The 142,672-nt window shown below is 43.7% G+C and overlaps 6 protein-coding genes and 1 long non-coding RNA gene across 10 annotated transcripts; 5 read left to right on the top strand and 2 right to left on the bottom strand.

The window, feature by feature from the left end:
• Nucleotides 1-30,741: 30,741 nt before the first annotated feature.
• TMEM72 (transmembrane protein 72) lies at nt 30,742-38,072 on the top strand. Its single transcript, XM_056353032.1, has 5 exons — nt 30,742-31,096; nt 35,113-35,179; nt 35,605-35,676; nt 36,406-36,545; nt 36,733-38,072. The coding sequence occupies exons 1-5, from the start codon at nt 31,027-31,029 to the stop codon at nt 37,191-37,193; spliced, it is 810 nt and encodes a 269-aa protein (XP_056209007.1). The 5' UTR covers nt 30,742-31,026; the 3' UTR covers nt 37,194-38,072.
• Nucleotides 38,073-56,928: 18,856 nt separating this feature from the next.
• Nucleotides 56,929-66,002, top strand: LOC130155081 (lipase member M-like). The gene is made up of 9 exons (XM_056352029.1): nt 56,929-57,040; nt 58,192-58,309; nt 59,012-59,210; nt 59,937-60,046; nt 60,770-60,906; nt 61,467-61,613; nt 62,278-62,349; nt 63,886-63,957; nt 65,122-66,002. The coding sequence occupies exons 1-9, from the start codon at nt 57,002-57,004 to the stop codon at nt 65,353-65,355; spliced, it is 1,128 nt and encodes a 375-aa protein (XP_056208004.1). The 5' UTR covers nt 56,929-57,001; the 3' UTR covers nt 65,356-66,002.
• Nucleotides 66,003-68,395: 2,393 nt separating this feature from the next.
• Nucleotides 68,396-84,486, top strand: LOC130155367 (lysosomal acid lipase/cholesteryl ester hydrolase-like). Of its 2 annotated transcripts, none has more exons than XM_056352520.1 (10): nt 68,396-68,502; nt 72,198-72,336; nt 74,344-74,458; nt 75,519-75,717; nt 76,335-76,444; nt 77,740-77,876; nt 78,446-78,586; nt 80,097-80,168; nt 81,984-82,052; nt 83,058-84,486. In XM_056352520.1, the coding sequence occupies exons 2-10, from the start codon at nt 72,205-72,207 to the stop codon at nt 83,289-83,291; spliced, it is 1,209 nt and encodes a 402-aa protein (XP_056208495.1). In that variant the 5' UTR covers nt 68,396-68,502; nt 72,198-72,204; the 3' UTR covers nt 83,292-84,486. The 2 variants fall into 2 exon arrangements, with proteins under 2 accessions (XP_056208495.1, XP_056208494.1); XM_056352519.1 differs by lacking the exon at nt 68,396-68,502 and adding an exon at nt 68,744-68,824.
• A 269-nt stretch (nt 84,487-84,755) lies between these two features.
• ANKRD22 (ankyrin repeat domain 22) lies at nt 84,756-96,114 on the bottom strand. 2 transcript variants are annotated; one of them, XM_056352522.1, is made up of 6 exons: nt 95,478-96,114; nt 89,329-89,520; nt 87,387-87,491; nt 86,998-87,075; nt 86,021-86,119; nt 84,756-85,226 (listed from the first exon to the last, which is right to left on the bottom strand). In XM_056352522.1, the coding sequence occupies exons 1-6, from the start codon at nt 95,496-95,498 to the stop codon at nt 85,149-85,151; spliced, it is 573 nt and encodes a 190-aa protein (XP_056208497.1). In that variant the 5' UTR covers nt 95,499-96,114; the 3' UTR covers nt 84,756-85,148. The 2 variants fall into 2 exon arrangements, with proteins under 2 accessions (XP_056208497.1, XP_056208496.1); XM_056352521.1 differs by having other exon boundaries at nt 87,387-87,494; nt 95,478-96,100.
• LOC130155369 (uncharacterized) lies at nt 89,558-92,808 on the top strand. The gene is made up of 3 exons (XR_008824043.1): nt 89,558-89,934; nt 90,130-90,266; nt 92,642-92,808. It is a non-coding gene; the product is annotated as an uncharacterized LOC130155369 (long non-coding RNA).
• A 7,742-nt stretch (nt 96,115-103,856) lies between the features above and the next one.
• On the top strand, nt 103,857-127,182 carry STAMBPL1 (STAM binding protein like 1). Of its 2 annotated transcripts, none has more exons than XM_056350988.1 (11): nt 103,857-104,186; nt 115,184-115,375; nt 116,255-116,472; nt 117,821-117,896; nt 119,314-119,409; nt 120,661-121,015; nt 121,634-121,758; nt 122,658-122,795; nt 123,446-123,558; nt 125,142-125,241; nt 126,881-127,182. In XM_056350988.1, the coding sequence occupies exons 2-11, from the start codon at nt 115,295-115,297 to the stop codon at nt 126,935-126,937; spliced, it is 1,359 nt and encodes a 452-aa protein (XP_056206963.1). In that variant the 5' UTR covers nt 103,857-104,186; nt 115,184-115,294; the 3' UTR covers nt 126,938-127,182. The 2 variants fall into 2 exon arrangements, with proteins under 2 accessions (XP_056206963.1, XP_056206965.1); XM_056350990.1 differs by lacking the exon at nt 103,857-104,186 and adding an exon at nt 108,900-114,722.
• Nucleotides 127,183-128,782: 1,600 nt separating this feature from the next.
• On the bottom strand, nt 128,783-139,862 carry ACTA2 (actin alpha 2, smooth muscle). The gene is made up of 9 exons (XM_056350993.1): nt 139,735-139,862; nt 136,963-137,134; nt 135,087-135,215; nt 133,646-133,756; nt 133,093-133,177; nt 132,840-133,001; nt 132,413-132,604; nt 130,437-130,618; nt 128,783-129,075 (listed from the first exon to the last, which is right to left on the bottom strand). Exons 2-9 carry the CDS (start codon nt 137,089-137,091, stop codon nt 128,932-128,934), a joined length of 1,134 nt encoding a protein of 377 aa, XP_056206968.1. The 5' UTR covers nt 137,092-137,134; nt 139,735-139,862; the 3' UTR covers nt 128,783-128,931.
• Between the last annotated feature and the right edge of the window lie 2,810 nt (nt 139,863-142,672).

The raw sequence follows: 142,672 nt of genomic DNA, 5'->3' as shown, positions 1-142,672 counted from the left end.
AGATTCAATCAGTGAGAAAAATCTGTCTGGGTGAGGCAATATGTAAACACATGTGCTAAGATGAGCAAATATCTTGAAAATGCCTGCTCCAAGAAGAAAGACTTAGCAATGAAAAGACACAGACAGTGACTGCACCATTTGCAACGAGAGAACAACCTAAGTTGGTGATTCTTTGCCATCTTGATACATATAATCTTAAAAGAAAATGAGATCTAATGGAGCACCAGGATATTTATGACTATATATCAGCCAGTGGTGTACCCGAGTTGTATGAATACCTTAAAATAACAGATGGATGTGGGTTATAAAATAGTTGCTGCTCAGCATGCTCAATTTGGTGCAGAAGACAACTGTGTCCCCAGCTCTAGTTGTAGTGTGTAATTATGGAACCACAAGACTGTAAAGGTTTCCCTTGTTCGTGAGTCAGGTTGTTGCCTTTCTATACACTGACAGGGCTATTGATTTTGGTTATACAGAGTAGTTTTGAAAGAGCAGCTAAGATCCATGCTCTCATTCTTAGTTTTCTTTTTGATTCATGTTGGCTGTTGTAGATGCTCAGTCTGTTCTCCAGGTATTCACATGGAAGTGACCGAGACATGCCAGATTTACCAGCAGCTTCTCATTAGTGGTTCTTCCTTGATTATGACATCTGGTGAGGTTGATGACAATAACAGAAGAAAAATGTGAAGTTCAGTCATTTGGAAATGACTTAAGTGGAGGCCATTTTGCACAGTATGATGTTGAAATGTTAGGAATGATTGAGGCCAGATTTATAGCTCAAGCAGTCTTGCATCTGTATTTCATTTGTGAGCAACCAATACACAAAACACCTTTAAAAAAATCTTAATCATTTCCCAACCGAGCAAAAGCTCTGAATGTTCTGTCAGCAATATAATCTAGACCACAAAATGTTGTTCTCGTTGAAAGGAATTTCCAGAGTATTGTTATATGGCTAGTCCAATAAACCTGTACTAGTCAAGGCTGTCAGTATCCCACTTTTGGCTTTACAGAATGGTCTCCAATTGCTGGTCAGCAAGAGAGGTTCCTGTAATACTCCTGGAGAGGACAAGGAGCCCATTCACAAGCTTTTAGCTACAAAGAAAGGACACACAGTTTGGAACCAGCTCATACCTGCCTTTCTTCAATAGCTAATGGCTATTCTGCAGATCAGCCTGAAGTAGTTTCTCCCCCAATACTGTCCACAGCTCAGCATGACAGAAAATCATGCAGAAATAGGGCTGAGCTGAGAATTTCGTGGCTAGGCTGTTACCAAATTAACTACTTTTGAGTTATGCAAAAGTCCTTCCATTTGCAGTGATGCTTTCAGGGTGCCGGATAGTTGATGAACATGTTTATGGCACACAGTGAACACAAATTGAGCTTACACTGTACTTAATGATAGCCAAATATTCCCCTTACACAGCACAGAGCAGAAAGCTCAGTCAAAACTATTCTATGTAACACAATCAACAATGGTCCAAAGAGCTCAGGTTTATGAAATAAATGAAACCATCTTATCAAGCCAGCCAGTATACAACACAGGCATGTATTGTTCTGCAATGGAAGTTAAGCTCCTAATTAAGTGCCTAATCACTTGAGTGCTCAGCCAGGAGGCACAAAGATGCACTTGAACATCTCCCATGTCCTTATAATAATAGTTCTTTCCTGATGATGCAGCTCCCCTGCTTGCACACCATGTAAGGCAAGGTGATAAGACAAAAGTCTTATCCAAGATACAGTAAATAAGTATGCAGAGCAGAGAAATTTCTAAAGCAGTTGAGGAATCATTGCCAGCAGTGAAGGGAGGTTTTTATGATATTTGCATGTATTTGAAGTCCATTGGTTGGGTCGTAAACCAAGATGCTCTGATTAACTTCAAAATTCCCATCTGCCAGTGTTATGACTTTTGAGACAGGAATCATCTTTGTTACCTGCCTGCCAGACCCTCCTACAGGCTGGCAGGGAAACTTGATGAGTTTTGGTGGGAAACTTCTGACAGGATTTTCTGATGGATTACTGTACTCCCAGAACTATCCTCTTCCCCACTAACAAGGTCCAACACTGCATTTGGGAGAAGCAATCGGAAAAGAGGAGAGATTCCAGCTATCTCCCCTTCTCGCTGTCCTTTCCCTCTCCTATGGGCAGGACGGCAGAGTACATTAACCGCAGTGAATGGAAATTCAACGGACCAGGGAAGGGGGGTTCTTTGAACAGATGCTTATTGCTTTGAAAGTAAATGGATCACTCTCTGCTAAAGTATGAAGTGCAGAGAGTATGGCAGGAAGGTCTTTCTGAGCTTACTTCTAAACCAGAGTACCCCTCTGCTCCGAAGGATTTACCACCTCCTTTTGGCACCATGGTCACACAGTACTCACTTTCCCGATGCATTGGCTGAAGGGAACCCTGGCTGGGGGACACCACAGCTGGCTCTGGAGACCCCCTGAGCACAACGGAGCCTGTCCTGGCTTACCATACAGAGCACTGGCCCTGCAGTTGTTTTCTGCAGGGAAACTGGCAGGGAAAGAGACATGCCTTACATTGGTGCTGTGAGTGCCCTGTCATCCACGGGCTATTAATGAGCTCCTGAACTGATACTATGTCAATAAGTAACCCAAGAGCTCATGGCCAGTTCTTGCCCACTGACCAAAAGCCATTCCTGTTGGGAGGGTATCTCCATCTGTGGCTTGAGCACACCATGGCTTGCCTGCATCCTCCCTTGCCGAGTTTACCACTGTCTACCAGGGCACTTTTGGGCACCAGAAGGGACTAGCAAGAGCTACACAGCACCCCCAAAACAAGATTTGAAAATGTAACATCCTATACTTTGACTGACACGAAAAGGGATTTTACCTCACACGAGGGACATTAATTGCCTAACTTAAAACACACTTAAGAATGTGGACCCGTGACTTAGCAGTGATGAGACACCCGAATCTGCCACATTGTCTGGGTAAGTAATATTTATCCAAATAAAACAATCAATTGCAAATAATACAAAATGGTCTCCTCTTCATTGTGACAAAGCTAAAAGGATCTCCCCTGTCCTGAAGCATGCAAAGGGAGACAAATTCAGTCTGTAAAAGCAAGCTTCCTATAGCTCAAAGATCTTGTGAGCTAGTAATGTTTGCAAGACATTTTGAAGGTAAGTGGCACAACAAACACCTGTTTGAATAACAAGTTGTGACTGCACATGCTGAAGGCCATTGGGCTGGGCAGTGAATGGAACAGCTAACCAGGAACCCGGTCTGGTTTTACCAGACTGACTCTGTTCACTGAGATTAACATCCTCATGAATCTTTCCAGGACAGGCTCCAAGTCTAAAGATAAGTCCTGACATCTGTACCTGTGAAAGACTGCCTGACCAGCACACACACACAGAGTTGATCCTGCCAGGAGCTGAACACCTTGTCTCAGACAGCTACGGGCACCAGTATTGCTGAGCAGCAGCCCCAAAGACCTTACTGCGCTAATCCACACTTCATTTTTTTGATCGCCAAATGATATATTGGTTATTCAAGACTGCTTGTATTAGAGATCACTTCCTGATTAGGCCATGATTCAGTAAACTGCACAGACCTACTCAAAGTTAAAGGCAAACCCTTGGAATCAATAGCTGGTCTCAAATCCTCAAAATTAGAATATAAATGCTTTGCTGAATCAATGGTAATTACAGAGAAAGCAACAGCCTGCAGTAAAGGTAAGGGCAAGCAACAAGAACTATTAGTAAACATGAAAAACTATAATGTCAAGATACACAAAGTATCTGTACACAAAACTGCAACATGAACCCTGTATAGCTATGAATAAAAGACTTTGTGAAACTGGCCATTTCTCAACACTTAGATGCATGAGAACAAGTTGAAACATAAGTCAAAGGTAGAAACGAGGAGTCCTCAACACTGGTGCTAACAGCCTTTGGAAATCTGGACAGGACAACACCTTTCAAATAAAAGATATTTCCATAACAGATTCTGTTTATTTTCTTCTACTTGTTGTTCCTTGTTGGCAAAGACACCAACTGACCAATACTTTCATGGGTTTCATGTTTTCTGGCTGCCCCTTCTTATTGTAAACATCAGTGGAAAAACATTTATTAGAAGTACTCTCTTGGGAAGACTGATAAAAGCTATTCTTCAAAAACCTGAAACATAAGCCAAATTTGAGAAGAATTTACCTTGGCATGGCCAAGTCTTGTGATTTTCATCCTATCTCTTCAACATGTAGTACTTTTCATCCAGAGTAAGTGTTAAGGAAAGGAAATGGGAATCTTGGATTTTGTTCTTGGCTTCATGACTTAAAGAAAACATATGAAAGCACCTGAGCAGCTCCTACCCCATCTCCTCACCTGCTGACTCCCCCCAGGGGCAGCCAAGCAGCAAGGACATTCCAGAGGGGAAAGATGAGATGTAAACTGGGACCATAGTGCTGCTGTGGTTATGGGCATGGGCACGGAACGCCAGCCCAGGTGCTGTTCACATTACAGAGAAACAAGTTTTGTTCCATATTTCCAGCCATTCTGGTGAATAAAGCAAGCTAGAAAATTTGTTCCAAATTCGCTCAAAATTCAGAAGGGAAATAAAGCAAAAGCAACGACTGTGGTGGTTTTGTTTTCTTTTCTGAAAATAATGATTTTAAAGAGAAAACTGAGCTCCAGATGGGTGACTTATATTAGCAAAGGTGCAGGATTAACAGCATTCATTTCTCTTTGAAAATGCTCACATTAGCCAGGAGCAAAGGGCATTTATTCCTCATCTTCCTTACAAATTTATAGTCTGCAACAGACACTAACATTGCAACTAAGTAGGTTTCTTCTCATTGAAGAGCTGTACAGAGTAAATCAGTCAGTGAAACAACTTGCAATGCTTCTGTCAAAGGAAAAAATGCCTGGCTCAATACCCAAACAGGCAATGAAGATTTTTTTAACCTGTGAAGTTTTCCCTTCCCTATGGTCTTCAACACCGCCTAAGTATCCTTGAAGGAAACCAGGCTGTGGGTGATGCCAGTTTAGAGGAGAGTGTGGCTGTTGCCCTAAACATTGGCCAGCCTTTGCCACCTCTGCCCAAAGCAGTGAACAAGGCAGAGGCGATCATTCCTTCACATCAGTTATGTTATGCAGTGGTTGCACTGGAAAAATAATTCTGTCCTGTTAAAATTTTGACTTTTTCCCACCAGAAGTCTTGTTTTGAGACCTCTCCCTCCTCATAGATGATGTCTGTCTGAAGTTTATCCTGTGTGGTCTCCTGCCAAATTCTTTTGCAGTAGAAGTTTGTGGGTAATCAGACAAGGCATTCAAATCATTCACATTTGGAAAAGCCATCCTTCCTTTCCTTGGAAATGCACATCCTCCAAATATCTTGTCTTAGAAAGTTGACATTTTTCATTTGCTTGCCCTCTCAGGGAACTCCTGGGCAAAGTGGCATGTAAGTCTGAATGATTCTGCAGTTGTTTGGTACAGGTTTTTCTTAACTGCTGAAAACTCTGAACTCCCTTGACTTCTCTGAGAAGAAAATTCACAAGAAAATTCATGAAAAGTTAATCCTCTGGATAGGACCTTTCAAACTGCACAAAGGAGAGTTTGGTACCAGCCTGCTGTGGGAGCAGAGCACTGCATTCCCCAGGCTCCTTGGACAATCCCAAACACAAATGGTCCCCAGCTGGGAAGGGGGGAGGAACCAACCCATTTGTTTCACTTGAAGTGTGTACACAGCCTACTTTTCGTGGACAGGAGGGTGGATAGGATGCTGCTGGGATTTGGAGTGCCCAACACAGCAATCTTGCCCTCAGCTGTAAACCTGCTGTATTCCACACTGCAAGCCCAGAGAGCAGCAGCAACTGCCTGATACTCTGATTAGTAAATCAGGATCACAAAGTCTTCCTGCTGAGCTTAGAAGCCAGTTGTTAATAACCAGGCTTTGGCAGATGGCATGATATGAGCTGGAGGAAGCCATTACCAAGTAATTGCAAATAGTTTATCGGGGAAATAATTTCCATCGATGGACAAAACAGCAGTTTGCCACCAGGCTCTACAAGCTCACTGGAGAGAGATAACATCCATCATTCTGGAAGTGATTTGATCACTTTGTCCCTGTGTTCACCCAGCTAGTTTGACTGCATCCAGCTGAAGAGGGAAGATGCCTGGAGCAGTCAGCATACAGAGAGCATCAGCTGTGTCTCCCATCTCCTCAGCATCCTTCACATATGCTTCATCACACAGTACTTATACACCCATGCCCACTTGAGCTATAATGAACAAGAAAAGCCAAAACAACCATTATAACAGCAGAGAAAAGCTTCCAGTGTAGCCAATGTTAAAGTACAGGTCATGGACTGTTGCTCCACAAGACCTCAGCACGCAGGAAAGGCAGGACTCATTTAACGGCTTCTCACTACTTTCTTCTATCTCCATCACTCAGCATGGGCTCCTAAGCCCTGCTGTCTGCACAGTGCTGTTATTTTCACCTCCCTTAATTTATCCTGCTCACCAACGCTGAAGACTCAGTGCCCCACAAACACTAAATTTAACAAGCTCCTGTGAAGGTAGGGCAGCATTACCCTCTATTTACAGATAAAACAGCACAGAGCTGAAGACCAAAAGTAGCCATGATGAGAAATCAAGGCTCAGGTTCTTCTGTTGGTTTTAAATACCCTCTTGAAGTGGGGTCATCATAGCTCCTTCACACTCCCCCCACATTAACACTAATGGCAGACATCTACCTGTGCCTATCAGTCCTATGTCATCTTGAGTACATGCACATGTTCTGGGACATAATTTGCACAGTCTTTACACTGTGTTCTAAGAATTTCAGAATTATTAGCCATTTAGCTATGCTGATCTTGTAACAGCATCTTCCCAACACTGCACATCCCCTTCAGACAGCCCCAAGCTACCACACAACCCTCTTTTTGTACACTCAACAAGTCAATGACAGTGATTAACCAGCATCATATGCAACCAATTACCCAACTTTTCAGGCAGGTCCCCAAGACTCCACACTTTATCTCCATAAGGTTATCCATCATGATAAACATGCCTATCTTCAGCACTGGCAAATTCCTCCTGGGACAGGTAACTTTCCTAGAGCTACAGACTGTTCATACAGCTCTCATAGGCATCTATAAAGCAAAGAGGAGGAATCAGAGAAAGAAAGGCCAGAGCAGGTATGAATGTGACCAAAAAAGTCAGTAAAGAGTGATAGGAAGAAATGGCTCCTAGACCAAGGAGTAGTCCAGGAAAAAAGTGATTTCCATTACTTGAGACTATTAAAGGCAGCTTGGACAGAGTTCAGGAAGGAATAATTACCCTGAGTTGTTGCAGGCATTGTATGCCAAGTAACTGTTATTTCAGCAGTATACTGCATAACTGGCTTGCTGCTATCGCATGTCTTCTGTATCATTGGGTTGCAGATATTTCAGCTGTACAGGTAGAAAGCAGTACCTTACTCACACCAGTCCTTCAAAATCAGCCAGGCCCTTCCCCCATGCTGACAGGGTCCACAACCAGTGTTACAGAGCTCTTCTGCATCTCTCTTCCTAGGCAGAGCATCAAGGTACAAATGCAAGTGATCCTCCATGTATCACTGTATTCCTTGGGATAAAGTTCCCTGAATCTTTCAGTGTAAGTTGCTTTTTATTTTGATTAGGAAAGCATCAGAGCTACAGGAAACAAAAGTAAACATGTTGAACCAAGCAGCATGTAAGTCCTCTTGCTCCTGGTGTTCTAATTGCCCAGATCAGGAACTCAGCCAAATATAACAACCACCTTCTGTCCTTCAGGATGCCTTTGCAAAGGAGAGGGCAGTGGAGCTGCTGCTTTTCCTGTTAAAGGGTTGAAATGTAGCCAGGACAAAGATTCCAGTCCTGAAGCCAGTGTCAGGGTGTTCTGGCACAACCCCTGCACACTGCTTTAAGACCTGTGCTAGTACCACAGCAGAACTGAAGGAGCACACAATTTCCGCAGATGCAACTTCTTCTTGCTGTGAGATCTCAAGGAAGTTTTTTTTTCTATGTCCTTGGGGTTTTGCTTCTACTTCATGAGAATGTTTTAAATGGTTGGCTAAAGGAGGAGGCAACTCCCTTGAAACCAGACACAACTTCACCAACCTCTCTAAAATCCAGGCATACACCTTCGATAGCAGCTCTAGCCATGCTGTCCTGCAGGAGCCACCACCACCAGTAGGGATGAGGTAGTTGTTCCTCAGAGCCTGCTCTGTTTCACTTGAGAACAGATTGTTCCAATATGTTGTGTTGGTTTTATGAGACAGACAAGTGTCCACTGAGACATAAGGTGTAATTATAGTTCAATTTCAATTAAGAGTCAAACTGTGGTCCAATAAGGTAAAAAGGTCAGTGCTATATCTAGCGATGCAGCTGGACAGTGGTTTTGCACTTGGCTACAAAATGAAGGGAAATCCTAACTGGGGCCAAAAATATCCCTGTCTTCAGCCATGACTTGCTGCCAAGCATCAATCCCAGAGCAAATTCTGAAAGGATATTTGCCTGGATTTACAGTTTAAACAATGCATTATGCACTCCTTTGTTTTAGAAGGTTCAGGCTGCAACTTCTACTCTTTCTAGAAAGCTTTTTTCTTTTTCTTTCTCCTAAGCTTTGATTACAAATACCTAGCTGAAGAGATTCTCCTTCATCGTGAGAGTTTCTCAGCTGTCAAATTTTAGATTATAGCAAAAAAAGAAAACTAGCACACCACCCTGATGTAATTTAAACAGAGTTAAGGAGCAAACACAGAAAACAGACTTACCAGTTTATCATCAACAGCGGGAAATTATCTCAGAGCACCTCCTAGGGGACAAAGTCTGAGAAAACATCTGGAAGGGAATCTGATGAGGCACTAACGAGGACAACAAACAGCAAAGCATTCAAAAGGGAGTGTCAAGGCAGCATACCTTGTTTGAGCTCTAAAATTCCCTAGAAAATTCGATATGCTCAAAGGTGTTGGACAGTGCTTAACATCAAAAGTCAAAAAAAGTGACATGAAACAGTATATTAGGCCAGAGGCTGAATAGGAGAGCAGCTAAAAAAACATAAGGAAAGCAGAGATCAGGTAAATTCAGGTGGTGGCCCTGGCATTGCAATTCTTTACTGGGGCCTTATACAAGTGGCCTGAGCCACTTACAAAGCACTCCATCTTTACCAGTAGACAACAGGAAAATTCTTTTCTGTCAAGTAGATCTTATCCTGGGAGTATATTCTTCCAAGAATTTGGAATATCTGCAAATCTCATGTGGCTGTTATTGCCCATAGATATGCAGGCAAATGACAACAGATTACAGATTTAGTGACATCTTCAGTCTAGCTTCTCACGTGGGGTCTGCAAATGCCCACACATGTCCATGAATGCCGTTAATCACAAGGACTGAAGGCAGCAACAAACTCTCTACCCCAGCCCCCCTTTGAAAATGTCTGCCATTAGCTGGAATACTATCCTATTAAGTTTTTGGCAGCTACAAATAGGAATCTCGGCCAACTACAAGGTCAGACACGTGCTCACATCAGCCAACCATGACACGTCATCCAATTTTAAGTTCAAACAGCCTTTTAGCTTTATAACCATGTAAGAGGGCATCCAGGGGAGCAGCATGTCGGTATAGCTTACTCCAGAAACAGAGGATGCAGCCTATGGAAGGAAAGGCTGAGTAAGTCACAAGGGCAATGAAATTCACATTAGACTGGAATGACAGGGCCTTTCCAAATAAGGCATTTTCAGAAATAAATGGTGTTCATCTGATGTCCACTAAAAAAAAAAAGATTCCTTTGGGCCAGGTGAGAAAAACCCAACACCTGGACACAGAACTATGCCAACAAAATCTGGGCAGAGAAAAAATGGATCTGGAAGATAACAGGAAAAGTAGAATGCAATAGAATGAAAGGCTCTGAACTTATCACCCTAGATATTGTGGAAAAGGAAAAAAGTCTGAAAAAAAGAAACAAGAGAACTGGCATGTTATTACCTAAGTGACAATATCTGAGAAATGGCAATGGGCATAGGGTTGCGCTAACTGTCTGTATCCCCAGTGAACCTGACAGCAAATTATGGGTAGAATCAAACTAATCTGTTCCTTCTGGTATGGGCAACATATTCACCCTGTTCAACAACACTGATCAAAAATTTAATAGCTCAGAGCTGCCTCTTGTCCAGAGCTAACCTGCTTCCAAGAAACCTTTGACAAATTAGACAGTGCCTCCGTAGCAGATTTTTGTTTTCTTACTTATCTAGGCTTCCCAGAGAGTTGCCAAAAAAGTTTTAATCTGAGCTGAAATTAACTAATTTGATCTCGCTCACACTAGTTGTCTGAACTGCCAATCAACTTCACCGGGACAGACTTGTACCACGGAAAAAGGAAATCACTGGGAGAACTGCCTCATGTTTTTGAATACACTAACAGTCTGTCTCCCAAATATACTCACAGGCAATTGATATGATAAATGCAGAAGCGGATCCATTGTTTTGTTGATAAAGGTTTTAGAAGACGTTAAATCCTTAGGCAATCCCATCATAACGGAGAAAGGCATCTTACAAACTGCTCATTTCGCTTTTGTGGGAAGCACCTTTTATTAGCACTGGAAATACACTAGCAGTATCTTTTGTGAGGCAAAGGCAAGCGCTGATTTCGGGAGTCTCATGACAACATGGAACTGTAACCTTATTACAGTGTCAGCACCAAAACAGACATCTCTAACAGCAACGAAGGAACAATACTCTACCCAGATCTCAGTTACAGTGCCTGAGCCAGAAATATGGACAAAATAAAGAATGAAAAATTTGGGAGTGTGCATGACTGCCCACAGCTGCACAAAATGTGGAGGAGAAAGCCGCCTTGTTTCGAAGTTGCTGTACAAAAAGGCTTGTCACTTGAGCTCTGCTTTAGTGCTCCCCAAGCCAAAAGGAAGAGAAGCTGATCCTTAGGGACCCACAACAAAAATGATTGAGACAGCAATTTTACACACCAGCAACTTGAAGAAATTAAAGGAACAGCCCAGGAAAGTATTGGCTGGCAATTCTCAGCCTTCTGCACCTGACAGTGCAAGCTGCCAATTGGTTTGGATATCTTGCCATTTCCAGTTTGATGTGACATGGGAAACAAAACTTTTCCTTATCCTGACTGCTATTTGAACCCAACATTTAAATCCCAAAGGAAAAGGCTTCATTGAAGATGTTGGTTTCCTAACCGTACAAGACACATACCAAACAACACCCAGAGCTCTAGCTAATTAACCTTTTATCTCTTAAGCTTTCTGCCCTTCTGCTGGAATCACACCATAAAAACACCGCTCCTGCACCTGGTTTTCCATCCTTCCCTATGATTCCAGTGCCTTTGGCTGAGAGTCTGGATTCCTGTTTTCTCCAGGCCAACCCCTTACATTCAGCTTCCCTGCAGCCTGACAGCCAGATGTGGAGCTCAGCCTCAGGGCCACTTCACTTTCCTCTTCACTCAGACTACAGAGCTGCATCAGCAACTGACAGCGATTTGGTTATATCTTATTTAATCACTTGACTTGCATACATGTGGTCAACTGAAAAGTGCTCACAGCTGCTGGAAAAAGCAGATGACAGAGTCTCCAGCTTGCCCTGTGGATGCAACAGAGGAGCCGGGACTCAATTTCTCAACAGGAATGCCTTCAGATCGCACTGGACACAAGAATCAGTCCAGGAAGCCGAGCAGCTATACACAAACCATAAACTATCTGTCAACACCCAGAACTGATCCTGCCCAACTTTCTAAATAGCCCAGACCCACAGTGTTGTTCTGCTGAATCTCCAGAGCTCTGCCAGCATTTCTCGAGCCGCCCATTTCCATCTATTCATGCAGAGACTGATATTCTCCATACATTCATATTTCACAGGCAGAATCTGTGAATGAGAGTGTTACCCACTCGTAAAGCCTTCTCTGCACGGAGGTACACACAAGATGTCAGAACAAGCAGCAGATTCCCATCACACAGGCAACAAACCTATTGAGCTGGAGGAGAGAGAGTCTGTTGCTCCCAGCTCCCTAAAGCACCCAGGGCAGACATGGCAGCATAGCACACCTGGTAGGCTGGTACCTGCAAGACACCAGCAACCTGAGAATACAATGCAGGAAATAATCTAACACCTGCAGCAAGGAATACAAGGGGATAAATATAATTTATGCAATTTAAGTCAAACTGTCCTTATAACTCCTGCCTGATACACTTAGGAAAACTGGAAAAGTATAACCACCATGGGAATATATTCCTGCTTCCAGACAGTGAGGGGTTAGTTACATACGGCCCTGGGCACATCAGTTACATGCAACTACACAGGCACAGCTCAGAATCTCTTCACAGAACTAAAGAGGGCATGTCATGGATTTGGGTTAAGCTTTTATTTGTACAGCCCTCATCTCTGCTTCAGAGCTCTTCAATACTAACAACAACATAAAACCAAATTAGATAAAATACAGAGCAGAAGCAATATACCCAGTTTGGTTACAAACTGTGGTGGGTAGCAGTTTTCAAATTCTTTTGAAATACTGGAGTGCTGCAGGGATAACATGATGGATTTAAACTCAAGACACTGAAGAATTATCCAAGAAAACAAAGTCTTTGATTTACACTCAAGTAAATGTTCCTCCGGATTAATCTGCCCAGCTCTGAGATAACATGCAGATTTTTTTTATTTTTTTTTTTTAAACAGCTTAATATAAACAAATGTTCCATGAGCAGTGAACGGTGAGGCAACAAAAACGAAAGCAGTTTGGGAGCATGCACTTTCCAAGGAATGGAAAAAACACTTTGTCATTCACTCTGGGTTTGGCTTTCAGAAGTGCTGCCAGGGCACTGAGTATTTGATATAATCTGTCTGCTACCAAGAGTTTCATTTAAGTGCAGAGCGCTGCCTACATCGCTGGGTGATTCCCAAAAAAACACAGGGGGTCTGGCTAACATCACCTCACCCACTTCTGCTCTCCCTCAGCCAAACGTGACAGAGCAATTGCGCTGAGGGCTCCAGCCTGATGAAGCTAGTGTGAACTCATGCAACTGCATAAAGTGGCATTACTAGTCCCAGGGGACACAAAGCTACGGAGGCAGACTGGCAATTTTTCAGCAGTAAATTATAAGAACTTTCATAATTGGGAATCATGTGGGGGTTTTTTTTCCATCTTCTGCCATCAGCAGCATCTATCTGATGTTCCACTGGTCGTTGCAAGAACAAGACACAGTGCTCTGCAACACAGACCTAGGTGGGATGGGTCCTTGTTTAACCTGCACAGACCTTATAGGAAAAGAGTTTGGATTTCTGTTCCCAAATTTTATGAACAGTAAAACTAACCTCAGCAGTATGTGCCCCTTGCCAGTCCTGGCAGTACTCAGCTCTTTGCCCTTACGCTCCAGCCTCTGCTGGCAGGCTGCTGGGGCGCCCACTGCCCACCCAGCCCCTCTCTCCCCAGCAAGAAGAGGGCAGATCCCTCGGGCTGGTTTTGAGCACAGTCTCTGCCACGGAGCCCATTGCCTGCAGGCTGTGAGCACGCAGGTGCTGAGCTCTGCTGGGGCAAAAGACCTCAGCTCCACAACTGTCTGCTTCAAAATCCCTGCTGTGTCTGTTAGTTTGTTTTCTTCATCAGCAATGCTTTAGGAACAGCTGAGCACTTGGATTCCCCTTTCTCTGGGACTGAAAACCAAGCAAACCCAGCTAGCACACACAGCTGCTCCTTCATCTAGAAAGAGCAGCATTTTGCATCTGGCTAGGCCACCCCTCAAAAAGCATGGTGAGAAAAAAACACTTGGATAACAGTCAATTAACACAAAAATAGACATCAGAAGTAGTACTTGGAATGCATGCTAAATGTTATCCCTACAGACAGTTTTCTGGTTTCTACCCCATGCGTTTTCTTCATGCAAGAAAAGCTTACCTGATCTCTTCTTGGCACAACTCAGGCGACACACTGCTTTCTTAAGGCCCAGACCTCTTGTTGGGATAGCCAAATAAAGCCCAAGTTAGCAATATGGGTTCTTCAAGCAGTTTCTCCTCAGTGGTGCATCCAGCAGATTCCCATCACTGGCAAGCTTTGCTAAGTGACTGTGCATTGCACCATAACCGTTATGGAGATCACAGTTGATGAGTGACAGTGTAATGGTTTTTGCCACTTAGTCTGACGCACTCCAACATCTGTTCTCACATGGCTACACAAAACCATCTCACAGCAGCTTGAAGCACTAGTCCCTATACAACTTTGTGGAAATCGAGGCACAGACCTGCACCAACCATTTCAGGGCCACCCCACCTGCTCACAAAGGCAGGATTGGAAGGTAAATTCAGGTCTGCTGACTCTCAAGACTCTGGCTTCAGCAACAAACCACCCAATCATAAGTAAAATCCCTAGAACTAGCAAGAGACCCACATCTTCTAGCTCTCAAGTCCATTCCAATTGAGGCAGGTCTCAGCCGCAGATGAGGTGCAGAGCTGCCAGGAGGGAGCACAGATACATAGACTACTGTTTAAGACAGTTTCCCACACCTGAAGCAGGGCATGAAGGGCTCTGTTTTACACCCCTTTCCAACAATAGCAGAAGAAACAGTGAGCAGGTTACAGATATCAGCACATTTACATAGAAAGCTAAAGGGATCAAGTGAAATAACTCATGCCAGTTATTTTACAGTTCCCCCAGTCCTCACCTAGCATACTGTGGACAGACTGGGGGAGAGTCTGTGCAAGAAGCAGATACCAACTCCAGCTCAACAGCTCCCATTAGAATATAGCTGGCTGCTTAATAGGGAGATCCTGGATTTGGAGAGTTCTCAGACAAGGATGGCATTAGGTTGGTTAATATGCCTAAATTTACATCTGTCCCAGAGGGCCACATTTCCTGTACTACAAGCCCCACAAGAAGGGGAAATTAGTTTTTTCCTTCATCAATGTCTGGCTCTATTCCAGGGGCTTTGGCCTTTTGTCCCTGCAGGAGCTTCCCTGAGGAAGCTATTTCCTTGAGGTCTACTTTCTTGTGCCTGGCCTTTGCCTGAGCAAGGGTTACAGAGGGGCCCCAGGCCCATCTTCAGGAGGTCTGCAAGGCTGAGGCTGGCCAAGAGGCCTGCAGAGACCAACCTTGTGCTGCATCAGGCAGCATCTTGCTGGCAGACACCCTCAAAGAAAAGGCAATTGCAGAGCAGCTGATCTGCAGTTGCCCACTCTGCTCCCTCTGGAGAGACACACCAGGACAGGAGCTGATCCCAATGGAGGCAGTGAGCACATGCACCCCAGAGGTGCCAGCCTGGCCCCAGGGTCCCTGTGAGGCTGACACTCTTCATTCACACACACCCCCCAAAGCTGCAGCACAGGGTCCCCACCAGCCTGCAGATGTAGGAAATCACTCTTTCCCTCCTAGATAGGATGTGGCTGACACCCCCACCCCAAAATCTTAAGTGTAGCTAAAAGGCTAGCAGAGGAAGAGCTGGAGTCATCTTTTATCCTGCCCTCCTCCATACACATCATTTTAGGCTGAAAACTGTGTGAGCAATAACATAAGCCCCTGAAAAAAAAAAATATCTAGTGACGGTGTGTAACCTTACCCCTGCAGCACATTGTCAACACATTAATTCACTTCCAGATAAAGTTTTAATAGATTCTGACCTCCGGCATCAGAAAAACCTTCCTCAACAGCCACACAGCCTGACAGCCTGGTTCTTTGTTCATGCAACACTTGCAGGAACTTTGCAATAGAGTCAATACATCAGTTTCTTAAAATTGTTAATCCTGTCTGACATATCTAATATCCTTAACCTTCCAGCTACTTGCCATCCATAGAGAAATTATTTGCGAATACAGCCATGACCACACTTTATTAGGAGAAAACACACTTAAACCAAGCCTATAAAGATCAATGTTCAGCTTGAAAGGTAGTATCATTGCAGGAGTAGGAGTCAAGGCTATATTGGCTACTGGCTGAGTTTCTTGACTATCACACAGCTGGGTCCAGTGAGGCTAGACAAGGTTTGTTTTGCTGCCCACCTAAGCATACAGCATAGCAAGCACACTCGACAGCAAGATGGTGGGGGCATAGTTGTGCAAAGGGTTCAGAACACGAACAGGTGAAGTTCCAGCTGCAGAAAAGCCACAACTATTCATCCTTGTGTGATCTTGGGCAACTCATTTCACTCCTACATATACTTTAGCTTGACTAACAGAAAAATGAATTTTATGTATAGCAGAAAACTAAGCAGAACACTAAGCAGAACAGCAGATAATGCTTTCAAGGGCTTCCATACAAAGCAAAGCCTAATATGCTTTGACGCTATTTTGTATTATTCAATATCACCATTGATTTCAACAGAAAAAGGTTCATGTAAATCGCACTGAAGTTTTGCAGAGGTCAGCACAATACTGGTATGACGCTATGGACAACAGCAAAAGCAAAGATAAACTGACAGGCCTGGAGGAGTGGGAAACACCTTCAGTCACATGTTAGCAGTACACTTCCATTCCTGGTTTGTGTAATATTTTGTTAAAAAAAAAAGTAATTCATAGATCAAAGTTCTGCTAAAGTTAAGTTTGAGGTATGGCATGCAGGACTTGGCAGGGCTGTTGGAAGCAAGACATGCTTCCAACTCACTGTACAGAAGAGCTGGGATGGTGTCAGAGTCCTCTGAGAAAGGCAGACACACCGAGAAAGGTAGAAACAATCTCTCTATACATGCCAAGAGAAGGCACAAGAGAGCCAAGGGGCTCCACTCCTTCCAGTGTGAAGGAGGAAAGATTGCACATGCAAGTCTGACAAATCTTTTACGCAGGAACCCCAAATGCTGACCTAAGCAGCAGCAACCAGTACCCTCACACTGCACATGGCACAATTGTCACCCCAAGCAGCCCAGGAGCATGCAGCAGCTCAGACCCAGAGCAGATCAGGTCACAAATATACACAAAGAGCCACATTCCCCTAGGCCTTCCAGAGGGGCTTAGGAAAGGGGAAGGAGTGAGTCAAGGAGACAAGCTCAGGCAGCACAAGGAGAAGACATGCCCTGGCTGCTTGCTGGGGTAACAGTGCCAGCAGGACTCAATCATGAGCTGCAGGCAGAGCCTGAGACAGAGCAGCCAGATGGAGAGGGCTGTGTAATTGACAGTCTGTAGGAGACAGTGCAGTTCCTCTGTAAAAAAGGCTTTCTCTGTAAAAAAGAATTGCGTACACTCCTGGGATCCAAGGGACAAAGCTAAAAGCTGTTCATCCGGCAGCAGTGAGTCTTCGGCAAGGAGCAGCACAGGGCTCTGGGAGAGAGACTGCTCTCGAGTGGGTCACGTGCAGAGTAGACCTCGATTGGTACAGCCACTATTGAAAAAGTAACTGAGCAGAACAGTGTTTCTGCAAACCTACTTCAACTTCACTGAATTTAAGTCACTACATAATACACCTGACAAACAGCAAACAATACCTTTTAGAAAATGAAACATTTATACCTCAAAGATATTCCTGAAGTACAGGTTTGCTTCTAAACAGTACTAGAGGAAGAAAAGAACCCCCTTTGCTGAGCCATCATCCATCTGCACTCACCCTCCACCCCAACAGCTGTAGAGCTTCAGTTCTGCCTAATACCTCTTTAAATTTATTGGATGCCCACTAGAAAGCTCTGATTGTTCCTTGTTGCAGTATTTTGCCATGGGTGAGGAATGTGGGAGGGATCCATAATATTTTTATTACTATTATATGACCTTCTGTTAACTTGATGGGATAAGTCACAGGGCCCTGCCTGAGAAAAGGGCAAGCATTCCTTGAAATGGATGCTCATGGAGAGGCACAGAGGTCAAACCAGCATGGAGCCTGAACACTGGCAGGAGTTTTAATTATGAATTATGAATCTAGCTACTATAAGTTGCTATTTTGGAAGCTGCTAAATTAACAGGCAAGTAAGAAACAGGAGGATCTTCTCAAAAGATAGGACACTTCCTCCTCCCACCCCTTAAGGGATGTGAAATTTTTGAGTCCTGGATCTGAAACAAGCAGTGATTTGTGGTGCCTGATTTATCAAGGTCACAGAGCTCCAAAGCAAAATCTTGCCTCCACTTCTGTCTCTCCTCACGCCAAGAGGAAAACTAATCCCTCAGAGTCCTTCTCATCAGCACAAATTGCACCACTTGAAAAAAAAAAGGTATAGTCTCCCCTCAGTTCACTGAGGTCTGGAGAATAGAACAGAACAATGCAACATTCTCTTGTAGGAAAATGTTGCCATGCTAAAACTGCAGAGGCAGTTTTGCAAGCAGGCACAAATCTAAAGCAAGAATAATTTCAGTTAGAAGTGGAAATAGATTAAGAGAGCTTGTATTCCTTAAAAAGAGATCTTTACCTCCTCCTAAGACCTCCCTTTCTGCTTCTTTGAAAGAGGTTAGTTTCCATTGAATTCCGTACCAGATTTGAAACAGATTTTACCATAGGCTACAGGAGATTCATAATCCTGCAGTCCCCATCATAAGAAATGTCATATCTGCTAACTGAAACTGCTGCCACGGCTATCCCATAAAAGATGTTAAGCCACTGAACCAGTGACAGTAAATAAAATCTGTATCTGCTGACACCCCTTAAAGGCAGCCTTAGCATCAAAAAGGCAAGCTAAGTGCCAGCTCCTTCCAGGGCTTGAGACCCCCATGTGAAAGGAAAACCCCGTTCCCAGGAGAGCAGAGGGACTGGGGGCTTACAGCAGGCATGCCTGCAGAGAGGAAGGGTTTCAACACCGTTTCTCACCATAGCACTGCAGTATCAGGAGCCTAGATGCTCCACAAATAGCACCAACTCCAGGCAAGCCGGCAGTTAGATGCAGAACCTGCTTTAACCTCAGAAGCCTGCTCATTGCCCCTGCTTTTTTGCCAGCAAAGCACAAAACAGGCCAGGGAGTCTTGCACTGTCAACAAGCTTTGACTGGAAAAAAACCTTACTTTTTCACTCTCTTCATAATTAAAGCTTTTCTCATCAGAGGGCATGAGGGCAATTTACCTCCTCAAGGGGAGGGGGTTGCTGGTCTTCAGCTAATGGAAACAGGCTGCTGGCTAATGGGTGGTCTACAAGCGCTGTTTGTTTGTGCAGGGAGCAATCCCAGCCATGACAGGTAAGCAGCACGCTGCCCTTGCTGCTCCGAGTAACTACTCACAAGCTGCCTCTGTCAGCAGCTGCACGAAGCCTTCTGAGGACAAACTGCTGAGCAGGAATTTAGCACCATTTACACCACCAGCTTGAGTGAGCAGCCGCATCTCCTCCAAGGACCCCAACAGCACCAGCAGAGCCCTCATCGCTGCAGGATGGCCAGGAAAACAGACCCTGGGGCTTGAAGGAGAGTTTCCTACTTCAGACTCATGAAAGTTTCATTTACTCTGCTGTAATTGCTAAAGGAACAAGTTGCGCTGAATGCAGCATTTCTGCTAAACATGTTTATGATAAGAAAAAGCCTTTCAGCTGGGACCAAAATTATTTGTGGACACAGACCAGCTCCAGCAGACCTTTCAGGAGAAATGTCACTAGAGCTGCAGCAGGCTATGTGCCACCAGAGCTGCCAGCAGGAACAGAACCACTCCACTCCCTCCACATGTGAAGGAACAAAATGTTTAATGAACTTTATTCCACTTTAGAAGCATAGCCAAACACAAAGTCTTAGACTGTAGCAAAACAGGACTAGCCACCACTGCCCATCTAACCAACAGCAATGATACTAGGCTAGTGACAGCACCAAAACCCATGACTCATCATACACTGGCTAACTGATTAATTCTTGTTTTCTTCCCCTGTCTTCACACCAGACTTCACTCCCAGCAGTAACTCAGCTGAAGCCCATAAACCAAAGGCCTCTATTTTACTTTTAATCAAGGCTTACACCTGAGCAGATGTACTGGCCAACACTGAACACTCATGTCGCACTCAAAGCACCTCATTGGCATATGGGAAACACAACCAAGCAGGGCTTCACGCCCAGACAGCACGTGCTGTATCACCAAGGTTTGGTTTGCTACAGCTGAGGGTATCACCTGGCCCCAGACCTCACCAGGGTCACTTGCTCATTGCAGCCTGCCCAGCTACTAATTACCCTCCATTTCCAGCAAAGCCAGACATAGCACCAGCTCCTGCCCACTGTGCCAGGCACTCAGTTGTGCAGCTCTGGCACACAGGATAGTGTGGTTCTCTGGAAGGGACACTCACCTTCAGAGCCAGCCTGTCACCCAGGTAAGCTCCTAGTGCTTGTAGCAAGGTGCTATTTTGGTGGGAAGAAAAAAAAAAACCACAAAAGTGGGAAAAAAAACCCCAAACCAAAACCCACCCACAACGTAGTCAGTTTGGTTAGAACCTCCAAGAGCAAAACAGAGGCAACCCAAGAGGCAGCACAGGTGCTCTGGGCACACATCTATACCTCTAAACCCAGACACCAAGTGACAGCAGTTAACAGAAGGGCAGGGCTCATTCCCTGATACCTCAAAGCACACTTCCCAAACCAGAGTGGCTGTGCCCAGCTTAGAGCTGCCTTCTCTGCAAAAACATCTCCTAGCAAAACTTACCCAGCTGCTGCCTTTGATATTTAAGTATCCGGCTGTGCTCCCATAGGCCACCACAACCAGCCGAGCCCACTCTTCACCTAAGAGGTGACCTCCTCTCCCAGGTGAAGCCAATCTTTGCTCCAGAAACCCCAACCACAATTCCCCCACGTGCAGCCTGGGAAGCAGGAAAAAGGCTGGGGAAGAAGCAAACGCATGGATGCCAGCCAGGAGAGGAGTGACAGTGTGTATTGCTAGCCCCAGATCACAGCTTTAAGCACTGGGGTAATCCCCTAACAACTTGCTGAGAACATTTCTGGAGGGCATGGCAGCAAGCTGTGCTTGGGCAAGCTGCGGCAGTGCACAGCAAATCCCAGGCCCTGCACTCCTGCCCAGAGAAAGGGAGTCTAAGACTGAGGAGTAGTCACAGGTTTTCTTAAAACAGCTTGATTATCTTTTTTCCTACCTAGAGTGGGAAATGCTAGTTACTGGCAGTGCTAAGATCTGCCTCCAGCACTAGGAGAAGGAGACCTGGAGGAAAGAGGGTCAGGGGACAGGAGGGCATGTAGGGAGGAATTTTTATGGATGAGTGGTATGCAAGCTTATAGAAAGAAGGATTTCTCCAGTCTTACTGCTGCTGGTATATGTGTGACAAGGGGTTGACAAAGGTGCATGCTGTATGGGGTCAGCTCTGGGCATGTTGGGAATAATTTGTTTGAGTGAATCCCTTGTTCCTTCCTGAAAAAGCTGACTGGAAAAACAGGTTGGGGGGCAGTTCAGGAGAAGATTGCCAGTCAGCTGCCTCTCCCTCCCCTGTGCAATGTCCCAGGGTGGAGGGGGATCTGACCCTCTGTCAAGCAAGCACATGGGCCAAGGGCTGCATGTAGTGTGGTGGGACTGGGCGTGCAAACGGTGAGCTCTTGCGGGTACACACCCTCTGCTTGGTTAGTGGATGACTTTGCTACCTGCCCCACAGTGAGTCTCTTCTGACTGAAGAGGTCTTCGTGAGGCTGTCAGCTCTGATACAGTCCTCTGTGCCTCTGGGCAGGAGGAAGGTGGTCCGGGGCATGTGGCCACCTAAGGGGGTGAGTTCGCAGGGTGGGACAAGCAGTGAGAGCACACCCAAGCTCTGGCTCACTGTCACACTAACACAGCACTGAGCACAGCAGGCACAGAAGAGCCCATGCCAGGTTCAGGGACTGGCCCTCAGTGCAGCAAGACACAGCACAGCCAGTGGTACCCAGAGTCGCATGGGATGCTCAAGACAGGCAAATATAATACATGGCAGAAACTTCTGCCCATTACCTCAGGCTCACACCTGGAGATCTGATGTGATGGACCAACTCAAGTTTACACCGTAGCTTTCCAGCTGAGGCCAGGACAGCCTCCTCCTCTCCCTCCAAATCTACTAGCCACACCAGGGTCACAGGGTTTGCAGGGGAAGCCTCCTCTTTTCTGACCCAGTGCCTGGTGCCTAGGCTGGGGGACAGAGTTGGCGTTTGGGGCCTCCCAGGGACTTGCCTAACCTCATCCTACCCCTGTCTCCAGATCTGTCTCCTTAGCTGCTGCTTCTCCTTGCTCAGCCTCTTCCTATTCCCAGCCCCAGCTAGGGGTGACATGACAAACCTCCTGATTTTAACCCATACGCTTGAAACCCTTTTAGACAACATAGTAAAAGATATGATGGATCCCACTGTGCTTGTTTGCTTTGTGGTCTTTTGGAGGCAATGCCAAGTAAAATGAAGCCCCAGAATAAATCCTACTGAACAGGATCATTTTCACAAATAACCTCAGCTACACAACTTGCAAGTCCTCAAGCATTTCTACATCTCTGCAGCCAAAAACATGTGTTTTGTGTTGCTTCACATAAATCTCTCAGGTTATTTGTCTGCATAAACCCTTCTATAAATTGCTCACCGGGCCTTGAAATGTAGCAAGCAGGCTCTTTGATGTATGTCTCAATCACCAGGTACATCAATCACTGCTGTGCACACCTTGTTTACTCCCATGCAGGGAGAAGTTACCAGTCCCCTCTGCCAGAAAAGAGGGCAAAAAGTCAAATGGTTTTGATGGATGGATAAGTGTCTGTGGGCTAAACCTCATGCACAGAGCTTGTTTATACTGAGACTCACTAGCACTCCCTCCTCCCACTAGCTGATAAAATACTCCTCCATCCGTTCTTATGAAATATACTCCAGACCAAGAGCCTGCACGTGAACATTCGATCTCTTTGTGAGCTCCTTTTACACTACTGCATTTCCTCCTGCGGTGGCAATACGTCTCTGAAAAGGAATAAGTAAAACATCAGGCTTATTCTGTAGTGTTAAGGTGGTATATCAGTCTTGTTACAGACCCAATCTGCACAGAGATGCATCTCACTCTTCATTATCACAGCACAACTTTTAGCATTTATTCTGAGTCCTGAATCATGTTTTTAGGTTAGAGTTTAGCAGAGTAGCTTTCTTGATTGAGAGCTATCATTGGATTTCACAAGGGGTGTGCAGGCTCATGGACAGGCAGGAAAGATTCATCACCCTCCAGTGAGCTGTGCTGCTGACATGCTGTGTGATACTGTTTGGATTAGGGCGTCACTCTGCCTTAGTTTCCCCATTCAAAATTAAAATGAGTCAGTGCAGTAGAAAAACTGAGAGCATTTACTTTATGTTGACATAGTACTTCTATTTGGCCATATTGTTGGGTCTCAATGATGAGAGTCAGTCTGCATATACAGCACATTAACATGTTATGCTTCTCCAGGGAAAGCAACCCCTTGTGAACACCCTCTCACCCCTGCACGTGGCTCCTGCACTGCTGCTATAAGTTGCAGTCTCCTAGGGGGACGGCTCATATTAGCCACATTTTTGTAGAGGGGGGCTGAAGGGATGGAGAAGTTGGAAGAGGGGAGATGGAGCCTTAGACAACTTGTCCAGTAGTTCAAACACCTTGTGTGACAGCCCAGAGCTCATATTCACTGGCAGCTACTAAGGAAGGAATTGGCTGGCTTTAGGAGCAGGCTACAATCTTTATTCAGGGGTCTCAACTGCAGCTGAACTGCTGATTCAGACAGAATATGTGTGAATGACTTCATTCCTTCTTCAGCTACATACAAGTAGGCTGAGGTTGCTCTGGAGTATCTCATGGGTAATTTCTCTGCCTCTGCACTGCTGCTGTGTAGTTATCTTTGGTACCCTCTGAGTTCTGTGTTTTCTTGTGACCTGTGATGTGGGGCTGGACTTCTTTTACTACAGCTTACTGCTAGAAACAAAATTCTATTATTAAAAGTGGGGATGGGTCTTTCAAGCCACTTATTCACCTTCCGATCTGATCACTTCAGTCCCATGGGACTTCTTGTGGTGTGAGAAATTTCTCAGCGCCAGTGGAAAAAGTGGATGTATGCTCACATGGATCACATCCTCCCATGGGGCTGAAATCCGTGGCCTTCACATCCAGATCACAAGACTATGTCTCTGTTGCAGTCAGTGATTCTAAGCATAACCTCTTCCATCTGCTCTGCCTGCCCATGTTTACCTTACCAATCACTTCTGGCTGCCTCTGGACACTAACCATCATACACTAATCGACATGTCCCCTGCTAGGAGGGCTTTGTCACATCAAACTCAGTATGCTCTGGGAGCGTTTTAGATGTTTAGACGCCCAGTGTGCAAGCTCTATGGAAAATGGAGATGGATCTGGTTTTAGTGTGGCAGTACATTGAAATGTTCTGATGCCAGCTTCAGCATGACAAGTCTCTCCCAAGGTCTGCAGCAGACTGGCTGCTACATGGTAGGGTGTTCCTTTATGCGTGGGCAACATTGTCTGTGTGAAATGTCAGCCTATCTTTGAACATTTCTGGAGTCCCCACAGCCATCGTATAGGAGCAGCTCACAGCGATGGAGTCTGACTAAGCCCACACTCCTGCAAGAAAGGGTGGGAACTGAGGGGCAGCAGGCATATAGAGGACATGCCGGGACTTGTGCAGGGTGTAGCCATGGCTCAGGATCACACACGTAGCTCCCTTCACGTCTCCCTTCTCTCTACGTGCCAAGCTGACATCTCCTGTCATCCACCTGAGAGCCAAGATGAGGCTTCTGAAGACCAGAGATTCCCAAAGAAGAGGGGCGAGGCCCTCGAGTCCCCCCCACCAAACCCAGCACTGAGCTCTGCTCTCTCTGCCCTGCACATGCCACAGCAACTCCATCACGCTGAGGGTTTCCCTTTGCCCCACTCCTTCTCAGCAGAGGATTGAGCAGGGCGACCAGCTGCTTTGCTGTGTTGTCCCTCAGCGCAGTGGAGACAGTCCTACTGGAGAAAGCTCGTGCGTGTGACACTGAGCAGCTCACTGCTTGGTGCACTGGGCACATCCCTGACGGCAGGAGCAGCCAGGTCCCCGGTAGGTCCCCAAGCAGGAGCCTTGTGCATCCCACCGGCTGGCATCCCCTCGCCCCCGCTAATTTGGGGCACCACCCCGGCCCACTCAGGGCTTTGCTGTCTCTACAGTGCTCTGCAGCTCCCAGCCCCACCCCTGTCTCAGCCCTCCTAACTACTCACACTCTACTGTCAGCAAGCAAACTTCACAGGCAGCTGAGAAGTGGCAAGATCAGAGGCATTCATTTCCTTGGAGCTTAGCTTAGCACCTTGAACTTAGTCTCAGTTCTCCTGATGTCTCATCTCCCTCATTCCACTGTGGCACTTCTGGTTTGGCTTTGCTGTAATGCCCCAAAGATCATGAGTTTAAATCATGCAATTAGAAGCAATACTACTGATAATAGCAAACAAAGTTTTTTTCACTTGGGAATTTTCTTTTCTCTGGGTTTTGAGTCTCTTTTTGCAGCTTTTCTCTGCAATTCTGTGAGCTAGAAATGTGTTTTTCATGGAGAGTCTTGCATAATCACATAGTTCTGGGAGCCAACCTCTGAGAGCCCTGCTATTGAACTGGAGATCAGATGTATAGCAAATAAAACTACTTTTGATATTTCTTGTTATTACAACTTTGTTTAAGACACACATGGGTTTTCAGTGCATGCATGCATACATATGCACGCACACACACGTATGCATATATCCTGATCGCACATCTCTCTGACAAGCGCTATGTGAAATCCTGCAAGCCCAGCACACAGTGCCCAGCCCACCCAGTCTTGGTGAGCAGGGTGGCACTGGGATGGGGATTTATCCCAGCTCTCCTGAGCAGAACAGACCTTGAGGGGATGGCCAGTCAGGAGCCTCTCATACACACTCCCATGTGCCCACTTTTTGGAAAGCCTCCAAGGTTGGTGTCAAACAGGTGACTAAATAAGAGAAGGGAAGTTTACGCTGACATGCTGGGAGATCCCCTTCTGAACAAGGGGAACTAGCCTGGGGCCGAGGGGAGGAGGCTTTCAGGTTTACAGGGAAAGTGGGAGTCACCAGCCAGTCAGAGACATAGCCTGCTTGGCCCCTTGGCCCTCATCCACTGCAGGGAGGTATAGGTGCTGTAGAGGTCTAGAAGATCCCCACAAGTACATCAGACGTGTTCGTTCCCGTATCCAGATTCTGTTTAAGATCGGCTTTGCCACAGAGGCACCTCTTCCCCCCCCAGCACCCCCACACCACACCACAGTGTGATGAGCTTTATTAATTCCAGATGCCCGGATGAGAGCTCGCCCCAGCTATTGCCAGGCACAAGGCACAGCCTGTGCAAGTGCCCGGCCTGGCCCCAGGAGAGGTGTGGTGCCTCTCCCCGCTCCGTCACGCCAGCCGTGAGCAGGCCCCCGGAGGGGCTGTCAGCACAGGGGCCATTCACCAGCGCCTCCAGCTCACCCTCTCGGCTGGCTCAGCCTGCGGCACTGGGGCTGTGCCGCCACCGGCCTCGGGGGCTGGCTGTCCCGGTGGGGGACAATCGGGGCAGTATACTGCTGAGCCTTGACCCCATCCCTGGCAGGGTGGGAAATTCCCGGAGGAGCGGACAAATGTTCGTCAGCGTGCTGGACACCCTTTGATCGAGGAGCATAAAGCAAAACAAGCCGGTTATTCATTCGTGTTCGCTGCAGCTCTGGGCTCTCCCCAGCCCCCTTCAGATCCATGTGCTGTCTATCACGCTTTTCTTGCACGCCTCCCTTGCTCAGACAGCACAACTTCCCGGTGCCCTCTCACCACCGCCCTGCAGAGGGCTGGCTGTAGGCTGCCTTTTGCGGGGAGCAGCCGGGCTGGCGGTGCAGCGGTGGGGTCCTGCTGTCCCCTGCCGGGCATCCCCAGCATGGCTTGCAGCGCTGCCCAGGCTCTGAAGGCTCCAGAGGGCGGGATTTAGTGGTTACAGCAAAGGAAGAGGTGGCACACTGAAGATTTCCTTTCCAGCTCTGCTGTTTATGTACCTTCAGGCACCCCAGTGTCATGTGTTTTGCCTGCCCCGGGAGAGGAAGGAGGTCTGCCAAGCTCACCTCAGGATGCTCTCAGTTCATTCAGGTTGGCTTGGAAAGCTGTGGAGCGCTGGTGATACAAGGCAGGGTGAAACTCCTGCTGACTGTGACGAGATGTTTGTACCCAGTGAACCCACAGCTGCGATTCACTGGTGCTTCCAATCAGCTGGGTCCATCTACCATCAGCCAGCAGTGAGAATCTGTTCCCTCTCCATGACATGTGACCTGGTGGAAGGAGGGCACAGGGAGGCAGCACACGGCACCACTGCAAGGCTCTGGGCTGTTGCCTGCTGGCTGCCTGAACTGCAGTGGCCAAGGGAGAGTGTTGGTGTCAGTCTGTCCCAGATGAACACGTTGATGGAAGGAGATCCCACCTCCACTGCTGCTGTTAAGAGAGGGGACCAGGACTGCCAAGCAAGGCTGCATGATGCAGTGGTTATAGATGAGGGCATAGAGAAGGGAGGGGAGAAAACAGCAGAAACAAAATTCTAGAGCATTGTGTAAGGCAATTTGGGAACTGTTTTTACATGATGGGCAAGGAGTGGGAATAGCTAAGTCAGGCATGTTCCCATAGGTTTCTGCCAGAGCATAGTTTGTGGTGCCCCATGCCCCATGATGGGAATCTTCACTCACCACAGTGCTTTTGCAGCATCACCATTTCACAGACGCAAAGCACGAGGTATGTTCCGCTCCCCCACAGCCTTCCAAGGGGAGCTGCTCAGTACAGATGCTGAGCATGGCCGTGGTGGCCATGCCACAGCAAAATTACTTGAATGAAGTGTGAAGAGGGAGAGATGAAGATGAGGACTAACGTCACCATGAAACCCTAACAATGAAATAAAAACCTTTCAAACCTCTCCATATATTACTGGAAGCAGCCTGTAAATGTTAACCCTGGCTGGCAGCCAAAGTGCAAATGGCAAGCCTCTGTGCAATAGAAGTGGCATAATGTGCAGTGGGGACCACTGCTATTATGTGTCCCAGAACAGGCTGTGCTGGTGCATAGGTTTTGCAGTTTTGGTTACAGGCTATTAAACCCCTCTAAGGTCATAAGATCTCAGTACTCCTCTGAATGCATAAACTCATTCCTAAAAGCCTCACCAAAACACACTCAAATGGCTCACAGTTTCATTGAGGGTATCATCTCCCCACTGGAACAGAAACAGAATGAGAAGGGATGCTTCTACCAAGAAAAATCAGGTTCATGTGAGATTGCTTGGTAGGAGCACTAGCCAAAAAAAATCCTGAATGGAAGGAAGGAGCCACTGAAGGATTGTTGGTACAAAGCAAGTCTGAGGATACCTGTCCCGCTCACTCTATGCTTTCCTCATGGGCACTGGAGTGAGAGAAGCACTAGTGCACCAATGAACAGTGAGTGGAGAAGACCTTAAGTTACCTCAGGCTAAGAGTGTCCCCAGGAGGGGGACAAGGACCATCAGGAAGGCTGATGTAGGCCCACTCATAGCTAATAGATAATAGCCCACAATAGCTAAGAGAACATGGGAGGGAGACAGGAGGTTCAAAATGTTAATGTAATAACCTGCCTTTCTTAAATAGATTGTGCTCCTCTATCACCCCACTACACACCGCCCCACCCCCCCCCCAACCCCCACTCCCCATAAACTTAGGTTTATTTTAAACCCTGGGGCTTGTTGTTCTCCTGAAAGGAAACATTGCAGTCAAGGACTCTTAGGCAAAGTCATTTCGTTTCTGGGTGAGAGCTCAGTGCCATTTAGTAAAAGCCCCCCAGTAACAGCCCAGTGCACTGCACTGCCCATGTTGGCAATGGGGACCCCTGCCACGGGAGGAGGCAGCAGCTTGCTGCATTGAGAGGTGCTGGGTACTGGCTGAAGGGTCGGTACTGATAGCACTCAGGATTGCACTGTGGTATTTGCCACTTTTCTTAAACTAATCTCATGCGTGTAAGTGATTTTGAAAGGCTCGTGTCTTCCTTTCATCTATTTTCTGTTAGTTTCCTAGCTTTCATGTTTGTACAGAAACACCTGAAATCCAATACATCAATATTTAAAAAAAAAAAGCAAGACAGCAGGATAAAAAAGCATCTAGACTGTTTGCACAACCTCAGAGCTCTTAAGCCGGTTTGGTGATTTCTGGAAGTGGAGTGTGCTCTTGAAGCCTTCAGTGATGCGCTGTGACAGGGCACGGGGATCACCCAGGCAGTGCCTAGCTGCAGCGGGCAGGGCAGCCGGGTTCCCCGGCTGGGCTCTTCCCCTACCTTCTTATGACCTTCCCCACTGGCATGCCTCTGTTTCCCTCTTTGTGTTTCTCTTGAAAAGGAAGTTTTGACATGCCACTGAGTCATCAATTGTGGAAAACTCTAGTTCCTTCAAACACCCGCAGTGGTGTGGGAGGACAAGAGGAAACAGGAACACCCAAAGGCAGTGCCAGTGCTGCAAGGCAAAGACACATTGCGGGTTTGCACCATTCAGCACTGCCCCTTGGGATGCTCTGGAAGCCCTACTGCAGTGGGCTATTCCATTTTTCACATGAAAAATATGCTCTACCCCCAGACCTTGTCAGTATTGCCTGCTGCAAGATCCCTGCCACCCACCACCTTGTAAGTGTTCAGAAAAACAGTCTGCAGTCATTTAAAGAAATTAGGGACCCATTTCATGAACTCAGGCATTTGGTTGTCCTGGGAAAACCCAAGCCTGAAATATAGATCAAGATCCTGTGGAAGAAAAGCTATTGGTGTGCCCTTGGACCAAGTCATCTCTACATGCAGGACACATCAATATAACACATACTGTCTAGGTTCAGCTTTGTGTCTCAGGCAAGTGAGAAGGGGTCACAGGAGACAGGCTCAGCTGGTTGCCACCTCCCTACAGGGCTGTCCATGCATGAACTGAATGTGATTCACCCAGCCCCTTGCTTGCAAGGCTGCCAGCTTCTCGCGGGAGCAGCGAGGGGCAGGGGCTGCAGTGACTCGCCCAGTGCCGGCTGCAGCACAAGATGAGCTCACTGACCCGTCAACCTGTGGCCCCACAGGCACTAGACACCTATGCTGCCTGCCAGGACTGTGCTGCTGCTCACATGCCCCTCCTGAGGGACTGCAATGCCCAGATACTGCTGCTGACACCACCTCTTCCCTGGGCAGCAGCAGGTGGGGACCAATAGTGACCTCCAGTAAGATGCACCAGAGAAATGTGGGGCCCAGCGGCGGGCCAGCACTGTCCCATCTTGGCCTTCAGACATGCCTAGGGCTGCCCCTCTCCAGAGGCAGTGTGTCCTGCAGAGACAAGCCAAGGATGACCAAGCTGTCTTGGATAATCCATTACAATTTGGTAATCCAATACAAAGAGGTCAGAGTGCATATGCACTCCACTCCACGTGTCAGGACACTTGTGTGACCCTGGTGCCATTCAAATGGCTCTAGTGACTGCAACACAGAAATATAGTTCACTGAGGTTCCCAGGAAGAGAAATACACATCGCCCCTGCTATGATCAGCGTGGGTCTGTAGGACCCTTGGGAATAAATCTGATCTCTTTGTTCCTGTGGTTGAACATCAGCCTGGACACTGCCTGAGCCACGCTTGTCAGAGCCAGGGAAAGCCTGTGTGCTGAGCAGCAGCCGTGGTGGAGGGTGCAGGGCTGGAGTGCCCTGGGAGCCTTGTGACTTGCCAGAAATGTACCGCTCTTTTGCCAAGAGCAAACATCGCCATCCTCACAAATGGTTAACCTGCAGGGAGCTGCATAGCAGTAATGACTTCACATGCATTTAATCAGCTTGGGCTTCCAGAGCCTCCTCTGGAGCAGGAAAGGCCGTGCACCCCCGGTGCAAATGTTCCCAAAGCCGCACCCCCCCTTACCAATCATTAATCATCACCCGGCCGGCAATGTGAGCAAGCAGCAAGCGAGCAGGAAAAGGCCACGTCTCCCACAGCCCCTGCGGGAGCAGCGGGAAGCAGCGCTGACCGGTTCCCTGTGGTGGCAGCTCGCTCCCCAGCCACCCTCCCCTGGGAGCCCCGGGGAAGTGGCCAGTCCTCCAAGCACTGCCCTTTCCTTCAGGAAGGTCACTTGGTCCTGGGCGCAGGAGGTTCTGCCTGAGGCTGGGAGGTGCTGGGCTACGCATGAGGCGGGGAGCCCTGAAGAGGAGCTTCTGCCTGGTCGGCACCACAGTCTTCATCTCTTCATCATGCGACACAAAGCCTTTTGGAGTGCCCTGGAGTACACCTGCCGATTGCTGGGCATCTCCACCGCAGCAGGTAAGAGCAAGCTCTTTTTTTTATTTGGCACTAAAAGGCACTGAGTGGGTGTCAGGATCCCTGAGCTGTGTCCCTGCCTTTGGCTAGGTGCAGCCACTGCTCCATCCTGTGAGGGGGACAAGGAAACTTGCTCACTTTTCCTTTGGGACTCAGGGAGGGACAGTGCTGTATGCCTGGCCAGGTTTTTTGCAAATGCTGTGGGAAGCACAGTGAGACATCAGACAGGAAGAGCGAGCACTCTGTATGGCAGAGAACAAACTAAAGCACAAATGGAAAAGAAAACTAAATTGTATTCTTCTAAAACAGACAGGCACAGGCAAGATGTGAATGACACTGAAAAGCAAAATACATGTGGCTGAGTAAAACTGCCAAGCTGCTCTGTGGGATGTGAAAATGACGGAGGAGCTCCCTGTGCTATGCACGGTGAGATGCCCTGTGCCAGGCAGGATGGAGAAGTCCCAGCCATCATGGCACAGTTTCTGCCAAAGTGCTGCTTTGCCTTTCTAGCAACCCATCAGGGAGCAGGCTTCGGAAGCAGTTCAGGTTATAGCTGCAGCACAAACATCACAAGTTCTCTCACCTGGCTAGTTGCATCCTCTTACCCACTGCCAGGGGCTTCTTGGGACCCATGTCCTCTGGGTTATGTGACACATCTTACCACTTGGTTTCAGGTGAAATACAGGTGTTTTGAGCCAGACATTTCAGGCACAGCATCTCACCCAGAAGGACTGAACTGTGGTGAATACCCCCTCACATGAGACATCTCTGGATGAGATGTGGGGAAACAGATAAAGCAGAGGGCTCAGGGTTTCCTCTGGCACTGCTGCTGACCCATTGTAATGGGACAGGACAGACAGTGCTCTCTGCCTCAGTTTCCCCATCAATAAAGCAGAGATCAAAGTGCCTGATTTCCTTAAACGCTGGAGGTGTGAACTAGAGGTAGGAACTCCTAGATGAGAGGTGACTTGAGGTGGTGCTGTGATTCCTGTGTGAGTCCCTGAGGAATTTTATATTCAGACACCACAGAGCAGTTCACAGCAGGCTCTCCTATCTTCGTATTTCCTGTATCAGCTACAGACAGCCATGACCGATGCTTTGCTCAAGTTAGGGCAGCAAAGTAGAAAGCACACAGGTCAGCTGAAAAGAGCACAGGTCCCCAGTGACACCCAAAGCCCAGCTGGGACACTGGAAGCTGTGCTCTGGAACATGCTTTAAACAACTGATAACAGACAGAGATTTGAGTCTCTGAGTTTATACAAACTCCCAGTTGGTAAGTGCACATCATGATGAGACTGCAACAGATAGGAGCTGAGACACAGCTTTAACCAGCTAATGCAATCTTTTCCTTTCTCCATCCCCATCGCCCTCAGGCCTACTACATGAGACCCATGCTGGTCATGTTCTCTCTTAAAGCTCCAATGAAACTCATAGAGACCTTCCCAGAAGAAAGCATTAGCTTCTTGCCATGGGAAAACTAAAGCCAGGACAGAAAAAGTGAAAGTAGCTTACAATTTGGAAGTGTGTTAGTGGAGTATAATCTCCCTCTCTCCTGCTTGTTTTCTTTTCACTATTTGCATTGTCTGCACCTCTTTCTGTAGTTCTTGAAATAAGCAGTGCAATTGTGTCTCTGTGGAGCATCACAGAGCATGGCCAGCTGCACTGCCAATCTTTGTGCTTTTCCATAGCTCTGATGCATTCTCAGTATCACCGGACTTTCCCAAAAGGCCAGTGAAGAATGGGAGGTGCCTGTGTTTTACTCATTTATGTGTCTCAATAGTGTAAGAAAACAGCTTGATGCAGTGTTTAGTGCCTGATGAGGTGTGTGAGGTTTTTGCATGAAATGGAAACCATGCAGAAGAGAATCCCATGGGTTTTGTTTGAAAAAAAAATAAATAAATGAAAGGAAGAGGAGAGTGCATCAGCCTCGCTAATTGATTCTGAGAAGGCTGAGCCAGCTCCATAAGCTGCTTGCTTATACACAGAAGGTTACCCATGTAATATAAACCTCCCCTTCCCCCAGGATCTGGGAGTGTAATGGCTATCTGCAATGGTGGGGCTGCAGGGTTTTTTGTGTGTGAGAAATCAGACAGCCCCTACCATCAGCAGAGCCTCATGGCAAGTTAGCAAAGAGTGATCAAACAGCTCCGCAAGTCACTGCAGTGTTTGGGGCATCTCTGTAGTTTAGAGATTTTAGGCCTTGTGATTTCTGCATCTAGGAGAGAGTCCTTACTTATTTCTTAATTCTCATGCTTTCAACCATTTAATTCCTAATCATGTGCCTTTAGCCACATGGTTTGGATAAGATCCAAATAAAGGCAGCAGCTAGTCCAAACAAACACCTAGGAAACAACCCTTTGCTTCTTGCATATTCTTCATCCAAATAACTTTGTGGATAAAGCAGAAGCTGTGTAAAATGAGGAACCCTCCTTATCCAGAGCAGAGACTTGATCCTAACAGCTGAGCTGTTGAATTCTGCATTCATCTGCAGGGAATGAATGAATGAACTCCTCATTTGTAGGAAAAATTGTAAAGAAGAGTTCTCAGTCACAAGATAACAAAGGACAATACTTTGAATGTAGGATGACACAGCTCACACAGCTTCACCGATAAGGCTGATTTCCCCATGTCCCTGCTCAGGGCTGGGGGGACAGCCTCCATGGAGGAGGGTGGTGTGTGGGCTCCATGCGTTCCCCCGGCTGACAGGGGCCAGCAGCTGCAGGTGAAACAGGAGGAATCAAAGCAAGACCACAGCTTTGTCTTAGTCCTGGCTTTGCTCACCCAGGACAGGAGAGCTATGCGCTCAGGCACAAATCCTTGTCATTGATCCACCTTATAGGCTTCATAGACATTAGTCTGCATTCCAGTTTGGGAGCTTCATACCCCTCTCTGGTTAGTGCAAACCACAGCTCAGAGAGATGAAGCCAGCTGGCACCTCAAGCCTCGGCCAGTGTGCACAGAGCAGGACGAGCGGTGAACTTCCTGAGCACCAGTGGATGGGCAGGGACAGCTCAGTGAGATGTGGAGCCATCGAGTGCAGACAGGAGTGCAGTGACTGCCTAGAGAGATGCTGCGGCCATGAGACCTGGGCTCAGCTCAGCTCCGCACCTCAGGCACTTGTGCAGCATGACTGTCCAGTTGCACACTGACCAACTTGCTGCAGCTGGTGCAAATACATTCATTTCTGTTCCATTTTTGAAATAGTCTGATTGGGAATTGAAGGACATTGAAGAAAATCTTCCATCCCCTGAAGCTATTGGCCCACAAAAGCCAGTTCAGGGAAGATTTTAGCCTCACTAATACTCTTAATCCCCCTTAAATTGACTCCCCAGTGTGCTGTGCTAGCCAGGGCACTGAGGGGACGTTCATTCTCTGTTTTTAATCTGCCTGCTCCCGTTATATGTTTTTCTGTTTGCTTAGCAAAGGACCTTGATGCCATGGCTACGGCCCTTTGTGAAGGCAGCTGGCATGGTTCCCCCGTCCTGCTCCTGTCCTGCAGCCATGTATTGGGTGCAGCAGGCCTGGGCAAGCAGGGAGGGCAGGGGGGTGAGGCTGGCAGGCACTGGGGGGACCGGGGCAGAAAGGCCCCCAGACCATGAGGGGGCAGAGGTAGATGGGGGAGTGGGAGGGAAGTCCCTGTGGCAGCTGTGATGGAGCGGCATGGCAGGTGGTGGAAGGGACACAGCACACTGCTGCTCACCTCCTCCAGCTGTCCAAGGCCAGCTGGTACCCCCAGATCACCTCTCCCCAGCCCAGTGGCAGTGCTGCCATGATAGTGACACAGCTGGGATGGGTTTCTGGGCTGTATGTCAAGGCCAGAATTCAGCTCTGACCCCCTCTGGGTTGGTGTGTCAGCATGAATCACTGGTGCTGGCAGTCCTAATGTGCTGCACAGCACAGGAGGAGCAGCTCCACCAGCCCCTGGGGAAACTGGAGCATCGATCCTAGAAGCTGGGTAGGGCACCAGAGAGTTGGGAACCAACCCTGCAGTCAGCATCTTTCCTACTTTTTCTTTCTAGTGCTGATCGGTGTGGGAGTAGAAACTCTGCAGCGAGGACAGTTCAAAAGCCTGGCTTTCTATCTGATGTGAGTATTTTTGCCCTTGAAGTCAGAGCTGGCTGGGGTGACCCATTTGACCCCTCCACTGTGTGTAGCACCAGACTAAACTGCAACAGCAGCAGGGAACATTGCTGGAGGCTTTGGGGAATTCAGATCTCCATATTTAGGTTTCAAAATAGTAAGCTATTTCTGTTAGAGAAAGAGATGCTACAGCACCATCCCTAGTACTCAGATTCTGGCAGGCCAGAGGTGACACTGGTTGCAAGTTATCACCTGAGGACAGAAGGGCTTTGAGCTCTCCTCCACAAACCAGACAAGTAGTGGGTGTTCAGTCCCCAGTCCACAGGCTCTGGTGAACTGGAACTAGTAAATCCTGGCCCTCTGTGCCCCTTCTGGCACCTGGAAAGTATACTGAAGCCAAGCCCTGCCCCCCTGACAGCTTTACTTTTCAGTTTTTCAGGAGTCGCCGTTACTGCCTGTGAAGGCGGCTTCTTTATCAGTTTGTTCCTGGAGATGTGCTTCACGTGAGTAGACCCTGTCCAGTCTTCTCCAGCCTTGGTGGGACCTCCCTAAGGCAACTCGCTCCTTACAGGCAACACCAGACCTAGCTGAGCTGCAAGTGCCAGACCAAAGGTCCTGCCCCTAATGCCATAGCGAGTGCACTCAGGCAGGGGGGAGGTGAGTGAGGCCATGTCCACAGCCAATTAAACCTGTGTTTTAACCCAAGCTTGTGCCATAATTTGCTGAGCATCAGCATGACAAACCCTGGTCTACAGCATGTACTTAACACTCAGTATGAAGCCCTACAAGGGGCTGGGGTTGAACGAAGAGCCAAATTCCCAGGGTAGGCTGCAATTCCCTCCCAGAGACAGCACAGACATTCAAGTTAAAATGTAGAAAATCCTTATGTACTTCTCACACACTGAACACTTCTGCTGTCTTTTAGCATAAACTCAAAAGCCTTGATGGCTTAAACGCAACGCCTTACTCCAGCTAATAGGGACTCGGCTAGTGGCCAAGTGAGCAAACACACCAAGGAGACATGGCCTGAGATGATGACCTCTGGCAGATGTAGCCCCTGACCTCTTTTCCCTGTGGGAGAGGCTCAGGCTTTGCTTACTTTCCCTGACCAACACACCGGTTTCCTGGAAAACCAGAGTGAGGATCCACACATCTAGATGAGTGACAGGTCCAAATCTTCTTGCCATGTGCTTGATGCCACATCCCATAAGGACCTCTGTTTCTCTCCCCAGATACGAGCCCGACTCCCTGGCCCAGGCCTGCTGGAAGCAAGCTAGATGCCCAGGGAGCTTCCAGAAATTCCTGGGGTACACACTGCTCTCAGTGGCTTGCTTCCTGCATCCCGTCCTCGTCTGGCATGTCACCATCCCTGGTGAGGAGCCCACACTGGGGTGGGGAGTAGTGCAGATGGAAGAGAGAATGGCCTGTTGGGCCAGAGAGGGTGGGGATGTGCGGGGTGCTACAATGGTTTCAGATGGTGTTGAGCTAGCTAGACCAAGCACTGCTTGATGAGGTCTTCACCTTGTCCCAGCCTTCAGCCAATATGGCCTTCTCCCCAGGCTCCATGCTGGTGCTCACCGCCCTGGCCTACTTCCTGCTGAGCAAGAGGAGGAAGAGCCCAGGGCACAAAGAGACGCATCCCCAGGCAGGCCAGTACGTAGACCCTTCAGCCACTGTGGCAGCCTCAACCATCGCTGGTGACACTGAGCAGACGTATACCTTCCACAGGGCCCAGAGGGAGCAGCACCACTCGCTGCTGGGCCACATGAAGAGCATCCTGAAGGCCAGCAAGGACAGGAGCATGGCCCCAGTAGCTCCTGCCCAAACAGCAGCCCCGCCAACCCCACGCAAGCAGGTGCACTTCCAGGAGAAGGTGGTGCAGATCATCCCCTCTGTCAGCGAGAGCTTGGAGGATGTGGAGAGTGAGGCTCAAGAGACCACGTCGGACACAACACCCATCCTCACACCCCCCGATGCCCCCGTCATCCTTGCTCCCCTCAGCTCCACAGGCCTCTTTTGAGCACTCAGAAGGAACGAGAATGGGACAGACCTGCTACCCCTGGCACTGGCATCTCTCCCGGCTGCTCCAGCAGTGAAAGGGCCCTCTTTGCCCTCCCTGCCTCCAGGGTGACAACTGTGTCACCCCCTCTTCAAGGGGCTGCCTGTACTACATGGTCCCACACCCTGTGACGGGGCCGGTGGCAGTGCACAGCCCCTGCAGTGCCATGCCCTGGGGACAGGCAGTGGTTCAGCCAGGGCAGGAAACTTTCTGCTCGCATGTCCTCATGCCTGGGCCACACCTCTGTTACGACACTACACACCACAGCAGCTGCTCCCGCCTAACATCACAGCTATGGCACGTGCCCCCCATGAGGCAGCAGCAGGCAGGAGGAGAGGAGACCACCATGCCCCCAGAACAGCTTCTGCTGGGGTCAGCTGTCTCCCTTCTGCCCTTGCTGCAGGCTGAAGAGCTCAGGGCTGGGACACATTCAAGTATGGGGCACTGCAGCCTGCATGTTCCCTCACAGCTTCTGCACCAGCTGCAGCAGGCCCAGAGTACCAAAACGTCATTTCAGAGACAGGCTGAGACCAAGTGCATCCCTGGGGCTAAGCACTCACTGAGTGCCCTCCCCTGAGATACACTCTGAGCCCAGCAGGGAAATCACCTCTGGCCTTGGCTCTTGGGGACACCTACGCAGGAGCAGGGAGGACCCTGGGTCTTCCTGGTGTCCCCTGCCTTCACAACCATCGAGTCAGAAGAGCTTTGGGATGGCGTAGCAGCTCAGGTCATGAGATTCAGCACCGAGCTGACACAACAGACTGTGTGTAACTCCCAGTGCATGTTAATTATGGGCCCCAGAGGGCAAGGCAATAATAAAGTTACAAAGCTGTCCCACCATGCCAGCTCTTCCTTGAAACCTTCACCTCTGGCTTAATCCTACCATATTTCCTGCCCTGTGAGGACCTTTCACCTATAATCAGGCATTTCTCCCCTGTTCAACTCATCGCCTTGGCTTCTCCCACCTGAGGACTAAGCAATATTTGCAGATGGCAAATGCCATCTATGCCTGCAGATACCATCACCAAGACCCTCTCAGCAGCATGAGGCAGGTCTTCTGGCAGCACATGGGAAAGTACTCGAGTGGATGGGTTTTCTCAGACATGGGACAAGGCTACACTGTCACCACTGCTGGGATGAAGAGATTTAACTGCTCTAAGCACAGACACGCAGCATTGGGGTGAGCTGGTGGTAAGGAGAGAAGATCCTTGAGACCTATTTATAAGGTAGAAGCTAGTGGGGCTGGCTGTTTTTCTTGGAAATACGTTATTTCTTCTTTTTGAAATCTCAGCTCTCTGAGTCATAATCACCATATTCATTTAGGAAAGCAGTGTAGTTTGAAGTGAAATGTGAAAATGTAAAGTGTAAGCATTCAAAAACCAGAAGGCAACTGAAATAAGAACCCAGTGCTACTTTTTAACAAACTCTTAAAGTGACTCCTAATCTGGGAGATGGATGGGGAAGAAGGTGGAAGATACTGATACACAATATTTGACTGCCTGTGTCTGATAATGAAACTGTCCACAACAGCAGCTTATGAATGGTTGCACACACTTGTCATTCCTACAATCAGACATAAACAAAATTTTTGTTGCATCACCAACATTTAAAGTGATAGCCGGTATCAATCTGTTCTAAATGATACATGGAATACAGACCTTCTCCTTCTGGCTGCACAAATCTATAAAAGTAACCCTCCACCCCGTAACTGCATGCTGCAGAAGAGTCACGTACACATCTGCCTTTAGGGAGGTTTTGTACCTGCAAAAATGTTTTCAGAAAATTTTGCCCATTTACAGCCTAATGCTGTGAGACTGATAGCAGCAAGCCGAGGATCCACCACAGCTCCACCCTCAAGCTAGCATATTCAACACATTAAGAATTAAAAATAAAGCTATTTTCCTCTAAAGTCTGTGACCAAACAGCATTCCTGCACCAACAAAGTTCCCAATCCAGATATGCTAACGGGTACCCATCCTTGCCAGCTCTGCCCCAAAGGGCTGTGCTTGGACCCAGCTCCCCAGTTCCATCAAACATTGGCTCTGCAATCTGACCTTCTCATTAGCAAACTCAGCTTTCTGCATCACCCAAGGCTCTTCTTTGAACATTGCATAACTAATTACACACACAGAGATAAGGTTTGTTGAAAAAGCACTGCTCCCAATAGATCAAGCAATCTGCTGATGAGGGAAGGACCACATTTCTGCAGCCTACTACTTTCTAGCCCTGAGCAAAGTTCCAGGGCAGCCTGGGTGGGGACAGCTGCTCTTTGACAAATTTCATCCTTCAGCCCTTACTCAATCAGCCCCGTGCTTCATACCAGTGGGGCAGCAAGGCCTGTGGGGAAGGGGAGAAGCAGTGTGGTGAGAGCACTTGTGGCACCCTGAAGTGTGTGATGATCAAATCTCATTGCTCTGTGAAATGCATAAAATGAGTCTGCAGTTGCTAGAGCTTGCAGAATTAGGTATTTCAGGTTTTAGGCTCATCTTCTGACAGTCTGTTGTAGGTTTCCCTTAGGAAACAAGATCAGGGGGAGCTAGAGGTGAGGTGACTGTCCAGCCTTCCTGGAGACAACACTGTGCCCGGTTGCTTTTCTTGCTTGCTCCCTTGTGTTTCCCTGGCTCTTCTCCAGCCCCATAGCTAGCTGACTCAGGAGATGAAGGCTGGAAAAAAGCTGCTCATCTTTTCTGTGGTATTAAATTGCCTGTTCAGTTAAGGTCCATGGCTGCTCACCCTGGAGTCTGTCAAGAGCCTGCACCAGTGCCAGGGAAGCAGATGCTCATCCAGAGGCAGCCGAGCGGTGCCCCAAACAGCAGCAGATGGGTGTATTCCCACTGCAGGGGCTGAGCTGCTCCCCGTGTTGCCCCTACCAAAGAGCCCATTTGTACCTCTCTCCCTCTGTTCCTTACCACCCATCCCACCCATGGTGCTATCTTCCAGCTCCATCAGCACACAGAGCTTGTTAGCCCAGAGGAAAAATAATTAGCAAAAAGAAAGCGGGTGGCTATCTTTTTGGGTAATGAGCCAAATAAATTCATGGAAGGAAGGGCCTGCCACGAAATGAAGGGTATGGGGGATAAAAGCACCCCTTTCAGAGGCAGCAGGCTGTTAGAGCAGCTCAACTGCTTAAAGAAATGCAGCCTCAGGATTTCTTTAAAATCCCAGTGCAGAGGAAATGTTTAGCCTCGGGGGGTGTCAGATGACTTTGCAGAGGGCTCAGAGATTATTCACTCAAGTGTGCACTCCTCTGTTGTCCTCTCTCCCTACATCTAGCTGTGAGGGACATCCCAGGGGCTACTGAAAGCACCAGAGATGCTGCAGAGAGCTGGTGTGTGTGGGTGTTGGTGTGTGTGTGTATTGGAAAACCTCTTACATACAGGGTAATTGCAGGAAAAGAAAAAAAGGAAAAACTTGACACTATTAACCATGCAGTGCAGCGATATCTAAATTTGAGCTGCCTGAACTGTAAGTTCACACAGCACTACATTAACACTGTTACATGGGTTTTGCCTGCATTGCAGTTAATCCATGATATGGCTAATTATTGAGATTAGTCCACTGAGTTAGAGTGCATAAAGCTATAAACTCCTACAGATTCCCATACTGAAAGGAAACAAGGTGAATCATCCAAAACAAATACTTGTGTAAGGTAAAACTCTGTGAGATAATCCTGCCAGAAATTGTTTCCTTCAAAATTTCCTCCAAAGATTTCTCTGCATGAGGAAAACTTTGCCTGCTTCGCATGTACGTGTGCAGTGGAAACACCCTACATTATACTTGACAGCCCCCGTCACAGCTTAGTGAACTAGTATGTTGTAATCAATTACTCTATTTTAAGTTTTATATGAAGGCAAAAATAGACTTCAGTGCAGGCTTGGATTACAATTCCTCTGCCTCCAGTGCACACTGGATACAAGCTACACAGCCCTGAAGGCAGGTACGCTACCTGCCCCACCACAGTGCTTCCACCTCATGCCAGGTGCTTGGATGGTCACCCTCCAGACCTCCTAGCTCCCCCCAGGGACTCTGGGCCCCGGTTTCTCTGAGCACTGCTCCGTATTTGAAACATGGATATGAACATTTCACCCATACAACAGCAGCGTTAGGAAAACAAGGTACATTTGGAGAGGAGTGTTCTGTTTCTGCAGTGTCGGTGCTCCAAACCAGAAATGCCCTGCTGGTATCTGCCTGTGCAACACTCACAGCAGCAAACACTGGTATTGGCATCAGTGGCATGGGCAGCTCCTAATTCAATGTTGAGTCATATCCACATGCAGGAGAGGAGCTGTCTCCACTCGATTCCAAATGCTGCATACTCACACACCTGCAACCCTACCACTCCTCAGCCCCGCACCTTCTCCCATCCTATTCAGGAGATTCTCCCATGTGCTGCGCCAGAAATGCAGGTTCTGTTTTGGCTGTACTCCTGCATTTTGTGCTGTGTAGGAACCAGAAACCAGGTCCCAAACCTGCCTGAGATTCCTCAGAGCTGTCAGCTCCCTTACTTGCTTGGCATGGTGCGGGCAAAAGCAGGAATCTGACTTGCAGATGCCATGTATCGGTTTACATACCACTGGTGAAATGACTGCACTTAGGTTATTCCTAGTGAATGATTAAGATACCTTTAGGAAACTAATTCTTGGCAGCTATTCACTCAGCATATGACTTTATTGAATCTTGTTTTGAGGCTCTATGCAAAACACCAGGAATCTGATTTTCCAAGCCAGGTCTTTGGATCACAGACAAAAGAGGGTTTCCATATTTCAAACAGGAAAAAAAAAACCCCACTAAAAAAACCAAAACCACAACAGAAAACCCCCAAAAAACCACCACCAAAAAAAAAAACCCCAGAGAAAAAAACATAAAAGCAGAAGAGTAATGTTTCTTGGCAGCTTCTCCTCACCCCAACCTGTACCTAAAAGGAACTTCATACAGCACAGGAGGAAGCTGTGAACAGCATCTTAACACTAATCCCCATTCTACTCTCATCTGTTCCTTCTGCCCAGCCTCTCCTTCACCCCAATCTTTTCCACCCCTGAGCTGGCCTCATTCGGAAGAACTGTTTAAAAATAAATATCACATTGATCAGTCCATGCTAAACAAAATTATACATACTGTGACATGATTGCCCAGTTGCTTCCTACCCTAAGTCTCATTCTGCTGCCTCCCTGTCCAAAACTCCCCTGTAAGAGGGGCTGGATTCAGTACTCACCCAGATGCCCAACCTTGCTTATCAGCCCCCAGCTCCCTGCTGGCACCCCGCTCCCTGCCTGCTGCATCACCCACTGTGCCTGTGCTTGCTCTTCATGAAGAGCCACACTTGCAGTTGCAGTTTTGGGTGAGGCTATCAACACTGCAAAGGGAGGTAACACCTGCCAAATCCCACCTGGAAGGAAAGAAGGCAGTAGCCACAGGGGACATGCCCAGCAAAAGGAGGTTATATGGCAGCCTTAACCAACTAGTTAAGTTTTTATGTTGTTTTTAGGTAAACCTTACCTTCCAACTCTGGATGCCTACTGTTGTGCTACAAATTTTGCACCATAAAAAAGCAAGTTTGTCTTTTCAGTAACATTTTGTGCTGGGCTGCCTTACTTCCTTCCATAGCATGAGAAAACAGAAGTACACAAGAAGAGTTTCACTGTGCACAAAGCAGCTGAAGAAGCTTTTCTGCACTGGCTACTCACCCACACTCAGGAAGAATTCCGAGGGGGAATTTGGCACAGTGACAGCATTTCTGAACTTGATACAGTAGCACTACGTTTCTCCCTTTCATGGAGGAGTTCTTTATTACCTCCTTCAGTCCTGTGCATATTGAGGAGACAACCCCCAGCATGGGAGCAAGCCTGCCTCCCAGCCCAGTCAGATGAAGGGGCCACATCCCATTTTATGTCACACTGAAGGGGTATGTCCCTGTATCATGTACCTAGGAAGGCTGAAGCTTCCAATGAAGGTGCAGGTGTATTACAGCACTCAGATCCTCTCCATGCTCCCAGATCTGGTGTATACATTTGCAGAAGCGTGGCAGGGAAGCTTGATCTAGGAGGTTCTTGAGGGGAAGGGCTTGGGAAGGGATTTATACCTTTTAGCTGCACCTTCCCCACAAAACCCCAGGCCCAGACATGAAAAAGAACTCCATGTTATTCCTCTCAAACTAACCGTTATTCCTGCTCAGCATTTTTTTCTCATCCAAGCATCTGCAGTCTCAGAAGAAATCATCAGCTGCATAAATGGAAATAGAAGCGTCTTCTCCAGCAATAGGCATGTTACATGTTTCATATTGGAACTTCATGGGGTCACAGTAAACATCTCTCACGTGGAAGTGCTGTAAGAAGGAAATTGCAAACAAATTCCTGCTGACTGGTTTGGAAATGGAGAAGGCTATGTTGTAGTCATTACTGCTCCTGGCTCTTATCCAGTACTAAACTATCACATTTATACTATAATAATTTTATCAACCTCATGTTAACTTGCTATGATTTCTTCACTTCCAAGTAGCAGTCACAGACACAAACATTCCCTCATTCAAGCTGATTCCTTCTAAACCAAAATTCCAAATGAAAGTACAACATAGTCCCTCTGCTAATGCATTTATCATGTAGTTATAAATGAAAATGATCTTTAGTTTTCATATCCTGATATTATTCATAAGGTTGCTGCTACTGTATGTCTTTGTTTTCCACTTATCTAGCACTTTCAATCATGGAATAGCTGGCACAAAATGACAAAATATTTTTTGCTTTGTGTCCTGCAGCTATAATTAAGAATGCCCCAAACCCATTAATTATATCATTGTTCTTTCTTGAGACAGCACCATATGTATGAATTACTCCATCAACAGTGAACACTGTGTTTTTAGAAAAGGTACCATGACAGATCATATGACACAAACTACCAGACGAGGTAAAGGAAAACATATGATGCAGAATTCATACCGCCGTGGAAATGTTACTGCAGCCACTGTGCTGGTTCTGCCCTGAAACAGCGTCCTGCACACCACTCTGGACAGACTCTCTCCTTTCTTGCTAATTTGCTGAGAGCTGTAAATGACAGTAGAGGAATACCCAGAGTTCAGCTCCAGCTGCATGCCCACCTGCCCCACACTTTCTGTGGTTTCCACTTGGTGTGGCTGACACCTGTGAAATGCTCATACAGCCACCCTGGACTGCATGGAGCTAGCACACAAAAGCTTAGGTTTGTTACTCGGTATTTTTATTGAAAAAAGTAATTATATGAGGTTTTGCTCCACAACCAGCAAAGTTAGTAAAACAATAAAAAAGTGTTAGAAAAATCAACTTAGGCAATGTCTAAAAATGCATTTTTGTAAGACTGTAACTAGCATTACAGATGAGCCAGTCAGATGGGATTTTTTCCTTGCTAAAAATCATTGTACGGCTCAGGAAAGCACACTGAAAATTATAAGCTGGATGGATGAAATCAAAGTTAGCCTCAAGTAGAATAAAATTAATAATAATAATTTGTAATCAAGTTATGCAGAGCTTTCATGTAACAGTAATTAGAAATAACAAGATAAATCTTATTTCTAAAAACAATTTCTTTTGGCAGTCTCAATGTTTTTAATGCTGTAGTTACTAAGATGAAAGGTATTTTTATTAATAGCATTTTGCCTTTGTTCTATCCTTTTTGGAAGAAGTCTGAGATCTTTGAAAAGTTTTCTTATAAAGCTGAGTAGGTGTGTATATGGCTCAATACCTGCACAGGTTAGCTGCTAAGAAGAAGTTGCATTGAAGCCAAGTAGAATTTCTGTTTTACTGTACTGTGGTTTATATTTCATTTGATCTATTTTATCATGTTTAAAATCTGATTTATCCAAAATAGTAATGAGAAACTTTTACAGACAAGTCTATAAATTTACTCTGCCTTGGATGAATAACCCACAAATGTACGTCCATGAAAAGCAATCAGAGAACAGTTTTATGGACAACATCTCAGCAATAACATTTACTATACATGCCTGATAGTCAGAATAAGACCTGAGGCAACAGGTTGTGTTATAATATCCTCTAAAGAAAGAATATATTGAGTTTCAGGTGCATACAGGGGTCAGGGAATAGAGTAAATGTAATGGACTAGACTAGGCTAGACTAGATTGAAATGGAAAGAAAAGGAATAACTTCAGATAATATAATGTAATTCCAGTGCAGGTGTAATTTCAAGTTGCTACTAGTAGAAAGCGGAACTGCTGAAGGCTGTCCATTGATGGACAAGGGCTGAAGTCCAAAGGTAAGATAGTGATTTTTTTTCAAAATTATAATTTCTCAAATGTACATTTCTCCATATCTGCTTCTCCCCTCTGTAAACTAGAAAAGGCCATGCCAACTGGAGAGAGAGACCAACGGTATGAGATTGAAATGTTACTTCTTCAGATCAGTAATCTGATTCAGTAGAATAAATTCCATGACTAGAAGCACCGGGATTTCACTTGGGGTATTGCTATGCCTGAGCACTTGATGGGATGTAAAGGCGTAATGGTGGACAGAAGAGAAACGGCTGCGAGGCAAGAAAATACATACGAGGAACATGAAGGCAGAATAGAAATAGAAAAGGGTGCATGGGGAAGCTGAGAAACAGGAGGAATTTGTGAAAGGCTGAAGAACTGCAAAAGGACAGGTAGGTAAGAAAACATGGCAAGACACTGAAATGAAAAGCAAACAAGAGGGATAGGAGGTGCTCAGGGACGTGCAAGAAAACAGTGGGAGTAGAGGACATGGACAGGACTGCAAAGACTGAAGTACAGAAAAACAGACAAGGGGCAGGACACTGGCTACATTAGGAGCTGGCCTCACCTCATGAACAAGGAGAGGGTAAATGAAGATTTATTTTATCCATCCTGAGCAAATGTATAACAACATATAGTTGAATTTGGAACTGAAATTGCCACATATAATAGGAGTGGTTCCTTCCCCTTCAAAGGCCAGAAGGCAGACTGGAAAAAGCAAACACACAGTAAACATAAGCAAACATGTGGGTATGTGGTAATTAATTACCCCATATGATTTTTCCATCAGCTTTTTAATTCTGAGGTGATTTGAACATGTTGTGCAACACTGCTTGTAGCACAGCTGTGTGGTTTCATGGGAGGAACAGCAGGACAGTGTGCACCACCTCGTAGTGCAGATGGAGATGACTGGATGGGACTCCAGACATGGTGCACCAGGGTGTGTATGGGAATGGCACATTCTTGTAGCACCATGATTGCAGCTGAACAGCTTTTCCTCAGCTCATACAGGAGACACCACACCTCTCCATGCTACGATTGTATTTAGCAAACCAGGTTTATCCTAAATGACCTCCCTTATCTATCAGTAATAAGACAAATGTGCATTGCATAGTAAGAACCTGCTATTTCATTCTGTGTGGCTGTAGTAAATCCACATTGCTTTGATGGAAAATATGAGGATGGTTGTCTCCAATTAGGTGCAGTTACACTATTTCTGACTGTGATTGTCCAGACAGAAATGCATGTGTGCATGGTGGGTAGCTGATGTATAATGTATTTGATGTTTCAAAGGCAGCAAACCCTTTGGGATTAGCATACTAACAGAGCTAAACTTTGCAGCACATGCTTTTCAGTTACATATAGATTCACTCCATGTCTTCTACAGATCTCTGCAAGCACAGTGGCTGGTTGCATGTAAAGAAACATACCACGACTAGAAAAGTCTGGGCATAAAGTAACCTCACCACCAGAGTTAATATCAAAACCTAATGTATCAGTAATGGGGGGAAAGAAAACAAACAAATAAACAAAAAATAAACCCTCTAACCTGCACAACATCAAAGAACTGGATAAAAACTTACAAAATTAGCTATCAAGTATTCTGAAGTCCAAGGATAATATCAAACCCTATATGCTCACACTAATACTTTCCATGCTTGCAGTAGCTATGAAAAGCCGTAATCTAAATTATGTTGTCATAAATTAGTAAATTTACTACAATTTTATTGAAAGGTTGGTTGGTATTTGCATTAAAATTGTTGCTCCTGGAGTCATGTGAGGATATCAGACACTCAGGTCCTGTTCAAAGAGATGCCTTAGTCATAGAGAAAAATCCTGGTGATCCTGGAGAGCTCGTTCATGGCTTTGAATGCAGAGAACTGGCTAGTCTGCATTGGCTGTGAAAGGGAAAACTTTAGAATTTGTCTCATAAACAACCTCCCACTTTTCATTCATCCTTTTTTATTTTTCAGTAACTTTCGTCTGCCAATAGTAAATATTTTGCAGACAACAGATGCTGACACGTTTAACAAACTTGTGCCCATCAGTCATCGCGGGTGGAAAGCTTCTTCTGCATCTGAAAATCTGGCTGCTGCTTTGCATAAACCAAATGAAGGATACCTGCAAGTCCAGTCTGCATTATTTGCTAATATTTGTAAATAAAGTGATCTTTAACAGATAAGGATGAAACACTTCACACCCTCCAGACATGATCCAGCGAGAAACTGGTTCAGCCAAAATGAATGCACGCAAAGCCTAGGACAAATCCCAGAGGCAGGCAGGATGCCCAAAGACATCTCAAACAGCACTAAAACCCATGTTTGGTTACTTCTTGTTGGTGGATCCAGGGACTGATTGCTGGTGTGTCGAGTAGCCCCTTATCTTGATACACTCCTTTGTCCAATGTCCCATAGGTAGCAGTGGCCAAAGATTAAAACCACAAAAGGCAGACAGATTAGTGGCTAAAAATTTGTGATTCTGCATAAAAAATTTTCCCCAAATCCCCTCTGAGGTGAGTTGTCATCTAAGGGACAATTAACCATTGTGAGGAGTGGGTTGCATGTGCACACCCTGTATGCATATACACCCTGTATTTATGATTTCACCCACTAGTATTTGACAGCTGGCGTACCACGTAGAGAAGTCAGTTTGCTGTAGGCAATTATCTAGCTCTGTCTTTGATTTTAATTTCTAATAAATAAACTCCAAGGCTGTAATCCTCTGCAGTCCCAAGTGAAAATTACAGACAAGCGGTCACAGAAGCCATGTCAGAGCTGACCTGCCCCTGATGCTGCTCCCCCTCCCTGGCGCCGGTGGCAGCAAACAGCGTGGGGAATGCATCATACGTGGGAAAGTCATCACGTGTGGGGAATGCATCATGTGGGAGATCTACTGAGCTAGAAAATCCTGCAGTGGGGAAGGGAAGACTGGCTCCTTCCATAGATCATGCCAATGGCCCACTTTAATGTCCCACGCTAGGATAGAAGTTGTGACAAGGACATGACATGGTGACATGGTTCACTTCTGTACAATCTGGAACAACCTCCAGGGTGTTGAACATGCCAAATGAGAATTCACATTGTGCAAAGCAGTAACATATCTTTCTGTGTACATACCAAAATCCTTGGAGACTGGGACATCCTGACCATTTGTAGGTGAATCCTACGAGGTTTTCTCTGAACAGGTCTAATTTCAGTTCCTCCCTTGTTGAAACTGAACCATGCGTAACTGTGCAGAAAGCAGTGGCACTAACTTCAGGGTGCTTCTTAAGGTGGTGCCTCTGTGGAAAACAAACACTTTCATACAAAACTGAAGAGGCAGGTACCCACTGTATGTACCACGTACAACTGCACATTGCCCATAAGGCTAAGGGTGAGTCTGTCACATCTATAATATCAGAATAACTCAGTTATGCAAATATTTGTACTTGTCTTTATAATTTGAAAATTATACTAGTCTAAAAAGTAATTTTGTTTTGCAGTGGCCCAATCCCTTTTCAAAACATGAAGATGAGGAATCCAGCAATGGTATGGAACCATACAGTGATTTTATTCAAAGGTTTAAGGGAGGAAGGTTTAGCTGCTGTCCTGAGGGAACAAGGCTCAAGAGATTATACTGTCTATGTGTCTCTCTATATGTTCCCTGGTAAATTCTGAGCCCTGTGGACAGTTTTCACTGATACCAGTATAATCCTCTGCAAAATTATTTAGGCTTTATGTGTTTCATGCAAACAAGATGACTAAATAGAAGAGAAAGACTACAAGTGTCCTGACCAGTAAAGACTGCAGCATGGTTAGGAGATTAGAAGAGGAAGAAGAAGAGCAAGAGAGATACCCTAATCATAGGGAATGTTTAGCTGAAGCTTGCAATCAACTGTGAGGTACAAACTGACAGGAAACCAGTTGCTACATCTACTGCTCAGGGAACAAATTGAATTTTTGACAGCATTGCTAGCTCCAAGAACCTACCTGCTTGTTAAAAATCTGTGTAATTTTTTTTTCCCAGATATTCCTTTCTCTTCTTCAAAGCAAAACCTCATCAGTGACTTCTCTACCTCCAGTACTCCATTCTCTCAAGTCTCTGTCAATACAACTTGTAATAAGGACACGTCTGTCTTTATAGCTTATATGAATAAAATCTGGCAACCCTTAGGGCACCAAAGCAAGGATTTCAGCCTTGATTTTCATTTACTTATCTGAATATTCATTCAGTTTAACAGGAATGCAACTTGAACTGAAATATCCCTTAGATGCTGTTCAGACAAGTATTAGGGAGAGTGCGTGCACAAAATCCTCATTCATAGCTGAAGGTGCCAGCTGGACAACAGGAAGGAGACAACAGCCCTGGAGGTCACAATGACTTGAGCAGAATCGCAAAACAGTGACAAGTGGTTCAGTGTCCTATTCATTAGACCTGGACAGCAGTTATTTCAAGATGCTGGGATGACCTGAGCAAGACCGCAGATACAAGGGCAGAGTGGTTTGGCTGAGCAGTGCCACAGTGGAGCCGGGGAATGCAGCAGGAAGATGCCAGCCCAGCTTTGCCAGTGGAGGGGCAGGGTGCACTGCAAGGGGTACGGACCCTAAAAGTGGTGCTGCCAGAGCCAGTTCTGAGCTGGTACCTCTCTACACTGTTCTGCCGGGTGCTGCCAGCTCAGATCAGAATCATCCTGAGGATCACTGCACCACAACTTACTGGGCAGTGAAGACGTGACTGGTTTTCCTGTTGGCTTTCAAAAGGAAAATGCAAATCACCAGCTTTTCAGACCCTTTTCTCCTCTAACATCGGAGCTTCTCTGCTGCAGATGGACAGTCCCACTAGCTGAGAACCTGGAGACATGAGGCATCCCTGCTGAGGGACGTGTCATGCTTCTACACAGACAATTCCCTTGGCAATTCCTCTTTTCAGACAGCCCCTGTGACCTGCTCCAGGGGAGCAAAACGGCCAGGAGACCACTCTGCAAATGGATCCTCCTGGCCCAAGGCACTTCACTAAATGCTTCAAAAGCAAAGAGGTCATCCTAACCATAAAAAAGACATGGATTTCCTTTGTGATGGTAAGAATTGTGCCCTTGTCTGATACTACTTGTCTTAATGAAAGGATATTGCCTTGTTTCATGGGAACTTTGAATGCCTAATGCAACATCAAATGTAGAAAAGCTTCAAACTCCCTAAGTTTAATTTGTCCTATTTCTGTGCAGCATTGTGAAACTGTGTTGGCACTAACATTTTAGAAGTAAACTTCCTTCACATAACAAGAGAATGAAATATTGTTGACGTAAGTGAAACAGAATGCATAGATGATTAAGACATTTGGTTTTGAAAAGTGTCACTTCGGGATCAGCAGATAAATTTTGTCTTTATAAGGGAAAGCTTTTGTTGAAAACACAGACTATATTTGATAAGCAGCTTTGCTATTTAAAGTGCATTTTATAGCTAAGTTTAAAACATTTTTATTGTGTTCCATTTTCCTTACAAAAGATCAAAACAATATTCTAAGTCCTAAGTGCAAAGTAATCGTCTTATTTTTGTAATTGTTTTTTATTATTTTATGGTGGACTATTTAATGTGGGAAAATTAATGTTGATGCCCAGAGCAGACCAATAGTTTGTATTGATAACTGTATCTTTGCTTTTTGAAGGAAAACGACCAGATTTATGTGTTAGCTATACCTTCACTGTTTCAAAAGTAATTCCTATTGTGTGTAAAGGTAAAAGTAAAAACCCAAGATCTTTACAATTTGGAAAGACAAAGCCATGATTATCCAAGCTGTTGACCTAGCAAAAGTTATTGGGAAGTTGATTTTTATACATGAGAAAATCCAGCAATCCAAGACTGAGATATTTAGTAATGGAATTCATATTTGAAGAGAATTTTTCAGTAGAAAGCAAGCAAAGAGAAAGGTGTTCACAGGAAGAGAGCCAGTGGTCCCAGCTGCCAGTCACCTCAGTGCCCAGCCCTGACCTCAGCTCGCTGCCCACTCTGGGCTGCCACCAACTCAAGCCAAGCCCAACCCACTTACAGGTATGCAAAAAATCTCAATTTGAACAGAGGTTTTGTGATGCCATCTCTAACCCCCCAGCAGCCTCCTGCTGTCTCAGAACAAACCCGTTACTTTAATTCTTAGCTCTAAGAAAAAGCCAAGCCACCCTGCCCACATACCCTCTGACCTATCCTTAAAAATAGATGGGTCGCTCCTGCTGATGGCAACACAAAACTGGCCAGAACAAATTGCCTGACCGAACCCAGCCTCATTCATTAGTCGATGCTTACCAGTGCTTAATGGCACACACTCACCAGTACTGACTAGTGCACACTGACTAGCGCTGACTGGTGCAACACTGTGTGTAACTCCTGCTTAGTGCTCGTACTGGTTCCAGTTCTTCTGCTCGAAGACCTGAGTTCACACTCGCAAGACTTTCATTCAGCAACAAGTGCAAGAGAAATAAACAATTTTTTGTTTAATTCAGCTTTCCACACATTTGAAGATGTGTGAATTCTTTTTTTTTTTTTCTAATTACAGTTGATACATATATGGTGGTGAGGAGATATTGTATACATTACTACAAAGTTAGCAGAAGTATGAAAATAATTACCTGTGAACTGTGGGGCAAAACAATTTGAAGAGTTATGCAAAGCTGATGAATTGCAACAGAGACTTCATCTTCATCCACCCTCAGAGGTGAAGAAATCCTGGCTGGCATATGTTCCACAGACTTCAGCATCAGCAAAAAGTACTGTGGAAATGACTGCTGTTTTTAGAAGTTGTGTTTCCTTTGGATAAGTCAACAGAAGAGCTGGTGCTGAGCTTTTTATTTGCAAGCTGCCCCTTCCATAGGTGAGTGAGGCTTGGGCAGGTAGGCAGTACTGCCTGGAATATTCCCAGGCAAGGCATCAGCAGTGTGAGCAGAAAAGACAGGCACGCAGCCCTCTTTGTCCCTCCCTTTTGACACTTCTTACTTTACCTTTGTCACACAGAAGATTCATAATTATGTAAGTGCCAACTCACAGCTACCTCACTCATCACTCAAGAATACTGTGCCTAGTTGCTGGAAATCCTCCAGGCAAGCCCATGACGTTTACTTTGATGATGAGCACCAGGAATATTTTTGCAGGCCTGACTGAGCTGAGGAGAATCTCTCACTCCAGAAGCACCTGTTCTCATTAGCGTTTTATGCTTTGCACTTGTGTCTCTTTGTGCATGGACTCCCTTTGCTGTTTGGAGGTGTAGGGGCCTTAGCTGGACGGGGGGCTCTGTCTTCACCCACCAGACATGCCTGGGCTGGAAGCCAACAGTGCTCCAGCCAGGGCAATAGTGTGGGGTGGCTGAGGGCAGGCGCTGCACCCACACAGCCAGAAGCCAGGTATTGACCCAGCAATGACATGGAGGAAAGGCTGTTAGACCCCGTCCTTAAATCTCAGTGTTTTGCTCACTCTCAAGAAAAAACTGCTTACAATGTTATGGTATGAAATATTTTTAAAGCCATATGAGTGCATGGAAGGGTTCCTTGTGTTCCCTTGGACACTCCTGGCTGGCAACTCACACAAAAACAAGTCTGTCTCTCAGCAAAGCATACCTTCCTCTAAAGGCTCTCCTTAACATACTCAAAATAGCCAAATGTTTCTGATAACTACATAGACTAACTGGACAAAGAAGCCAAAAGGACATATTTGATCCATGAAGAACTGCTATATTCAGATGCTTGCAAATATCTTCCATTCATAAGTCACTTTCAGAGCCAGGTCTAATTCCTGAAGCAGGAGGGAAAGGGGAGAGCAAAGAGTTTGCAGAAAACACCAAAATATGTTAGGGATCATATCATGTGCATTGCTGTTTGGTTTTGGGTTTGGGTTTTTTTTTTATCCAAAAAGAGCACTGGAATGAGTGGAGGTTTCATGAACTGAGCAGGTAGTCAACAATATATACAAAACCACCTCTTTATATAAGGGCATCTAGACTGACCAGTTTAAGGTCCATTTGAGTATGACTACTTTTGTGAAGCTGCAGCCACACCTCTGACAGCAACATTTCAACCTTTAAGCTTTTCCACTGAATTCTACACTTGTTAATAGTGTAAGCAACTTCCCCCAAAACCTGTCAACTTACAACAGAATGTGCATGACTGTGTCTGAAAAAAATAAGCCTAACACTCACCCTTTTTCATCTTCTTTCTCCATCCCACTCTCTTCAAACACGTGCTGCCAATAACCTGCAATGATGACTTTATCCACTAGTTTGCTATTTATGGTGTTATGCCATTTATATACGGACCATTTACTCAATACTGTTTTATTGAGTTGTTTTTGTAAATAAAGCGTTGCTTTACACTAAAGAATGAAGCTGGCTTTGTTTACAGCAGTTAATAACACATCTTAATCAGTTAGAGTAGCATGAGGTACTTGAAGGCAAGTACATGTTTGAACAGTTCACTCATGGAATTCCTGTTGAGCTTTGAAAGACACCAAGACTTTAAAAAGGAGAAACCTGGTTTTCTTAGAAGGAGGATGAAAGATCTTAAAGTATATGAAAGGAAATAAAGAGAAGATGTAAAAAAAATTCCACCCCATGTGTAGAGTCAATATTTGGAAATACTTCAAGTTCTAAAGCAGCTCTTTGAAAATCATTTCCTCTCCCAATTCCCTGCCAGAACCTTAAGTTGGACCTTTATATTTCTCTTTGAAAGCCTGCTAGCAAATCTTATAGGAACAGTTCTTTCTGGTCCATAAATACCAAAGAAAATATCCTCTAAGGGTATACTAAAAAATTCTGATCCTAACCAGAACCAGTATTGCAAGGAGAAAGCATGCAAGCTATAATATAAATAGAAATGTCAAAGCTGGTTCACAGCCTTGGTAGATGTTCATCTCAGGGTATAAGATAATCTGTTCTACATGGGTGAACAGCAACTGTGAGACAGAATGAATATTTGGAGGAACAAGTGTGGGGAACTAAACAAGAAAAAAATAATAATTGCAAAGTTTTAAAATACCAAGCTAGAACAGGCAGAATGCCATCTCCACCAGCTTTATAGCAGAATATGCAGCGGAAAAAACCCAAACCAAACCAAAACAAAATCTCAATCATACTTCTGCAAAGTTTGTTTACAGAAATAGCTAAGACACCGGTTAGGGAACATGGCTTCATTATGCTTCTACTCCACAAAAAGAAGAGCGTCACAAAGGTCCTAAAGACCTAACAATCTACTCAGAGCTACCTCGTCTCTACTGCTGGGCAATACTGGCCAATCTCCAGTATGCTTGAGACCACGGAGACAATGGCCATGATGGTAATGTTTCCTGAATCCACACAGATTGTCGAAAAGCATTCTAGCTTCGTAGCTATTAATGTAGGGAATATCCATTTTATTCTATGGCCATTTTAGAGGTGAAATAGGAATAAAGAAAATCTCCTGAAACCACTCCTGCAACAATGCAGCCCAAGCATTACAGAATTACAGAACAGCAGCCCAAGCATTAAAAGAATAAAAGAAAAAGATGTGCAACAACATCTACAGAAGTATCAAAGAGTCAGAGTTCCTTCCATCCTTTCCACGTAACATGAGAAGCTGGGAATGGAAGGTTGTTAATGAAAAACTGTTGCAGGTTTATTGACAATTTCATTAGGTACGATAAGGTATATCTATGAACATATTTGTTTTCAGAATTCCTGGTCCTGCTCTGCCACTCCACAGAGGCTGGTATTCTCCTTAAAAATCCAGCAATCTGTGATATTAAAAAGAGTCTTGTTATGGCTGTGGCAGCTAAGGAGATGAAAAGCATGAGGTCTGAGAATAAAAGGAGTTGCCTTTCTCTGTGCTACCCTAGGGAAAAGCCGAAGCAGTAGCAGAAGGAATGAGGAGTGGGAAAGAAATAGATGCTTATTGCCAAGGTGTTGCATGATTGGAGAAAAAACAGTGCATGACCACTGTTTTGCTGCCGTCTTTACCCAGAACTGCTTCCAAACACCCAGGAACTGAGTTTCCATTCTTCTATCTTCTCGGTTGCTCAGCCAAATACATGATTCCTGGAACAAGGTTGGTCACAGTTTAATTTCTCTCTGACCCAAAACTGGTGAAGGCTTTGTTGAAGCTGCAAAAGACAGCATGAAACCTAGGCTTGAGAAGTTGCTTTATTATTTGAGAACAAATATATTTTGTTGTGTTGTTTTGTTTGTAACTCACATAGGTGAAAGGATGGCTATTTCTTGAAAGATTCTTTTGGCTAAAGAGAAGTAGCATGACTCATCTAGCCTGAATTCAGGTTACCCTGAGATAGCTGGAGAGGCACAGGAAAATAGTAAGTGCAGGAATAAGATGGTAGTGGCTTTCAACAAAAGGAAAGAAAGCTAGCTCAGTTTAAAAAAGTTTTTCAAATGTCTGTTCCTTTTTCTACAAAAGAAGTCAAATATTTTTAAGATACAGATTATATCAGAACATAGTGTTAGGACGTCAGAATATAAATTGCTGTTCTGTGATAAGAAAAAAATAAGCTGTTTGTAGTATTTGGGAAAAAAAGTTATAAAGTCGTCTTGACTGGGAAAATAATAAATGTAATAGATTTTTTGGCTGATTCAGTCTAGCTGAGACATCTATCACTGGGACAACAGAGGTTTAGACATGGCCTCTAGGGATCTGTGTGGTGTAGAGAATTCTAATTCAAACACTGCATTTTCTTTGAGCCAAGACTATGCAGGTGTTCACAGACTGTGGAGCTGCTATGTTGCATCTAAGCAGGCTAGTCTCCTATCAGGTTTTTTGTTCCCTATTCCCTGAACAAAACCCAGCACTCAGTCTCTAGCTAGCGTTACATTTAGCCAACCTTTCTTTTCCTTTCTCCATCCTTATTCTGTGGACTGGATAAATTCTGCCGTTGAGCAGTTTTGCATAAATTACGCTAGGCAACTACAATTAAATGCTTTATTTATGTTCCTAAGTTCTTAATTAAATGATAAGTATTTTAATTTGTTTATTTTCAATTGTCTTTGTTTCTTCAGTTAGCTATCCAACGTCTTGGTTGTCTCCACTTTGGAAACTTCACTGTGACAATGATTGATTCAGTCACGAGTTGCCCAATAACTCCAGTGTTCCCCAGAGTTAGCCAGAAGTGTTTCCTAATCATTCTACGGAACAAATGCGTGGTATGGTAATGCAAGTGCCTTCTCAGAACAAGGGAAATCCATTTCTCCAACAACTTCGCTCCTTTCTTTGGATTCACTGACACTTTTGTCCTGATTGAGAGCAGTATCCTGGTCCAAAGCTTAGCAGAGAATCCAGATTGCTGCCAAACTCTGGCAAAGAGGTGTTTAAAGTCAGCTTTGTTCCGTTTAATTAACAAGTAGGGAGTACCAGTCTAGCTCCATTTGGTATCAGGCAGCACTTCCCTCATCAGAAAAGTACAGAACCTGTCTGGATTACAAGTGCAGAGCAGGACTACTGACAGATGAATATGCTGTTCTATCCAGAGAGAAGATATGGCTGTGTGTTGCCGTGACGTATTTGTTTCAGGGGATTGCTTATTCAGAAGAACTCAGAAGAATGAAGAGAACTGTGGATCCTGAAGCATTTATGAATATTGTAAGTTGCTCAGTAGAGTGACCTGGGGATGGAAGGAATGCATGTCTCACAGCAGAGAGGTTTCTAGGTGTTAGATAAACTGCCTTTATTTAACCCATCCCCTCTAATCGCTCTATGTACTACAGCTTTCTCTTCTATTCTCTTCTGTCTGCATCTGTAGCAGCACGTCTTATGTTTCATAGAAATTAAGGCAAACACCTTTCCTTAGTAAATCTCCAGAGTTTTTAAATTTCCTTTGAAGTATCAGTTACCACTTTGCTATTGTTGGCACTAATCTCCTGTGTGAAAGAATGACCACTTAGAATGTCAGCATTTTATCAGCAAAGACAACTCTAAATAATTAGTGGTTTATGTTTTCTCCTTTTTTTGAATGACATGGCATAGATCATAAATGGCAAGCTTTTCAGAAGAGCACCTCTTGCCAAGCAAGCTTGTTTAGATCTTTAGTCACTCATTAAAATCTTGGGTTTTCTGTCCTGCATGACAAATTACATTGAGTAATTCTCTGAGAACAGGTTATAAAAAACAATCCTCTCTTGTAACAAAAGAAGTGGAATGTTACATATCGAAAGTAATACTTATTTCAGAGCTTAAGATTGACTAAGCTAGTGATTTTCCTTTGACTATGCAAGTGGCTGATCCAGTTTTTTTCCATAATGTAGTCAGTTTTTCAGTGGTACTCATCGCATATGTGCCATTCACAAAAGGGCAGTTGTGAACCTCTCTGGATTTCTCTGAAGGTAGCTTAAATAAAATGGTTTCATTTTGCATTACAGCAGATCAGGACCCACACAGCTCCTCATCACAGCTATAGGAATCATAAGCTCCTGCTATGAGCTTGTAGTGATTCTTGTATCAGCAGAATGCAAGGGCTTGTCATGATTGTATGGCAGTAGTACAATACAGGGGTTTTATAACAGATTTTAACTGAATAGTCAAATCATGGATATAACACAAAGAATGAAGCAAATTTACTGTGGTTTTAAGGTTACAATATCCAATGTGATATTGCTTTATTTTGATGCTTAATATATGTAGACTAAATCCCCAGTTGTATCTGCTCTTTACCATTCCCTCATTGTGAATATCTTATTCATATATTTTATGAAATGGACTTCTGCAGGCAAATGCACTTGTACTTTCTCTTCTAGAATGAGCTCATTGCTTACAAAGGATACCCCAGTGAGGAGTATGAAGTGACGACAGAAGATGGTTATATTATTACCATTAACAGAATTCCTTATGGTACACAGAACCAGGGAAATCCAGGTACAGTTCTTTAATATGAGATAAAACCAGCTAAGATAGGACACATTCTTGAAAGAGATACCTTATATTTGTAAAACATCCACCAAAGCTTGTGTAAGTAGAAGAATTTCTAGCAGAGAATTCTGGCTGCTCTGAACAGTTTGCAAGATCAACTGGTCTGGTGTCAAGCATCCCTATTTCTAATGAAAATCCACTATAATACAAAGCATATACCCTCATAATAAGAGTTGGTGAGTAAAAGTAAAAAAAAAAAAAGGCAAAGGCTGTAATCTGTCCTATCAGCCTGTTTAGAGAAAGCTGCTCCAGCCTCTAATTTTGCTTTGGTTTTGCTTACACCTGGTTAATATCAGTGACTGATTCATATTTTGGGTAAAGGAAACCTCTGCAAACAATCCCACACCTTCATTCTTTATATCAGTGTTGAGAATCTCAAGCTTAGGGAGTTGAGCTGTACAAACAATGACCAGTATGTGCCAGGCTAGTTTTCACTGTGTCAGGCAGATCTTTCCAGAAATCCTTACAAAACCTTAGAAGTTCTCTCTTTACAGAAAGGGATACTTAGTTATTATGATTCGTTGTATCCCTTGAAGTTGGCATAGGAACAAATCCCAATATTGAATGTCAGACAGTAATGTCCCTGAACTACCAGAAAAATGAAAAAAAAAATCATGAACTGTTGTTTGTTTCTGATTTGCTTTTCAGCTTTGAAACCTGCTGTGTTTCTCCAACACGGATTATTGGGAGACGCTAGTAACTGGGTCACAAACCTGCCCAACAACAGCTTGGGCTTCATGCTAGCCGATGCTGGTTTTGATGTTTGGATGGGAAATAGCAGAGGGAATCGCTGGTCCAGAAAACATCAAAATTATTCCATTGATCAAGAGGAATTCTGGGCTTTCAGGTAGTCAGAACCATTGAAGGTCATCTTTACTGCCCACCATTACATATTTAACTAAGCTGGCTAACCCAGGGATTTACATATGCTGGCCTTTTAAAAAGCATTCTTTACATTCACTTTTGCTGAGGTGCTCCTATACACACGTGAACTTTAATAGCGATGGAGACTACTTCCATTACTGTTAGCAGGGGTTCTTCAAACTAGAGGCGTAGCAACAGAGCAGTTCAGAGGAACCCACACAGGTCATCTCCAAGCCAATCCTCAGTTCTGGAGGCAGTTTTGGAAGCCATTTAGAAACACTCATCTGTGTATTACAATAACATGAAAATCACAGAAAGAGAAAATATGAATAATTTTTGCACTTATTTTAATGAACCTTTTAAAATAGACCTTTTCTTTAATGACAAATTGCATAAAATGTATGATTCCATGGAAGGAGCTCTCTTACTATATCACCACTTGTTCCTTCTGTGTAGACAGTTACAATTCAACCTGACACTTCTTCAAGTTATAGTCCTTCTGTTGATGTCAAGAGGGAAAATACCTCAGAAAATCTTGAGTAGTGTCTTCCCTATTCAGTTCCAGAAAAACACAGAACCTAAAATAGCTGAATGATTCACTAAATGGTTCATGATGTTTCTTTGCTGACAAGACTAATAAAAATATTAATTCAATTCAAAGTCTGATTTTTAATTTATGCATGCCTCTCCTTCAATCTCCTGCCTGCAGTTTTGATGAGATGGCAAAGTTTGATCTTCCAGCAGCAATAAATTTCATTGTGGAGAAAACCAGACAGGAAAAGTTGTACTATATTGGCTATTCACAAGGTGCTACTATTGGTAAGTTATACACAACAGACCAATGTTTTAGGAAAACAAGAATAAAATGTGATTTGAGGTACTGAGATACTGAATGTACCTGGGGTTTTCATTAATTCTTTGCAGGTGTGAAAAACACAGGATAAGCTGTTTTCAGCATGTAGGCATTTTTAATTTAATATAAAGAGCATAAAACATAATGGGCCAAATGCACTGTTTCTGTAAGTCTGTCAGCTTAGAATTATACTGGAAATTATTGTGGGCCATGCAAATTGTTTCTTTCCAAGATGCAAGGGCATGTCCAACAGCAGCTGGTCAATTGACCAAAATAAACAAAATAGGAAGATGAGAGTACAGAAAGAGAAGTTGGTCAGTTTGGGCAGGACACACACAAAAAGAAAAGAAGAAATTGGATCAACCAAAAGAAAAACATCTGCTCCTCCCTATACTATATGAAATGCATGAATGTACATCAGAAGTGTGCATTTTTGTTTAAATTGGTTTGGAATAAAGCTGCAGAGGCAAAATATAGAAAAAAATCTCTGTCTGAAGAGGGAAATAAAACTACAAGCTGGTAACATATGGAGAAGAGGGTTTTCACACAAATCTAGGCTGAACCATAGTCTCTAAACACCAAAAAAAGTTGCTTGTAGGTTTAAAATTGCAGAATAGAATTTATAAATACTGAAAATAGTCTAACATATGAATAATAATTTTCTGAATTCCTCTATTTTGTTTCCTCAGCTTTCATTGCATTTTCAACAATGCCAGAGCTGGCTCAAAAAATCAAACTCTATTTTGCGTTGGCACCTGTCACTACTATTAAATATGCTAGAAGCCCAGCAACAAAACTCCTCTACCTTCCTGAAAAATTGCTCAGGGTATGTGATATCTTGGTTTCAGTTGTTTAACCATATACTTGTTTGTTCAGCTCTTAAAATGGATAAACAGAAAGTATAGGGTTTTATGAAGTCTACTCATTTGCATGTGGGTAGATTTACCTTATGACTGAAGCCTTTGGAAGTTCAGACTGGACATTAAGAAAAACATTTTATCTCTGGCAACAGTGCAGCACTGGGGCAGGTCACCCAGAGAGGTACAGAGATGCTGATCCTCAAAGGTTTCCAAGATTCCTGTAGACAAAACCACAACTGATGTGCAAGCTTACAGCTAAACTATGAATTGGAGTTAACATTTAACATATCTCTTTATTAAAAGTGATGTAACACAAATTGAGTAATGCCTGAGCAGGCTGATGCAATGCAAAAACACCTAATTTCTCTGTTGTTTGTGGGAACATCATCTGGCAAATTAAGAAAAAGCAAGTGAGAACCACTGAAATTACTGGAGAAGAGGAACAGGACACAAGCACCTTTTGTAACACAACAGCACAATGTACAACTATACATTCTTAAATGAATATTACCTTTGTATTTCACAGGGTTTGCTAGGCAAAAGAGAATTTCTCCCCCAGACTGAATGTCTAAGAAGGCTAATAGCTCCCGTCTGCAGCCACCGAGCTTTTGCCCAGCTTTGTAGAAGTGTCTTCTTCAGTCTGGGTGGCTGTAACCTGAAAAACATTGACATGGTATGTATGACTCTTAGCAGCTTTACTAAGAGTTTAAGCTTCTGTTCCCAAAACTTACCTTCTATCCTGTGGCATGAATTCTGAGTTTCTATTAGTCAACATCATATTGCAGGGAACAGTCCCCACTGCTGGACAGCAATATCTGCTGGTTGCCCTATCACTGGGCAGGGGACCACTGCCTCAATCCTCAGAAGGGCACTTGGCACCATCCCTAAAATCAACAGCTGCTCAAAGCCCCCAAAACTCTGTGGTCTGCCTTCTGCCAAACCCCACCTAGGGCACCGTCCCCTGGTTCATACTGTGACTACTTCACATCTTCAGTATGCTGGCACACCACAGAAGGAGAAATAAAACCCCTATCTGTTTCATGTTTCCAGGACCTCTTTGCAATGGAGAAAGGAACACATGTATTCCCCTTGCCTTCCTCCTCCATGCCTTGGACGATCAGGGATGTGCTCAGAGGCACAGGATACCTCAGGAATACCTGAGAGAGAGTTGGCAGACACAGGGGGCTAAGACATGCTTAGGCACCTCATGCTACACACAGCTCATGCCACTCAATTTACATTGGTTTTACTGATACATGACACAGCTGTGGCAGGCATCTTGATGTACATCTGAACAGAAGGGAGGAAGACAACACTCACTAAATATTTTCTTTCAGAACCGAATCAACGTGTATATTGCCCAAACCACCTCTGGAACTTCCGTGCAGAACATACTCCACTGGAGTCAGGTACTAGCAAACTCGTGGAAGACAAAATAGGTATTCACTTCTGGCTGAACGTTACAGAGGGGGTATAGCTGATCTCCTGTGGAGAAGCCATTGCTAACTTCTTGGAAACACATGCAACTTGTGGTTTACAATTGAAATCTCAGTTCAAAGCACTACTTTTCATTGAACCTTGTTTTTCCAGCAGGATAGAAATACCCTGTGTGGTACAGGTACATTTGAAGCCAACAATGAAATGCTGTATTTGTGTAAAAATATGTGTGCTGGAAGCTGAGTATGTGGGTGTATGTATCACTTTTCTTATTGTGTATCCAGTAGCTTTTATAAATTATGCCCACTGCTCTGTACAGAGCTTACCTTAAGAAATCAGTTTTGTTTCCAATGTGCAGGTAAGAAATGAGCAACACATTGGCTGCTTTGTAAAGTATCAAATTTTACTAGTATTTTAACTTATTGCTTTCAAAGCTATCAGTTTCTGGACAGCAATAGAACTATAAATAGTAAACTATTTATTAGACTTGTTATATCCCTTACTTACAAGGTACTGTCACAGTGCATCCTCATCAGCAGTGCTGATGAAATCTGCCTTTCTGTCTTGGGGCTCACACTTTGAGGATTCGTGAAGTCTGGGCTCAGTCACAGAAGCTGCTGCATGCAAGGCAGGTTCCCCGGCAGCTCTGGAGGCTCTGGAGCAGAGCAGAAAGCAGCTGCAAGCACAGTGAGCTTGCAAGAGTGTTAATGCATTTTTCAACACTGCAAACACATAGATGAGTTCGAGTGACACCTGCACAGGCATTTGCTCAAAATCAAACAATACTTTTGGCTGTGAATTTACATAAAATACTAGATTTGATTAAGCTGTTTTTGTAACCAAGGCCTAGACCTGTAAAGAAAAAGGGTTACAAAGGCACAGTGGGGGGAGCTCTGCAAATTGACTCAGGTTTAATTCAGCATCCAGCCACAGACTGGCAAGTACAAACACACAGGGGTAATACTCCTAAGCCTTCATTGTCATTACTTTTATTACTGTTAAAGGAGTTAATAGACACTTCCCCTCCAATATTAAGATCCCACCGATGGTGTCTCTCCTAGCAGTAACAACCCATGCTGTAGGCAAAGCCAAGGAATGCAGGGGGAAAACTAGAAATGGTTCCAGTTCTGTATTCAAACCAGGGAGGGAAAAGCAAACATGAAGAGCCACTCACGGAGCCGAGTGACAGCAACATGACTGTCAGAAGCAGCAGTGAGAGGAACTTGCTGGAGGTTGTTAACAGCAATTTTACAAACTAGAACAAACTGCCTATGAGAGCATCCCAGGGTGTTTCTGCAGAAGCCATGGGTTTTTTTGGTTCTGACAAAAAATATTGACTCCTTTTCACTGATTGAGACTTGTAATTAATTTACTGCTGGCTCTTTCATATCTCTTAGAAGAACTTTTGTTCAGGCTTTACATTGGAGTCAGAGGCTTAGCAGGGAAAGAATGCACAAACTTCCTGAATGCTAGCTTTGTAACTCCCCTTCTCTTGTTCATCCTTTTAGGAGGCCCACTCGGGGCAGTTCCAAGCTTATGACTGGGGCAGTTCAAAGAAGAACATGGAAAAATACCAACAGGTATATTTTGGTGAAACAACGTTACCACCCTTGGACAACACAGAAACACACAGGAAGAAAGCAAGGATGTAGCAGCAGACACATTTTCAGAATACAAGTAGATGAAAGAATTACTACTTTCCAGTTTGGAAGTCAACATAGAAAGCATGCAAGCAAAGTGGAGGGTGGGGACCAAAACTTTTCAATTTAATTATAAATAGGAATAAAGTGAAGTAAGGGTAGGAAACATCAAAAATTAATTTTGAAAAAGAAGAGAACATCTAATGGATAAGAGCAAACAGGCATCTTGCCTGCCCACATGATTGAAACAGTTACAAAAGCATGAGAGCCCAGGGAAACAATAGTATGAAGAGGGCAACTGGAAGGCTAATAGCTACCCCTAGATTCTGGCACCCAGAGACAAAAGGGCTTTGTCCTCAAGCAGTCCCTGAGGAACCCCTTCTCCGTTTAAGACTCTAATCCCATCCTTGACCTTCCTACCCTTTAGGTCTCCATAACAGCCCATCATTATGAATTACATGTTTTAATGAGGCCTTCCATGAAACGCAACTTCCTTTGGTTAGTTTTGAATTTGCTTGACCCTGGAAAGTCACTGGATGCCTTCTAGGTTTCGTGTTATGAGAAGCAATGGGATAATGACTTCCTGTGCTCTTATTCACACCATTGTGACCGCATAAACCTGTTTCCTGTCCCTGCTCCGGCCTCTATTTTCCAAACTCAAGAGTCCTGAGCTACTTCCTCTCTCCTCCTACAGAAGTGACGCCATGCTCCTTTTCATCCTTGTCACACATTGCGTTTTCTAACTAGACTGTGTATGTCTTCTGGGGCTGACCAGTACTTCAAAAGGACCAAGATGGAGGTTTATCCAGAGGCATCCTGACATCTTCTGTCTTGTTCCAGGTTCCTGCCCTACGGATTCCTAGCTGAGAGGGCAAAGGCCCAACTGTAACTCTTTGTCAACTCAGCTGGCATTTTTCCTTTGGCTGTGCTATCAGCTGGGTCATCCCTACGAGCACAGGCAGAAAAGCCAAGCGAGGGCACTTCCTTCCTGTTTGGTTTAGGCACCTCCACTTTGAACAGTGCCAGAAGAAAGCCCCAAATGCATGTTTAAAGTTTGCTGTGCTTTCCTGGACATTCATTCCCATACTGCTTGATGTTTTTCAGGCTACTCCTCCTCCCTACAACGTAGAAGAGATGACTGTACCAACTGCAGTATGGACTGGGGGTCAAGACTGGCTTGCAGATGCCAAGGATGCAGCCATTTTACTGTCTCAAATCAAAAGGCTCATCTATCACAAGAGGATTCCTGAATGGGCACATCTGGATTTCCTCTGGGGATTGGATGCACCTTTGCGCGTGTACAGTGAAATTATTGATCTGATGCAGAAGCATCCTTAACCCACAACCAGTAGCCATACCTGACTCATTCAGTGATACTTGCTTTCACTCGGTATGAACAAAACCTTCTGCATCGGCTGGTTTCTGCTGGAATCAGATAAAGGGTTCCTCCTGGCACTATTTTCACACCACATGTCAATGCAATGCTTTTTGCATCTTGGTAGTGCACTTCATATTTTCTGGTAACCTGGTGGGTCAGTAATCACTTTCTATTTGATACAGCTTAGATTTTGCAATAACAATACTACACTAACAGAAGACAGGGTTTTCTGCTCTCTTCTTTAGATCCTAACAGTAATGAAAGCTCTGACTTGTTCTGGATACAGTCAGTAATCTCAAGACATTTTCCATTCTTCATATAATTTCTCAGTTTATTGGGTTGGCAGTTAATGAAAGGCATAGTGTAAGCCAAGACTAATTCTAACAGTTATGGTATTGATTAATTTTATTATTAGATGAGACAACGACCAGAAAGTAAAAACTGAGTTCGCACAAAAAAATCACTCCTGAAAAAAAGATGGTTTGTCTTCATTTGAAACAGGGCTGCTTACTTTTTTCATACAAGGGACACAGGGAGGGTAGGCCCAGCAGAAAACAGTAGCCAGTGTCATGGTTCAAGCACACACCTGCATGATGGGAAGCTTGGGTTCAGGGCCCCCCACCCCGAGATAGAGAAATCTTGGCACATCCAATCCCTGCTGACAACACTTTTGGAATCTGTGTACATGAACTCTCCAGGGTGGGAGAAAGGAGCTGATTTCATCTTGGCGATGACAGCACTTCAATGGGACATTTTGGTTCAAAGTTACACTCAAAGAATGTGGCAAGAACCTCACATCTGCTATTTCACATGGAAGATGCTGGCTACCACAGAGCTGAGCTGTTCTAAACCTTCATCATGGCTCTGGAAAGCCTCTTTGGGGTTTAAATACTAAAATAAAAAGTACCCAAACATCACTAGAAAGAATCCATGTTCTCCTCCCCATGGCCATTTAGAGGACTTTGCCCATCAGTGGGAAGGGCTCCTTTGAAAACAGTACTGAAGAAACTGTTATCCGATTTATTTCCTGAGGGAACTCTGGCTCTACCAATCTTGTTTCAAATGGGCAGCTATTGCACATAGACACTCACTTGAAGGGTAGCCTCCATCCTTGCTAGGTTACAGCATCACAGTTCACCATCCCTCCACAATGACATGCCGTTAGCTTCACCATGAAAAGAAACACAGTGCATTTAGGGGTTTCCTTTCAGCATGATACCCTTCTCCATTTGAAGCAAACGTCAACGTGGGTCAAGTCTGGAATGCTATCCAGGGCAGGTGCAGCTGTTACACTAAGACAGTTCACTGGTGACACTATATGACCAAAGGGTCAGTGTCTCACTTTGCAAAATGGTTCATTAGCTGAACAAATTAACCATGGCTGGTGCCACTTCTGTCCCTTTCCCTTCCAAGGCAAACAACAGGCCTGTTTCATCTCCTGGCCCACAGCTGAAGCCAGTCCTCTTCCCTTGTGCTCCATGACTGTAAGTAGAGCTTGATCCAAACAAAACGGCTTCCCTCTAGACAAGGACATTCTTTACACCCGATACAAGTTCCTGGGGATAAATACCCTCCAGAAAGTCAGCCCTTCAACTAACTCACTGTTTGTAGGGGAAATGCAGGAGGACTTGACACCTACATTATGAATTTTTAACACTTGCAAGGGGAAATGTAATAGTAATATATCTGAAAGAAGCCAGAGTACCCCCTAAATTCACCTAGGAAAGGATTGCAGCTGTGCAGCTACCTTGCAACCTGGGAGACCATAGGGGAGGTAAGTATTGAATTTTCTGGAAAACCAGTAAAAAAGGGTTGGGCAAGCAGCAATGGAAACATCATGGGGACTGCTGATCCCACCTTGGGACATGAAGAGGGACTAGACATTGTATTGCAGAAGCACTTCTGAGTGATTCATTTATGACTTGATGAAAAATATGATTAGAGACATCAGAGCAGCTGTTTATCATGTTTTTCACTGACAAATTAACAAATTACCCTTTCCATCATCCCGAATGATGTTCTCTACTTTGTATGTAAAGCAGAACTGTTACTGTAGCTTCACTGACATCCTGTTCTTGTTTCGTTCCTTTCCTTCCCCCACTACCCAAAGGCATCATATTATTTGAAACGGTGTTCCCAAGAAAACATTCCTTTCATCTGATGTTCTTCTAAATGCTCATCAGTCCATGATGAAACACAAGTTCTTCTGAAGACACTTGTGAGTTAATTGGCTGAAAAGGCTTGTCCTCATGTAGGAGGATTCTACTTTGTTTGTAGCCCAGCTGCCTAAAGACACGGAACATGTCCTTCTGCCCATGGTCATCAAGCCAATTTCAGTGAGGACTGAGCCCTCAGGCTGACTACAACTAATGCAGCAGTTAGGCAAAGATCTCCAAAGATACCATGTTTTCAGAGACGATGAAAATGGCTTGGGAGAAGCAAGAACCCTTGTTTTTTCCCTCACTGCGAGAAAGATGATATGATGTGCTCAAGCCTTCTTTAGCACCAGAGTCCCTAGAGAAGCCATACCAACTCTGAGCAACTAATCTAGAGTAAGATGGGTTTCATGCTGCTCACTGAAAAACAGAGTTAGGACAGTCTGTAGAGTTAAAGTTAACATAAACCAAATGAAGAGCAATAGCAGAGACAGTGCTCTTGAGAGTATGTTGAGAGAAGCTGGACACTTCCTCCTCTTCATCCTAAAAGATTACATTTGGAGCATTCCTAAAGTTGGGCAACAGTACAGGTCAAGGTCTATCACAGCCTCAGGAAGCTGGAACACCCAGGTCCCAGCTAAACATCCTAACCACTGATTTGTAGGTACTTCTCAGACTGTCTTGCTCCATGGTGTATTTTGGGTTTGTGAATTTAACCAGATCTTTTTCATCACAAAGATTTCCCCACTTCTGAAGGACTGCCAAATCAGCACTTAAACACGCTCTACAATACATGCTGCCAACTCATGACACTCAGAGGTACTACCCTGAAGTGCTCATTGTATTTTGACTTCCTTTTATCTGCGCAGGTTTCTGCCAGTGAATCAGTCTGCTAGTGGCGACAGACCAGGAACTGCGGCAGAAGACACAAGCAAGGCAGTCCAAGCAGAGGTAAGTTGCTTGTGCTTATGTGTTCATGGTCTTTTTTTCTCTGCTGCTTGCCTCCATAAAGGGTTTGGTTTTGTGCAGTTGCTTGTAAGAATAGACAGCTTTTTGCTTCTCAGATCTGTAAACCTATTGCTGAGCACAGAAGTGCTTGTTTGCTCAAGTTAGAAGACAAAGACATTTGGCCCACTCAAAAGGGAAAAAAAAACAAAAACCCAACTATTAAATTTTCCTTTACTTGTTTTCTTCAGTCTGAGAACAAGGGAATGAATGTCCCAGTATTGCAACAGCATGTGTAAACTGGACCTCCTGCTCTTGCAGTTTTAAGGTATGGTTTCTTAGAGTAAGGCAGCAGATTCTCATGATTTTAGTCACAATTGCTTCTCTGGTTGGTGTATGTATACCTTACAGCTTACATGACATAAATCTTAGAGTGCTTAAAGCACAAGGATAGAAAGATGAATTTCTGGAGGGCTTGGATTTTGTATCTTAGTCTCACTATATCTTAGAAATTCCTGAAGAACTTTTGAGAGTATGTTTCTTTCTAACCCTTTTTCCTTCTAAGTATATTCATTTATGATAGTTTACTTTGCCCAGTATTTCCTTAAGACTTCATCTTCCTACATAAAAACATCTGTTCATGTCTCCTAACTGTCTTTATTCTGAAAGTTTAAGGGACCGCTGGCCTGCCGAGATTGATATTACTTAGCCTGCTGTACTTGATTTAAAAGGTGAATACCTGGAAGTCCATGAGCCATGCCAGCTCAGCCAGGTGATCACAAAGTGCATTGAGAAAAGTTTGCCCTACCAAGAGTAATAATTTAGCCTTTGAATTGCCTCAACTAGTCTTGGTGGTGATTTGAAAACAAGCTGAGACACTAGGAGAACTTTTTTTCCCAAATAAGATTCCCCGTGCAGGGAGAGGGAGGCATATTTTACTCCCACTAAAACAGAACAGAACAGCAGAAAGCAAAAAAAGAGTGTTTTGCTGACTGAGTATGTAGTTGTGAGGCTTCCTGTTTTGACAACAAAAATTAAGTAGTATTTGATATACAAAGGGAATCAAATGGAGTGTGTTTTGATGCCAAGTTTAAAATTTTGGGTGTTTCCAAATGCTGCTTCATTCCAACTGCCTGATGACTCATGAGTTTCTTTAAATTTGTTCAGTGAAATTTAAAGGTTAAACTGAAGACCAGAAAAAATTCAAAACTCCTTCTCCTATAAGGAGATTTAGAGAATGCAAAAATCTCTTGGTTACTCCCCCTCACTCCCACAAATCCTGCTCATCTTCCCCATTACTTGCCAGGGACTTGATCTGTAGCTCCATTTCCAAGTCCAAATAAACTTCACAGAGTGGCGTGCCTTGTCATAGCAGATGTCTTATGCTAGAAGCAGACTCCAGAAACATGTGGCTGCATGAGAGCCTCTGCTCTTCATTACAAATTGAATTTTCCATGTCTAGTGGACCTGGCAATGCCTGGTTTCAGAAAGACTTGCTTCCTGAATCTGCTTAACTTCCTAATGCAAACTACAATACAGGCAGGTATCCTACGAAATTCTCTCACAAACCCCGATGCCCAGCCATGCATGCTGTGGCTACTTTGAAGCTACATGGACACTGACTAGCTGGCTAGTTCACTCTTGCTGACTGCTCAGCTGGTTACAGAACATACAACAGTTGCCTTCTGCCTGCTTTCCCCCCAGCCAGGCACTAACCCTGCTGAATAGCTCTCCGAAGCAAACAGTCCTCAGGAGATCCTGCAAACCCCATCATCTTACAGGCTTGTATCTCACTGCTGAACCTGCCAGATATATACCAATGACAAAAAAGTCAATTACAGGATGGACTGAAAGATGAACTAACATAAACACACTGCAGTCATAGAAACATGCCTTCTTCTTCTGAGGAAATCAAGCCTACACGAGCAGTAATGTCCCCAGTCATTACTGGTGAGGCAACTTTACAAGACACCTTGATGAGCTGAAGCCTTACGCTGCATTACGTGTCCCTTTTGTCCCATGGATTCTATTGTTGAATATTTAGGTAGCCTGCCTGATCTTTATGGTCCTTATCCACATGCAGAATGGCTACTACTTTTCTTTTCACAGCCCTCACTCTGTCCTCACACCTGCAGGCACAGCATACAACAATTGGATGTATAAGGGCTTTTCCAGAATGTGCAAGCACAGTCCTAAACTTCATGGATGAATAATTTTTGTATAGGTCTTCAGATTGGAAAGAAAAATCCTATCCTAACTACTTGCAGCTCTCTCATAGGCAAGGAGCACTGAGCATGTCAGACCTTCTCTTGCTCTCCAAAGAGTTTTAACTAATAGTCCCACACCCAGTAACCTTCCGGGACACTGAACCTGCTCTTCCCTTTTCTAGGGAGCGTTTGAGTCAAAATTTGCATGTTGAAAAAAAAGTCTGGGAAGCTCTCAGAAAGCAGTGTTCCTGCAGTCAGTGACTGGGTTCTAGAAAATAAAGACTGAAACTTGGAAGCATATCTGCTGTAAATGGAGTTGGCGTGAAGTGCTGTTAGACTGCACTCTGCAATTTCTATTCAGAAAAGCTAATCTGGTACCATCAGTCAACCCAGGAAAGGGAAAGGTCTCACATCCTCATGACCAAGACAAGATTTGCAATATGGACAGTCATTTCTAAGAGATAAAGGAGACAGGCCCTTGGCAATGTGAAGGCAATCTCAGGATCCATTGTTCATTGCTCTAAAACCAAATCATTCTGCAGTTCCTCAGCTGATGGCAGCCATTGATTTTGAGAGACAGAAACTTCGGGCTCAGAAGTAGCAGTAGGAAAAATGCAGTTATCTGGGGATAGCAGAACAGGTTCTCGGAAGAAGTGGGCACCGAGGGGCTGGTGAAGAATCCCAAGGGGATGGTAAATGGAGACCTAGATGACTCAGTTTCAGTCTGAAAGGCTGACTGGGAACTGGCTCATGGGGCTTCTGGGGAGCCACACAGGGTCACCTTGTTCACTTCGTATTGTCAGAGGAACTCATTTCAAAGAGACCTTGACCCTGGTCTGGGTCACATTACCCCATGGAGCTTTCAGCACAGGCTGGCACTGATCTAGTGCAAGCATATTCCATCTCTTCCCCCTGAATCACCCCTGGCTCCTGCACAACCCTTCACGAGCCTCACTGGCTGATGCCTCACCCCAGCACGCCACTGAACAGCACCAAGAATGGCATTTGATCTCAAAGGTAGAGAAGGCAGGTGGAAACAGAGCCCATACCAAACCTCTCTCACCTCATTCCTGAGGAGACAGGAAATAAAGAGTGCTTTCTTCTCCTCTTACCTCTCCTGCTGGAAGAGAAGTAGAGGCAGATAAAGACAGACAAGCAGGGTGATGATCATCTCAGATACTCACACTTCTTTGTCAAGCTTCTGCTAGACTCGTGCCAAGAGCTGGCCCTCTCTGCCAACCGCAGCTCCCTTGCCATCTGCAGAGTGCTTGTGCATGTTCTCACACGGTATCCCCAAGTGTTCTCCTCACCTGTTCTGCAACCCTCCCTACAGCATGAGCCATAGACAGTCCCTCCTCACACAGGTATATTCTTGCATTCCCTTGGGGAACAGACCTTGGGCAACCTTCAGGAGACACCCTACTTGGGTCTTCCTGTGGAATTCCACGCCACTTTTCCTAATGCAAACACCCTTGAATGTGCTCTTTCACACAGCCCCAAGATGTGGCGCCTCCTCGTGCTGCTCTTCTCCCAAGGAATTGCCTTTTCAGAAGGATTCACAACACCCTCCACTCTGAATTCACACACAAGCCAGTACGGGAAGACTCACAACCCTGAATGCTTTATGAACGTTGTAAGTTGGGTCACTTTCTTTCCCTTTCTTTCTAAATTGTCTCTCCCAGTACCACTACCACTGCTCCATCACTAACAGTCCCTGTCAGGAGACTAAGAAAGGCCCCTTCTACATTTGCCTCTTTCCCAACCTGCCTTTTCCAAACCCGCTGCACTGGAGTCAACACTGCAATGAGGGCTGGCTCTGAATGTGCTAGGAACAGACGCGATTCTTGTGCATTGCACAAGGACAGACACATAGCACTGCAATGGAGAGTGCTGGCTTCTACTTTTAGATCCAAGGCCAGGCAACTCCCTAGAACTTCCTGAGGGACACTGGGCATTCAGGCTACTGAATTTTGACCCCAGCAACAGGATTCTGCCCTGAACTGTGGCCAGAGCACAGATTGCATGCTCCAGTCCATACCAAAGTGAACAAAAGATTTCTCTGCCTGCATTTAGAGTAAACCCCAACAGATATATGATGAACACGTGGCTGGGCCATGCCTCATAACACTTGTTTGCGGTCATCTTTCTCAACACATGTTGGTATTTTGGGCTACCACATAAAGAAGGGAAGAGTACAAACCTGGCAATAGGACAAAGATTCCTCCAGCACTATAATAGAGAGCACCAGCCTAGAAGAAACCTTGACGTTCCTGTCCAAACAGTTAGAGCTGCCAGAAAGGATTCCTTTGCAGTTGAGGCATAATCTGGTTTCTACTCTCAAGGGAAGCAAAGTCTTCCCCTTCTGTAACAGCCTATTTGCTCAGTACAGTAGTAAAGGAGGATGAACCCCTCCTGCAAACAGCAGATTCTCACAACACAAAGTAATCCAAGACACCTTGCTCTGAATCACCAAAGATTTCCTCATAGTGCATGCAAAATGAGGTGTAGGTGGTCTCACGAGTTTCTTAGTGACAAGAGCTCCACCCTTGTTTGCCTTACCTGTGCAGCTTGCCTAATCACACTTTGGCAAGAAAAGATTCATTATGGACCAAAACCCACAGCTTTTGGCACTGTCTAATACAGATACTGCTGCATGTTTACTCTCTAGAAAGGTAGGATCTGTATCACTCATGTAAAACATGACAAACTATCTCCCAAAAGGTTAGTCACTCAATACAGTTCTGCTTTGGCCCATAATATGGAGTCCAATACCAGACAACCACCACCTAAGCAGGTCTGAAGAAGACTTTGATGCATCTTTTTAGAAGACCTGTGATATTTATTCTCAGCCATGGCCCCTGTGGCCAGGGGCCTTGCACTACCATCACAGAACAGCCCACATCCACACCGCTCAGCTTGGTTACCCTCCAAAGCAGAATGGCTTTATGTGAGCTGCTTAATAGCATCATCCCTGAGGTCTGAAAGAACAAAGGTACATCTAGGAGAAGTAGAGAGCACTAGAATGCTCAGGGAAAAGCTGCTCCCAGGACGGTCCTACCACATGGCACCACATAAAAGCAAGTTGCAGGGCCCAGCAACAGTCTCATTTACTGCACAGTTGAACTCCGTCATCCTGCCACTCTTATAAGACTGTGTAGTGCTTGGGTATCACTGCTACAGCAATTACTACCTAGCCAAAACCTAAACAATATGGGGTATATCAGGAAAGCTCCAACTATAACTAGGTGCTCCTACCTGAGCAAACGCAGCTCTTGGTATTTCATTTGGAGGGATACAGCATTAAAGAGCATACACAAACCACATCACACAAGCACAGCTCAGCTGCTCTCACTTCCATTTGCGTCCTCCAGCCTCCATGACGATGTTATAGCATACATCTGATCATCCCCAAAAGAGAGAGTCACAGGTCATGCTATCCTACAGGAATCTCTTCTGGGTCCCTTCCTACCAGTACAACACAGACCAGTAGAGAAAAAAGCCAGCGATATGTTATCACATTCATCCATCTTCCTGGCACATTCTTGTCTACCTTCACATTCCTGGACAGAAGCAGCCACCTTCTGTACCCATCTCTACACTGTAAATGGATGTTGACAAGCTCTCCTTTGGCTTCCAACAGAGTGAAATTATCAGATATCATGGATACCCCAGTGAGGAATATCAAGTTACCACAGAGGATGGATACATTCTTGGTGTTTTCAGAATTCCTGCTGGGAGGAACAGCCAAAACACAGGTGTGACACAGGTGTTATAGGACATATGGAAAGTCTGAAAGCCAGCTCTTACGTGGGTCCCCCATCTTTCCCCTTTGCACATGCAATAGCATGTTCTACACCTTTCCTTAGCAGGAGCACCTAGTCAAGAATGTGGCCTGAATTCTGAATCCAGCTGAAGCCCACACATTCAGTGTCTCTTATCCTCATTTCAGACTTTTTCTAATAATTTTGTCATATCCCAGTTTTTTTCTTTCCTGTGGGCTGAGGGAGGGTTTGGTACACTGGATTTGGGGAGTGTTTGCATTAACACCCTAAGTAATATGCATTTAAAATAGAAGCCTGACAACAGTTTCTCAGGTTGGGCATATGAATATTAATTCCTAGCCTTCTGAAGGACAGAGATATTCTCAAGGAATGTCATAAAAGATCAGGTCATCAATGAAAATCAAATGCATTAAATGTGTTTCATCACTTATTCTGAATGGAATAAATATTTATGCTGGAATTTCAGGTGCCCTGGATTCTGCTACTTTGTTTAATACTCCTTGTTAGAATTGTAGAATAATTTATTTTAAATGTCTCCTCCTATCTGTATCTCCTTCTTTGGATATCTGGACCTCCTTACTCTCAAAGTAAGGTTAACCAAAGTTAATCAAGGGCCTCTCAGCCCTGCTCAGTTGGTAACTGAATGAACCTAAGGGTAGATACGCTTATTTGCAACAATTATTCTGTCTTACATACACTGTTATGTCTTCAGCAGTTTTTGGCTATGGGTAGATGGTTTCAATGTAGGGGCGTCTATGGTGGCTTTACAGTGCAAGAGGAGGTGGGACAGGCCTTCTTATTAAATTCTTTATTTGCCATCCTGTCATGAAATGGTTATGAAATGTCATGAAACAATTCCTGCTTACATGGAAAAAATCCTTCAGGTTTCTCAAAGCAATATCTGTGCATAGTTCTCCTGGGAACTTCCTGAAGAACGAAAGATCTAATACCTCTCCCAAACTAAACTCTTCACCTCAATCTTAAACACACATTAACTACTGCTCCAATATAAGAATACTTTCATCTTTTCCAGGGAAAAAGCCTGTAGTGTTCCTACAGCATGCTCTTCTAGGAGACGCTACCCACTGGATTTCTAACCTGCCCAACAACAGCTTGGGCTTCCTGCTTGCAGATGCTGGCTATGATGTCTGGATGGGAAACAGCCGAGGGAACACTTGGTCTTTAAAACATAAGACCCTTAATCCCAGCCAGAAAGAGTTCTGGCAGTTCAGGTACTCTGTAGAGGGAGAATTACTCAAGACAGAAACTTGGAGGCAACTAGATAGCTTCAGCCTGATAGTCTTTACCTAAATCAGCATCAGAACAGGGTCTACACCAACCAAGGAGAGTAAAGAACCAGATAAAGAAGGATGGTCACTGCTACTCAGAGTTGGGTGCATCAGCTGGGGAGGAGATTTCAGACACTGGGAGATTGAACGGAATGTAGAGGAAAAGGGAGACAGCGCTGTGAGAAGGAGACCAAGAACCTCTACTGCAGCAGACTGAGCAGCCTTGTCTAGAAATTTCTGATCTCTCACAGCTGAATTAAACCAAGAGAGAAATAAGTTTTATAACCCATGCTGGTGAAAGCAAGGATGAAATTCAGTTCCCCAAGGGCTGCAGCTGACAGGTGAAACTGGCATCTCCTTTGCAGAGAGCCCAAGGCATCAGGCAGCCTGGCAGTACAGCTGTGTCCCTCTGCCCCCTTCCCCAGCTCAAGCAAGAATGCAGACAAAGTGAGCAACCTCATCTTTCAATGGGTCCTGGTTGGTGCACTGAACAAAGCTGACATTCAGTAACTCACACTGTGATAGCCAAATTACCTGCTTTTTGTGTTTCTCCTCTGCAGCTTCGATGAGATGGGTAAATATGATATTCCAGCAGAGCTGCACTTCATCATGAACACAACTGGACAGGAGGATGTATATTATGTTGGTCACTCTGAAGGCACAACAGCAGGTAATGTCAGGACACTCACGGTTCACAACCATTCATCTTCCTATCTGATCAGTAGGTGGGTCTCCTATTAATTCAGTTGTTTTTCTTTTTTGTGGAGAGCTAGCAAACATAGAAGTGCTTTCTGAACTGAGATTTGGCAAATACGCAAAACTTTTCTAAAAACAGCTTTGGTTACCCTTAATAAGCAAAGAAACCTAGTAGCAGATCCAAACAGAGTTCAGCTTTTAAAATAATGAGAGACATGATGGTGATTATTTACTGGGTACTTCAGGTACTGGCACTGGGTATTTTTCTTAAATTCTCAGCAACAGGCATTTGCATAAAGTTCATCTTTCATATTAAGGCATGCATTTATTTTCCTTGTGAACAGGAAGGAATAACTAAAATGATAAAACAGCACCTATAGTACATAATTTCAAATAACAGGAGAAAAGGAAAAAGAACTCAGCATTACTAAGTCATGTGACTTGATGGCAATATTACAATTTAAAGCATAGTTCATGAGTAGCTATAACTGGCCACATTATTGTTTTAAAACATATTGGCAGAGACTGAAAATTAGGAAGGAAAAAAACACTAATAACTTATTTTCTCTTAATGCCAGCCTTTAGCATGAACTCACTTTATAGCCTCTGAATGCAACTCACTTTCAGCATCAGCTGAAAGTTCCTGACGTTTATGGTTTATGTGTAAGATCCATGAATGGACATTGAATAGAAATGAGCAATTTCCAGTTCATTAGTGTAAACAACCCAGAAAAAAAAGAGAAGTAAATGTGGTAAAATCATCTAATGTCACAGCTCCAGACCTTTTCTTTCTCTTCCTCTCATAAGAGTATTTAAAGACCCTTTTGGCAAAATGATCTATCTGGGCTTTCTTCAGCTGCTGTGATGCAAACAATCAGTTGAAAACACTCAAAGCTCCTGGTATTCAGCTAATTATTCTACAGTTTCATGGAAGCATAAACATAAACCTTCAGAGATCAGAATCTGAAAAACTCATTTTAGAGGGAATTGATTTTATCATGTAAACCTCATTGACATGTTTCCTACAAAAGCTGTAATGATAAAGACAATGTCCAGACATGCTTTAAACCTCAGAACGAACTTTGCCTCCCAAATAAAGTTCATTTCAAAACTTAGCTTTAACGCTTGCCGTACTTAAAACATGCAGCACAGACAAACATGGACAACACACAATCTAGCGTAATTTCTTGTTTGCTGCCAACTGCTTATTTATTTATTTTGCCTGTGGAAGATGTCATCACTAACTCAGGCGGTCTTTTGTGTTTGCAGCCTTCATAGCATTTTCTACACACCCTGAGCTGGCTAAACGGGTGAAAATGTTCTCTGCTCTGGCCCCAGTAATCACAGGCGTGGATGCTACAAGCCCTCTGATTAAGATAGCAAGGATTCCTGAACCACTGATCAGAGTATGTAATCTTTCCTTCTAAAAGGCCCTATGTCTGACTTACCTTCGCAGGGTTCACTCAACCTAAGACGAAGTGTTCCCAGACAGGTAGGATGCTGATACTGAGCTTAGGATAAATCAAGTGCTCTTGAAAAATCTGTTCCCAGACTTTGTGGGGAAAATAGTGGAGATACAGGGCTTGTAGGGGCAGATCCCAGTGAATTAGGAGACTTGTGAAACTGTCTCATCATAGGACTCTTGCCGTTAACTTTTGCTGGTCTTGTGCAGGAGGAACTAAACCAAAGCTACAATAACAGCCGTGACAATCTCTGGGACTTCAGAAAGGAGTGAGCATTGAGGTCACTACACTAGAAACGGAAGATGGCTTCCTCCAGGATTCATGCCAGTAATACGAAGGAGGAAGGATATATGATGCACTATGGGAAAGAAGATGTTTTAAGGGTACTGGGAGGGCAAGCTGTTCTGGCAATCTTTGAATACTGAGTCAGGAGGCTAGGCTATTAGCATCAGTTTGCTGCAGAAAATGCTCCTGCAACAAGAAAAATGTATTGCACTTTTCCCTTCCGTCAGTTACTACTTGGCTGCAAAGGAACCATGCGCCAGAATGAATTTCTGAAAGGACCCGCAACACAGCTCTGTACAAGCCTGGATAAGTTTTGTGGTCATATACTCTGTAACATAGCTGGAGGCAACATCAGAAATCTGAACACAGTAAGTATGTGCAAGAACACCTACTCAAAGTAAAAGTGATTTGGGAAGCTACATTTGTGCACTCTGTCCTTATCTAGCAACTGTTACGCATATAAACGTACACAAACCACAACGTGGTTCTTAGCAGACCAAGGGAATGCCAGGAAATTGTATGGTGCAAACAGTGCCAAACAGGACTAGAGCTAATGATGGATGGGATCAACAACTAGGCACATTCCAATCCCAGAAAGAAAGGATGGAATTCAGTCTGGAGCTATGTCACACACGGCAACAGATGTTCCCCCTTTCTGGGCTAAGCCAACCAGATTTTGGTCATACGCAGATACTCTTTAAAAAAAGCCAATGAATGATGGAGTCAGACTTGTTGGTAATACAGTTCCCAGTTTCCTTCTTTAGCATGTGGGGACCACGGTCCTCTGAGTACTGGAATAATTAAAAGACAGGAAAAAGCTCCTTTTCTCTTCCCACTTTTCAGACTACTTGCATCAGAACTTGGTCCCAAAGCACTACTCTAAGGGGCATTTTCCCATTGCTGTTATCCTTAGAAATGGGCCCAACAGCTCAATCCACGACAGTACACCTACAGAAAGTCCTTCCACTGTGCCTGAGGAGTGCAACACACCTGCAGTGGGAGTCACAAAGACTAGTGCATCAGTGAGAGGGGACAGGAGAGGCAGGAGAGTTGTCCCAATGCTTGCCAACACAGGGATGCTGTAGTGTGTCTTAAATCTACTTTACAGTGTCCAAACTGTATAGGACCTGGCCTGTGTAATATTTATTACCATAATATCTGTAAAGACTGGGGTCCATTGTTCTCCATTTATAACTACACATAAAAGCACATACGGGAAAGCACTGAGAATCAAAGGTTCAATGCAAAATCAATTAAAGACATTGTAGCTCTTTTGAATTGCAGAGCTAAACCATTAAGGATCTTTCCTGTCTTGGGTTAACTCACTAATGTGGTTCTAATCACTAATGGGCAAGATAACAAGTCTGAGGAGGAATCTAGAGAGATGGAATTGGAAAATCTCCGTAACAGAAGTATAAAAATACAAATAGAAGAAAAAGCAATTTGTTCTGTAAGCTGGCTTCATTAGCTTAATGAGTGTAAAGTGTACACTTACGGTGTAGTAAAGGACTAAAGTGAAGAGAAAAACAAATCTTGAAAAGACTTATACATGCACAAAGGTCTGCTGTGAGGTGAGAAATCTACTTTGAAAGGATTGGGGTGGGGGGTGGGGGTGTTCCCTGCTGTTGCTGAACCATAGGATCCCACAGTAGTACTATCTTCATGGAACAGACTCACTTTCATGGAGAAAGCGTGCAGATGCATTCTATTAACCAGCTATTCCTAAGTCTGCTTTTCACTTGTCTGTCTGATATTTGAAAAATAACCTGTTAAAATGGGGGTTTAACACAGCAGCAGTATGTTGTTCAGGTCTCTCACAGCTTTATTGTGTCACAACAGTGGATCACTGCCTTTGTAACACTTCTGTTTTCTCTTCAGAGTCGGATAGATATATACGTAGCACATTCCCCTGCTGGAACGTCAGTACAGAACATTCTTCATTGGCATCAGGTATAACTGCGCACTGACATATAAACAGACTCTTAATACTGCTTTTTTGTGCAACCAGTAGCCTACAGGGAAGTCCAGAGGTGATGGGTCTGGGAAACTGCCCATCACACCTTCTCACGTGCTCACCAGTCACAGCGGGAGCACTGTTTTCCATGGCTCACCAGACTATTGCCTGAACTGCTCCTTTGGTATCAGGTACTGACATTTCCCCAGGGCATATCTAGCTTCTCTGCATGTTGGGCTCTAATGGCTTCCAGCCTTCGTATTTATTTATGAAGACATTTGCCTTGAAAGCTGCAGAAGTGAACACAAGCACGGTCTAGGCACTTGGCAGGCAGTAGGAGGATCACGGAAACTTGAGCAGCCAGGGGACGAGCCAGACAAAGAAGTGATCTGGGTTAAAACTTTTCTTCCAGAGGGTTAATTGTAGCCTGGATCACCGCCCAAAGCTAGTTAACTGCACTAACACCTCTGCTGCTACAATGGCAAAGTGGGGAAATGTCTTACACTACTACATACATGACAAGCAACACCACTACAGGGATGTTCCCAACAGCCAGTTTTTTCCAAAGCCCTTTAAAGTCATTCTTGCCGCTGTCCAGATCCTGGATTCGAGTTCTCTAAAGGTGAGTTTCCATGTATGCACTGGCAGATCTGAGCTTGTTCTGCTCATGGTCTGAATCAGACCAGCACAAGACAGCTCCAGCCAAGAAACTAGACACATCACTGCATGTGTCCCAGTACACCTGCTGAGCCAGGATATATCCGCACACATCTTATAAGCAGACTCCTCATTTCTGCGAACACTTAATATGGGGAAGAGTATAGGTGTGCTCCTGAGAACACCCCTCACAAAAATTCCCAGCAGTCAGTCCTGCAGGATACACCTACCCAGAGCCAGGAAACTGGGACAAAACCATCCACGACCAGCCTGTTTTGCCAGCCTCTAACAAAGTCAAGGGGCTACAAAGCAAACACAGATACAGCAGCAGAGAAGAAAATAGCACAGGCAACACAGCAAGCAGATCTCTAGCACATTCCCAGCTACCTGAAACCTTGAAGTCAAGGTTTTTTAAGCTGACAGACACTGACTTTCTCTCAACCTGTGTTACCTACAACCACTCACAAACAAAATTACTTGTCAGGTTAGTGCGAAAAATAAAACAAAAGTGACAAAAAAATCTCAAACAATAAACTCCAGACAAATGTATACTTAACTCTTCACTCATCAGTCTTGTAGGGCACAGACCATGTCTTCTGGGCAACACAGGCTCAAGGAGGCTAATACCTTGTGTCTAATGTTTCACCTCAAAACTGCTGTCAGAGCACAACTCAAGTACAGCCAAACACTTAAGTACAGAGCATCTGCAAATGTTGCCACTGCTGTGAGCAGACCAAACTGACACGCAAAAGACAAGAAGTGTAAGGAGAGATCTTATATTACACTAGACTAGTAACAGCCCTGACATATGATAGACATTCAGGTCCTATTTCCATGTGATAACTGAACCCAAATCTGCATCGCAAACAGGGACCCCAACTTCAGTTAACTAAGGTAGTAAAGCAAAATCTTAATAAACATAACAAGAAGGACAGCTGAGGATCAGGAGAAAAAGTTAGCAAGAGTAAAGGCGATGAAACCACTTACCCTACGACCCATCCTCCGTAGCCCTGGAATCCTGCAACCAGAAGAAGGGGTGGGAGTAACTCGTGGTTAGCTGCCTGAGCCTTGGCTTCGATCACAGGCAAGAAAACACCTCCTGCACTCTGCTTCTGGATCTCTCAACACTTACATCCTATCTGCTCTTTTAACAGCTAGTAGTTAAAGACAGATTTCAAGCCTATGACTACGGCTGTAAAGAAAACATGAAGAAATACAACCAGGTAAGGCAATTCAGTTTTTCTGAGAACTCATCCTCGGCTCCTGGCAAAACTAAGAATAGAAAAGTTCAGATTTTATCCCCTGTCATTGCTACAGAAAGGGGGAGGAGAGTGGTCTGAGGTAATGTTGCACCTGAATCTAATACTTGTAAGTGTCGAAGTCTATTCACAGACAAGGCATAGACAGATTCTTGCAGACAGCTAACAAGTTCATTTTGCCTCCCCTACTGATGCAGGGATGTGTCCAATGACATGTCAATTTACCTGCCATTCCCAAAAGGCTAAGAGCCACATCCAGGCTCTAGGACTGAATGAGTATGGAGCTCTTCACTTCCCCCAAAATCCTCAAGGTCTGCCTTTCAGTTAAGGGAGGAAATGAATCTCACAGCTACAGTGACCTCTCCAATTGGCTGACAATCATTTCACTTTTAATTAGCACATTTGACTTGCAAGTGTCCTGTGCTGTATCACGACAGGCTGCTTTTCACAGACAGAAAGGCTCCAGAGTTATAATCAGTCATTTCTACTCATGCACACTGTCTCAAAAATTTTCTAGAGGGAAATTATAAATGGCCAAAGTATTACCTTGCCACTTCAGTCTCAAGCATAACAACTAAGACCAACAGTTGCACTCTGTGCCACAACAAAACTTAAAGACCTTCCCACCCTAAATATACACATTATTAAGCTCCACAGTCCTTGCCTGATAAACACAGACACTGTGCTTTCCATATCCCAACCTGTGGAAGGGCACAACCGAATGGTAAACTGCAGGACAACTCTTAGCCATGCATGCAGGAAAGACACAGGAATAGGATGGATTGTTCCTTTGCACTGTAGACAAAGAATGGGGTTAGGGCAATAAACGCTGGGAGGGTGGCCTTCATCCTTACTGTTTTCCTGTAGTGAGTGCAGAAGGGAAAGAGAGAGATGCTTGCAAAGAATCCTTTCTCTAAACACAACTTCTGATATAACAACATTCACTCAGATCTCCTCCTTTTCTCACAGTCTACTCCTCCTGCATACAAGATAGAGAAGATAAGCATACCAATTGCTGTTTGGAGTGGTGGAGACGACAAATTTGCAGATCCAAAAGACATAGCAAAGTTACTTCCTCGAATTACTAATCTCATTTACCATGACCATTTTCCTGCTTGGGGACATCTTGATTTCATCTGGGGCCTTGATGCAACTGAGAAAATGTATTGGAAAATCATTGAACTCATAAAAAAATACTTTTGAAACCACATGCACAGTGTTGATTCACTAGGTAAAAACCTCCAAAATTTCTATTTGGCGATAAGGGTGATACCTGGGGAAGAGGTAAATACACAGATACACATCATGGATACCAGTATAGGTATTTATCTGCACTTGTTGGTTTCTTGCTTTCCTCATTGTTTGAGGTTTTCCATGGTATTATTGTGTCTGCTGTCTTCCTGAGAAGGTTGAGGCGTACAGGAATGAAAGCTGAAAACGTGAATATATTAGAGTACACACTGCAAGAATCACTTAATTTGGACAGCTTTTATTTCTCAAAGACTGATTTTCCTAAGCCTAAACTCTGTTGTTCTTGTGTATATCCCAGGTACTCCCCAGAGACATTCCCATGCCCAGGTAGTGTCTTTCCATGAAGACCCAAAAGTGGGATTTGCTCATTTCTCTGTTGAAGTAAAACTGACCTTTGTTTAAATTAAGTAATTTATCCACTTGACAGAGAACTTGGCTTGTCTGTCCCCAGGCTGCATCCAGAGTGTTCATTATTACAGGCTGAGACAGGATGGCTTTGTTTCCTGGGCTGTTTCTGGGTGGAGACTCAAGTTCGTATTGCCCAGCCAGGACCCTTTGTAGTTGGAGTCAGCATCCAAACCAGAACAGTTACACAGAAAAATGTATCTGTGTTCTGCAACACAGGAAGAATACACTATCTTGTCCATGCGTGTAGTCTAGCAGCCATTAGCATTGCTGATCACGGCATCTATCTTCTGAACTTATGACAGCTTACAGGAAATGGCCAAAACTATCAACAAAAATAAAGATCCATTAGACCAAGAAAGCAAGATACAGCAGCATTTGAAAGGAGATTCCCCTTTACTGCTGCATTATTAAATCACAAAGCACCAGGCCACATTAATACATTGCTTACCACTGCAGGTTTTCTTCTGCCTTCACCTATGCAAGAGAAGACTCATGAATTTATTATTATTTTGGTATATGCATCCCCCTGCTGCATGCACCACTCTGAAAAGCATGGTATCCTGTCCAGTCCCATGGGAAGTATACATCTAGTTCCCACCAACAGCATTTCATTTATTGATTGTTTTTTCTTTAGTACACTGTTTATATTGCAAAAGTAGCCAAGAGACTTGTATCTCTACTGCGCCAAACATATTTTCATTATTGTTTCTTAATGCATTAAACTAACCTGGGAATTGGCTTTCGTTGTGGTCTCCAGCAACCCATTGAATCTCTTTTTTGCTGTTCCTTACATGAAAAAAGGGAGAAGATAATCCTTCCCTCGTAGCGACATAGTGAGAATTAAGGTGTGTGAAACTTGTAGCAGGGATGGAAGGAGGAAGTGGTAAGCAGAGAGATCTATTCTCCCAGTCACTCCCACTGCAGGAAGAGAAATACTAAGAGGAAGGGTACCAGGCTTTGTATAAACTGCTGTGGCGTATCGTTCAGTTGTCAAATGTATCCCCTATGGAACACACACTCAAAAGAATATTTTATTTTTGCATTGGCTGCCAACCACTATGTGCAATGTTTATGCTTCCAGAAATATTGTAGCTAGCTTTCAAAATCCAGTCTATGCAAGTCAAGTAATAAAACTGGGCAAGCAAATGGGAAGGGCAATATTTTGAAGGCTATTGTAATCATTCATGGCTTAGTAAAATCAAATTAACTCCTTTCAGCCCATGTGGCCTTGTGGGTACTGACAAGTCTCACAAGAAATAGTCAAAGCCTGCAGCAAGGAATGAGTGGCTTTGGACCAAGTCTATCAAGTCACTGCCCTCAACCTGCTGCAGGACTTCCGCTGCTGCGCAAGGTGGATTGTCAGATGATGTAATTTTCTGCACGTTCAAGAATCCTTGACAACTACGAAGTTTTCCTTAGCATGCTTTCAATGTTGTGGAACTGTAATCTTCTTGCTATATCTAAAGGAGTCTCCCCATCCTGAAAGAAACAGATGAAATACATTGCAATATGACAGATATTGGTCAAGTGCAAAGAGCTTTCCTGTATTTGCTGCTCACATGCAGTGCTCCCCTGCCTAAGTTTCACTGTCACATCCTTGCTCTAAAATAAAGGTTTCAGAATGTGCTGGGCCTAAGATCACTCTCACCGAAGCCAGTGGCAGAGTCCTTCCCTCCAGCAGTGACAGCCATTCCACTGTTCCCTGGGGCTAATGACCAAAGTCAGTGCAGAGCTAAGCAAAGAGCTAATTTCAAGGGCAACGTGGGCAATACATTGCTCACCTCAACTGAGCGATGCAGATACTTCCAAGTCAATATTGATTTAGAATCATAGAATCATTTGGACAACATTTGAGCTTTTCTGATGACAGAAGAAGCTTAACTTAGCCCCTCTCAGAAGAACGGTGTCCAGTGGCACAAAAAGCACCTAGGAAGGCTTTAATTTCTCCCCTGCAGCCTGCATCTTAGGAACAACTGTAGGGCAGCTCTGAGTTAAGAAAAGGTACCGTAAAGATAGCTAAGAGATCTGCCAGTCTGGTGGAAGTGCAGGCAGTGTTTGCTGGTAGAAATCCAGCAGTGAAGGATTTGGACTTTAAAGTTGCTCTTGCCAACAAAAGCAATGGAGCAAACGTTGCTTTATACCCCACAGCAAACAAGTCTGCTGCCAGGAAGCTATCCACCCTTATTTTAAACTGCTGCACACCAGCTAAGGCCTACAACATACTGGTTCACTATCATGATAAGGAAATATAGTTATCAACTTCACCTTCTTACCTGATTCTTTACAGAAGTGTCTGCGTGAGCTTCAAGCAGTAGAGGAATGACTGCCTGATTTTTCATTTCACAAGCATAGTGAAGGGCTGTGTTACCAGACTGAAGGGAAACAGAAGCAGATTACTTTTAGTACTATTACTTCTTCAGCAGACCTTAGGCAAGCATGACTACCTGTAGCCTTATCAGTTTTCCCCTAACCGCTGGATGCAAAAGACACTTATCTTTTCCTGTTACAATGCACTACACAGTAAAACAAATACATTTTCATAAGAGCAACAGGAACAAAAAAATCATCCCTTCCCCAGGATGCTGCTGCTAAAACAGGTCTGATAATTTCAGCAGGAAGCCAATTGTTCTTTACTAATTTCAGAGGATTCCATGATCTTGATCTTAACAACTATGTCTTAAGCAATACCATTTGCTCACCTGTCAGTGTTTTAGAATTTGGCGGCTGCTAAAATTGGGGGTTCTCTTTTTCTGCCCTAGAGTAGAGGAGCTCTACCAGACCCAGGCTAGTGGATACAGAACTGTACACATGGCAGATCAGCGCACTCTGAAGACCAAAGAGAAGACACAGGGTCTAGCACTGTGGCACAACCTCTGCCCACAAATCTGCTCCAGCCCAAGAACTCATAAATCATGACAAGCTCAGACCCTTATATCACTAGAATCTTTATAGGATCAGGTATGTAATATGTAAGTTATCTCAACCCAGCTTGCCTGGATTCTCTTAAGAGGGCATGTATCAGGAAGGGAGAATTAGTTGATCAGCTGACAATTATTCCTGTGCATATTACAAAACTATTGCCTAAGTGTCTAGGGGAAACATTGATTCCTCCTGGTACATCACAGCCAGTTCAGTACCCAATCCTACTCTGAAAGCAGGACTGTGTTGCTAGAGGATTCTGAAGGCTTTTTTTAATATTGCTGCAAGCAAACATGCCACATTCGCATTTGTATAATATAAACCCACTTACAAAGTCTGTAGCATTAACATCAGCTCCAGCTCTAAGCAACATCTTGATCAGGTTTTCATTCTGTTTAGTCTTTGAGATCTGTTTGGTACAAGAGAAAGAGTAACATAGTAAGACAGTTATCTGCATATAGTATATTTTGGCTAAATACTGTGGTTTTTTCCAAGAAGAGTGTCTGGCTTCTGCAAATTCCAGACTGATGTAGTGATACAATTCTGTTAGTTTACTAGCTATATTAATGGCAAAATCCTTGCTTCTTCTGTTGCTCTCCATCAGTTCTTGCTTTAAAAAAGCAGTCCATATTCTATACAGGTTCCTGGCCTGAAATACTGCCATGAGAAAGATGATAAGGGGAAAGGTACAGGGCCTTTCCTACTTTCATCCAGACTCACCATAAGAAGATATCCAATAAGCATAACTGGCATGAGGATTATGATGAGCACATAGTCAAGGAAGGTAAACCGTTTTCTCACAGCATAATGCAGACAAGTGCAGTCCTTCTAAACAAAAAATAACTGGTTAGCACCAAATTCAGTGATCTGATTCTATTTGTTTAATATTGGCAATAGTAGACCATTTTATATTTCACAAGCTTTCTTTTAGGTTATCTACTAGAAATATTTCTCTGATTTCCAAGCAGAAACGGATACATGCATTTTGCTTCCTTCAGGCAGAAGCATATTTAACACATACAGGCTCATGGAAATTGGGCTACACATGCAAGAAGGATGTGGGATCCAAAGGATTCCATGTGTATGTCTGCAAACTCAGACATGGCTGCAGAGACAAAAAGGGAAGTGGACATCTCATGTGGCTACTACCGCTGCCCAGCAAGTTAAATCAGCAGGAAGAATCCCCACAGCTCCTCTTCTTATAGAGGTGCTGGTTCCTGTAGGAAAGACATGTGAGAGTTTATGGCATCTCCTTTGGCACATGCAAGAAACACAGGCAAGGGGCAACACCCCCTAGCAGACTCCTAGTGTTTAAAAAGTTTTGGAATACAGAGTTTCAAAAGTATTTCAATACTGACTGTACCAAAGCAAGTAAAGGGCAGGGCTGTAAACTTGTGTATTGAAGAACACTTGTGTTAAACTTCTTGCAGGCTGTCAAACTAGGTTACAGGGTTACAGTGGGGTACACTGTGGCCCAAAGTAAGCAGAGAAGCCTTTCTGTGGCATCCTCTGTTCCCCATTCTCAGCCCTGAGCACCACAGTTGAGCTCTGCACCCAAGGGCCTGATTTCATCTGTGAAGGTGAAGCAGAGAGGCATTTAAGAAAGCCCAGGCTTTGCTAGCAAATGGCTACCAGTGCAATTAAAATGAGCTTGCGACAGAATACTGAACCCTTTCAAAGGGACTTTGAGGTAAGACGGACACCCTTCTGCATCAAGAACAGACGGGATAGAATATGCCACCTCACAAACATTTGCTGCCCTCCTATGAAATAAACAAATGTGCTGGAAAGCAGACACATAAGGTAGCCTACAAATGTGTAGAAACTCGGTAAACATTGCATTGGAGTATGAGATCACACAATAGAATTGACAATGTTGGGGGGGGGGGGGGGCGGTTCCTGTCTATTTATCATCCTTAACATCATGACAATAAATCACAAATGAAGCCAGAACACACATCTTTCTGCTATTTTTTATTTGTAACCTACATGGAAATTTACCACAAAAACATAATTCCTCATCACCTTAGGGAAAATGGTCACAGCTACAGTGCAAGACAGGTAGGGATTTTCTAAAATAGGGAACAGGGGAAGAAAGATGGAAGGCTTCCCCTCCTTGCCCCCAGCATGCTATTACATGTCATGTCGCTGTTCTATAGCATTACAGAACCAGGTCTGCAGAGGAAATAAGGAAGGTTTTCATAGTCTGTCTCTCCTCAGGGATACGTTTGGGACAGATGGGACAGGCTCTCCTTCAGACTTTCCTTTTAACCAGGGTGAAGAAAAAGACAGAGGGAAAGAAAGGCTACAGAAGGGATAGATACAAGCTGGAGAGCAAGATGAATGCAGAATGCTGCGTGGGTAAGCAGACAAAACCCACTGGGGACCAGGGATGTCCTGCAGCGTTACCAAAATAGGGAACGTGAACACACAGAGAAACTCCGGCTGGCAATGTTTATTACTTGGTGTGCATTAGCAAGTTACGAAAATAAAGGAGGAGACAAACATAAACATATAGGTCTATTGAATTATAATTCGGGGTTATACTTATGCCTCAGCTGGAAACAAACCTCAGGCTTGGCTGTGCTTGCCGGTGTCCCCACACACCCTACAAGAATCTCAAAGAACAGTTGCTGCAAAGGAGTCGTCAGCGGCCACTTACCTTGTTCCTGAGGTTGACATCAGCATTTCTTTTTAGAAGGTAGCTAACTATCCTGTTGTTTCCCTGTTTACATGCACAAATTAAGGGTGTGTCTCCACTGAAGCTGTCCTGGATGTTCAGATAGTTGCTGTTGTGCTCCAAAAGGAGCTGAACTTCATTGAAATCGTTATTATAAGCTGCCTGACAAATGGGCTGAGGAGAAAAGATAATATTTATCAGCACGTTTCACTAAGACATCCATACTTCCCATTCTGAGTTATTACTGGCACATTCCAAGACAATGCTAAGCGCTCTGACAGAGGCTGTAGTTCCAGGTGGCTTCCAGCAGATGGCGGTAAGGGACGATCCTGCAGCTGCCGCGCCGCAGCGCTCAGCCGTCGGCCCGAGAAGCCACAGCCCTTGCACAGGAGAACGAACTTTCTATTCATTTTGGACGATGTGTCTATAATCCCAGAAATAAATCTGGTTCGCTTAAAGCCATTAAAAGAACGGCTTCCGATCTCACTGTACGAAGCAACAAGCGCTGACAAGCCCACGCTTCACCGCCGAACAGGAGGTACCGCTTCTGGCTGACTCATCAGCTCCCAGAGCAGAACCACACTTCAGGTGAAACTTGAAAAACCAAACCCCCGCAATGTTTCTTTTCTAGGGACTGAAGTTAAACTTCATATCTAAAAAATACATGCACGTGTGCCCACAGCTCAGATCCTGCTTGGCTTTTGGGAACTGCTTACTGCTCGAGTCTTTGCTTCAATACTTCTGCACACCTTTGACCTAACCTGAAATTCCTTCCCTTTCCAGCAGCAAGAACTCAGACTAAGGAGAGGCTGAGAAGGACAGGAGCACGATGACTTTCTACAGGCCTAATACAGGCAGAAAAATAACAGTGGAAAGTGTGGCAAACTGGTAGCATTTGAAGTTCTCCAGTCAAAAAGAGAGTAAGTTACTTTCTTTTCTTCTGCCTTCAATACTGAGGGGTTTGTTCACCATTTTCCAAGATAGGCATTTTCTTTAAATATTATCTGCAGCTTTTCCTTCCCATCCTCCTTGTAACACATCCTAAATACCCTACATGAACAAGATCCAGCCCTGAACTCAGAGCCCTTTCCTCACTCCCCTTGCAGTTATCTCCCCCCTGCCCCCAGTTAAAAAGATTCGTATTATTTACACTGTCACTTCAGACAAACTTTGATCTACAACACAAGTTTACATCATTGGTCTTTAGTCTTCTGGACAGTTGCATAAGTGACTTTCCTTTCTAAAGAAAGTTATGTATGTGTTTATCAGACCTTGCACCACTGCTTGTTCTGGTTTTATTATATCAGACAAAACTCTACAAAGAATACATGCAATATTGTAAATTTGGACACCTGTCTGTATTCTTATAAAGGCCTACATATACCATTTGCTATTATGTGCTCCTCCAGAACCAGAACAGTTTTAATGATTCTGAGGAGAAACCCCTCTTTCAAATCGTGCTCGGTGTAAGTGACCTGCACATCGGTGCCATTTAAATGATCAGTTTGCTCTAGAACCTCAATCTCTGTCATGTCAGTGTCTAATACTGTATCTTCATGTTCAGGAAAGAAGAGATCAAATGGGGTCTGTCTGCACCTCTGATTTCCCTACTGTTCTTGTTATTAATTGCTTTGTTTATTTTTGATGATCTTAAAGGTCTTTTCTAACCTAAATGATTCTGTGATTTAAAGATGAAGGAGATTTGCTGTTGGGTTGAACATCTGCTCAAATCCCAGCCATTTACCATACAAATTTGCTCCTTTCTAGTCTGATTCTTGCAAGTTCAGTAGCTCATAACACCAAATGACACAGTTTTGTCTTTTATTTCTGTATTGCCTCAAAGAGTTTTATTTGCTAGGCCATTAAGCCCAAGGCATTTCTGACTCATACTCTGACACCCGTGGGATCTTTTTCTAAACCTTACACTACTGTTGAACCCAGTTTTAGAGCCATGAATAATGATGGTGCACTTACCATTCCCTACCAGACTATGTCATTTGGGACTGAAGTCATGCACAAAGACTGGCACACAAGAGCCATGCGTGCTCTTTTACCTACTGGAACCGCCTGTTCCCAGAAAACATTCAGGGCACAGAGAATGTAAGGAAGCAGTTCTCATTCATTCCAACAGCTAATACATGGGTAACTGATGTACTTACAGTATTTTTTAAATTATTATTATTCCACTGCAGTGGCTGTTCTTTGTAGAATTGATTCTTTCACACATTAATACATTCCATTCATATAAAAAAACCCCACAAACCCAAACCAAACTTTTTTCCTGGTTTTATGGGATTTTCTTGAGGACCACTCTGCTGGTTTGCATTCTAGAAAATGCCTTTTGTAGTCAAAGAAAGGTGAAAAGTCCCATAGATCAGACTTGTACTATACCTCCCAAATTGACAAACAGCATTCTGTGACCGGAAGGGCAAACATAGGTAGCAGAATATTTGAGTTAGGAAACAAAGCAATCCAAACAACTATAAGCTCATTACTTTGATAACAGTAACAATAAGACTTCAGAAAAATGTGTTGGGGAAGAATAAAGATAAGAAAAATTATAGATAGGTGGCAGTCGGTCACCTCCATAAGGCATCAGAAACAGCAACCAGTGGCAAACATTGTATTAGGCAGTCTTTCCCACAGAAAGAGAGCTGTTATAGAAAGCACTTGACTGGGATAGTGGATACAGTTCTTGTCATCTAGGTCCAAAAATGAGATCACACTATGGCAGGAGCGTAAGACCTCTATACAAGTGAGGAATATGAAAAGCCTGAAGAAAGACCGATTTGCTTAGCTTGGCTAGGAAGAAAAGAGACAGGTCTGTAAGTGTTCCAAAATAAATTGAAGGGTAAGTATTAGAGAAGAGCCAATTAATTTCAAGGAACAAGGTAAAAAAGGTTATATACATCTGGCCAAGCAGTTTAGCATGAAAATTAAAAAAAAAAAAAAAAAAAAAAAAAGATTTTTAGCCATGTGCAGAGTAAAGCTCCAAAACAGGCTTCCAGTAGCAGCAGAATGGACACAAAACCTGACCAGCTCCAGACTGGAGCTTGAGAACTGTGCAAGGATTTCCATGGCTCTGAAGCCTCTGCCACAAACCTCTCTTTCTGCCTGTGCTTAAGATTGTTTTAAACAATTCTCCAAACTTTGGCCAGAAGACAGTTACACACAGTTAGACACCACCTGCCTAGAATATCAGCAGTGAGGCCAATTACAGAGTTAGGACAATGTTATACACAGGCAGTAGTTTCACTCCAAAACCCAAGAAAACACATTTCCTTTGTATCTACAGAAAAGCAAGGAGGCCTGAAGTCTGGAAACCCTCACTCGGCTTTCTACAGTGTTCAAAGACCGCCTCAGCAATGATGTAGCTTCATGACCGGCTTCTGATTTGTGTTATGGTTATTACATTATTGTTATACACCCGTCAAACACAAGAGGGAAATAAACCTATGAGATACATACTCAGAATAACTGGGCTTCACATGCAAGGTGAAAGCAGTATCAGAAGAATCCAAAGTTCATGCCTCAGGGTCAGGCTCAGCTGTAAAGAGGAGCAGGACTATGAGTGCAGAAGTCTCACAGCAGTGTAAGACATTCAGGAGAACACCAGCAGCTTCCCCCATTAGAGATGCACTAGCAGCTGGAGCACAGACATAAGGTCTATGGCATCTCCTTTTGGCACCTCTGGGAAATAAAGGCCAGTGCTCCCATAACAAAAAACTCTGAAGAAGCATCAGTGGGAACTGAGCTCACAACTTCTGGAAAGGTTCACAGGCTAAGACACAGAGAGGCTGCTCTCACCCACACCACATTATTTATGAACCCCAGTGTCCTGAATGCCACAGAGAACCAGACCCAGTCCACCTCCACACTGTAGCAGGGCAGACCCGGCACAGGCACATCAAACGCTGCTCCCAAGGAAAGCACAAGCTCCAAATCTGAAGGCAGAGGGAGCAGGACCAAGATGCCAGCTTAGCTGAAGAGGAAGCAAGCGCCTTTTGAACTGCCTGGCAGCAAAGCCCCTCACCTCTGCTCCAGTTCACACTCCTGCAGCATCACCTGGCATTCAGGCAAGATGCACCCTGTGACCCTGACAGCATGGCACTGCACAAAGCATATGATGGAAGGGGGGGGAAACAGAATTGCAACACCGAACTCCTCCTACCTCCACCAGTGGTGCCTGTTTGCTGCCGCAGCATCAGGGCTAACTATGAACTAGAGCACATGGCTCTACCTGACTAAAGAAAGCAAAAGGAAGACACTGGGGCCTGGAAATTAGATTTTGATTATATATGCCAATGATTGAGTGATGTTCATGCAAGTCAGGTGTTCAAAGGAAAATTGAATATGCAGTTTTAAGCAAAACCGCTATAGTTAGATTAGAATCTCTCTTTCTGCAATACTAGTTCTTCTACAAGCCCTTCAAGAAAGGTGAAAATTAGTCATAGGATGGGCAAAGGTTTTCTTGGCAGAGATCACACAGTACAAGATCACCCGATAAGGGCTGCAAGAAAAGTAAAATAAACCACTTTCACTGTTAGGAAGAAGAACAATATCACTATACAACTGATTTACTTATTTATTTTTAATCAGTTATGGGCCATGTGATTGAAATCAGGACCTGGTAGTTTACTCAGATCCAGATGAACTACCACATCTAAATTTGTCTACTTGTTTTCAGAGCTTCTTGCATCTCCCTCTGCCTAGCTTTGCTGAGCTAGTAACAAACCATGAGCTATTTAGCAAGTTCTACCACACATAAAATAAGGATTAAAGGCACAGCACTAAGGACAAAGCATTCAGCCAATAAAGAGGAGACTAAGGTAAAGCCAGTCTATCAACTGGGAGAGCACTATCAGATTATAATTGCTTCCTCCTTTGAGATCTGCAGGCAATTGCCTAAGTTACATCAACACATTGCAGTTGTTTAGACAAAAAGGAGACATTTCGTAACATCCAGATATTCTGAACCAATCCATAGTCTCTTCTGTGCACTAAAATTCATCCAAAGCATGCTACAAACTAAATAGGGAAGTCTAAATTATGTTTGTGATGTTGAGGAATGTGCTAGTATCCAATCTGTACCCCTCAGAAAAGGCAACTTACACTTTCTTATTTGTATTTCTCTAGATTTCTGTCCTGTATAAAGAAGCATACTTTTTATCCACCAAACCAAACAGTGTATCACTCAAAATTTTAAAGGAAGAGAATTATGTATATGAAAATACTAACTAATAAGCATGGAAGTATGGACAGCATTTGAACATTCTCTAAACACCACTTAATTAAGCTAGATGACACTGTTTTCTTGTACAATCTTATCTCAGAGTAGCAGATCTGGAGAGAGGCAACAAATCCTTTCAGAACAAGGTGCAGTCTACACAGCCCATCACCTTATGAATGCACAAATTCAAGCTGCCTAGAACACTGAAAGAGAAGAAGAAAACTTTTAAAAATAAAGGGTGGCTTTCAGCAAAGAAATGTAAGCTTTTAAAGGAACCGCTATGTAATTCTGTCTCCAGAAAAAGAAACAACAGTGCAATCCACTGTATCCACAGTCAAAAAGGACCAAAATTCTCATTTGATCCCAAACGTAGAAATGGAAAGTTAATAAAAAAATAAATATGTTTAGATAGTATTTATGCTAAATTTCAGGACTATGCTAGGTCCCAGACCCAGGACCTCGGTCTGGGGACAAACCCATAAAGAGCTAAAAATAAATAAATAAATATCACATTCCTAAAACAATTGTGGGGTGGGGGGTAATGTTTCCTTAGGCATTAGCTTTATGACCTATATTCAATATAAGCCAAGGAGCTGTTTGCAGTTTGCAAAGCCGTTTGTCCTTTGCCCCTGCCCAGAATCATTACGATCTCAATACAGAACAAAAAATGTTGAACACATACTTCCTCTGTGAAGTCACAATAATTACCCTGGTTATTACATTTTCTTTACTCCTGCAAACAGTACTTCTGTCAATTTGTAATAGCCAAAGTACAGCACTTCCAGAGAACTTACAGATCTGTATAAGCCTGTGCATGCAAGGCTGCAAAGGGAACAAGCCAAACCCAGCGAGTCTCTGTATCTTCAATAGCTTCAGTCACTGTGCAAAAACGGTCACCTACCTCCGAATAGAGTATCCCCATGTCTACTCTTCACTGCTTGAGTTCGCTCTTGTTCACAAGCTCAACCAGTTAACCTCACTTTAAACGCTCTTAAGCTTGTTTGATTCAGGTTAATATTTAACTTAAAAGTATCACTCTCTTAAGCTACATTTCCTTTAGGTGCTTTCCAGTTGGTAGCATGAAACAATTGTCTCCAGAAACCCAGCCCAAGGAGGCAACACGAGAACAGCTTACGGGAGAGACAACAGAACAAGTTACAACACACAGGCATTTTCCTATGTCCTTTTTGCAAGAACAGCCTCCAGTTACCTAAAAAGGAAAGTGGCAAAACAGGCTGAGGACAGGAGGAGGCAGAGGGAGAGGAAGAAAGTTTCACAAGTGAAGAAAGGGGGGTGTGTGGGGTGTATAGGAAAAAAAGCATGAAACCTAAACCCTAAGTGAACAGTAGCTAGATTGCCACCCAAGCTACTTCTGACTAAAACTACTGAAAACCCTCTGCAAGCACACCTCAAGAGGCTTACTGGGAAAAGGGAACCAACTAGATCCCACACACTTTAATGAGAGCTCCTGGTATAATTAGCTTCAGTCTCTTACTGAACAGGCGAGCCGCTTTCATCACCTTCTGCTCAGTCTCCTCTTCCTAGCCCAGCCAAACAATGGATATGATTCATGTTTAACCTGCTGATCTTATATGTTAATTGCGTTAGAGCTTCCTTGGGATGAGAATTACTGTTGATGCCTCGATTCCTTTTGCATGTTCATGGCTCTGAGGTTAAGATGCTGATAGTATTTCTGTACTACCCATAATACCTTTTCCCTTTATAGTTTAAATTCACATTTCCTGTATTTCAAGTATATTTTAAAACAAGTTCTAAAACATCTGCATGTAACTGTCCATCTTAAATCCAAGGCCTCTACCTTACATTTGAGAACTTTTATTTCCATATAATTTTCATATTTATTCTCCAGTGAGGTAGAGGACCATATAAAATTACTTACATTGTCTCTATCCTTCTCTGGTCAAAGTAGTATAGCACCACTGACTGTAGTGTTAATTTGCTGGCACCAGTAATAACCGTTTCAATGGCTGTTTACCGGCAGAATATCAGGTTGGCTTGTAACAGAAATGTACACTACACCTACCTGTGACAAGCCTCACTAGGATCCTCCCAACAGATTAATCTTTCAGCATGCAGTGAATACTCTGTTGGCCTAAAGACATGGAAGAGTAATACCTCATAGGTGAAAAGGTATTCCTTGCCCACATTTCTTCACATCCAGATCCTAAGGAATGGACATCCTCCAACGTCAACTGGTCAGGTTGTTGGAATTTATAAACTACAAATTGTTGAAAGAAACCTCAAATCATAACAACTTAGTAGTTTACTTAATACTCTCCTAACACCAATATATAAATGCATGGTAATGTGGGAAAGTATTTTTTAAAAAAAAAAAAACGAACCAAAACCCCACTCCTCCACAAAGTGCAGTGATAGCTTCAGGCGACACCTTTCCCAAGATAGTGTAAGTCACCATTTAGCCTAGTATCACACCTCAGGCCCTCTTGAAAAATCATTGAAGTGACTTACTTTGGTTAGAGTCTTCTGTTTCCCTCACTTACCAGGGGTATCAGACTTGCCGAACTGTAATGTTTTTCATTGAGAAATAATTTTTTTGGCTTTTCCATAAACCGTACTCTACAATGCAGAACTGTTTCTCTGGTGACTCTTATGTTCTGTTTACCAACAAAGACTTACTTCACTCTGTTTGCCCACACAAGATGGCAGATGATTAGCACCCACGTTGCAGAGGATTTGCTGCACCAGGGCACCAGGCCAGTTTCAGTGAGGACTGAGCCCCCAGGGCTGACTACAATTAATTCAGTGGTTAAGCAGAGGTCTCCAAACATACTGCGTTTTCTCAGAGTCATGAAAATGGATTGGAAAAAGCAAGAAATCTTGTTGGGAGACTAGACCAGCTCTTTTCCCCAGATGTAGCTACTTCTAGGCATGTCGGGGGGGTCGTAGGAAGGGCTTGGCTACATGATCTGGGCAGGCCCTTCTGGAATCTGCACATACAGAAGCAAAGCTGGAAGTACACAGGTCACCTTTGTCCATACACAGTGCCGGGTTCTTTTGGGAAAAGACTTCCAAAACTGGGAGAAATCTGTAAACTAACCTTGAAGTCTCCCACCATGTCCTAAACGCAGACAGGAGAGGAGACTGCTCAGCTCAGTCTAGAAATCTGATCTATCACAACTGATATTATCTGGGAGAAACATTTTTTGTAACCCATGCTGGTGAAAGCCAGGATTAAATTCACTTCTGCAAGATCCTCAGCTAATGGACAAAAGTGGCACTTCCTCAGCAGAGAGCCCAAGGCATCAGGCAGCCTGGCAGTACAGCTGCGTCCCTCTGCCCCTTTCCCCAACTCAAGCAAGAATGCAGACAAAGTGAGCAACCTCATCTGCCATGAAATCCATGAATAGACATTGGTGTTTATGCCATGGTGTGCCATTGCCCTTTTACAAAAATGAACTCAGAAACAGAGGAGAAAATGGGGGGGGGGGGGGGGGGGGGGGGGGGGAAGTGGCATGTGGCCATATTCTCAGACAATTATTTTCCTTTCTTCTTATATGTGCATTCTAATGGTCTTTAATCCACCAGTGTAGAAATTCAGACATTTTCAGAAAACAGGACTGGATGCACATGTTCTGGTTTTCCTTCTTTCATTCCCTCCTCATACTCTTCCTTCTGTGTGCATTCACTTTCACACAAGCTTGCACTTAGTTACAAGTAAAGATGCTGCTCTTAAATCTTCAGATAATTGTTGTATTACTGCATGCCATCATAGACATATACAGTCTTTTAGAGACTGCAAGCTGAAAACCTCATTATTTTATTAGAGTTTGGAGAACCTTAGAGGGAACGTGAATTAAGAAAATCTGATTAATGCATCTTCTCCCCCAAAAATGGCCTTAACACAAAACAGTTCTGAGAAAATCAAGACAAGGACATGCTCTAATGAACCTGCATCCTTAGAATGAATTCTGCCCCCCAAATAAAAGTTTCAAGAGTCAAACACTTTCCTTATGTCTGCTGCACAGAAATGGACAACAGCCAATGGGCTGCTAATTTAGCCTCACTTTGCCACCTAATGCTTTTTTATTTGGTCTGTGGAGATCTTTTCACTAGCTGGACTTGTGTCTTCTGTGTTTGCAGGCTCCATAGTATTTTCTACTTATCCTGAGCTGGCTCAAAGGGTTAAAGTGTTCTTTGTTTTGGGACCAGTAGTCACAAGCACACACTCTACCAGTCCTCTGGTAACATTCACAGGTCTTCCCCAATGACTGATCAGGGTCTGTCATTCGTCTTTCTAAAAGACATAATTGACTGTTTTGTCTCTACTGGACTCACTCAACTTGAACTGATTTTAAGGGGATGAGGAGTTAAGAATTAGTTTATTGTATCAGACTGCAGACAGTGCTGGTAGATTTCAGACTTTCCACCCAGCTAAGCTGCAAGGCTTAATGCGGTATTTTTTGCAACTTCTTTAACAAAACAGGCATACTTTCCCCATTATTTGTTTAAATCAAATATTCTTGAAGGAAGCTCACAAATAGAAGAATAAAAGGAGTTTAACACAATCTACTAAATATAACCTTAAACACTAGTAGAAAGCTAAACATAAGGTATTCCAAAACTTATTTTTTTTAGACATGCAGTTCATTTATGCTTGTGAAACTTTTACTTGTAAAATGATAAAGGAAACAATCTCACACCAGACTTTGTCAGTTTAGGAGAATTTGCTGGGAATGGTGGAAAGCCTGCATGCTATACTTTATGCCAAACTGCAGGTGCACATCCTCTTTCTGTCCAGGCTGTACCCATTATATACATATGTATATGTATAAAGCATCCAGCTAAACTCCCTTCTCCTTGGTCTGCTCCCTCTTTACTTAGTAGCAATACCCACAGTACAGTTTGTGCACCTGCCTGGAGGAAATATTAGAGCAAAAAGAGACTTCCTATACTCTGCAGTCATGCGTACAGCCGACTGCCCTTTCTCACTGAGGTCAGTGTACTAAAATCACATGAATAGTGACCTCCAAGACTCATGCCTAATAATAAGAAGCAGGAAGAACACGTGGTGTGCTCTTGGGAAGAACACACTTTAAAGGATACTGGGATGGCAAGCAGTTTCAGCAATCTTAGTTACGAGGCAAGGCTGTCAGAGAAAAGGGAGTGAGAGATTTCTGAATGAAATAATCCTGCAACACAGGAAAAAATAATTTTGCAGTTTTCCTCCTCTCAGTTACTACTTGGTGTCAGAGGAGCTCTTCACCAAAATGAACTGCTGCAAGGGCCTCTAACACAGATCTGCAGATCTCTGGGAAAAATTTCTGGCATTTTCTACATGGCTGGGGACAGGATACAAAGTCTGAACACAGTAAGCATGTCCAAAAACACCTTAATACACGTAAAGCTAAAGTAATTCTGATGGAAAACATTTTTCCTGCCTTGTGTCTACAAACAGTTGGAGGGACATAGAGAAATGTGTTGGGGTTTTCAAGTAACACCAACTGGGACATCAGCTAATGATGAGATGTGCCACCTGACGCATTCAAATCACACAAGGAGGAAAGGCTGAATTCAGAATGGTCCCACCTTGCAATGATGTCCGTCAGTGTCCCCTCTTCTGAGGCTAAGCCAAAGAAGAGTTGGACAGATACCAAAACTTTTTAAAACGGACAGCTAGATGGAGAAAGATCTTTTTTCTTTTGCAGAATTTGTATCTTCCTTCCTAAATAGGAAGACATACAGATGATCTACACATAAGAGATTGTTTCTTTTTGGTTGCTACACATCAAAACATTTACAGCCAAAACTCAAAGCTGTTTCTTCACACTTCTCTCAACAGCAAGATCTCATGCCTATACTCTGGCTGCTACCATTTTTTTCTTGCAGACCTTCCAGATATCTGTTCTCCAGTGGCCTTTGATCTCTCAGACTATATAACAAGTGTTCCCATAAAAAGCTCCCACACACGTAGGCCTCATTAAGCTCAAGCAGACAGTCTATTAACAATCCTCCTCTACTGATCAAACACATCACTATTTAAAAGAATCATACCAACTGTAGAAAATGGGAAAAATAAAGGCCATACACGGTCCCCAAACGATGTTTTCCATATGACTAAGCACTACTGTGGGAAAGACTCTCCCAAAGGGATAAATACTGTTTCCTACTGTAAAGTTACATATTTGTGAGTCTCTCCTCAACTTTCTTTTTGAGATTTGAAGAATATCCTATTAAAATAGGGTTTTAACACAGCAGCAGTTATGTTGCCTATGTCCCTCACAGCTTTATTGTGTCACAACACTGGATCACTGCCTTTGTAACCCCTCTGCTTTCTCTCCAGGGTTGAACAGATACATAAGTCAGATGTTACCCTGCTGGAACATCAGTACAGAACATTATTCATTGTGCCCTGAGTACTGACCTATAAACAGACTCTTATTGTTGCTTTTTATGCAACTGACAACATACAGGGAAGTCCAGAGACCATGGATCTGGGAAACTGCCTTGAAAGCTGCAGAAGTGAACACAAGCACGGTCTAGGCACTTGGCAGGCAGTAGAAGGATCGTGGAAACTTGAGCAGCCAGGGGATGAGCCAGACAAAGAAGTGATCTGGGTTAAAGTTTTTCTTCCAGAGGATTAATTGCAGCCTGGATCACCTCCCAAAGCCTCCACAAAAGCTTCTGCTGGCACAAGCAGCAAGTGGGGAACTGCCTCTTCTGCTGGCATCTTACACCACTCTCAGACTAAAGCTCATTCTGCCGATATTCCAAAACAGACCAGGGCAAGAGAGCATTGGCTCAGAAACACATCACTGTATATGCACAGAATTGTGCCACTTCTACCAACACTTAAATATATGTATGCTCCTGCACAGACCCCTGAATAAAACTCCCAGAATCCAGACCAGATTCCATCCAGAGCCAGAAAACAGAGACGAGTTAGCAGATTTCTAGCATGTCCTCGATTACTTAAAGGTTTTGAGAAAAAAAATGCACACAGGTCTTCAGTAAGATTCTCTTTTTTATTACTATTTTTCCTTTTAGAGAAAGTGCATTTAAGACGACAACAGTTTAGTGTTAAGCTAATTACACCCTGCTCCCAATAGCCAAACTCTGGTAAGAAACATAGAGCCTCTGGAGATGTTGCCACTAGCAGACTAGACAAAACTGACACATAAAAGCCAAGGTGTGTAAGGAGGTACCATAGGTTACACTACAATAGTAAGAGCCTTGACACCTCTGTATCACAAACAGGGACCCCAGCTTTGGCTAACTAAGATAGTCAAGCAAAATTTTAATAACAAAACACACCCATGGTGGTGGCTGAGGATATTGACCTACAAGACTATCCCAGGAGGTGAAAGATCACTTTAAACAGTTCATCATCACAGGCCAAGACAGGGCAGCTCAGGCACTGTGGGTGTTTCTGGGTGAGGGCTTAAACCCAGATTCATCAATCAAGATTTGTGACAAACGAAACCCATTTGATGATAATCTGGGAGATAGACATCAAAATATAAGCAAAACATGTTTGTCTCATGCAATAGAGAAAACACATGCTAAGAAGATGATGCACCTTCTTTAGCAGCCTGTGGGACCACTGGGAACTGAACTCACAGCTTCTGGAAAGATTCACAGGCTGTTGCAATTTGAGTCCAAATAGTTCGAGCCTCACACAGGGCACCAATTGTCACAGCACAAACAAGCTAACAAGCTGCTAAAAGGCTTTACCATGGGTCAAGCTCTACTGTCAGTGCTCTTTTTCCATAGACAAACGACACTGCTGCCTCCTCTCTGCTACATCTGAGTTCTGCCCCCTCTTGGCTCCCCTTACATCCAGCCTCTCCTTCTCCCACACTCCTCAGAGCTATTTAACCACTTTGTGGGAACAAGCTACAGATGCACATCATTCATGTTAAACAACTCACTGCCGTGGAAGCAAGGCCACAGCTGTACATTATCAATGTTAATCAACCCACTGCCTTCATTCCTCTACAACAGGCTAAGACACAGAGAGGCTGCTGCCACCCACACCACATTATTTATGAACCCCAGTGTCCTGAATGCCGCAGAGAACCAGACCCAGTCCACCTCCACACTGTAGCAGGGCAGACCCGGCACAGGCACATCAAACGCTGCTCCCAAGGAAAGCACAAGCTCCAAGTCTGAAGGGAGAGGGAGCAGGACCAAGATGCCAGCTTAGCTGAAGAGGAAGCAAGCGCCTTTTGAACTGCCTGGCAGCAAAGCCCTTCACCTCTGCTCCAGTTCACACTCCTGCAGCATCACCTGGCATTCAGGCAAGATGCACCCTGTGACCCTGACAGCATGGCGCTGCACAAAGCATATGATGGAAGGGGGGGGAAACAAAACTGCAACACCGAACTTCTCCTACCTCCACCAGTGGTGCCTGTTTGCTGCCACAGCATCAGGGCTAACCATGGATGAACACACGCTCTCCATGACCTGGAGCACGTGGCTGTGCCAGGCTGGGGAAGTGATGGGTGGACACTGGGGACTGCCCCTTCTGGGAGATGAATGAATGAAGGGGGATCTAGCAGCTCCTTAAAACCTGGTTGCGTGGACACACGTGTGGGGTTAAGCTCACCCAGCTTAGAAGCAGCTACCAAGGGGCACTCCGGATCAGGTTCAAACTTCTCCAGAGGGCCTTCCTGTGCTACACAAGAACCAGCCACAGCTGCACCCTGCAAGAGGTTGCAGGGCAGCATTCGGGTCAGTGACCAACGCTGCTTGGAACCTACCATGGAGCGGCTGCTGCGCTAGCTAGACACCCCCAGCAGCGACCCAGCGCAGCCCGCAGCACAGCCCTGCCTCCTCGGAAGCCCAGCCCAGCAGCCCCCTTCCCGCTGTCGCGCCCGGCCTCCTCTGCCTCGGGGGAGAAGTCCCCTGCCCCAGCGGCTCCTCCTCCCAGGTACCGCAGGCCGACACCGACCACCACGCCTGCGTTTAGACCCTCCTCACGGCCAGACCCCCGCCGCAGCAGCAGTGCGAGCTGTGCTTCCCTCAGCCGCCCGCCTCCGAGGCTCGGAGCAGCCCAGCCGAGGCGAGCTGGGCGCGCCGCTGCCCGGGCAGGTACGGGCCGACTAACGCGGTGGCTGGACGGGCGCCAAGGCCGCGGGCCGCGCGGAGGGACACGGGCCGTGCCGCAGCTCCCCGCTCCCCTCAGGCACGGCGCCTTCCGCGCCCGCCGCCGCCTCCCCTCCCGGGCGGCCGTCGTGCTGCAGCGGCGGCCCCGTACGCGTGGCGGCGCCCGCGGCCGCCGGGCTGTGGCGGTGGGCGGCGGCGGACCCCGCGGTGCGGAGCGGGCCGCGGCCACGCCGCTCGCCCCGGCGCCTCGCAGGCTCCTCCCTTCGCCCCGCACCGTAACCTGGGCCGGCCGCGGCGGCGCAAGGCGCTCGGCTCGGCTCCTCTCCGCGGCGCCGCCGGCACCTGCCCCCCTTCCGTTGCCCCTGCGCAGGCCGCCCCGGGCACCGAGTCCCGGCGGGGCGAGGCCGGGCGGCGGAGGACCAGGCCACTCCTGCCGCCCTCCCTATCCCGGCGGCGGGGCGGGCGCCCCTCGCTTTGTCTCCAGTACCGGCCGGCGGGGCCGCTCACACGGATGCGAGACCCGGTAAGCAGCCGTCGCCTTGCCTGTGCGGGGAGCGCGGGGCAGGGAGCTGGCGGGGCGCTGCCCCCCCTCCTCCGCCCGCCGCCTTGCGCCAGCGGCCCCGCGGGCGGAGGGAGCCGGGGCTGGCGCCGTGCCGTGCCCGCCGCTGCCCCTTCCGGGGCCGGGGAGCGGCGGTAGCCGCGGCCGGTGCGAGCTCCATCAGCCCCGCCGCCCTGGCGAACGCCCCCGGTGCCGGTCGGCCCGGCCCATCCCCGCCCCGGTGCCAGGTGCCGCGGTCCCGGCAGGCCTGCGGGAGACGGCGCTCCCGCGGCAGGGCGGACCGGGAGGGGGGGCGCGGAGCGGAGGGGAGGGGGGGCGTGGGCCTCACGGTGCCGCCGGCCCGCGTCGGGGGGCGCGGGGAGGCGGGGGCCGGGCAGGCGGCGGGCCCCGCCGCGCCCGCAGAGCCGGGCGGTGTAGCGCGGTGAGGAGCAGGCTCAGGCCGGCGGCGTGTCTGACAGAAAAATCAAGGCTTTCAGCGGTGCGCTCTGTTAATTTCCGTGTCCACGTGGAAGATTATCACGGGAACAGAAAGTGGAAGATTGTAAAAAGAGCGGTGGTGGTCGCTGGGCGCCTGTGGCTCAGTGAGCGGTTTCTGCCCGGTTTGTACCCCCTCATCTGACCCGCCAGGTGCCCCCGGAGCGCCGCAGGAACGCAGCGCGCCCGCTCGCAGGCGATGCGCTGCCCTGTTTCAGAAGGGCGGCAAAAAGTCTCTCCTGCGGCGATTTCTCTCAGTTTGGAATTATTTTTAATACGCACGTGGTTCAGAACGCTAGTCTGAAGAGTCATGGGCAGGCAAAACCCCACCTTCTACAGAGGAGAGAAAGCGGTGCACCTCAGAGTCAGGGATGGGCTGTAATTCCCAGGGAGTTCATTCCCCAGGCAAGGACTGCTTTGGGGAAAGTTCTGTCTTGGCAGAAGTGGCCTTTCTCCTCGTTGTAGGCTAGTGGTTGACTGTCCAAAGCTGTGGTTTGCGTATATTTGATAAGTTGCGTTAGACCAAGTCCAAGAAAGTAGGATATGGACTCAGAAATTCATGAAAGATCTCTAGGACAATGGAGTCTAGCTCAGTTGTTGCAGGTGTTGCTGAGGCATTATGTTGTGTTACTCTGTAACATCTGGATTTTCTGAGGTACTGCATGCATTTCTGCCCGATCCATTGCATGTCTAGGTGCTAGAGGTATGACTAACTAAACCGAAGGCCACTGTTGACAAGTCTGGAGTTTCATAGATCACAGAAGAGCTTAAGAAACATTCCTCCCAAATCCTGTGTAATTCTGTAGGCACAAATTTCATAGTTATGCTTTTATAAATGGCATTTTAAATGGCTTTAAGTGCAGGGGGTGTATTCCGTACTATTATGTTTAAAAATAGGAGTCAGTGTCTCGCTCAGTCCTGCAATCGTGTATTACTGATACTGCTGTGGGGATACTGTGAAGGTAGTTCTCATGTGGTTTTCTTTCTGTGCATGAAGTATGCTCAAGGTCAGCCCTTACTGCATTTCCTGGAAGTTAATCACCAAGCTGAGGAAGAGTATAGCTCAAGGTGAGGGGTGTCACAAAGTCTGCAACTGCTGAGGGAGGGGCAAGGTGACTTACGAATGAAGACACTGAGCAAATGTTGTATAAAAATAAATATTTGATCTCAGTTTGCTGGATTTGTATGCATAGTGGGTTTTTTTCTGTTCTTATCAGACTCCTGAGATTTTATTTCTGTATCAAAGGTTACATTTCCAGTTTGTGTTCTGAAACTTAGTTTGCTGCCATGTAATGAAAGCCTTTGTCTTTTTAATAAATATTTAACGTTTAGTTTGCCAAGCCAGACAACATATTTTCTAGTCATAGTTTCCATTATAAATAGAAGTATCAGTCCATGAAAACAAATGGTCTTGCTTGTACAGTTTCTGAACGATACATGTGTAGTTAGGCTTAGTACTGTTGCATAGGCATTCCTTTTATAAAAATCCAGCATTTTCAAATTTACAGAGATGATGATACCTGATGGTAACTTTGTGAGTCGGGCACCTGCTCAGACACAACCCGTTGCCTACCACTTCCTACTCGCAGCTCTAGATGACTCACAGTTCAGCACACAACATATGGAATTGCATTAGGGAAGCTGTGGGCGCACTACATAATCAATGCAGAAAGTAGCTTCTTCTTTTAGCATCCCTGAACCACTGTCAAAGGGCTTTCAGAGGTGTCTAGCTCTCTTTGTTGATGCAGAAAGGAGATTGAGTAAGTTGCAAAGACCATTGAGCTCATCCTGAAGGGAAAAGCAAATAATTTGGAAATAGGCTCAAAGCTTCTGTGCATAGCTTCACTGGGATGAGTAGCCTGTTGGACTGCAAGTGTATGAAATGTTAGCCACAAATCATTGTGCTCAGCTTTGATATTCTGGATAATTCAGCTGACTTCCAAGCAGCCCTGTGAGCTGACTGCGTTACAGTCAGTGCTGCTATAAAATATGTGCTTACCGCTGTCAATCTCAGCAAACTCACAAAAGAGAAATGAAACATTGTACCTACCCAAGTAGAAAAAATGATCTAAAGCACACTGAATTCTCCTTGTAGAGCCAGATATTCCTGGTTCTTTTTCCCCATCTGCTCATAGCACGAGACATCCTGAATCATCTAGGATAGGACAGGAGGTCAAAGACTTCATTATGAAATCAACTAACTGTATTAGCTTAATACAAGTACCATACTGCAGAAACACACCAGATTAAGTGATAGTTATTTGTACTGGTTGACCACACTCCATCCTGTAGATAATTATCACTATCAGTTTTTTACCTGCACTTTGCTTACTTAACCACTAGTGTACAAAATAGTCAGAATCTATTGAACTAAGGCCCCAAATTATTTTTTTCTAAACTTGGTGCCACAAGGCAAGCTTCATTCTTTATAAACAATTTAATAGACTTCAGGTGAACTGTGAATTTGTATGTCAAAGATGTCAGTTAAATTTAATAATTTTTTTTTTGTCACCTACATCATGAACCAGAAGAAATAAGACAGAATAGGAATTTATCATCAGATAGAAACAGAAATTGATGGTTGCAACTGGTTACTCACCCAATTAACAACTGTCCTTGTTAGAGGTTATGGAGTCTGAAAGTGGTATAAAATTAAGTAACAAATATTGCCAGAAAAATCATTGCCTTTTATAGGAGGAACAGGAAGGTTCATAACCCTTCTGCCCTAGTGGGACTTGGCCTCTGAGAGAAGTAGGGCTACAGGCAGAAGAATCTGTGAAACCTGAGGATTTGCAAGGAATCATGCCTCCTTTGTTCCTTGGACATCTGTAAAGTGTTGCAGACCTCTGTGCTGATTTTAGCCACTCATTTGTTTCCCTTAGCAGCACAGCTTCTTGTCCTCATGGTGGAAGTTAGTGTTATCAGTAATGTTATGTATTGCAGGTATCTTTTCAGTATTTCAGCTGAATCCTCAAATAACAAATAATATTTCAGCAGCTATTTCATTTATTTCTGGCTTACTGTGCCCTGGTACGCTAATTTTCATGGGGGGGTGTTGTAGATTTCCTGAAGGAAGCAAATGGCATTTTTTCTACACCATGTCTAGAACATCCTTTCAGGGGGTCCTTGGAAAGATGCTGTTCTGTCTTACGTAAGTATATATCAGTGACTGCCTAAGTAGGCTATTGCTTGTAATCCAAGATATTCTGACGCTGGCGATACTTTAGCCATTATGTTAAAAATGCTTTTCTGCTGAAAGTGAATGGTTTACAAAAAAGGGGAGAGGGAGGGAGGGAGGGATTCTGTTTTGTTTTGACACAAGAAACTACAAGAGAAAGAACTGTCAGCAGTTCACAGATGCATGTTTCAGTGTTCAATAATTCCAGTCTGTTTTTCAGGACATTTAAAAGTGACTAAGATCTTTATAGATAGAGCATATTAATAAATCTGGTAGCAAGCCATCATCTATGTGTACAGCTCAAATGCATAGGGTTATGTTGTAGTAGGACAACCATACTAGATCTTGACTTTGAAATAATCTGCATAAAAATGAAAAAGAAAATAGGTGAAGGCCAGAGGTCTCCTCTGTGCTCTGAAACAATGCAAAAAGCCTGTAGGTTCTACATTCATATTTTCTGTAGGGAGTAAAAGTCAAGTGCTTGCATGTGTAGTGCTGGACGTTATCTGCATGTTGTAGTGGCTTATCAGAGTTTTAGCAGACCCAGTAGCAATCTAACATTATTGAAGTAGCTTCTTAATGCAGTAATGTTTGTTTCTATTCCAAAGGTAAGACTGTCCCTAGAAAATGGCTGGTCAGCGGTATTCAAGTAGCTATATTAACTAACTACAGTCATCCAGATATTTGTAGAACAACTTTAAAAGTCTTCCAATAATTGTTCTGACTTTTTTTAACTGTGGGAAAACAGACCATTGTCATCTGCATTTTCTTTAGATGAAAATAAAGCTCAGTTTTGTGATGTAAGATACAGCATTGAGTGGCATAAGCATATAGGCAAGACTTGGGTTTGGCACATCTGTGTATGGAGGATATCCCTGCACATGATTTCTCCCTCTCTGGACCCAAGCAGGTGAAGATGCTACTGTCTGTACGCCCCTGGCACAGTCTGTGGAGAGACCTCTAGGCAGCGTGCTGGGAGGTGGGTGGGACCAGTGGGTGGGAAGCAGAGGGTATAATCCTGACCCACTTCTAGGAGAGGTGGTTGTAAAGCTCAGTAGCTGCCTCTGTGGAGGAGCTAGTGGAGCCTGGGAGGAGGTCTTGGCAATGCTGTTTACATGGAGGCATGGCATTAAGGGGCAGTGTTAAATTGTAAACCATTACTGAGAGAGGCTTTTCTAGAGCCAAGCTTAGTAGCTCCTACTATGAAGAGCAACTTCTCCATTGAAAGATTTCTCAGCAAGTGGCTCCTTGTGGTGCTGCTTTTCACTGAAAGGCCATTATGCTGGTTTTGGTTGAATGGTTTGGGTTTTTTTTCCTCTGCACAAGTGAATGATCTTGCCATGACATTCAGTGCTTTGTTGTTTTTTTCCAAAGAGACTAATTACTATACTAGCTGAATCACTTGCTCTAACAGTGAACAGTTGTTTCAAAAAACATGTTGACACATGAACATGCTGTTTCTTTTTGGAGAGAACCAACAGAAGGCAGTTTGCTATTTAGGCTGGGGTTTAGCCTATTTTATATCAAACCCAAGTATGTGTATAAATGATTATGTGCTGTGCCAATACATGGCTTGGCATTTCAAAAAGAGCTGAATGAGTTAGGTGCCTGTATTTCTAACCTGTTTTTCACAAAATTCACTGGAACATCCATTTCAAAGTGCAGAAGTACAAGTATCTGCATCATGGGTGACTTATTGGCACTTTTGTCTTCATCTGGCAGTCACTGAATGTGCCCTATTTCAAGTTAGCTGAGGCAATTTATTTCCATTATGGGTAATTAAGAGGTGGGGGTTGCACTTGCTAATTTGGCTGTTTTAATGAGAACTGGCCCCTTTATGGTGTGAGATCCATCTTTATTCTAGGATTCTATAATCACCACACTTCCTAGTGTAGTAAAACAGAGTATGACTCTTCTGATGGCAATCTTTAAGCAGGGTTGTTCTTACCATGGGATAAAATGCAGAACAGTGCTCTCGAGTAGTTTAAAAGTGGAACTGTGCCACATTTTAACTCCTGTATTAGCAAATATCTCCAGATATACTATAAAGATCCTGATCCCAATGAACTGAAGTGAATTATTTTTTATAGGAATCACATCTGGGCTTTACATCCCACTGAATTATCAAACAAAAGAATGAGCATTTCTGAAGTAATCCACTATTAAAAACATGCGAAGAATAAATCATTCCTAATGCCCCAAGAACACTAGAACCTAGGCTCTGAATGAAAAAAAGTGCTGTGGACAATTGGAACACTGATCTCTTTAATGCAACTTTCTAGTGAAAATACTGGCCAATGTTAGTAACAGCAGTGAACTCAGTGTGTTGTGACTAATTCCCTGGGAATTTAAAAATATGTTAGAAAGAGGAAACTAATGTTTCAGAGTAACTAATAAGTGTTTCAAAGTAACTAATGTTACAAAGTGGAAACTAATGATTAAAGCAATAGTTATTAAAGTCAGCCACTTCATAAATCTAAAAAGCTCATTCAACATTTCAAAACCTCTTCTGAAGAACTAAAGAAGGAAAATCAGCCTCAAGATCACGATAAGGATTTGAAATTCAGTCCTCATGCTCTGCAGTCAGTTTCTGGGAGGTGTACTGCTACTTCGAGCTGTCTTTTCCGGAATGTTTGAGCAGTGCAACTCCTGCTGTGGTACTGCCAGTCACTGCACACATCCTTTGGCAGAGCACAGTCCTGCTTAGCTTTGTTGTCATTGCTGATACAGTCATCTCACATAGTCAGGTTGTATCTGTGTAGGACCCGCCATGCTACATAGGCATTTCAGTCATAAGAATGCATGGAGATACAAGCTCTTTCTGCCCAGGCTGTGAGCTGGCTCCACCAAGGCATTGCAAACATAAACTGTGTAACTGGAACAGTTCATACCGTGCTTGAGCTAGTAAGTCTTGCTGTGCAGCCATGTGTGCCACCTTTCGCTGTCACAGTTACATAGCTTGCAGACCGAGCTGGGCCGTGGCTCTCAGGCTCGGAGCGCAGGCAGAGGGCTCTTGTCTGTCTATATCCATCTGTCCCAGCAATCGTCTGAAAGACGCCAGCATGCAGCAAACTGAGGGCACTGGAGAATTTGTGATGAATCATATCATACCTCTCAGAAAACCATGATGGTTTGTGTTTGCATTCTCCGGATCTTCTCATACCACCTCTGTTTTATTAGCCTACTCTTGAGGTGCTTGATATGTCTTGATATACTTATTCTGTCTTCATGTACTACTATTTGCATATACTTTTAAGTTAAAATTGTGCTCTCAGCTTTTCACTTTCCGGCTACTTGGTACTGTGCTTGTTAGCCTGAACAGAAAGAATGACTTTCGATGCCATTTGAAATGCTGGTTTTCTCACTTTGCTCTGTTTTCTGTGGGTGAAAGCCTTTGATTTAATAAAGCTGGATTTTACGAAGGATTAATGCATAGTATAATAAGCTGGATCATATGGGAAAACAAGTGTTTTTTGAGGAGGAAATGGGATTTGGTGAGGAATGCCATTACCAATCAACTCAAGAAAAGTTTCCTAACTGTTGAATGGATGTTAGATATTTATATTCTGATGATGACTCACAGAAGATCCATCGTTAGAAAAAGCTTGATTTGCATGCTGAATGTCCAGACATTTCTTCTTAATCAAACATTACCCAAGCCCATCGAAGTTAGTTGGAGCACCTGAAATTGTAAAGCAGAAAAATACATATTTACTCTTACAATTTAGAGCACTTTGCACTCTGATAGACTAAGACAGCTCCAAGCTAGCGTTGCTACTTATTTCCTGTGGTTGGGGTTGGAGTGTAATTCACTGTATTAGCGTAACTATTTTGCATATTTGAATGTAATTAGTTTGTTACACAGTGAGGTTCGATATTTTAATTTCTATTTGTTCTTGTAGAGGGCAATACAAGTGTATCTCCAGAAGACAAGGAGTAACTCATCAGGACTGGGCAATTCTTGCAGGCACTGTACAAGCTCTTGGGGTGTGTTTTCAAAGCGAGCTCATAACAGTCCAGGACAGCGCTGCCTCAGAAAGTGGCAAGTCTGTATTGCTGGTTTCATGTTTCTGCCTCCTCCCTTGCATTCTGAGTTTGAAAAGGAAGTAATTAAACTAAAAAGTGGTTTTAATTCGGATCTGCTACAATTTGCCTTGAAGTCACAGGTGTCAAGAAAATGGAAGTGCAAAAAAGCACGGTGGGGGTGAGGGAGCCCCTTGGCAGTGTCATGGCCTTCGCCAGCTGAAGGTGATTGTGAAGCCGCGCCATGCAGCACATTATGCACAGAGGCGTTCCAGGAAACTGGCAGGCATGCCTGTGGTGATGTTTTTAGTAAAACATAACTTTCTGCATTTTAATAGCTTATAATTCTGCCCAGTGTGTCCGTGTATTAAGGATAATATATTGGAGTGCAGTTGTAAAACTGCCCGCATTCTTTCACATTCTTTTTACATATTTTTTTTATTACTCTGCCACCTGTAATAGCTGATATATTTGAGTCTTATTTGGTATTTTTGTAAAAGTGGTACAGATTCATCCTAGTATTTCTTCTTTATTTACAGTGTCTGGTTTCTAATGTGTTTCTGAAGCCAAATTTAAAAGTCAGTTTCCTCTTTTAGTTGCAGTGATTCTTTTACTAAGCTCTTTCACTGTGGCTTGGCTTATGCTCTCTGCAGAAATGCTTCATCCTTTCAAAGCTCTGACACAATTTTGAGGAAGTATGAGTTTCTCCTGTTACCAGATGTCTCCTCTTTAAAATACCTGGTATTACAATTTTTTTTATTATTAACGCTTATTTAGGTTAAAAAAAAAATCACTGAAATGACCTGTGTTTATAACTTGAATATTCGTAGAGGCAACCAAGATGAGAAATGTTTGCAAGTAAAGGGTTCCATGGTGCCTCCCTGTGCCCCTTCCAAAGAGATTTTGGCTGGGGCATGCCATAGGCTTCTTTAACAAAGACCTCCTTGGGAACACTGGCTCAAAAAAACCCAGACGGAACCACCAGTTAGTGGCTTTTGTGTTTCCCACTTGCTGAGCTAACATTTTTCCACCTGCTTACCAGCTAGGTTGAAAGGTCTTCCAGGTGTGGGAATCGTTGTCCTCTGTAGGGAAGCATGTCAAGAGCATTTGCTTAAATATTCATTTCCTCACTAGGCTTTAGAGACAGTCCATAAAGAAGAAAGTCTTGAAAAGCTGTTTTCTTGATCAAGAAAGCAAGACTGCTAACTGAAATAGGGAATTGAATAGACATATATTTCTGCAACCTTTACTTTTGAATGCTTTTTTTTTTTTTTTTTTAATAAATTGAATTACTAGACTACTCTGCACTTTGTCATACTTGGATGCATACTTTAGACCAAAACCAGCCTTCCATTCAACTATCATAGATCTCCCAGTTGCTTCTAGGGGAAATGAAAAAAAAAATTCACAAGTCATGAGTGAGTGAATAAATGGTTTTGAAATACATGCTTTTTAGCTTTGCTTTTTTTGCTTTGTTTTGGGTGGGTTTTTTGTGTTTTTTGTTTGTTTTGGGGTTGGCTGGGTTTTTTTGGTTGTATTCCTGAGCCACACAGAACATATGAATGCAGAGTCTGTCATTGAAGGTTTTATTTCTGCTTAGAGTCTGAGCTGCAGGGGCAGAAGACTAAGATGAGCTCTGCTCTGGCCAAGCTTTTAGCCCTTTCCTTTCACAGTCTACCACATCTACAGTGGTTCGGCTGATGAAGGGTTTCAGGGGGAACTAGCCATAAGGTAGTATGTTTCCTGGTATAGGCTAAAGCAAGATTGTTTCATTATTGTTGTCCCATGGGGCCTTTCTACACTTTGTGAATAAGGAATGAATAGTCTCTCGTGCCAAGCTGATCATTTACACCAGAGCTCCATGTATGTAAAATTAAATTGTTTAGAGAACTGTTTCCATTAGCATTGATCTCTTGGGTATATAGGCCATGCTCCACTTTTTTCTTGTCACTTGTGCAACCATTTGGAATACTTTAAATTAAAGATCAGGTCTTGAAATTGAATCCATAGACCTGTGACATACCTGATGATGAGAATAAAAATCTTGACAATGGGGAGCATGAGTATAAAGTCAGGCAAGAATTTGTTCGCTGAGATTGGGAAGTTGTGCATAGAAGTGGAGTAAGATTGATTTAATAAGATGGAATGAGTATACCAGTAAGGGCTTTTACAAGTAGAACGGGATGATTCTGATTGTGTAAAGAAAGCATATTACTTAAATGAGTTTAATGTCTCCTGTAATACTTGCAGCAATGGTTACAACTGAAGACTGATCTAACAAATACCGTTAGTTTTTGGAAAAAATGAGGAAGACCCAAATATAGAAATCGATACTTGAGAAATGTAACCAGCTAAAAACACATTAGGGTTGTTTTTCTCTAAGCCAGAGTCCTCTGGCCTCTAGAGAGAGGTGTGCTGAGAAAATATCTTTGCTGAACCCATTCTCTATGCTTTTACAAAAGCATAAAGCATATTTATTGCAATACATAAAGTGCCTTTGACATTTAGGATCAAATCTGTTTGGACTGAGTGCACAGAAGCGAAAAACCACATTAGGAGCTCCATTTTCATATTTCCAGTGTAATTTAAATAATTCACTTCCCTTTCAGGGTTGGGATTTTGGGGGGATTTTTTTTTTGGTTTGTGGGGGGGCTGCATTTTGAGTGTTGTTTGTTTGGTTTTTTGCTGATGACGTCGGCATGTCTAAATATTTGTCTTTACTTGTTCAGAGCTGTGCAAGGAGCAATTACCTCCAGTTGACTCATCAGAATTCGTTGCATCTTGAGTGTTGTTGAAGTCAGCAAGCTGTGCAGGTGGAACAGATGGTGCTTGAAGTATTTTCTCTGCTTTATATTACTGATATGAGTTTGTGTGCTAAGTTTTATTTTTAATTATAGGCTTAGCAGGAAAAATTATGCCAGATTCACACTTTATAAATATGTTTGTCAAAACATATGTTCAAGGAAGCAGAGATTCTGTGATTAGTCTTGGAACTGTTGAGTTTTTTACTTAATGCTTGAAAGTTGGGGGTTTTTTAAGTTGCTGCAGAAATTGTAAAAATAATTTGTTATATTGTGTCCAAATCCACTGTAATAACATTAGAACAGGTCAGCTAGTCCACAACTATCCTGTAAGCCCCATGCATTCCCATTTTGAATTCTAGATGCCTGCTAGATTGTTATTAAATATGTAAGTACTGTTATGCTGAAGTAATGAGTGGGTGCAGGCATACAAACTTATGTGACATTTGAATGTATTTCTAATCTGAATTACTTATTTTTTCCAGCACATGGCTGCAACCAGCATATCTATGTTCAAGTTTCCCTTGGGCTAATAAACTGTAAGATAGCTGGCTGCAAAAATTGAGCACTGGATTGATACTGCCCTTTGCAGTCGGATGGAGACTTTGGAGGAAAAGAGCAGTCTCTTTGGTTTGCAGACAGACAACATGGAACAACCATTCACTGTCAGCTCGTTGGTTCGTATTACAAAGAAATGCTTTAATGGCTGAGCACCCTCTCTTTCAAATAGGGAACAATTCGATAGAACTGTTTAGCAGTGTTGGCTGTCAGCTACAAGGGTCTCTTCCAGCATGCTGCCAGTTCCTCCCACTTTCTGCCTGATGGTTTTGTTGGAATTTATTTTGTTTCTACTTATGTGTTTTGTGGGGTTTTGTTTTGTTTCAGTGATCAGGTTTTTAAGAAATTGAACTGAACATTGTGAATAGAGAAAGTAAAAATTTTCATCAGAGGAAACAACTTGCAGTAGCCAGTTATTTAGCCACTTAATGGGAAAGTAATGATTATAGTAAGCAGCTAAGCTTCTTTTTCAGTAGAGTTAGTTCTGACTTCTTAGGCTTTAACTGCCTCATTTGAAACTGGAAATGTTCATTTGAAGTGAACTATTGACTGACCAGAGGAACTTACTGCTCTTCATTAGCTGAACTATACTCAGCAGTGATACCCTATGCATCATGTAATAGGAGTCTGAGTATTCAGGCCCTCCATCAAATTATGTCAATACCTTAAGGCAGAACCTTGCAGAATTTCATGGGCAGGGGATTCTAAAGAGGACACACATTGTGTTGCCTTTGATCATTTTTACAGGGGTTTACTTAATTATTTTTGTTCTGGTATGGGGAGGGGGATGAGGTCAGTTTTTATTTGTAATTGCAATCACAGTTTATTTGCAACTGAGAAACATACTGGAATGTTTCAACTGTGGCTAGTGGTGGGGAAACCAATGCCTATTATGAGAAAAAAATGAAGATTTCCCTTGAGTTTCTTGAATGAGAACACTAAATGAAAGTGAAATGTAGTATCTCGTTCTCTTTGCTAATCCCTCTGTTCTTTTTCAGAAAAAGCTAGTAGCTATTCCTGACCATACAGACATCTCTGTGACCCCAGAAGAGAGAGTACGTGCGTTAAGCAAACTTGGCAGCAATATCACAATCAATGAAGACATCACTCCACGCCGTTACTTTAGATCTGGAGTAGAGATGGAGCGGATGGCATCAATATATATGGAGGAGGGAAACCTGGAGAATGCTTTTGTTTTTTATAATAAGTTCATAACGTAAGAAACTGTTTGTAGTCGTTACAACTTATAATTCTGAGCAAACTGAAATGAAGCGTTGCAGTGAAAACAGGGCATCCCTTTAGATTATGAGAAAAAATGTTCAGTGTGTTCTTGCAGAATAGCTTTGTTCTCTGGAGATCTCTACTCTAACCACAGGCTTTCTTATAATTTTATTTCAAAAGTTAGTATGGTAGTTCTATCCATCTATTCATCTATTAACTGCTGGGCGTGAACTATCCTAATATACAGAGGTTTAATTTTACTGTACCAAGCTATACTCTGAGCACTGTTTCCCACAGACTATTCTGCATCTATCAGCATGCTGGTCAAATACAGCTCATGGCTTAAAAAGCAATGTTAAAAGAAGATTTCTGAGCCTTTAATATAACTATAGCCCTATGAGCTTCTGCTAATCTTGAAGATGCTGGTGTTGCACAGCACGTAAAAAATCATGAAAAAATGGGCTTTTGCCTCTTTTTACTTCCCCAGAGGGTTTAAGTATAATTTATTGCTTCTTACTCTCAAACCAGCCAGCTGAAAAATGTATCAGTGGCAGATTTAAACCTCTTAACTAGCTAGTTTTGCTGTAGGTTTGATTGGTTCGTTTTCTTACTTCTGAAAGGGTTTTTTTTGGTATGTATATTTTAAAACATTTGTAATAGGAGACCTCTTTCCCCTCCCCCCCCCGCCCCCTTATTTTCCTCATGCTCTGAAAGCTAGACCAAACCTTGTTTAATTCACTTAATTTTAAATCTATGTGTCTCTATAAAAAGAGGGTGTGGAAGTAAACATTGTACCAATTGCTGAAAGAATGATCACAGCTGTGTGTTCCAAACTCTTTGCAGCTGAGTGTTGACATAATTTAGATGTTTGGGTAGTTTAATAATACTGCAGTTAGCTGTGCAGCTTGGTCTAGTGAAAATAACAGCTTTAATGATAGTCAGTGCTGCATTCTGGAGTTCTTGTTTAAGATTCAGCATTTCAGCTAAGGAAAGATAAAGACAGTGGAAATAGGATTTATTAATACTGACTAGGTGGTAGATGCTTTTGAGGGCTATTTTTAGGTGCTGGCTGCTAGTTAGTCCTTTTTTTAACCCAACCCACTACTAATGAAAACCAAATTATATTCAGATGTAGAAAATAACCTGCTGTTATTACCCTGTGTGTCCCATACAAGCCAATACAAGAATTTAAGTCTTAGTTTAAACAAATGTGTAGAAACCTGCTCCAAGTCATTTGGAATTTGTTTAACAGTTATGTGAAACTGATTTTTCTGCCAACATAAAAGCTGTTGTGGGTATTCCTCTGGCTACTGAGGTAAATGCATGCATGTTTAATTTTCTAGGTTGTTTGTAGAAAAGCTGCCCAATCACCGAGACTATCAGCAATGTGCAGTACCAGAAAAACAAGATATTATTAAGGTAGGGTTATGGTTTCCTGGCCTTTAAGAATGTTTGTCCCAGAATCTCTCCGTTGCCAGCATTCCTTTTCCCCCACTGCACACATAGCCCACGGCAACCACCACAGCTTGAATTTTTGATACCTTTCTCCACTAGTCATTCATGTTTTGTTTTGGTTTAATCACTTGATCATTACTGGAAATTAAATTACCATCCTAAAAGGTGAACAAGAATGGTCTCTGGATAAGTTGGTAGATTGTTGGAAACTTAGGTATAATTCTTTCTTAAAGTTTACGTATTAAAAATACACTAATTTAACAGTACTTAGATTCTGGTCCCAGTTATGGGAGTGGATGATGGTCCAGACTGACTATTGCAGAGGGAGAGAGAGATGTGTGGCATTACTGGTGTCTGTGCAGTATTTGCTTACCTTGCTAAATAATCAAAGTATATTTTTGCTTTCTTTATTACCAAATATGTATTTACTTAGTTTTTACTGGATTTTTTCCCTCCACTTGTATTCAACATAGTTTTACTCCCCATCCTGCTCCCTCAAAAAAAAAAAGAGAAATAGAGAAAAAGAAATACTGAGCTTAAAGCAGCTGGAATTGCCCAATGGGAATTGTTAGAACAAGAATGAGTGTCTCCTCCTTCATGCTGTCATATTTGCATGCTTTCTCTGCTGTTAAAGCTGAGTAATGTTATATTCAAAGCCAAAATGCTTCATACCAAATTTTTTACTGTGGCCCACAATCTAGGAAAACACCCCTGTTGAGAAAGGGCATCTAACACGCTCACTCCTCTTGCACTCAGTAATGGTCTCTTTCCCTTCCTTGCCTACAGAGCCTCTAAATTATTTTGTAGTAGCCTCTGCATCAGTAGAAAACGTAGGGCATTGCTTTTGTTTTACAAACACCATTGTTTTGTCTCCTGGGGCTGTCACAGGAAACTACAGCTGTAGCTATCTCTGCAGATAAACGTTCTTTTTTTGCCCCACCTGGAAATGGGCGTATTCAGTCCTATTTCTGTCCAGGGAGTCCCAGAGAAAAATGTGATGATCCTACCTGAAACATTGAAAGGTGACTTATCTTTTTTTATAAGTCACACTTACAACAAAAATGTTAGTCATTACACACCTATTAAACAAAACAGAGACAACAAATTGCTAGAAAAAGGACTAACCTTTCCTTGAGATAAGAAGCAGTCATGTCACACCTTTCACTGACATAAATTAAGTTTTATTGAAATCACTGTACTATAGAAATTTCATAAGCTGATGATTTAGTGTGTATTTCCTCCTTTCTTTCCTGGGAAAAGAGCAGTATTTTCTTGTATTTTTTACTTTTTAAAACCTCTATTACAGCTGAGTTTGTTTTCCAGGTGATTTTTCTAAAAAGTGAAAACTAAACTTATCTTTCTCCCCCATCCCACCCCAAAGAAACTGAAGGAGGTTGCATTTCCACGGACGGATGAATTGAAGAGAGATCTTTTAAAAAAATATAACTTAGAATATCAAGAATACATGCAAAACAAAGTAAGTTTTATATGGTTGTTAAATAATTTTTTGTTATGAATATTTTTGTCATATAAAACTTCTTAAGAATTAAGCAGTAAAATGCCAGTTCTACAAGAATGTAATCATTTCATAGGCTGCTTAGAATGACTTTTCACTTCTCAGATTCTAATCAATTGGTCATTTGAAAATTAGTAATACAAGCATGCACTTGGAAATAAATGTGCTGTGATATTTACTTAATATCCAGATAGGTCTTTGGTACACTCTGATTCTGTTTTATAGAGGAGATTGTTAATACACTTACATGAGTATGCGGAAAAGGTCCCTTGGCTCTGAACGTGCTCAAGTTTGAATTGATCCTGTTTGAGTTTTTTAAGTAACCGTAATTACTTGTGTATTGAAGTCACTGAAAATAAGATCTGTAGTTTTAAAAACTTCTCTTGGAAAAAGCATCTGGGTTTTTTTTTTTTCCCTTCCCTTAAAATGGACTTAGGGAACTGGGGGGCGGGGGGAAGCCACTAAAACGAACACCAAAACCCAAAGCACCCCACACCCCATATTTCTGTCATCAGTTGGTTTGAGGCTTTCTTTACTGCTCTATTTTGTACATGACAAGAAATTATTTTGCTCCGGGTTTGGCTTTTTTTCCCCCCATTTGCTTCTGAAGATGCTTGCTGCTCTCCTTTACCAGGGAGCAGGAAGGGCTGTTGAAAGCTGAAGCTTCCCTTGCTGTCTGTGAAACAGCAGGTGGCCTGGGGGCAAGGGGGCACAGACCGAGTGGAGGAGGCATCTAGGGCGCCGGAGGCTGTGCATCAGAGCCAAGTTAAGCAATCGAGGGAAAGCCGAGGAAAGAAAGTAACTCGAGAAAGTCGACCAGCCTATCCGAACAGCAGCAACAGGCAACAAAACCAGATAACAAAACTGATGATGAAATCTACCCAGAAAACCCATGTGCTCATGGGTCTCTTGTTGCATTGAAAGTTGTAAGGGCTTGTGTTTGTGCCTAGTCTCTGCCATCTCTGTTCTGAAAAGTCTTTTTCTAATTATTATAATGGGCAAATGAGGCCACTGCTGTCAGTACTGAAGTAAAAGCACAAAGCACGACAGGGGATATAGTTGCATTTGCCTGCTCAGCAAACAAGTTCCAAAAGACTTAATTTTTAATGATAGGATTTGATGGTTTTATTAAACAACTAGATTGCTTCTTTGCCTTCATTTTTTGTAGCTTTTTTTAGCGTTCTGAGAATGTCACTGTTTTGCATGTTTCAGAACAAATGTAAAACCGAATTTCTGAAGAAACTAGAGCATCAGCAGCTAATAGAGGCAGAGAAGAAACGAATTGCGCATATGCGGCAACAGCAGCTTGAATCAGAACAGTTTCAATTCTTTGAGGATCAACTTAAGAAGCAAGACCTAGCTAGAGATCAGAAAATCAAAGAAAGCATGGTTATGTCTGAACAGATAGATGGAAGTATGCTGTCTTGTATTTCTGTACCAGAGAACAGTTCCTTATCTACTACGCTGCTTGAGAAAAAAGAGAGGAGCAGCACATCTGGCTGTGTTGGACACTCGCCTCCAGTAACCCGGGTCTTAAAGCCAGCAGCTACTTTAAGTGCTGTTCAGAGTAAGTGCAGAGTTTTGGGGGTTTTTTTTCTATCTGCCTCTTTGCTGCTTATAGCAGTCCACATATTGCATATGCATATGTGTTTATTCACCGTAAGAACATCCATAGTGAAATAAGCATGAATAGGTTGGTGTACACACAACCGTTCCATAGACTTTCTTCATTTCAAGAGAGGAGATTAGTCGCAGAGTTTTGCATTTTCCAGTTGAATACCAAGAGATGGATTTAGAGATTGAGCTTTAGTGTTCCTGTGGAATGAAGTCTGAACCCTGTTGTGGACCTCAAGTGAACAGAAGCAAAACCTGCCGTGGTTCACCCTGGAAAGTCCTGGCCTGGGAGGTGGTATCAGCTCACTGTCACCTCAAGGGCAGGCTAGTGAGCCTATCTTACAGGCTGGTGACCTCAATCTAGGGTAAAGTGCTTGTGCTGTAGATTTATTTTCATTAGAAATCTGTGATGTGATAAGAATAATTCCTTCACTTTTAATAATTTCCTGTAACTGTGTGTATTTCCTTATTTTAGGGAACTTCACTATGTAAGCTGCAAATTCCTCTTTATCTCTCTCTCTCTCCCCCCTCCCTTTTTTTTTTTTTTTTTTTTGTGTGTGTGTTTTGTTAGCTCAATTGGCTGAAGCACTCAGAGGCGTCATTTTGCCCAGGGATCTCTGTCACAAATTTCTGCTGCTAGCAGAGGCAAATACAGTAAGAGGAATAGAGACATGTGGAATTCTCTGTGGAAAACTGGTACAGTTTAACCCTCACATTTGTATGGGGAAAGATATATTTTATAGTGCTGTATTTTCCTGTAATGTATCAATTTCAGAGCAAAAGCAGATCTAAACAATTAATGTTTAACATAATTAACTTCATATAATAACCTGAGTGGCTATTTCAGCAGTGTGGGCTTGCCTTATTGGGAAAGCATCTGATCAAAGTACCCTGCTGTCATTATAAAATGTAGCAAGTTTTTCAGCTTGCTGTACAATACAGGCTTTTTCGAGTACTTTCTCTGGCATTCATCTAAGGTAAGTGAGGTTTAGTTGCAGGACAATGAAATATAAAGACTGTTAGAATCTACTGCAGTCATCAAATTCATAATGGCACAACAAAAAAGAAGAAGAAAATCCCCCTGTCAAGCTGTAGAACATCTGACTTTTCAGGGTGTTTTTTCCTTTGACCTCATTAACACTTAATGTACTTAATGTCTTTTTAGAGTAGGGAAAGATGGCATGGCTGATGCTGGCATACAAAGAATTTTAAAGATGATGTCCAAGTGTATCTGAATTGTATAAAGAGAAAGAATAGCAAAAGTAGTGATGTTCCAAGTTTCACAGAAAATTATTATAGTATTCTCAAACCTCTTTTCTCATCCTATTAATTATTTTAAAGGACAAACTTTTCACACTGGTCTTTGAGAACATTTCAATACGACAGTCTTGTGTTGCTATTAATACTGCCCTGTATGTTTTCATGATAAAATGCCAAGGCATATTTGCAGGTGCAGTAAGTCAGTACAGCTGCACTGGAATCAGTGGAGCTATACTGCTTTGTTCTAGCTGATAGGCTGACATCTTTCAGGTTCTGATTCAGCATTTATTCGTTAGTTCATTTGTCCCACTCTTAAGTCGATGTTTGTTTTACAGACACATAATGAATTTACTATTACCCATGTAATAGTGCCAAAGCAATCTGCAGGACCAGACTACTGTGACATGGAGAATGTGGAAGAATTATTTTGTATTCAGGATCAGTATGATCTCCTCACTTTGGGTTGGATCCATGTATGTATGTGCTCGTAGATTCTGGCTTTTCTGTATCAGCTCTGCATATTATGTGGAAGAAACCCTGGGAATAACAAGCTAAAGAAATAACTGGAATAATCAAAATTAATTTGGTCACGTAATTCTAATTGTAGTGATGTAAATGAGCACTAATGTTCTCCACAGATGGGTATTTCTTAATGCAGTTGAGGCATCCTGTTGACACAATGGGTCTGCTTTTGCCAGTGCAACTTTTGTTGTTTATGTCAAGTTAGGAGTATTTTGTTACTTTCTAACATCATTTATTTTTCTACTGTATTCAAAATTTGGGGGGAGGGTATTGTGTTTTTAAATTTTATATTACTGCCACTCTTAGGCTTTTTGGACAGTCAGGTAATTTCCCTTTGTCTTGTGCTTCTTCATTCCACCTTTCCGCCCCATGATGAGAAAATTGCTTGTACATCTGGTTGTGAATGTGCCTCCATAAATCTCATACTGAAAAGCCACCCTAACAGTGGAGAATCTGGGTTAATAGGAACTTACTTAGGAAACCAAACTGGGGAAGTACCGATGCTTTCACTTGTTACAAATTGTTGTTCCTTCTTGAATGTATGTTGACCTTGATTTGTAAGAAATATTTCATATGTTGAGTTTTCCCTTTCTTTTTGTAGACACATCCAACACAAACTGCATTCTTATCCAGTGTTGATCTTCATACTCATTGTTCTTACCAGCTAATGTTGCCAGAGGCCATTGCAATTGTTTGTTCACCAAAGCATAATGAGTGAGTTCTGATTTTTCTAAGTAATATTTCAATATTTTCTCCTGCTTCTTGTAAAATTTGATCAAATGCAAACAGCATATATCAACTGTGATGAAGGGCTAGAATTTTGTATTATGAATTTGTTTTAAGTTGTTTAGACTTGCATTCCAGTCAGTTTCTACACACTGTTGTTTCTGGTTCTCTCTCCTCCTCCCTTCCCAACCTCAGGGTTTAAATTTTATTTACTTTTATACTCTGCTCAATCAAGAAGTAATGACAGGAGCTGTTCTTCTGGAGACCTCATTGCCAGTGCCCTGCCACAGGCCTGTGTTCATTCTGTCTGGTGAAGGCAGAGCAGCGGTTAGATGTATTTCTCTAGGATGATATGAAAATTGCAGTTTGGAGAGTAGAGGGATAAAGATCACTTTCTTGATAAGGTCCTTTTTTTATTTTATTATTTCATAAGATACACACAATAAGTATCTGGAAAAATGTGGAACTGTGTAAGTATTAATGTGAAGGTTTATAATGGACAGGTTGCCCAGAGAGGCTGTGAAGTCTACATCCTTGGAGATATTCAAAACCTGACTGGACATGGTCCTGGGGAACCTGCTCAAGGTGATTCTGCTGGAGCAGGAGGGGTGGACTAGACACTCTTCAGAGGTTCCTTCCACCCTCAACAATTCCGTGATTCTGCTTTGGTGTGCTCAGCGTTTCAGGGCCCAAGGGCTAACTCCACTGTTTTAGACTGCATTTCTCTAGCCTTTCTTTCTGGCCTTCCTGTAGATGGCTTCTATGAATCCCATTCTGGTTGCCTAACTTCCTATACGGGCCATTCAGGCAGTGAAGCTATAAATAGAGATCGAGTGGCAAGTGCACAGCCACTAGGCTTTGTAACCCAGGGCACACCTGCACGCCTCCCCAAATCTCTGGTCTTCCAAACTGCTTTTATAGTTTATGCTGATACGCTGTAACCACCTCTAACCTGTTACTTCTACCTGTAATGTTTATTAATCAGGCGCTGTCCTGTAGTTATTGGGTATTAATGTTTTTTACAGAAGGGAGGGGTTTCTAACACTTTATTCAATAGCCAAAAGTGTTAGATCATACCTATGCAGCAGTGCATTTTCTAGTGCTTTGTACTACTTGATAACCTATAAGAGTAGGGAGGATGTGTACTCTCACCAGTCACTTACACAACTAGCTTAAAGGCTGTTCTCTTTTAAGCTGCCCCTCTAGAGTTCAGCGAGTGAAACGCCATCCAGAACAGCCGTTCCTGGTTTATATCTGTTCCTATATAAGCTAGCCTCAGCCTTTAACAGTCTAACCTGCCTAATGGGAACAGCACCAGTACTGTGATTTTTTTTTTTTCTTTTTTTTTTTTTTCTCTCCCCTTCCTTTCATCATCTCTTCCTTTACAGGAATACGTCTCCCCTTGATTTGAAATATCTGTAAGAATCCAACTCAGCCTTGCCTCCTGTGTATCAAAGGTCACTGAGTACCATTCTGTCATCCTTCTGTTAAGCTAAGCAATTTGTATGTGAAATCTTAGCCATGTATTATGGGAGCAGTATGTAACAGGAATTTCATCTTTTGCTTTCCAGCACTGGCATCTTCCGACTTACAAATGCTGGAATGCTAGAAGTTTCTGCTTGTAAAAAGAAGGGATTCCATCCACATACAAAGGACCCTAGGTTATTTAATGTAAGTATATAATCCAACATAGTTTTGACTATTCAAATTCTTGCTCATGCTTCTGCTGCAAGCAGGAATGATACATGCTTCAGATTAGATTTTTTTAATATAATTTGCCCCTCATCTTAATAATTCATTACCCTTACTTTTCTGACCAAGATAGACATCAGGAGTCTACTTAAGTAGTTAATAGCAGCCATGAGATGAGTGTTAAGCACTGCAATTCAAATGGTGGCTAACCAGAGGCAGTTACCATTAGTCACCACTTTTACCTGCTTTCAGAAGAAGCAAAAGCCACAGTTTCAAATGGGAGTTATTCCTGAGCTCTTCAGTTTTTAAACAAATAATTCAGTTCTTCTCCTCAACTGTAGTGTCCCAATAGAACATCCCAGCTGCTAAAAAGTGCAGCTAGGAGTAGATTAAGCACCGTTTCCTTCATTGCCCGCAATTTTCGCCAGGCTTCTCATAAGCCTTTCTCAGTAACTCCCCTATCTTTTGATGTTTTAATAGCATAGTATGCTGTATGCATGGCTGGACAGTATTGTCAGTCAGAATTATCAGAAATGTCACTGTTACGTGGAAGACAGCAATCCTTACCTTTGAGTAACTAAGATTCCTTTTTCTAAATGGGGCTCACTTCAAATACAGAGCAACTCATATAGCTCAAAATAAAATGATCAAATGCAGAGAAGCAATGCTGAAAGAAATTGGAAATTACTTCTTTGTTGTAGATCTCTCAGAATGTCAGTATTACTCCTCAAAAGAAGGATAGGCTGGGGTTCCTCTGTTTTGTTTTGTTCTTTTACCATTAACTGTAGGGATAATGAGAAGGTAGTCCAGCTTTGAAAAATTTTAAGACTTTTGTTCCAGCTGGGCTCTTTTTCAGTGGCTCTTTACAGACTTAGTTCATCAATTAAGTTATTGGCCACTTGAACACATTTATAGTCATTAGACACACTGATACGTGATACCAGCAAACACAAATATCCTTTCAAGTAAAATCACGAGAACATATTGATATTCCAACCAAAACAGTAGTATCACAGCCTCATTTCCTGGAGGAAAAATATCAGGGGTTACAGGAAGCTTCAGGAAATCTGACTAATACAATCCGAATCTGCATCTGGTTTCTGGCAGAAACTCTTCTCCACAGACTCAATACAAGCTGTTACTTAGTCATGACTGTGTCTAAAGACACAATTTATTCCTAAATGCTTAAAAAAATCCATCATGTTGGCAGACACAGCTGAAGGCACTGCAGGAAAAGAACATATTTCACACTTTCCTTGAAGCTATCCCCCATGTATCTGTTCTAATGCAGCGCACAACACCTTCCTTCTCCATTTCAGGTAGCTCATGCTGTACATAAAGGATAGCACAGACTTATTATCTGTTTCACAGGCTAAGCACTAAACAATACCCTCTTTAGAAACTTATTTCTCATTAGATGTTATAGTCCGTGCTTTACTCGGCAGCCTATCCCTGTGACAGTCAGGGTCACCCACGAACAGGCACAGTGGCAGGTTCAATCAAAGCTGTATAGAAAGGCACAGTATTAAGCAGGCTCAGGAAATTAAAGACAACGGTATCCTTCATATGCTATTTTACTGAAACTGATTTCTGAGTAATGGGTTCACTTCTTCTGCAGCCATGTAGCCATGTGGTTGGAAAAGACATAAAGATAATTGTGCTGGATCTGAGGTGATACAGATGGACGATAACGATGTTAACACAAATGGCCAAAACAGAAAAATGGATTCCTGTTTTTCCTATGTTTTCAGAAATGACTTTTATATTTATACATTTTAGATTGAATGGTTTGATATTTATTGCTCTAGACTGTTTTGGAGTTATTTCATGGCTCTGTCAAGATGGAGTTCAGTGGCATTACCCCTGAATCTGTCAAATCTCACCTGTAAAATGCAACAATAAAAGGAACTTCAAACAACAGTAACTATTGTTTCTTTTGTCACTTTTTGGCATTAATTGCTTTCTGAGAATGAGATGTTTTTAACAGTGGTTAGCTTTTTGTGACTTCCAGCTATGTACATCGCTTTACTGCTTCAGTGAATACACGTTATATGTAGTAGACAAACACATCAGTTTGGGTGATTATTTTTTTCCATCCTTGTATAGCTCAAGTTTTGGCTAGGCTGTGAAGGAGAAAACACTCAGGAAAACAAAATCCTTTATCTGAGGGCTGACCCTCATCATATCTTGGGGTAGCAGAGATGCATCAGAGTCCCTTGGAGAAATGCATCTTCTCCAGCAATCCTTCAGTAGAAACATTTATTTGAAATCAAGTTCTTATCCTGAAAGGGATCTAGCTGGAGTTAGAAGGAAAAATCATACGAAGTTATTTGCTCTTACAAGAGTTTATTTAGTGTCTGTTCCAAGAACCTCGATGACCTAAACTTTAAATAATAAGGTTAGTACAAAAAAGGTTTGGAACATGTGCTAACAGTCAGCAGCTGGACAAGATCTGGAACCCAGGGGTTATGCAGACATGGTAAATAACAGGTGCTGTTACAAAGAGCTTGTAGTTTGAAAGATAATGAGTAACAGGCAAGTGAGGTAAATTACTGAGTTTAGACAGAAAAATAGGTAACAAAAATAAATAGCATTCTTTAACCTACACAGTACTGAATACACATGGCAACAAGTTCCTTAGAACTGACCTTTCCCAGGTCTGTTTCAATGAATTATTTATTCCTATATATACTTCTAAGACAGTATTATTCTAGTTGAGTATTAGTTTTGATATATTTAAGACTATAAATGGAATCAGAAAAATCACAGAAAGAGAAAATTATCTAAATTATTTATTATTTAATCTACTTTGATTACATTACACCCCCCCAAAAAAATGTTCTGAAGAAAAAGTGTATTAAGCCAGCTTAATTACCCTTATAATCACAACATAAAAATAATAGGCTGCACTTATCTTGAGGGCATATGGTAGGAAATCATGTGTTCAATCTAACACTAGTGTTTAGATATGCTCCCAAAGGAACAGGTTTGGTTTAGGGTTTGTTTTTTTTTTTTTAAGAAAACACACTGAACTGTTGTAGTATACATCACACACCTCTAGGCCACACGTAGTAAGAGATTACCTTTCCCAGCATGACAGCTATGAATTAAGAAGCGATGTGGATAGATAATATTTCTGGATAGAGCAGATGCAAAGGAGAGAGTGCATATGCTCATCCTGATACCAAACAGATGCTATGCTCCTTTGGTACTGGCCAGAATTTTTGAAAAATCAAGGCTGGTTCTGTTCGCAGACTAAAGTGTTTTCTGAGGCTCAACTGTGAAAACGTGCAGCCTGATAGCTGAGCATTTTCTAGCATTGGTGTCACGGAGCAAAGGGTTCCCGCTTTTTCTATGAAGCCCGGCGTAGCGTAGTAACAGACTCGTGTCACGAGATGGAGCTTCAAACCCGCTGTAACGGTACCTCCACAAACGCGTGGGTTGGTTTTTTGGTTGTGGTTTGGTTTGTTTAGTTTTGGTTTTTTGGTTTTTTGTTTTAAATAGGAGCAGCAATTTCAGATCATATTTAAAATTTATTCCAAAAAATACACAGTACCCAACTAATTAGAGTAATTACGATGAAGGATTTATGGAATGAAATTATAAGAATGTATTTTCCTGAATACATTCACAGTAATACACTAAGGACACATACAAAGATAAAGCAATTTAAAAGCATTTGCGGTGAACAATGGATGGGCCAGCTTCATCATATTCCTGTTTGCTGATCCACATCTGCTGGAAAGTAGACAGGGAAGCAAGAATAGAGCCTCCAATCCAGACAGAGTACTTACGTTCAGGAGGAGCAATGATCTGTTAAAGGAAGAGCAGCATTAAGTACAATTGTCTGCTGTGAATAAAACGCATTTATTATACAAAAATACTGAAGCAGCGTATGCTGGTTTTGGCTGGGATAGAGGTACTTTTTTTCATAGTAGCTAAGATGGGGCTGTGTTCTGAATTTGTGCTGAAAACAACATTGGTAACACAGGGATGTTTTCGTTACTGGCCCTTTCTGCTCCTCACCCGCCCCACCAGCGAGGGGCTGGGGGTGCACGAGAAGTCAGGAGGGGACACAGCTGGGACAGCTGCCCCCAGCTGACCAAAGGGATATTCTGTGCCATATGGCGCCATGCTCAGCATATAAACTAGGGGGAAGAAGGGGGCAACATTCAGAGTGATGGCATTTGTCTTCCCAAGTAACCCGTTACATGTGATGGAGCCCGGCTCTCCTGGGGATGGCTGAACACCCACCTGCCAATGGGACGTGGTGAATGAATTCCTTGTTTTGCTTTGCTTGGGTGCACGGCTTTTGATTTACCTATTAAATTGTCTCTTATCTCAACACACAGGTTTTCTCACTTTTACTCTTCTGATTCTCACCCCCATCCCACTGGGGAGAGCGAGCAAGTGGCTGTGTGAGCAGCTTAGTTGCTGGTTGGGGTTAAACCACAACACGGTGATACTTGGTATTAATGAAAACACTGTAACTACACATGCTAGCGTCATCCCTGGCATTATAGTAAGCCAATCTGGTGCAATCAGTAAAGTTAAAGTGTAATTAATTTAAGCCCGAGTATAAATCCTCAATTTTTCTGCCCGAGTCAGGCTGCCCAGTAAGAGTAGTGCATCTGTGTATTCATCATGGCTGCATATGACAAAAGGTGATACAATTGCTCTGGAAACATACAATGACAGCTGAGGAGGGCTTGGAGCACTCTTATTGGTATAACTGATAAAAATTTTGTAAAGCAAGGAACAGAAGATTTGAAGCCGCAGAAGGAAGATGGGTTTGCCAGAGGCTCGCTTTTTCCTGTACTTACAGGCCAAGGACAAAACCAGCATTTCTACTCTCCCATCTTCATCAACTAAAAAGGGCTGAAAAAGCTCACATATAGCCCCAGAATAAAGTCTGTGCTGCTGGGTCCATGCTATTCTTCTTTGGGCATGTTAGGGCAGTTTGCAGAATTCACCATGCACAAGGAAATGAGAGGACAGAAGGCTTGCTTCTTCCAGCAAAAAAGGTACCCGGTGGTGATTATTTGCTAGAAGGCACAAACATGACTCAAAATATGTACAAAGCACGCACTTTGTAAAGCGTTGCCATGTCTCACTAGATTTCTGAGGACTTTGTACATACCAGCTCAAACAGTCTACAAATGATTGCACCATACCTTGATCTTCATAGTGCTGGGAGCCAGAGCAGTTATTTCCTTCTGCATCCTGTCTGCAATCCCCGGGTACATTGTCGTGCCTCCAGACAACACGTTGTTAGCGTACAGATCCTTTCTGATGTCTATGTCGCACTTCATGATGCTGTTGTAAGTGGTTTCATGAATGCCAGCGGACTCCATGCCTGGAGAAGGTACAGAAGAACACTGAGGCAACTCCGCACAGCAACTTAAAACTGTTAACAAAACTGACAATGGGAACTTCAGTGTCTCTTTGGGAGACATCAGTCTTCAGAGCCATGGAAATCTGGAAAGCCATTCTGCAACTGCCTAAATTCTTTGCTTAGGAGCTCGTTAGTGTACAGCCCTCCTCTCTCCCCTTACACACACAACTCCTTAAAAAGAAAGCTGGGCGTGTGGCATAGTAAAGTTTCCACTGGGGTTTTGCAGGCAAATCTCAAATGTCTTAAGAATTCCTTATATGGTCTTAGAATCATTTGTTTTCTTTTTTTTCTTTTTCTTCTTCTTCTTTTTTTTTTTTTTTTTTTTTTAAATAAAGCCAGCTCAGAGACAGAACGGTCAAAATATGCCCTGATACGTCTAAGTATGCAACCACTTTATATCTGAGCTGAAATTCTGCTGATTGGCAGAACTAACACTGGATTTCTGTGTGACCTCATTGCAAATCTGCCTTCATGGCTGTTGATTAGCAAGTCCTTGTCTTGGCTCTGCTCTGCAAACGTGATGAACCACGGATTTGGATCAATCTTTTTGAAAAATAATAGTATTGCTTCCTGCCCTCCCACCCCATTACCTCCCAGCAAGCATATTCAAACTACAGTCATAGAATCATTCAGGTTGGAAAAGACCTTTGAGATCATCCAGTCCAACTGTTCACCCAGGACTGCCAAGTCCAGCACTAAACCACGTCCCTAAGCACCACATCTACCCGTTTTTTAAACGCCTCCAGGGATGGTGATTCCAGCACCTCCCTAGGCAGCGTGTTCCAATGCTTCACCACCCTTGCAGTGAAAAAGTTTTTCCTAATATCCAATCTAAACCTCCTCTAGCACAACTTGAGGCCATTTCTTCTTGTCCTGTCACTTGTTATCTGGGAGAAAAAAAACAACCCCCACCTGCCTACAGCCCCTGTCAGGTAGTTGTAGAGAGCAACAAGGTCCCCCCTGAGCCCCCTCCTCTCCAGACTAAACAGCCCCCGTTCCCTCAGCTGCTCCTCATCAGACTTGTGCTCCAGACCCTTCACCAGCTTCATTGCCCTTCCCTGGACACAATCCAGATGCTCTTGGCCTTCTTGGCCACCGGGGCATGGTGCTGGCCCATGTTCAGCTGGCCTTCAACCAGCACCCCCAGATCCTTTCCCACCAGGCAGCTTCCCAGCCGCTCTGCCCCAGCCTGTAGCGCTGTGTGGGGTTGTGACCCCAGTGCAGGACCCGGCACTGAGGATATAACTCCATCTACTACCACTCTCTGGGCTCGGCTGTCCAACCAGCTTTTTACCCAGCCCAGAGCACACCCGTTCACACCATGAGCAGCCAGTTTCTCCAGGAGAATGCTGTGGGAGATGGTGTCAAAGGCTTTATGAAGGTCCAGGTAGACAACATCCACAGGCCTTCCCTCATCCACTAGGCAGGTCATCTTGTCGTAAGAGATCAATCCTCACGCTATTTAGAAAAGTGACTTTGTGGCCACACTTCTCATAGTAGCCAACCATATAACATACAAAATAGCACAGGCCCAATGCCAGAAGCCAGGAATAAACATGCAGGGTTTATTTTTCCTTATTGTTTGATGTGAAGTTCCCCCCACCATATTAATAGTGCTGTTCTAAAAGATTATGTGGGTGCTAGGAGGTACTTGGGTACAGGTCTGGGTGAATTAGCAGTAGGACACAACCAAAAGAAAATAAGGACTTGATGTTTATGTGCAGTTTACCAGGGCAGAACAATCATTCAACCTACCAATGAAAGATGGCTGGAAGAGGGTCTCCGGGCAGCGGAAGCGTTCATTTCCAATAGTGATCACCTGACCATCAGGAAGCTCATAGCTTTTTTCTAGAGACGAGGAAGAGGCAGCAGTGGCCATCTCATTTTCAAAGTCCAGGGCCACATAGCACAGCTTCTCCTTGATGTCACGGACAATTTCACGCTCCGCTGTCAAGAGAATTCAATCTTTAGAACAGCATTCAAGAAAGATCTAGACATGCTGACAAGTTGGAACATCCTCCGACACCCCTCCATTTTTTAAATAAATCCTCTGCTAGTCTTGCAGGGGACCTTCCTGTTGGATTCCTTCCTTCAACTGCAGAACCTATGTTAGTCCTCCTAAGGCCACTAGAAACACTGCACATTAAACAATTTTCCTCCTCAGTCAGCCATGTGTCCTTACCAGTGGTCACAAAGGAGTAGCCACGTTCTGTCAGGATTTTCATGAGGTAGTCTGTCAGGTCACGGCCAGCCAGGTCCAGGCGCATGATGGCATGTGGCAGGGCATAGCCTTCATAAATTGGCACGTTGTGGGTGACACCATCCCCAGAGTCAAGCACAATCCCTTTGAGAAGATAACACACGATGCATTCCCAGGTGCACATCAACACACTTAACTATTTCAAACGTCTGTGTCGTGTTCCCCAGAGGCCTACCTGTGGTACGTCCAGAAGCATAGAGGGACAGGACGGCTTGAATAGCTACATACATAGCTGGCACATTGAAAGTCTCAAACATGATCTGAAATGCAATTAAAAGAATTGCCTTAACGCTAGGGCTTTTAGCCTAGTTGAAGCTATTTACTGAAGGAAAGGGAGAAGATAAGATTTTCATATTTCTTGATGGTTGGTAATAACAAGGAAGGAAAATACAAAATCTAAATAAAAAAATTTTGGTCCTCTAAGACATCTCCCTGTATCTGGCCTGTACCTTTAATGTATGAATACAGATACGTGCATAGATTAAAGATAATTTTGTAATGGGCCTGGGCATAAAAACAGATTAAGATGACACAAAGCTTGGACAGACTGCAGTACTCACAGCCATTACACTGATTTCTCTAAAGTAAATGTAGTAATATGCAACTATGACAGGCAGCCACTATGCACTTTCCATCTTCCATAACCAAGAGACTACCAGTAGCATGACTAACCGAAATGATGGAAGTTCACATCCTGTTGAATTCACAGAGTTGTAATGTAAGCTTACCTGGGTCATCTTCTCTCGGTTGGCTTTGGGATTCAGTGGTGCTTCAGTCAGCAGAGTTGGGTGTTCTTCAGGTGCAACACGGAGCTCATTATAGAAAGAATGATGCCAGATCTGAAGGCAAAGGGGCAAGCCAAAGGAAAGAAACACCATCAGCCAGCAACTCAATCACTTCCAGACAGGTATTGTGCGCCAGCACTCTGCTTACAGCCCTAGTGATAGGCTAGTAATGTTCCTCATGCAGTTCTTACTGCCTTCGTAGAGATTACCAAAGTAACCATAGAAAGAAAAGCACTCTTCTCAGGTTTTACTGCTGGTAATATATCACTTATCTGAAGGACACATAAGTTAATGAAAATAAATAGGTTATTCTTATGGCAGAACAGACAGAGCAGGACAGACGTGGTTCCAGCAACACTATTATTTCAACAATCATTGAAAGTGAAACAGTTCCAGAACAACTCTAGAATATATGCAGATCTGCATAGTAGAGTTCAATAGATAACGGGTCTCTTGAAGCATTTCGTCTTTTGGTTTGTAAAGGCCAGCCCAGGAATTCATAAAAAGAGATAAAGGCAAATGGTTTGTGAGGCTGAAAGTCAACTTGTCTTTATCACCTCCACTCAACTCGCTCCTACCAGCTATAAAAATCGGAGGCCAAGTGGACTGCCATGAAGAGGTTAATACACCAATAAGAAGTAAAACCACCAGAGACTTTCTAAAGGCCAAGAAGTTTTTTCTAAGCTTGCTTTCAAGTGGTGGTGATTAGGGACTGGTTGATATGTTAGGCATCTAAAAGGTTTTGCCTCCAAGTAAGACTACAATGCTATGAGAGTCAGTAAGTCCTGTGTGATTGCACACACTTGCAGCGTGTTGTGATGTGCTGACTGTTCCAAATAGCCCTATTTCCACAGCACAACATTAAACAGAGATAGCATCTTAGAGATTGTATCAAACATACCGACTATAACTACAAACATGGTTCTGGAAGCCTTTCATCCAGATATTGGCTCTGAAATGGATGCATTGCACTACAATATTGCTAATCTTTCAAGCATTAAAAAGTACGTATGTAAACAGTGCCCTTCACATCAGAATTACATACAAGCTTTGCAATTTTGCAGAAACAGATACCTTCATAAATTCCATTTCCTTACTAGCAAATTGAGGATATTCCTTTTCTTTCCTTTATTCCCTTCCCCACCCCCCAGTAATTAGCAAAGATTTATAGATCAGACTGGGCTCCCAATAACTATTTTTATATACTCCTAGTGATACTTCAGCCTCAAATGCACAGTAGCCTGTGCTGTTAACAAGCTTCTCATTAAAACATACTTGATAGCATGATGATTTAATCTATAAATTTAGTGTGCATTCTGTAAACATTTGGTTCAAGTAGTTCCATTTACTAGTGACACACATAAACTTTTCAAAGCTGAAATACCTTCTCCATGTCATCCCAATTTGTAATGATGCCGTGCTCTATGGGGTATTTCAGGGTCAGGATTCCTCTCTTGCTTTGAGCCTCATCACCTACATAGCTGTCTTTTTGACCCATACCAACCATCACACCCTATAAAATAACACAAATGGAGTTAGCATCTCACAGAGAAGTGTCACAAAGTAGACAGAACATCAGCTGTGAAATAAATCCAGTCACCAGTTACACTAGTTGCAAAATACTTTACAAATACAAATGAATGGAGAATTCCTTATTGCTCTTTAATTGCCAAAATTAAAAGTTTAATTCACGTTTCCACTAGGGTTTATGGAAACTGTAATTTTCATACATGTATTACATGTATGTAATTGTAAAAATGAGTCGGGGGGTGGTGGGTGCCATGCTGGGTGGGGGGTGGGTGGGCCTTCCTAGGCCGGCAGGCGAGTCTGGGGGGCGGTGGGTGCCGTTGTGGGTGACATACATTAACCCCCCGACATACATTACATACATGAATGTAATAACAATCCATACAGTTACAATGCTAAGTAAGTGGAAAAAATAGGGTTGTTTTAATGTTTGTTATTATCGAGGGATGAACTGTCTGCTAAGCTATAATGAAGCAGAGTAAAAGCAGAAAGTGATGCTGTGCCATCTAAGGGTCAGGATGGAGCAATACACACCTTATATTTCCCAAGGCTTAAATTCCAACAATTTTAGTCTTTTTGAACACTATAATATTGTCATTAGAGACAGACAATTTAAACCTACTGGTACATGCTTCTTTTTTAAGGTATTTTCATGGATCCTGTAGAAATGGTCCATGTTCCAGAAGCTGGAAACTACTCTGGATACACACTAGTCTCTGTGTTGAAGTCAGAAACACTGAGGAAAAAACAGTATAAAGTCGGATGCTTTGAGCGCATAATACACTTACCAGAACTTAGTCATTACAGAGTCCAAACCTTGGCATCTCTAACTCTCCATCTCAAAAACAGGCAACCTGGATTTGCAATTTTTTAGAGGGTGCCCCTTCTCTTAAGGGACTAATACTATCTGTGATACATGATCAGGAAAGAAAGGTTCTAGAAATCTGTACTTGTTTCCACTGTTACTGTATGGCTTGGTTTTGAACAATTAATATCATTTACACTATCTACAGAAGCTGGCATTTGAATATGTTTTTTTAATTATGGTAATGCCCAGAGGCCCCAGTTAGACCTTCAGCCCCAGCTGCTATACTGGCAGGCAGACATTTCTCCAGCTCTGAAGAACTTAAAAAGCATTTGCTGGGTATATAAAGTTCCGGATCTTACAACTACTTTACCTCTTCCCACTTCACCAGGGCCTCAGACGGGCACAGAGGCAATTAGGTGGATTAGTTTGTTGTAGCCTGGCCAAGCTGCTCTAGTTCATGGTAATGATGATCTAGCTCAGAAACTCTCCATATTTAACAGCTTGGATAATAAATGTATTTTGCAAATTATTAAAATTGAGCGGAATGCATCGTATACTCAACTGTAAACCTTGAAGCTAAAGAAACTCAACCCTAGACAGGTGCCTATTTGTGATACAGCTAAATTAATAAAGCCAGGAAGGTTATTAGGAAACTGACTGAAAACTTCCTCCTCCTCCAGTTTTTCACTCATCACCTATCATCAGGTTTCAGAGCAGTCAAAATTTTCACAAGGCAAGACACCTGCTTTGACTCAGGTGAGTGCAACGTTGGACTCATTCTGCCTGTAAATACCATGTTACACTGATCACCCAGGGCTGGGCTAGCCCCAGAGACAGGAAAAGGCAGTCCTGGGGCGGATTGCTGGGGATGGGGCAGCAAAGCCTTCTACAAGCCCAGTATGGAATAAGCAAAGCAGTTCATCACCTGGTGCCTGGGACGACCCACAATGGAAGGGAACACTGCTCTTGGAGCATCGTCCCCAGCAAAGCCGGCTTTACAGAGTCCCGACCCATTGTCACAAACAAGGGCAGTGCTGTCCTCTTCCTCACACATCTTCTACGTCAACGTCCTCAGGCTCTCCAGACAGAAAACAGCCCTATGAAAACAGCAGAAAAGGGTTTAAAAAAAATATAATACAACCAACCAAAACCAAACCCCATACTCTGGTAGCAGAGCCACCTTTGAAGACAGAGATGGCTACATGAAAGCAACCAGCCCCAGCAAAGGGAGGTACGGCAGCGGATGGGCAATTACAAGGCCTGCGGGGCCACAGGAGGGAACATGCCGCCTTTTGAAATCACAAGAGGTTTCAACCACGTCTGCTGGAGGGCTGTATGCACTAGAGATTATCTAGGGGATTACACGGGAAACTTCCAGTCCTGTGGCACGGGCAGACAGACCAGGGAGCAGCAAATGTTCATCTAAATTTGGTCACAGAAATCCACGGCTGCGGGTGGGTGTAAGATAAAAGCGAATGCTAGACTGACAGCTGCAAACACAAAGATCCCTTTGCACTGGATTCAGCACAACTTGCCCCACTTTTCTATCACCCTGGCAAAATCCTGACATATGTGGAAAGCTGTCAAAGGTAGGAGCACTTCAGACTTCCCCGTTCAGTCTTGGGCTTCCCAATAACTAGTCACATTAAATGCTATGAACATACCAGGGTGCTTTGCAGATGCAGATATTAACCCACTGGATGAAGATGGCCAATTAAGTTTACATTTAACCTCTTAAAAGAGAAGAAATGCTCCCAATTAAGGGGGAGGATAAGAATAAAGAAAAAAGCCTATTCCAGCCCTCCCTTAGTTACTCAGAAAAAACAACTTTACAACGAAGTCAGGGACAGTATGTAATTTAAAAACAGGCCATAGAGTATGCTCTAACATCATTTCAAAGCACCTAATAAACTGTATTTGTAAAGTAGCAGACTAATTCATGTTGGCTCCTTGTCTCAGTAAAAAGAAATTGTTTTCCTCCCCTGGCAACAGGAAGATAATACGGATAATAAAAATGCTTTGAAGGCTTTGTATTAAAGTCAAATAGAGAAACAAGCACTGAATACCAGGGCTCAAGAAGAACTATTTGCTCACAATTTATAGCGTGGTAGGGAATCACTTGGCTAGCTGTGAGCCTGGGCTTCCATGCAGAGTTCAACAAACTGTAATGTGTTAACAGCTAAAGGAGATGGCTGTCATCCACAGACCAGCTGGCTCCACATGCAGCCTCCAAAAACTTCTGCCACAGGAGTGCAGAACAGAGTGGCAACGGGCTCAGCAAAAGCCATGGCCAACGAGCAAGGAAGCCCCCAATCTGTTTAGGCTCTACAATGGACGGAACAAGCATGGACCGTTCTCCAGAATCCTTCATTTGAATTCCTGTGTCTCTCCCCAGCCAGGGAGCCACAAGAGACAGCTGCAGCCCCACTCCTGCAGGCTGTGTGGGCATAGCTTCCAGGAGAAGACAAGGACAGGGAAATCCTAACTTGATGTAGTCCAGATATTTTTTCTTTATTATTGGGAAAGGAAAGTAGGTTGCAATTGTTATTAAGCTCCTGGGAAAACAGGCTCTTTATATTCAAACATTTACTGAATGGGGTACAATTGTTATCTAACATGAATGAACGGGCTGGTTTGGACAAACCATTTCCTAATTAGGAAATAGGCTTTTCAGGCGTCTGTTTTTGGAACAGAGTTCGAGGTCAGGGGGGTTGCTCAAACCAATGCAGCTAAATGCCAAAAATCACTTGGGGGAGGGGAAAGAAGGGGGCAGGAAAGGCTACATTTCTGAGCTTAGTGGACTCTAAATGAAAACCATATTTAGTAATAAAGCACAAAAAGTTGAAAAATCAAAGTTAAATGATTTCAGACAAGGGTGCTCTGCTGCCAGCCAGTGAGTTACAGCTCAGGACTGCCATGGCATACAGTAGCAACATCTTACAACAGCAAATGCCACTCAGTACTGTGGAAGAACGGAAAATTTTCTCCCAAGTAATTAATATGGTACTTAGCCTCTTTCTTCTACCTGCTTTACATCTAAAGATAACCAAGCACCTTACCAATCTTCAAAATAAACTACTAAGAGAACTCCAGCCCCACAAGAAAATACTGCGTGCAGCCTGTTCCTTAATGAAATGTTTGGCATTTTACAGAACAGTAGTTTCAAATAAATGGAGGCAAGGATGAATACACACACATCATCATTGTACCCCATTAGACACCGCCAATTCACACACTTCCAGCTCTTCTCACAGACACATTCCCCAAAACACGTCACCTTACAGAGTTAACAGCACTGAACCAATCCTGTTGAGAAACACCACTACATACCCCTTCAGGAACTCAGTTCTGTCTCAGACTAACACCCCGAGGTCACACGGGTTCATTTAAACACGAATACAGCTATAATTCCATCTGTGGCATTACACAGACTGTGTCTGTATACAATTGCTGAAGTGCTGGTGGAATCAGCAAAATCATCAGGCAGAACTTTTCTTTCCCTTTCAGAAACATTATAAAATCAAGACAACTCAGTAAAGATATTACAAGCATTTTATCAATTACATTCTAATAAGTAAGTTTGCTTAAGCAAGCTACAGCACAGCAGTACATCCTCCTGAATAGCTTGCATTTGACATTATTTAACTGAAGTCCCCCAGCAATCTGTAAATCACGCTACTGGTTCAGTGCCACTTACCCTGACAGTGCTTGGCTGGGGATAGCTGCTCTGGGATGGTGCACTCCGTATCTGAAAGCTCCGGGGTTATATAGCCCCTTCAGCTCTTCTCCTCCCACTAGCCTCCCAAACAAGGAGCAGAGACAGACAGAGACAGGGCTGAAGTCTCTAACCAAACCATATAGGGACCTTATTACAAAAAAACTCTAATCTGTGTGGCCACAGGCCCTGGGTCTCTTCCACAGCATTCCAGCATAGAGCTCAAGAAACAGGAGGAGGCTTTCAGCTGTGCAAGATAAACACTCTAAAACTTCAGGGGAGTTGCTAAAATACAGAGATGAAGTGTGCCCACAATAGACACCCTCTGGCAGAAGGAGCATAAGTTCAAACAAAGAGGTCCAGGCCTCCAAGAGGCAGAATGAGAAATTGGAAGAGCAGTCATTTACAATAGGGAAAGTGTTTTTAAAGAAACACTTTGCTTTCATTAAAGGTTGTGACAAAAAACAATGAAAACATTCCTGGCAAGCTAAACAGCTGCTGAATTTTGATACAAAGTCTCTTTAAAAGCTTGGCATTTTGCTTGTATGCTAAATATTGCCCATGGACTTTAGGGTAGTGGGAAAAGTACTTGTTGTTGTATAGGGTTCACAGTGAAGTCTTTGAAGGTTGTGAAAATGTTCTGTTAAAAAGATTGCTGTGACCACCTTTGCATTGCAGTGGGTTTGGATCCATTCTGTTTGTCAGCTTACTTTTAAAACCCTAGGACCTGCAGGCCGGCATCGCCCTAATGCTATCCCACCGATGGCAACAAGTCTGGATTGTCATAAACTCACATCTCAAATTCTTCGTAATAAAGTTGTTGAAGTTTGTTGTGTGAATCCAGTTAGCTTTTCCGTTGAACATATTTTTAGCAAAAAAAGCAAGGGTTCTCACTGTAGAAGCTATTTTCAGCACAAGACTGGCTTTTACAGCTGTAGCCAGCTGTTCTATGGACAGGCTCATTCTAGTGAAGCAGCCCTTTCACAGTCAACAATATTTTGTCATTAAGTTTGTACTAAAGACCAGAAATCAGCATCTCTATACTCCAATATTAAACCATTACAAGGGCAAAACTGCTCTACACACAAAACCCAAGAAGGATGTCAGAATCCAAGTGAGAGCCTTGCTTTGTGAGTCTTGTTACAACAGGGAGGGAGGGGCATCATGTGTTTGCTTACAGAGTGCTTGCTGCCTAATCAAGTAGCCTTAATGCAAGAAAGTCTCCCATAAAAGCACAGTGGGAGTTTTTCTGATGTGGAGATTTAAGGATTAGGCCACTAGTAGATAGCAGATAGGCAGAATTATGGATTGAAGACCAAAAGGAATTTAACTTTTAAGGAAAGGAACTTTTAAGGAATGTAACTGCCTTTGAGGGTCAGAAACAGAAGCTAACAAGTGCTGGAACATGAGCTATGCAAAAGCTATTTATTATTTCACTTCCAGCATTGAGGCAAAAGATAAGAAATCTTTTTTTTTTAAAAAAAAAAAACAACCACCACAAAAGGAAAAAGCCTACCAAGGTAAGCAACTTAAAACAGAGGATATAAATAGATCTCTTTTGCATATCTCAAACTGACACTCAAAGGACAGTCAAAACAAATGTCTTTGTTTTCAAACACTCAAAAACATAGCTGAGAAAAATCGTGTACCTTGCATAGAACCTATGGTATTAGATCAGGGAACTCAGGTCAAAGGGAATGAGAATTTCACAGAGCAGAACCCTTTGCTGCAGTATCATGTCTGATTTTGATAAATCATCAATTATCTCCTAGACTGGAGGAAACAATCCAAGTTTTTCAGAAGCATCATCTATTGCTACTCCTTGGAAATACCAAGACTGGGACAAAGATCCAGAAGAATCCAAACTCTTCACCTTAATGAGGAGAGGTTCACACTCCCAAAAGAGCTTACTGGTGATGATGCTATAGTGGATACGGTACATATGAGGTTGCAGAGCCAAGGAAACAACCCTTCAGTAGAACTGGTACACCATTCACACCGCACCTGAGCATAGCTACAAATATCAGCAACAGTTTTCTGCAAGAGGACTCCGTGGATATTATAGGAGGCAGTGGCCACACAGATACCACAGATACCTTCACACCTCTGTTAAGCTTCATCACAATACCTGTGAACTTAGCCTGGTGCGTACCACAATTACTGGTGGTGGCAACGATGGCAGCAGCAGCCCCGTGGCTGCTATGTGGAACGGTTACTTGGGTGGGGATCGCACATCACCTTACACATCACGGGCAGCAAAGACACGGGAATCCTAGCTTTCAGGGTGCTTATGAAAAACATTCCACTGACAGAGTCTCATTCAGAGCAGGCAGTTGTTACAGTGATAATAACAAGACACCAGTTGTTTGGAGGGACCTATCATATGGATAGTTGTTAGAGACAGGGCTACACAGACTAGAAGGGAGAATTAAGCTCAGAGGCTGACTCAGCACTAGTGATGGGTACGCACGAACAGCATGGGCAAAACGCAGAGATGCTGCACGGCCGTGCCTCCAGCACCCCACGGAGAGACGGCATTCCGTAGGCAGCTCAGCTCTGGGGCGTTACGTTACAGAAGCTGCTGGGAAAGGAAGGCAGGCAGGCAAACAGGTGAGCTATGCAAGGAAATTAGGTCAGTCTGGCTCAAGGGACATCATGGAGTACAGCTGTTTCCTTTCTTTTTATGATTCCATGCATAAGTTATGATCACACACATTATTACTACAGATAAAAAACACATGGGCAAAAAATTACATTAGTTGTTTACACTTTTTTTTGTCAGCAACATAGGTCACTGCCAGAGGGGTAGGGGAGACGGGGAGAATGCACTTGGCATGAGACAGGAATAAGAACCTAACAAACCAAGCCTTCTGAGAACGAAACCTAAACGCTAGGGATCAAACCTCTGAACCCTGCTCTG

The sequence above is a fragment of the Falco biarmicus genome, chromosome 9 (genome assembly GCF_023638135.1).
Source record: "Falco biarmicus isolate bFalBia1 chromosome 9, bFalBia1.pri, whole genome shotgun sequence".
NCBI lineage: Eukaryota > Metazoa > Chordata > Aves > Falconiformes > Falconidae > Falco > Falco biarmicus.
This window is presented reverse-complemented; position numbering and strand designations above follow the sequence as displayed.

Coding starts and splice junctions, on each gene's coding strand:
- TMEM72 (XM_056353032.1), top strand. CDS start 31,027: ATGCGACACAAAGCCTTTTGGAGTGCCCTGGAGTACACCTGCCGATTG. Junction 35,180..35,604: donor AGCCTGGCTTTCTATCTGAT/GTGAGTATTTTT, acceptor TTTACTTTTCAG/TTTTTCAGGAGTCGCCGTTA. Junction 36,546..36,732: donor CTGGCATGTCACCATCCCTG/GTGAGGAGCCCA, acceptor CCTTCTCCCCAG/GCTCCATGCTGGTGCTCACC.
- LOC130155081 (XM_056352029.1), top strand. CDS start 57,002: ATGAAGAGAACTGTGGATCCTGAAGCATTTATGAATATT. Junction 60,047..60,769: donor TTCACAAGGTGCTACTATTG/GTAAGTTATACA, acceptor TTGTTTCCTCAG/CTTTCATTGCATTTTCAACA. Junction 63,958..65,121: donor ACATGGAAAAATACCAACAG/GTATATTTTGGT, acceptor GATGTTTTTCAG/GCTACTCCTCCTCCCTACAA.
- LOC130155367 (XM_056352520.1), top strand. CDS start 72,205: ATGTGGCGCCTCCTCGTGCTGCTCTTCTCCCAAGGAATTGCCTTTTCA. Junction 72,337..74,343: donor CTGAATGCTTTATGAACGTT/GTAAGTTGGGTC, acceptor GGCTTCCAACAG/AGTGAAATTATCAGATATCA. Junction 78,587..80,096: donor ACATCAGAAATCTGAACACA/GTAAGTATGTGC, acceptor TTTTCTCTTCAG/AGTCGGATAGATATATACGT.
- ANKRD22 (XM_056352521.1), bottom strand. CDS start 95,498: ATGGGGATACTCTATTCGGAG. Junction 87,495..89,328: donor ATGTCAACCTCAGGAACAAG/GTAAGTGGCCGC, acceptor TTTTTTGTTTAG/AAGGACTGCACTTGTCTGCA. Junction 86,120..86,997: donor ATGTTAATGCTACAGACTTT/GTAAGTGGGTTT, acceptor GTTTCCCTTCAG/TCTGGTAACACAGCCCTTCA.
- STAMBPL1 (XM_056350988.1), top strand. CDS start 115,295: ATGGAGACTTTGGAGGAAAAGAGCAGTCTCTTTGGTTTGCAGACAGAC. Junction 116,473..117,820: donor TTTTATAATAAGTTCATAAC/GTAAGAAACTGT, acceptor TTAATTTTCTAG/GTTGTTTGTAGAAAAGCTGC. Junction 119,410..120,660: donor AAGAATACATGCAAAACAAA/GTAAGTTTTATA, acceptor TGCATGTTTCAG/AACAAATGTAAAACCGAATT.
- ACTA2 (XM_056350993.1), bottom strand. CDS start 137,091: ATGTGTGAGGAAGAGGACAGCACTGCCCTTGTTTGTGACAATGGGTCG. Junction 135,216..136,962: donor TGGGTCGTCCCAGGCACCAG/GTGATGAACTGC, acceptor GTTATTTTATAG/GGTGTGATGGTTGGTATGGG. Junction 129,076..130,436: donor CCAGCACTATGAAGATCAAG/GTATGGTGCAAT, acceptor TTCCTTTAACAG/ATCATTGCTCCTCCTGAACG.